The sequence below is a fragment of the Canis aureus genome, chromosome 2 (assembly GCF_053574225.1).
Source record: "Canis aureus isolate CA01 chromosome 2, VMU_Caureus_v.1.0, whole genome shotgun sequence".
Classification (NCBI taxonomy): Eukaryota; Metazoa; Chordata; class Mammalia; order Carnivora; family Canidae; genus Canis; species Canis aureus.
In genome coordinates this window covers 63,478,813-63,600,708 of record NC_135612.1, presented here as the reverse complement: position 1 = coordinate 63,600,708, position 121,896 = coordinate 63,478,813, and the positions used below count along the sequence as shown (strand labels likewise).

Here is a 121,896-nt window from a genome sequence, read left to right as displayed (position 1 = left end):
GCATTGTGTCCTCCATGTTCATCTGTGCTGTAGTGGTTGTCAGGACTTTCTTCATTTTGTGCCATCATATAGATGGACCATATTTTGGTAATCCATTCATCTGTCCGTGGGTGCTTGAGTTGCTTCAACTTCTTCTCTATTGTGAAGAGTGCTGCAGTGAACATGGGTGTGCAAATATCTCTTCAAGACCCTGCTCGACAATTCTGGAAATATACCTAGAAATGGAATTGCTGGATCATATGATAATTCTATTTTAATTCTTTGAGTAACCTCCATCCTGTTTTCCCCACCAACAGCACGTAATGCTCCAGATTCTCCACAACCCTGTCAACAATTGTTATTTTCTGTTGTTGTGTAGCAGCCATCCCACTGGGCCACTGGGTGTGAGGTGGGATCTCATTGTGGTTTTGACGTGCATTTTCCTGATGCTTAATGATGTTAAGCATCTTTTCATGGCTTGTTGGCCATGTGCATAACTTCTGTGGAGGAATGTCCAAGTTCTTTGCCCATTTTTGAGTTGGATTTTTTGGCTTTTTTCTTTGTTCTGGAGTTTTAGGGGTTCTCTACATATTGTAAATATTAATCCCTTGTGAGATATGTGATTTGCAAATATTTTCTCCCATTCTGTGGGCTGCCTTTTTACTCTGTAGACAGTGTCTTTTGATGCACAAAATTTAAAAATTTTCATGAAGTATAATTTGTCTATTTTTTCTTTTGCTTCCTGTGCCTTTGCTGTCCTATTCAAGAAATCATGTCAAATGTTGTGAAGCTTTTGTTCTGTGTTTTCCCCTAAGAGTCTTAGTTTTAGGTCTTACATTTCAGTCTTTGATATATTTTGAGTTAATTTTTCATATGAGGAAGGCTCTAAAGCCATTCTTTTGCATGAGGACATCCAGTTTTCCCAGCACCATTTGTTGAAAAGACTGTCTTTTCCCTATTGAGTGATCTTGGCAGCCTTGCTGAAAATCACTTGACCACATATGTGAGGGTGTTTCTGGGCTCTCTATTCCCTTTTATTGGTTTATGTACTGTCTTTTTGCCAACACCACGCTGTTTTAATTATTGTCACTTGGTAGTACATTTTGAAATCAGAAACTGTGATTCCTTCAGTTTTGGTCTTCTTTTTCAAGATAATTTTGGTGATTTGGAGTCCCTTGAGATTCTATACAAAATTTATAATTGTTTCCCAATTTCTGCCAAAAAATGACATTGGGATTTTTGTAGGGATTGTATTGAACCTATAGATTGCTTTGGGTACTATAGATGTTTTCACAATATGAAGACTTCAAATCCACAAACATGGAATGTGTTTCCATTTATTTATGACTACTTAGATTTTTTTCAGGACCATTTTGTAATTTTCATTATAAACATCTTTCACTTCCTTGGTTAAGCTAAATCTATAAGTAGTTCTTTTTGATGCTATTGTAAGTGGAATTGTTTTTTCAGTATCCTTTTCATATTGTACATTGTTCAAGTACAGAAATACAACTGACGTTTTGTGTGTTGACTTTGTATTCTATCACTTTGCTGAAATCATATATTAATTTTAACAGGTATTTTGCATATCCTTTAGGGTTTTCTAATATAAGATTGTATCATCTGCAAACAGAGACTATTTTAGTCCTTCCCAAATGTGATGCCATTTATTATTATTCTTGCTGAATTCTTTTTTTTATTATTATTTTTAAGTAGGCTCAGAGGGGCTTGAACTCAAGACCCTGAGATCAGAGTCATATGCTCTACTGACTGAGCCAGCCAGATCCCCCTATCTTGCCTAACTGTTCGAGCTAGAATTTCCAGTACTATGTTTAATAGAAGTGTAAATGTGGGTATTCTTACCTGATTATTGATTGTAGAAGAAAAGCTTTAAGTCTTTGACCATTGAGTTTGATGGACACAATGGGTTTTTTCATATATGTCTTTTATTATGTTGAGGTACTTTACTATTTTTGTTTTTTTTAATCATGGAAAAATGTTGAATTCTTTCAAATATTTTTTTCTGTGTCAGTTGAATTGACCATGTAGGTTTTTTCCCCCTTTCATGCTGTTAATGTGGTATATTACATTTATTTTCATATGTTGAACCATCCTTGCATGCCAGAGAAAAATCCTGCTTGGTCATGGTGTATAACCCTTTTGATATGCTACTGAATTCTCTTTGCTTGTATTTTGTTGAGGATTTTTGCATCAATGTTCATAAGTGATATTGCTCTGTAGTTTCTTTCCTTGTAGTCTTTCCCTGGCTTTGGCTCAGGGTAATGCTGATCTCATAGAATGCGTTAAGAAGTGTTCCTTCATTTTCAATTTTTTAAGACAGTTTGAAAATAATTAGTATTCTTTAAATGTTTGTTAAAACATATTTATAGTTTCCTACAGTACTAGGTGAAGCCATCAGTTTTAGGATTTTTTTGGTCAAGAAATTTTTTATTATTCAATTTACTTTCTAGTTATAAGTTTATTCAGATTTTCTATTTCCTCATGATTTAGTCTTGGTGGGTTTTGTGTATCTAAGAATCCATCCATTTCATCTAGGTTATCTAATTTTTTGGTGTACAATTATTCATTAACACTATCTTATAATCCTTTTTATTTATGTCACATTTGTTTGAACATTTCTACTTTCATTTTTATTTTGGTAACTTTTGTCTTAGTCCATCCAGCTAAAGTTTTGTCAGTCATGTTGATCTTTCCAAAAAGCCAACTTTTGGTTTCATTGATTTTCTCTATTGTTTTTCTATCCTCTATTTTGTTTTTCTCTACTCTCATCATATTATTTTCTTCCTTCTGCTAGCTTTTGGTTTACTCTGTTCTTCTTTCTCTAATTTCTTAAAAAGTATAGTTAGATCATTGACTTGTGATCATCCTTGTTTTTAATGTGTTCATAACTATAAATTTCTTCTAAGCACCATTATCAATGAGTTAATTAGTTTTGGTAAGCTGTGTTTTCTTTTTCATTTATCTCTAATTATTTTTTAAATTTTATTCATAATTTATTCTTTGACTCATTGGTGGTATTTGGACAAAAGATTGAGCCTCTGATGTTCAAAGTAGATCCAAAGGTGACCATATTTATAGTCTCTACAGACTTAGAGCTTGTAAACATAAAATAAATATTGAAATAATATAAACAGAAGAATTCTTTTATAAGCATTCCTTTTATTCCAGAAACACCTGTAAGAAGCAGAATAGCTTCAAGACTTAAACCAGTTGATTTCTGAAAAGAAAGTACATGGAAGAAATCACAACCACCCCTGTAAGCTGCTCAGATGGTAATGGGCACTCTTGGTCCTCTGCAGTAAATGTAAATATTTTAAGTCAGTACAGTAAAAGGAAATATTAAATATTAAAGCTGCATGAATATGTGAAGTGTTTTTTGCTTTCTCTGTATAATTTCTAAAATCTATGTTTGTATTAAAATTAAATATATATAATAATAAAAGTGCATTGTTTAATTTCCAAAATGTTGTGAATTTTCTACTTTTCCTTCCATTATTGATTTCTAGCCTCATCCCATTGTGGTCAGAGAAGATACTTTGTATAATATCTACCAGTGTGGAGCCCAACCTGGAGCCTGAACTCATGACCCTGAGACCAAAACCTGGACCAAAATCAAGAGTTGGACACCCAATCAACTGAGCCATCCAGGTGCCTCAATATCTATCTTTTAAAATCCACTGGGACTTAACTAGTAACCTCACATATGGTCCATCCTGGAAAATACCATGTGTGCCCTTGAGAAGCATGTGTGCATGATTGTTGGTGGAAGGTGTTTTGTATATGTATTGGATCTGGTGGGTTTATTATGTTACGTCCTCTGTTTCCTTATTTATCTTTTGTCTGGTCCTTCTACCTATTGTTGTGAGTGGGGTAATCAAATCTCCAACTATTCATAAAACTGGCTATTTCTCCCTTCAATTTTGTCAGTTTTTGCCTCATATATTTTGGTGGTCTAATGTTAGGTATGTACATGTTTATGTTTCTTATAAGTTCTTGCTGTATTGAACTTGTTATTAATATATAATGTTCTGATTTAAGTATGTTTTGTCTGATATTAGTTTAGCCACCCCTACTCTCCTTTGATCACTGTTTGCATGGAATATGTTTTTCTATCCTTTCACCTTCAATCTATTTGTGTCTGGATCTCAAGTGAGTCTTTTATAGACAACCTATGGTTGGATTATGCATTTTTCCCATTTTGCTAATCTCTGTTTTTTATTGGAGAGTTTGGTTCTTTTACATTTATGATTTTGCTAATAAGGAGGGACTTACTTCTGTCATTGTACTGTTTTCTATGTGTTATAATTTTTTGTCCCTCATTTCCTGCATCTTTTGTGCATAGTTGATTTTTTATAGTGAAATATTTAAATTCCTTTCTCGTTTCCTTTTATGTATATTTCATAGCTGTTTTATTTGTAGTTACCATGGGGATTATATTTAATTTATACCAATTATATAATCAACAAATGTCAATATAATTATATAATAATATAATCAATTATAATTATATTTGAATTTATATCAAATTAATTTGAAGAACAATAAAACTTCCCCTTTACAGCTCTATTCCCTCCCCTTTCAATTGTGGATGTCACAAAATTATACCTCTGTACATTGCGTGCGCAAAACATAAATTAGGGATGCCTGAGTGGCTCAGTGGTTGAGCATCTGCCTTTGCCTCAGGGCATGACCCTGGAGTCCTGGGATTGAGTCCCACAGCAGGCTTCTTGCATGGAGCCTGCTTCTCCCTCTGCCTGTGTCTCTGCCTCTCTCTGTCTGTCATGAATAAATAAACAAAATCTTTTAAAAAAAATAAATTATTCTTTTAAATGCATAATTCTCTTAAATTATGCAGAAAACAAAACCTGGAATTATAAACCAAAGTTACAATTCTAGCTTTTAAACTAATAGTTTCCTTAAATGAATTGGTCTCTTAAATCATGTAGGAAACAAAAAGTGCAGTTACAAACCAATGTTACATACTTTTATAATTGTTCATGTATTTGCTTTTATTGAGATTTTTGTTTCTCCATATGGCCTCAAGTTACTGCCTAGTGTCCTTTCATTTCACCCTGCATGTCTCTCTTGAGCATTTCTTTCAGGGCAGGTCTAGGTGGTCATGAAAACCCTCAGCTTTTGTTTATCTGGGAATGTTTTGTTGGGTATAGGATTCTTGTTTGACAGGCTTTTTTCTCTTAGCACTTTGAATATGTTGACCCACTGTCTTCCGGCCTCCAAAATTTCTAATGAAAAATCTGCTAGTAATCTTTTTCAAGAGCCATTGTATGTGATGAGTTGCTTCCCTCTTGCTGCTCTTGAGATTCTCTTTGTCATTGTCTTTTGAAAGTTGAATTATGATGTGTCTTGATATGGGTTCGAGTAAATCTTACTTGGAGTTTTTTGAACTTCTTGGATGCATTATATTTATGCATTCCATGAAATGTGGGGAGTTTTCAGCCATTATTTCTTCAAATATTCCCTCTATCCCTTCTCTTTCTCTCCTCCTTCTGAGACGCCCACAATGTGTATGCTGGTCTGTTTGATGGTGTCCCACAGGTCCCCTGAACTCTGTTCACTGTTCTTCAGTATTTTTTTCTTTTTGTTCCACAGACTCAATAATTTCTATTGTCCTATCTTTAAGCTCACAAATTCTTTCTTCTGCTTGCTCAAATCTGTCTTTGAATCCCATAGTGATTTTTATATGTTAGTTATTGCATTTTCCAGCTTTAGAATTTCTTTTTTGTTTAAGAGTTTCTCTTTACCTATTTTTCTATTGTTCACACATTGTTTTCTTGACTTTCTTCACATCTTCTTTTAGTTCTTTGAGTGTCTTTAAGATAATTGTTTTCAATTATTTTTCTAGAACATCTTCCCTTTGGTCTTTTTTGTAAAGTTTCTGTTGATATATTCTTTCCTTTGAATGGGCCATACTTTGCAATTTTTTTTAACACCTTGTGATTTTTTCATTGAACACTGAACCATGAATATTTGGATTTAATAATGTGGTTCCTCTGGAAATCAAATTCTCCCCCTACCCTAGGATTTACTGGTTTTATTATTGTTTTTATTTTACTTTGATTGCTGTGCTGAGGATCAGCCTGAGGTGTAACTTTGGATCTTGTCAGGTCTTTTTTGAGCCCCTCCCTGGACATGCATTGTCACTTTCTAATTTCCCCCCTCATATACAGTTGTTTTTAATACCTGGCTATCAAACAATGAAAAAGAAAAAGTGAAGTGGTGGGAAGGGAGCTGGCATTGAATTCCCCTGGAAGTCTGTTTAGCTTGAATGAGGTATCTTGCAACATTATGGGGAGAGGCAACAATAATGGCTGCCTGCTTATTTGTCTGCATCTCTGTTATTAGAAAGATTAGTCAGCAATCAGAGCACAGATCCCTGATATTTGGGGGACAGGGTCTTTGGCTCACTCTGGCTCCTGCATGGTGCTCCAGAAACAGATGATTGCCTGCTGTGTGTCTGAGGGTGGAAGATGGGGATGAGTGGCTGCAATTGTGCTAAGAGCTGAAATTGATCAAAAATAGCTGCAGTTTACCATCCAAGCCCGGAAAGGCCAAGCCTTCAATAGACTCCTAAGTCCAAAATAATTGTTTCATCAGAGGGTTTCTGCCTCTGCAACTGTGTCCAAGTAGGGAGACAGTTTCTCATTTATAGGTGCTTCCTATTCTGCCATCTTCCCATAATTCTCTTTAAACAGTATTCCTTTGAAAGATCCTATAAATAAACCAATCACCCACTAAAATGTGGGATATGTCACCCCTTTCAGTGTGGTAGTTCCGTTTTTTTTTTTTTTAAAGCAGTATCTCTGGGGCACCTTGGTGGCTCAGTGGGGTGAGCATCTGACTCTTAATTTCAGCTCAGGTCATGATCTCAGGGTTATGGGATTGGCCCTATGTTGGGCTCCAAGCTCAGCAGTGAGTCTGCTTGGGAGTCTCCCTCTCCTTCTCCCTCTGCCGCTGCCCACCCCCATGCATGCATACTATCTCCCTAAATAAATAAGTAAATACACAAAATCTTTTTTTTAAATAAAAGCAGTATTTTTATAGGAACATATGAATCACACAATAGTTACAAGACTGTCATATATGATGACATACACAATCTGAACAAGACAGACTAATTAAGAATTCACATAGTGTCAACACTCGTAAAACAATCAATGTGATTCATCATATCAGCAAGAGAAAAACCAAGAACCATATGATCCTCTCATTAGATGAAGAGAAAGCATTTGACAAAATACAGCATCCATTCCTGATCAAAACTCTTCAGAGTGTAGGGATAGAGGGAACTTTCCTCAACATCTTAAAAGCCATCTACGAAAAGCCCACAGCAAATATCATTCTCAATGGGGAAGCACTGGGAGCCTTTCCCCTAAGATCAGGAACAAGACAGGGATGTCCACTCTCACCACTGCTATTCAACATAGTACTGGAAGTCCTAGCCTCAGCAATCAGACAACAAAAAGACATTAAAGGCATTCAAATTGGCAAAGAAGAAGTCAAACTCTCCCTCTTCGCCAATGACATGATACTCTACATAGAAAACCCAAAAGCCTCCACCCCAAGATTGCTAGAACTCATACAGCAATTTGGTAGTGTGGCAGGATACAAAATCAATGCCCAGAAATCAATGGCATTTCTATACACTAACAATGAGACTGAAGAAAGAGAAATTAAGGAGTCAATCCTATTTACAATTGCACCCAAAAGCATAAGATACCTAGGAATAAACCTAACCAAAGAGGTAAAGGATCTGTACCCTAAAAACTATAGAACACTTCTGAAAGAAATTGAGGAAGACACAAAGACATGGAAAAATATTCCATGCTCATGGATTGGTAGAATTAATATTGTGAAAATGTCAATGTTACCCAGGACAATTTACACGTTTAATGCAATCCCTATCAAAATGCCATGGACTTTCTTCAGAGAGTCAATTATTTTAAGAGAGAACAAATTATTTTAAGATTTGTGTGGAATCAGAAAAGACCCCGAATAGCCAGGGGAATTTTAAAAAAGAAAACCATATCTGGGGGCATCACAATGCCAGATTTCAGGTTGTACTACAAAGCTGTGGTCATCAAGACAGTGTGGTACTGGCACAAAAACAGACACATAGATCAATGGAACAGAATAGAGAACCCAGAAGTGGACCCTGAACTTTATGGTCAACTAATATTCGATAAAGGAGGAAAGACTATCCATTGGAAGAAAGACAGTCTCTTCAATAAATGGTGCTGGGAAAATTGGACATCCACATGCAGAAGAGTGAAACTAGACCACTCTCTTTCACCATACACAAAGATAAACTCAAAATGGATGAAAGATCTAAATGTGAGACAAGATTCCATCAAAATCCTAGAGGAGAACACAGGCAACACCCTTTTTGAACTCGGCCACAGTAACTTCTTGCAAGATACATCCACGAAGGCAAAAGAAACAAAAGCAAAAATGAACTATTGGGACTTCATCAAGATAAGAAGCTTTTGCACAGCAAAGGATACAGTCAACAAAACTAAAAGACAACCTACAGAATGGGAGAAGATATTTGCAAATGATGTATCAGATAAAGGGCTAGTTTCCAAGATCTATAAAGAATTTATTAAACTCAACACCAAAGAAACAAACAATCCAATCATGAAATGGGCAAAAGACATGAAGAGAAATCTCACAGAGGAAGACATAGACATGGCCAACATGCACATGAGAAAATGCTCTGCATCACTCGCCATCAGGGAAATACAAATCAAAACCACAATGAGATACCGCCTCACACCAGTGAGAATGGGGAAAATTAACAAGGCAGGAAACCACAAATGTTGGAGAGGATGCAGAGAAAAGGGAACCCTCTTACACTGTTGGTGAGAATGTGAACTGGTGCAGCCACTCTGGAAAACTGTGTGGAAGTTCCTCAAAGAGTTAAAAATAGACCTGCCCTATGACCCAGCAATTGCATTGTGGGGGATTTACCCCAAAGATTCAGATGCAATGAAACGCTGGGACACCTGCACCCCGATGTTTCTAGCAGCAATGGCCACAATAGCCAAACTGTGGAAGGAGCCTCGGTGTCCATCAAAAGATGAATGGATAAAGAAGATGTGGTTTATGTATACAATGGAATATTCCTCAGCCATTAGAAATGACAAATACCCACCATTTGCTTCAACGTGGATGGAACTGGAGGGTATTATGCTGAGTGAAGTAAGTCAATCGGAGAAGGACAGTGTATGTTCTCATTCATTTGGGGAATATAAATAATAGTGAAAGGGAATATAAGGGAAAGGAGAAGAAATGTGTGGGAAATATCAGAAAGGGAGGCAGAACGTAAAGACTCCTAACTCTGGGAAACGAACTAGGGGTGGTGGAAGGGGAGGAGGGTGGGGCGTGGGGGTGAGTGGGTGACGGGCACTGAGGGGGACACTTGATGGGATGAGCACTGGGTATTATTCTGTATGTTGGTAAATTGAACACCAATAAAAAATTAATTTATTAAAAAAAGAGATACTCAACACCATTAAACATCAGGAATGCAAATAAAAAAAAGAATTCACATAGTGTAAAAATATACGTATTAAAAGTTAACCATGTAGGGGTTTCTGGGCGGCTCAGTGGGCTACTTGTCTGCCTTCACTCAGGTCATGATCTCAGGGTCCTGGGATTGAGTCTCGCATCAGGCTCCCTCTGCCCCTCACCCTGCTCATGCTTTCTGTTTCTGTCTCTCCAATAAACAAATCTTTTTAAAAAATAAAAGTAAACTTCATGGACAGATGCATATGCAGCAAGAGGAGTAGATAACAGGAAGCTGGGAGTCGAGAGATCATGTGCAGTAATACTGCTTTTTCCCCCAATACAGAAAATAACTTCCCCTCACACATAGATACTCCAAACACATGAAAATATGCAAGGGTAAATTATGATCTGCTACACATGCAGTCTAAAGTGGTCTCACTGTGATTTTTCTGTGTCACCCCCACAAAAATAGCAGATAGTGAAACCCATGAAGTACTAGGAAGCATAAGTTGTCTATCCTAGGTTGGACTTGGAACATATTTAACTTGACATTAATATTTATAAATAGCCAATGTCTCCTTTTGCTATGTTCTATTCACAATTGACATGCACTTAGAGTGGACAATTTTGATAGCTATGTTAACATTAGTAATAAAACATCCAGTTATTTTACCAGCAAAATGGGTTTATTTGGGAATAACAGATTGTAATCAGAGACAAGTGTGCTACAACAAAACAATAGGCAAGTCCAAGACACAAAGGAGAAGAAATTATTTCTTGGAGAAGAAGGAGGTTGGGAGGGGCTGTTTGAAGGAAGGTCCCCTGGAGACTAGTAGGGGTTCAGGGTGATGAGGGTTCTCACCAGATGAACTGTAGGGGTGCTGGGCTTCTTACAGGAGGGTCTGTAGCTGGTGAGTCTTTCCTGGTGAGGGTTCTTCTGTGAGGCCTGTAACTGATGGTTATCCTATGATTGAGGTGGAGAGGCAGGCATGAGAGTTGTCACCTCTGGCGTCTTGAGTCCAGTTGTAGTTGTTTCCTTTTATTAATGTACACAGTTGTTTGATCTAAAAGTGATTGCTAAAGCACTCTTAATAATACAAGAACTTTAATGGTGCCTTGGTGGCGCTGGTTAAATATCTAACTCTTGGTTTTGGCCCAGGTCATGGGAGGGAGCTGCATTCGGCTCTATGCTCAGCATGGAGTCTGCTTCTACCTCTGCCCTACCTGCTAGTCCTCTCTCTCAAATAAACAAAAAAACACAACAATTTAATAACATTTTAGTCACATAGTTCACATGAAACATAATCATAGTTTTAAGACAAAAGGTAGACAGAGTGCATCTGAATTTTAATGCTTGACTTTCAGTATTTTGTAGCTCCTACCACTGCAAGAGATGAAATTGATATAAGTACTTGTTTCTTTACTAGAGCGACACCAGTTTGAATTCTTAGATCAGAGAAAATCCAAAACAGAAGAAATATCACTCATTTTTTTTCTTTGGGCCTTTTAGGAAAACAGACGAAATATATAAATTATTTAAATTTCCTATTGGGCAGTGGTGTTTTTCTGTGTGTAACTGTCTAGGAAATGAACCAAAGAAGAATTTCCTATTACTACAAGAGCATTCAGTTGGTACATTTCTATTAGAAATTAGGGACCTTGAATAGAAGTTTAAATGTTTTTTTTTAATTATTTTTTTAAATTATTTATGATAGTCACACACACAGAGGAAGAGAGAGAGGCAGAGACACAGGCAGAGGGAGAAGCAGGCTCCATGCACCGGGAGCCCGACGTGGGATTCGATCCCGGGTCTCCAGGATCACACCCTGGGCCAAAGGCAGGCGCCAAACCGCTGCGCCACCCAGGGATCCCTTGAATAGAAGTTTAGAATTTTCTTATACACACCCTTTACTCTGTTTTCTGCCAGCTATTATGGCCAATGCATTTTGGGGAACCATGCTTCACAACTGAGGCTTAAAGATCCTTTTATGGAGAGTTTTCTAGTTGAGTAGAAATCCTTCTATAAAAAGTTGGCTGTGATTTGAAACTATACTACAAAGCTATTGTAGTTAAAACAGTGTAGTACTGACCTAAAAATAGACATATAAACCAAAGGAATAGAATAGAGAAACCAGAAAGAAACCTCACATATACAGTCAACAGGTATTTGATAAAGGAGACAAGAACATCCAGTAAGGAAAGGGTAATCTCTTCAACAAGTGATGCTGAGAATACAGGATAACCACATGCAGAAGAACGAAACTGGACCCCCTTCTCATACCACTCACAAAAATTAACTCAAAATGCCTTGATCTTTAACATAAGACCTGCAACCCTAAAATTCCTAAAAGGAAACTGGGAAAAAAAAACTGCTCAATATTGGTCTTGGCAATGATTTATTTTATGACACCAAAAACACAAACAACAAAAGAAAATAAACCGACAGGCGGGACTATCACCAAACTTAAAAGCTTCTGCACAGCAAAATAAGGCATCAATAAAATGAAAAGGCAATCTACAAAATGGAAGAAAATTTTTGTAAACCACATATTTGAGGTTAATATCCAAAATCTACAAAGAACTCAACAATAACAAAGACTCCCAAACAATCCAGCTTAAAAATGAGCAGAGAAAGTAAATAGACCAAAACTTAATTTTTCCAGAGAAAATATCCAAATAACCAACAGGTTCATGAGCAGGTGCTCAATATCACCAATCACCAAGGAAATACAAATCAAAAGCATGATGAGATATTGTCTCACACCTGTAAGAATGGCTAGTATCAAAAAGACGAGTGTTGGTGAGGATGTGAAAAAAAGGGAGCCCTTATGCACTGTTGGTGGGACTGTAAAGTAGCTCAGCCACCGTTAAGAACAGTATGGAGGCTCTTCAAAAAGTTAAAAATAGAGCAACTATATGATTCAGCAATCCCACTCATGGGTATACATCCAAAGGAAATGAAAACAGGATATCAAAGAGACATATTCACTCCCATGTTTAGGAAAGCATTATTCACAATAGTCAAGATATGAAATAACCTATGTCCATCAATGGATGAATGAATAAAGCACATATGTTGAGTCATGAGAAGAGAGGAAATGAAATTCTGCCATTTGCAACAATGGGTGGACCTTAGGATATTATGCTGAGTGAAATAGACAAAGACAGATACTTCATGATTCATATCTCTCATACGTGGAACTAAGAGCTGAAATCATAGAAGCAGAGCATAAAGTGATGGTTCCTAGGAGTGACAGGGTGAGGGAATGGGAGGGATCCCTTTTAAGGGTACATGCTTGGGACTAGTGAATCAGTCCCAGAGACCTAATACACATTACAGTCACTACAAACAACAAGAGTGTATTATGATTGAATCTGGATTGCTCCCAACGCTAGAAGAAATGAAAATGACAGTTAGGTGACCCGTGGCGGTATTCCCAACTCAGTGATGGCAGTTATGCTGCAATGTAAAGGTATTAAATCAATACACCGTATGCCTTACCCACAATGTTGTTTGTCCAACATATCTCAATTTTTTAAAGAAAGTTGGCAGATTCTGTTACTCCAGAGAAGACTTAATGTCTCTCAGAATGCTCAAATGGCGTTTCCTGTTGGGAAGGAGCATAAAGATGAGGATTTATTTCATTGACAATTTAGAATGCAATGTATTAACCTTAAAAATAGAACTATTTTTCCTAGCTATTTTCCCAGCAAAACTGGGTTAACCCGTGAATAGCAGAGGACTGCAGGGCAGGGCAAAATTCCAGATGAGTCAGGAGAACTAGGCAGAGGAGGCCTATTTATAGAGGAAAGGGGGCGGGGTGGCTGCTGTAAACAAAGTCCATTGAGTACATTGAGAGTTCAAAGTGTAATGGCTTTTCATTGGCTGGGCTGTGGCAGTCTCTCATTGACTGGGCTGTGGCTATCTCTCATTGGCTGACCTGTGGCAGTGTCTCGTTGGCTGGACTATTGCTGGTGGAGGAAGAAACTTTCCTTCCTCCTGCTGGGACAGTAAAGTGGTTACTAAGGTAACATCCAGGTGCAGGTGCATCTCCTCCGTTGCATCTGCAGGTGACGGGGAATGGTAGGGCCTGGAGCTCCCCTGCCTGCCTGCAGACTCCATTCTAAACCACCTTTGGTTACATAGTATTTTATTTTTAAATTCCTGAAATTTGAAAACAAGACAACCTAAGTTAAATAATATAGTTTTCCAAAGCTGTGCATGCTAATTTCAAGCTCAGTGTTTCTCCTTGAAATGCAAAAACAACTTCCTAAAACTAGACAAGAGCACCACTACCCTGATGATCTGTGATTAGATCTGTGATCAATCACAATTTGTAGTTTCCCTTTTTATCCTCGCTAAGAGTTTAAAAAATTCTAGAATGGTGCTCTTCTTCTTCTTCTTCCTTCTTCCTTCTTCCTTCCTTCTTCTTCTTTCTTCTTCTTCTTCTTCTTCTTCTTCTTCTTATTCTTATTCTTATTCTCATTCTCATTCTCATTCTCATTCTCATTCTTATTATTACTGTCTTTTTATTTCCAGGTAAGCTCTCTACTGTTTAGTGTTCTCTAAGATAGTTTATTTAAATTCATTTATTTAACATATAGTGTATTATTAGTTTCAGAGATGGAGTTCAGTGATTCATCAGTCTTATATAACACCCAGTGCTCGTGACATCATGTGCCCTCTTTCATGTCCATCACCCAGTACCCTGTCCCCCCACTCCCTTCTCCTCCAGTGACCCTCAGTTTGTTTCTTGTGGTTAAGAGTCTCTTATAGTGGACACCTGGGTAGGTCAGTCCATGAGGCATCTGCCTTCGACTCAGATCATGATCCCAGGGTCCTGGGATTGAGCCCCACGTGGGGCTCCCTGCTCAGAGGGGCATCTGCTTCTCCCTCTCCCTGTCACTCCTCCACTTGTGCGCACACACACACTCAAATAAATAAATAAAATCTTTAAAAAAAGAGTCTCTTGTGGTTGGTCTCCCTCTCTGATTTCCTCGTGTTTTATTTTTCATTCCCTTCCCCTATACTCTGTTTCTCAGATGCCACATGAGTGAGATCATATAATTGTCTTTCCCTGATTGATTTATTTCGCTTAGCATAATATCCTCTTGTTCCACCCATGTCTTGCAAATGGTAAGATTTCATTGCTTTTGATGGCCGAGTAAGAGTCCCTTGTATATATATACCACATCTTCTTTATCCATTCATCTGTTGATGGACATCTGGCTCTTTTCATAGTTTGGTTATTGTGAATATTGTTGCTATAAACTTTGGGGTGCAGGTGCCCCTTCGGATCACTACATTTGTAACTTTGTGGTAAATACCCAGTAGTGCAATTGCTGGGTCATAGGGCAGCTCTACTTTTAACTTCTTGAGAAACCTGTTTTCCAGAGCAGCTGGATCAGCTTGCATTCTCACCAGCAGGGCAAGAGGGTTCCCTTTTCTCTGCATCCTTGCCAACATCTATCCTTTCCTGACTTGCTCATTTTAGCCATTCTGACTGGTGTGAGGTGGTATCTATCTTATTGTGGTTTTGGTTTGCATTTCCCTGATGCCGAGTGATGTTGAGCATTTTTTTTTCATGGTCTGTTGACCACTTGTATGTCTTCTTTGGAGAAATGTCTGTTCAGGTCTTCTGCCCATTTCTTATCTGGATTATTTGTCCTTTGGGTGTTGAGTTTGGTAAATTCTTTATAGATTTTGGATACTAGTCCTTTATCTGATAAGACATTTGCAAATATATTCTCTCATAGAATGGCGCATTTTTCTAATCTTACACCAATTTGTTTTTAAAAAAAATATTTATTGGGATGCCTGGGTGGCTCAGTGATTGAGCATTTGCCTTCAGCCCAGGACGTGATCCTGGGGTCCTGGGATCATGTCCCACATAGGATTCCCTGCATGGAGCCTGCTTCTCCCTCTGCCTGTGTCTCTGCCTCTCTCTCTGTGTCTCTCATGAATAAATAAAATCTTTAAAAAATAAAAATTTAAAAATATTTGAGAGGGAGTGTGTGTTCACTTGCGTACAAGTGGGGGGAGGGGCAGAGGGAGGAAGAGAATCCCAAGCAGATTCCCTGCTGAGTACAGAGCCCCAAGCCCCAAGAAGGGCTCAATCTCACAATCCTGAGATCATGACCTGAGTCAAAATCAAGAGTCCCACACTTAATGGATTGAGCCACGCAGGCACCCCTAGTTTTATACCAATTTCATTCCTGATGTCTCCTGAGATGCATATACCATACACAGGAACCTATCTTCCTCCTTCTCACTTTCACACACTTCAGAAATCTGCATTGACATGTTGCATCTATCCACCAATGGGGAGAAGACTTGAGTAGTATGGAGCCATAAGCACCTTCTGATTATCCTGATGAATTCACTCACGTTGATGCAACTAGGTACCAGGAACTTGATTGATCTGGGACAGGAAGCTGCTTCTCACCCCAGTATGATATGGGGGGCAGTTGGACGGGCCAGAGGGTCATGGTGGCTCCCGCTCCAATAACAGCCTCCTTTGTGTGGTGTTAGGTTTGGTTTTTTTTTTTTTTTTTCCAACACTAAGCTTAAGTTTGAAGAATTGAAGTTTGAAGAAAATTGTTTCAAGAATGAGTGTGAAATACGAGAAATGGTTTAATTTGAAAACCTGATTAATGAAACCTAATTCCATTTCTATTTAAAAGGGGGAATGAAAGTATCAGTCATTTTGAAAGGATAAAATGTGAAATGACTGAAAAGGAACTAGAGTTCGTGCTGGATGCCAGGGCCATGAGCCACTGGTGCGGAGAGCACATGGCCCTTCTTCTACTTTGGGAGATTCTTGCCTGAAAACCAGTTAGAAAAACTCTGCCTTTCCTCCCCTGATAGGAAGCCTAAGGTTCTATTAGTACTCCAGCAGCTGCTACTCTGCGGTGATGCAGCCCAATGGAAAGTAGTTGGCTGACATTTATGGTGGCCATCTGTAGATGTCTTGGACCACCAAGGGCCACCACCACGAGGGTCACTGCCTCCAGAGGCCACCACCACGTGGGTCACCTCCCCCCCTGGGCCACCGCCATGAAGGCCACTGTCCGGAGAGGCCGCCTCGGGGAACCTGTCCGCCCCCACAGCGGCGTCCCTCGTCAGTCCTTGGCTACTACCCCACCCCACCCCCCAGCCCCCAGCCCTGGGGTTGCTCTGAACCGCCCGCGCTCAGACGTAGGGACCCGGGCGAGCCTCCCGGCCGCAGAGCCCGTCCTTCCCCGCAGCGAGTTCAAGGAGGAAACCGCCCAGCCGGGCTTCCCGCTGATTGGCTGAACGAGAGGCAGGCCAGAGGTGATTGGTCGGGCCGGACGCCTCTCCGCGCGCACACCGCGGCCCCGCCTTCTTCCGCAGCCACTGCCTGGTGGGCAGACGCGATTGGAGCAGACGCGCCGGCCAGGCCCGGCCCGGCCCGCCTCCGCCCCGCCCCCGCCGGAGGGCGCGACGTCACTACCCGGCGTGCCGCGCGCGGCGCTTCCCCCACCCACTAATGTTTTGGCCGATTCAAGATGGCGGTGCAGGAGTCAGCTGCTCAGCTCTCCATGACCCTGAAGGTGCAGGAGTACCCGACCCTCAAGGTGGGGTCTGCGGGCCGGGGGGGCGGCCGCGCTTGGCCAGTGCCCGCGGACCGCGGGGGGAACAAGGGGAGGGAGGGGGGCAGGGTGGGGCCTGGGGCACCGGGCGGGGTCTGGGGGGGTCTGCGGGGCGGGCTCCCGGGGTCTAGAGGGCCTTGGGGTGTCTGCGGGGCGGGCTCCCGAGTTCCGCGGGCTCCAGGGTTCGGCAGGCCGCGCTCCCCAGAGTCTGAGGGGCTGCAGAGCCGGCTTGCCCAGGGTCTGGGGGTCTGCGGGCCGGCATCCCCGGGTCCAGGGGGCTGTGAGGCCGTCCTGCGGGGCTCCCCGGCGGCGGCGGGGCTCAGGGGGCCGGGGGCCTGCGGGCCGGGCGGGTGTGGCGGGGGGGCCGTCCATGGCCTGCCCGGCCTTCGAGGACTTCGTGGCAGGGCGTGGAGCGCGTCTGGCGCCCCGCTTCGCCCTGCGGAGCCCGATTGTGGCCCCTTAAACCTTAAAAAAGAAAAAAAAAAAGGCACGAAGTGTCCCGCGTGAGTGACATGTCTGGCGGTAGCCAGACTGGTGACGGGGGCTGGGTGGAGGCCGGGTTTCCAGGGAGCGGGGTCGCGGCGCCTAGCAAGCGTGCCGACGAGATTCGGGGCTGTGTCCAGCTGTCCCCCGGAAGCTCACGTCAGCAGGTGTGGATGAGCTGGCTGCTAGGCCCTAATTAGGGAACCTGTGAGGAGGGACCTAACGACCTCATTGGGAACCCGTCTCGTGGAGCAATACCAAACCTGAAATACAGCCCTTGCCACTGGGTTACCGGCTGCGTGACCTTGGGTGGCCCCTTGGCCAAGCCTTGAGTTAGCATGAGCATGAAGTATGTGTGTCTAGTAGTAGGGGACGCACTTGCTCCCCACCTGGTTAGCAGAGGATTTGATGGTGATGAGAACAAAGCACCTGGAAGCGAGGTCCTTAGGAGATCAAGGTCGTAGCATTCCCAAGAGAACCATGACTTCCTTCTTCTCCTGGAAGACCCCGGCATCCCTATCCAGCTTACTGCTGACAGGTGGTGGTGGGTGAGGTGGGGTGGGGCTGCTGTGAGCACTTGGCTCGTCTGCCAGGGTCTGAAGACCACCCCGCTGTGTTCATGGCTTCTTGGGATACCTCCCGCAGGGTGCTTACCTGCTCTGAGATTGCTGACTCCTGTCCAGTGGGGATTGTAGCACCCGTGCCACCTTGGGTGAGCTGAGGGAGTCCATGCTGCCTGGAGCAGTGCTGGTCCTCTTTACAAGATGCCAATACAGTGGTCACCGGGAAGCAGAAGTGAGGCTGCTGCTTTTCACTGACCAGCGGGTCGAGCAGTGCTGTGTTCTGTGCCTTGTCTGACCAGGGAGGGCAGGGCACCCCTGCTGACAGGTACCAGATGCCTCTCCTCTGGGCCCTTTCAGGAGTAGGTGGTTGGCCCTTTTTATTCAACTCATTGAAGACCCTGTGGCTCAGAGAAACCATGACATCATGCCAGCTGAGGCCCCCAATGAAACATCCTTTGGATTGATGTTTATGCCTCCTCCCCCCCAACAAAAAATTAAATAAATAAGTAGAAGGCTTTCGTGGAAGAGCCGTTAATTTCTAACCTGTTGTCTTAGCCCACCACCAGACCTGTCGCTGGAACTGACGGAACAGTGGCAGTTTATCATTTCTGGTAGTGGCAACGTCAGACAGAAAGGGATTCCCCCTCCCAAATTCTCTTCTGTGATTTCATAATCCTGAATGTGATTGATTTCCAGAGTTATCAAATAGCCTCTGATTAAAAGTCATCCTGTAGATACTTAGGCAGGTAAAGAAATACTAGTGTCAGGTCAGGTGAGCTTGCCAGGTTAGACAGTTTTACTTCTGCTTTAGAATGATTTAAACAAATGTTTGAAATCAGAGTAGCTACTTCCGCCACTTTCCCTCACAGATTATCTAGATCATCTGTAATCCATTGATACATGTGTCACTGTTGAGAGCTAACATTTTCTTCTAGATGTTTTCAGGAGTGATTCCTCATGGATAATGAGGAAGTTTCACTGAGAAACTAGGGATCCTTGACTCAGGAGTGTAAATTAATACAGAGATCTCCAGAACACTTAGATGAGCCATGCTGGGCATAGTCTAGAGTGAGGTCCAGATACAGATGCCTCGGTAGCAGGGCCACTATACGGATATCAGGGAGAAGGGAGTGGGGGCCAAGGGGCTGGAGTGCTAGGAGGTGTATCAAGCGCACTCGCCTGCAGGGTAATGAGCCCAGTCCTCATTGCCTTCTTGTCACGATGGAGATTCCTTGTTCTTGAGAGGATTGGCACATCGGGCAGGTTCCTCATAGCCCCAGAGCTTCTGGGGGGCTCTGGGTACCTGGTGGGCCCTGGTCTTGGTCTTACCTTCTGACATGGTGGGAAGAGGATGGCACAGCTGTGAGACACTGCTGCCCACAGGGGCTGAGCTGGGCACCTACTCACTGAGCCCTCCATTCTGGGGCCAGGTGGGCCAGCACAGGCCTCTCAATCCCTGTGGTCCTTCAGGCTGGGTGATTCTTTGTAGCGGGGGCTGCGTATTATAGGATATTTAGTAGCACCCCTGGCTTCTGCCCACCAGATACCAGTAGCACACCCCTGGATGTCACCAGACATTGCCAGATGTCCCCTGGGGGACAAAATCACCCTAGTGAGAACCACTGGACTGGATTTTGCTTTGTGGAACTTGTTTTTATGTTCTTACAATAGCGGGGAGAGGAGGGCTCTTGGGACACACCTTTGTGTCCTGGGCCTGGCTATGAGTCTTCACCTGTGACCTTGAACTGTGGTGTCTTTTTTTTTAATAAAAGTAACTTCTGTCTACTTTCCAAATTATTCTGCTAATTATCCTGTTAATATTTTGGTGTATTGACTTCTGTTTTTTCCCCTTCAGAGAGCTGAAGTAAAATCGTATTTTAGAGACCTTTACTGCTACCCAAATCAGGTGGGGGTCTTCCCAGCCCAGGAGAAAGGAACGGTCTGGCATTGGTCCCTGGGAGACCTGGCTTTGGACTCTGACTCCTCCCCTTAGACTCCCCTGTGCCTATCTCTGTGCTCACCTGGGACCTCCCTGGGCCTGTTGGTCCTCCCGGCCAGGTGGGCCTTAGCCTGACCAAGCTCAGACCCCATCCCAGCTGCCCTCTTCCTCACACATGATGGGCTGGGGAGCAGGGGCATTGCTCTTAGCTGGGTCTGTGGGCAGACCCCATATTCTGCTGTGTCTCTGAATTCTGTATAGGATTGTTGAAATGTTCTGCTTTTAATTTGGTGACAGTCTTGTTGACCAAATCCTGGTCTGCAGTTTCAAAGCCTGGGTCTGTGCCTGTTGTAGAAAGTCTGGGTGCCAATTATATGCCTTAAGTTATAACTTTCAGTGCACTTTTCCACTTGGTCATGGCTGGATTTAGGTCATCATGTGTTCTCAAGTTTGAGGAACAGCCGTAAACATAAGCACTTGGTCTTAAGAGACAAATATCCTGAGTCTAAGAGGGTGGCAGGAACCTGGGTAACTTCTTTTTACTTTAGGTTTTTTTGTTTACAGAGAGTGAGCCATTCCGTCTCTCAGAGGTAGTTGTATTTCTTCAAGGATGCAGGGGCAGGCACCTAAGCATGATTCTCTTCCTCTTCTCAGGCTCTAGAGCGCTGTCTGCTCTTAACCCAAAAGAGTCTCCGAGCCCTGCCAGAGCGAGAGCGTGGTTGAAATGCCTTCTTACCCTTTGTGTCCTCTTGACCTTCTTGTCTCCCACGTGACTGCTCAGGTCATTTTTTTTTTTTAATTTTTATTTATTTATGATAGTCACACAGAGAGAGAGAGGGAGAGAGAGAGAGAGGCAGAGACACAGGCAGAGGGAGAAGCAGGCTCCATGCACTGGGAGCCCGACGTGGGATTCGATCCTAGGTCTCCAGGATCGCCTCCTGGGCCAAAGGCAGGCGCTAAACCGCTGGGCCACCCAGGGATCCCCTGCTCAAGTCATTGACCACAGACGAGACACTGGGGTGGTGTGGGCCTTCAGGGACAGGTGCGGGTCCATGTCAGGGTGGGCTGCTTGTGTTTGTGTTCTTTTAAACAAGCTTCAGGCCAGGAAAGGGAGAGCTTCCCAATGCCCTGCTCTCTGTAGCAGCAGGGGAAGCTAGAGGCATTTCAGACCCCAGCCGCAGTGGGGAGGGGCAGCTGTGCCTCAGATGTTTAGCATTAGGTCTGAAGGTGGGACTTGTGGGTGCTTCTCCGTCACAGAACCACACCACCAGGCACCCAGAGCTGAGGCACCATGCCCTGAAGGCCTTGCTGCTCCTGAAGAACCTCTGCAGGCTGGCCACTCCTGGCACCCCTAGGCCTGGCAGGAGGGAGGCGCATTAAGTGGACGAAAGTGTTTTCAATCCTTGAATGAGCAGAGTCAGGCACGCATGGGACAGTGGGAGGGCTGGGAGCCTGTGGGGGGTGTGATAGTCTTCCGTGGGTGACCAGGGCCCTTGCATTTGGGGGTAAAGGTCTGTGGGCGATGTGTAAGTCTGGGCAGACCCTGCTTCCGTTGGAGCGATAGGGCTCAGGGTGTTCCAGAGCCGCACAGAGGTTGTGACCATGGAACCCTGAGGCTGGGACCCTGCCATGGACCATGGGTGTGTGTCAGCCGAATCAGGGATCGAGCTGGCATGAGGCCTGAGCACCAGAAGAAGGAAGGAGTCTGGCTGGTGTGCACGGCATGTGCCCCCCTCAATGTGGCTGCTCCGTGCTCCTCCTGTGTCTCTGAATTCTCTACGGGATTGTTGAAATGAGGAGGACTGCTTGATGCTGGTATGTCTGCCAGGGCACCTGTCAGGTTTCTCCAGGTGTGTGTTGTTTAGAATTGGGGACCATTAGTTGGAAAGCTTTCTGAAAAAAAGATTCACTGTTTCAATAACAACTGATGGAAACTAAACATTATTAAATAGTTTAACACCCATACTATTCTGCTGAATGTGGTTAATGAGAACAACACCCACCTGTGCTGACAGTCTGCTGACCGTCACCTCCTGACTACGAACCCCAAGTGCTGCACGGCCCCCATGTCCTGCCTGCGCCTCCCAGCCCACACAGCACCACACCTCACCCACGTGTTACTCAGGACAGCTACCGCCCTCCTTGTGTCTGCCCACAGCTTCTGGGGGAGCTGTCTCACCTTGCGTGTGCCTCCAGCACTTGCATGTCTTCCCTCCTGCCTCAGTTTCCCTTCTTGCTGGGTTTTATCAGTGAACACATGGCTCTGATTGCCCTATGCCTCCAGTTGCTGCCACCTTTCCCTGGGCCCTCCTCCCATGTATCTCTCCTGGTCCAAGTTTAAAGTTTTGCCCTAACGTTCCATGAAAATGTGTTTGTCAAGGTCACAGTCACCTTGACACTGCAAAGTGGCCAGTTGCTGGGCAGTCGCCTCTTTCACTTGCCCCCCTGCTGACATTCTCTGTCTTCCTCTTAGGGCTGGTCTTCTTCAGACCCCTTTACTGCCACTTTGCATCCTCTAGCCTGGGGGTCGCTGTGTTTCATGGCGGCAGCCAGCCCTGGAGAGGTGTCTGTGTTCTGGTATCCAACTGCTGCCTCCAGCCAGGCCCTCCATTGTTGGCCAGCTGCTGGGTGTCTTCACACCTCTGGGCAGGGAATGGGAGATACTGCATGTGAAACCCAGCAGCTCCTGACCTTGGCCTTCCTGCCCCAGACCTAGGTGTTCCTGGCACCAGCCAGCCCCATCCCAGGTGAAAATAGTGTCATCTTGCCACTTGTTCAGGGTTGTTAAAAAACCCTGGAGGTGTTCCTGACGCCTGTTTCCTGCGTTCTTCCTGTGATCTGTGATTTCCTTGTTGGTCCACATTGCCTGTGGGGCTCCAGTCCTATTGCAGGCACATGAACGAGGGAGGGGAAGGGGGAAGGTGCCAGCTCCCTCCACGAGGCCTCCCAGAAGTGCTATTCAGCATTTATGCTTCAGCTCAGAGGTCAGAGCTTGTGGTTGGCTATATCTAGCTTCAAAGGGACCTTAAACAGCCTGGTGGTGGGCTTATTGCTACCCTGGCCCTGAGTAAGATTGGGGTTTGTTATTCCTGCTGTGCTCTGTCCCTTCCTCTCTTTTATTTTCTTTACAGCTTTAATCAGAGTCGGAGGAACTGCCTCTGGTCTGTTTGTTTGCTTTTCTGTCAGAGGCCCACCTTAGACTCCGTGCTCCTCAGGACAGGGGGCCGTGTTCTGCTTCTTCTCTCCCTGACAGTGCTTTGGCCAGGTCTCCAGTAATCCTTATGGTGTCTTGCGGTGAGCACCCACTGATGGCCCCTCCTCCCTGACACAGAGTCAGGCCAGGCCAGGTTCCTCCTCAGTGTGACCACTCAGTGTATTGGTGATCTTGTGTGGTCTCGTGCTTTGAGCACCCTCTGTGCATACCAGTGACTCCCAAATGGTGAGCTCCCCAACCGCAGAGCCCAGATCCAGTAACCTTGCTTGCATCTCTGTGAGGTAGCTCTGCATATGTAGATCTGAACTTCTTAACTTACCTGCCCTCTCCTCAAATCTCCTCACCATTTTCCTTGTATCAGGTTAAAGCCTTGACTCCTCTGTCCTCACAGCTTGCATCCATACATGCTTCCCCTCTAGCTCCAGCATGTGCTCAGAATTTGCATCTAACCTTCTTTCTTCCTGCCACCACGCCCAAAGCCCATCTCTTTTTGGGTTAAAGTAGGCTCGTCTAGTCTCAGTTCTGCCCAGCACAGCCGCCATGTCACTGTACCAGACAGTGCCATCCTGTCCTTGTAGCTTCCTGTTTTACTTGGGGTATAGAACAAGAGCCCTGTGACTTGACCCCTGCCATCTCTTCCTCTTCTTCCTCCACCTCCACTCCCCTTGGGCACTTAACCTTGGTGGCTTCCTTGCTGCCCGGAAGGTGTGCTGGCATGGCAAGCCCTCAGATCCTTTGAACTTGTTTACTTTGCCTACTTTGCCTGCAGCCTGGAATCCTCTTCCTCCAGGTGTTCATCTATCTTAACCCCTCACCTTTGGGACCTTTGCTCAGGTATCACCGTCTCAGCAAGATCACCTTATTTAAACTGGGAACCCTACCATCTCCTGCTCTATTTTTCTCCTTAGCTATTACTGTCATCGTATTTTGCTTCTTTGTTTCTGACTCTGGGAATTGTAAGCTTTGTGGAGGGCAGAGAGGAGATAATTCTTCAGTGAACAAATGAACTATTAATTATTTTGGTGGGGGATCCCTGGGTGGCTCAGCGGTTTAGCACCTGCCTTTGGCCCAAGGTGTGATCCTGGAGTCCCAGGATCGAGTCCTACATTGGGCTCCCTGCATGGAGTCTGCTTCTCCCTCTGCCTATGTCTCCCCCCTCCCCCCCATGTCTCTCATGAAAAAATAAAAATCTTTTAAAAAAATAATAAAAAAATAAAAATAAATATTATTTTGGCAATTCTGTCCAAAGAAGTAAAAATAGAAACAGAAGTAAATGTAACTTCGAATGGATGAGACAGTTTGTTTTTGTACCCAGAGAACACAAATTGGAAAACTACTACAATTAATGAGAAAGTTCAGCACAGTAACTGGGGACATGAAAAATATACAAAGATCATCACTTTTCTGTCAGCAATAACCAGTTAAAGCACCTTGAGGGAACATACCCATTCACGATAACCTAACAGCAACAGAAATAAAATACCAAGGTAAGCTTTACAGGATAGTGTGACAAACACTGAAGGAGACACAACATGGTTTCTTAGTAAAAGGTGTAAAGGGGGACCAGTGTCAGCAGAGAGGGTTGTGTCTATCTGAACATACTGATGATGGGAGATACCATCTGACTTTTTTTGTGCTTGATAACATACTTTTTTTTTTTTAAAGATTTTATTTATTTATTCATGAGAGACACAGAGAGGCAGAGACATAGGCAGAGGGAGAAGCAGGCTCTATGCAGGGAGCCCGATGTGGGACTGTGGGATCATGCCCTGAGCCAAAGGCAGATGCTCAACCGCTGAGCCACCCAGGTGTCCCATTGATCACATATTTCTTATTTGTAATCAGGGAAGCAGCAAGAAGGGTGGGGCCCTGCCTGACGCAAGAGACAGAAGTCCTGCCTCCAGCCATACATCATAGCCAAACAGTAAAGAAGCCTGCTTTGCTAGTGTTACGTACACAGGTCGGTACTGGTGCCTGTTTGCGGTTGGTGTGTTGTATTTGGGCAGTGAGCCCGTCCCAAGGCATGAGGGCACTTGACTACATGGAGGCATTGCCCTGGTGCTCCCACCATGCTCATTTATGTTGCTGGTACTACGCTGCGTTGTATGTGTGCCGGCTGACTCAGATTTGCAGCTCGTATTGCTTTACTCATACCTCCTTTTCTAAAACAGACCAGTAGCATGGAAAGATTTTTGCAAGTATCCAGTGGATGGCAGTTGAGACAGTCCTGCACCGAGGGAAGAGAGCAGTGCTCTTCCCGCCTCAAGCTCTGTCAGCCACATTGTCAAGTGAAAGGTCTTTCTCTTCACAGCCCCCTAGAAGCTGACCAGAAATGTTATTTTTTCAAGAAGCCTATTTGAAACTGCATGAGCTTCCCTCAGGGTATGTGCTATGCTTGAGAGATAAGCCCAGGAAACAGGAAGGCACTGTGATTTGGGAGACTGTCCCATGTCACACACAGGAACATGAGGCAGAACTCTCCAGGACATAGATGTCTACTGCCACTCAGGGCTCAATCTGACATATTAGAAGATGTTACTAGCCTTGTGATAAATAGTTAGAAACCTCTTCTGGAGGTTTCCTCTTTGTGAAAGATAAAAAGCCCCATGGAAAAAAAAAAAAAGGCCCCATGAAGTTGGGGAAATACTTCCTTCCTGTGCTGGTAAAAATGGCTGAAAACATTATGATGACAAACTAAAATGCATTTCTTTGTCAGCAAATACTGTCAGAAAACCCACAGCAAACATTGGAGAAGGTTTGAAGAAACACATACTAAAGCAAATGACACAGTGTAGGAGGATTGCTATAGAGCTGGGTGAAAGTACAGATGTTTTATACAAATCTTAACTTATGGTGTTTGCCAGATTGGGTTTCAATTATGAAAACAGGAAGGATTACTTTTTATGAGTCATTGAAGGGAAAGATGTACTGAAGGAAATAGAATTTAACATCAGCTAACTACCAGAGAAATCTTGTGATCTTAAAAGCTACGATATAACAAATTACCGAGGAAAAATTGAGTAGATTTGATTAATACCAGTTTAAATCTTTGGTGTACCCAGATAAAATAGAACCAGAATTTGAAAGCAAATAACAATTTTAAAAAGCCACCAAATATGAATAAAAATAAAAGAGCTACTTCACATTGATGAGAAAGATCCAAGACCTCTCTTCCTTGCTGAGTGTTGGACAAGGAGCACAAAGGGAAAATTTATTGGATTAAACCATGTAAAATTGTTATTTTGTGGGTTAAAAGACAATGGCTGAATAGGCTTATACATGTAAAGAGATTAGGAAAAAAAAAAAAAAAAGCTTTCCATAAAGAAAAGCCCAGGATCGAGCTGCTTCACTGGTGAATTCTAGTAAATGTTTAAAGAAGAATTAGCACTGATCCTTAACAGACTCTTCCAAAAAATAGAAGAGAGAGGAACATTTCCCAACTCATTCTTTGAGGTATTACCCTTATAACAAAACCAGACAGTTATCCAAGAAAATTGCAGACCAGTATTCCATATGAATGAATATAGGTGTTAAAATCCTCAATAATGTGCTAGCAAACTGTACCTGACAACATATGAAAAGGATTATGTACCATGACTAAATGAGATTTACCCCAGGAATGCAAGGTCAGTTCAACATGCAAAAAAGCAATGTTTATACGTATACCACATTTTTAAGCAATGTTTATATTTATACCACAATAGTATAAAGGACAAAAGCTACATTATCATCTTAATAGACACAGGAAAAAAAAACAACAACACTTGACAGAATCCAACACTTTTTCACGATAGAAACATTCAACAACTTGGAAAAGGAGAGAACTTCCTCAACCTGATAAAGAACACCTATGCAAAAACCACAGTTAACATCATGCTTAGTGGTAAAAGACTAACTTTTCCCCTGAAAGAAAGAGGCAAGGATGTCCATTCTGGCCACTTCTAGTTCAGCATTTTCTTGGAGATTGTAATCAGGGCAGTTAGGCAAGAAAAAGAAGTAACAGACATTCAGATTGGAAAGGAAGAAATAAAACTCTATTTTCAGATGTGATCTTATGTATGAAAAGTCCTAAGGAATATACACACACACAAACAGAACTTATTAGAACTAGAACTAATAAATTAGTTCAGCCATGTTGCAGGATACAAGATAAGTATATAAAAATAAATTTTAGGGCAGCCTGGGTGGCTCAGCAGTTTAGTGCTGCCTTCGGCCCAGGGCATGATCCTGGAGACCCGGGATCGAGTCCCACGTCAGGCTCCCTGCATGGAGCCTGCTTCTCCCTCTGCCTGTGTCTCTTCCTCTCTCTCTCTGTGTCTCTCATGAATAAATAAATAAAATCTTAAAAATAAATAAAAATAAGTTTTAGAAGACAAATCATGAGAGACTCCTAACTCTGGGAAACAAACAAAGGGTTGCAGGAGGGGAGGTGGGTGACGGGCATTAAGAAGGGCACATGATGAGATGAGCGCTGGGTGTTATATTGTTGGCAAATTGAACTTAAGTAAAATTTTAAAAAATAATAAATAAAAATAAGTTGTAGTTTTATACCCTAGATATGAACAATCGAGAAGGAATGAAGAAAAAATTTTATTTATCATAGCATGAAAAATAATAAAATATTTAGGAATAATCGACTTTTTGTTAAGATAGCAATAAATTGATCTACAGATTCAACCCAATCTGTATCAAAATACTAGCTGGCTCTTTTGCAGAAATTAAGAAGCAGAGGGATGCCTGGGTGGCTCAGCAGTTGAGCATCTGCCTTCGACTCAGGGCATGATCCCAGGATCCAGGATCAAGTCCCATGTCGGGCTCTCTGTGAGGAGCCTGCTTCTCCCTCAGCCTGTGTCTCTGCCTCTCTGTGTGTCTCTCATGAATAAATAAATAAAATATTTAAAAAAGAAATAAAGGGCAGCCCTGGTGGTGCAGCGGTTTAGCGCCGCCTGCAGCCCAGGGCGTGATCCTGGAGACCCTGGATCAAGTCCCACGTTGGGCTCTCTGCATGGAGCCTGCTTCTCCCTCTGCCTGTGTCTCTGCCTCTCATTCTCTCTCTGGGTCTCTATGAATAAATAAATAAAATCTTAAAAAAGAAAGAAAGAAAAAGAGAGAGAGAGAGAGAGAGAAAGAACTAAAAGAAAAAAAAAAAGAAAGAAAGAAAGAAAAGAAAGAAAGCCAGTCCTAAAATTCACATGAAATGCAAGGGATCCAGAATAGCCAAAATAACCATCTGAGACCACTCAGGCTGCTATAACAAAATACCATAGACCAGAGTGACTTAGACAACAGACCATTATTTCTTGCGGTTCTGGAGTCCAAGAGGGCCAAGACCAGGGTGCTAACAGATTTGGTTCCTGGAGACCCTCTTTGGTTTGCAGATGGCTGCCTTCTTGCTCGTCTTTTCCTCTTATGAGAACATTGATCCCATTATGGAGTCCCTACACTTGTGATATCATCTAAAGCTAATTAGTGTTTCAAATGCCCCAACTCCAGATACCATCACAGTGGGGATTAGGGCTTCAACATGAATTTTTGGGGGACCCAAACATTCAAACAGTAACAATCTTAAAAAAGAACAAAGTTGTAGGAGACCTATTTCCTGGTTTCAAAACTTATTACAAACTATACTTCTTGATTACTGGTTGAAAGGCTAAAGATCAGTGGGCTAGAACTGAGAGTCCAGACATGAGTCCATACATAATTCTCAATAAGGGTACCAGGACAGTTACATAAGGAGGGAGAGGCTTTTCAACACATAGTTCCAAGACAACTGGATATCCACATGCAAAAGAATGAAGTTAAGTCCTTCCTTCACACCGTATACAAGCATTAAGTCAAAATGAATCAGTTAAATGTAAGAGCTAAGATTCTTAGGTATAACACCTAAAGCAGGAAACAAAATTGTAGGTTGGATTTCAGAAGTGAAAAGCTTGTGCTTCCAAGGACACAATGGAGAGAAATATTTGCATGTCACATCTGATAAGAATCTAGTAATATCTAGAATTTAATCTGATAAGAATCTAGTAATATCCAGAATCTACTAATCTACTTCAACAATGTGAAGACAGCCCTATTTAAAAATGAGCAAATGATTTGAATAGACTTTTCCAGAGAAGATATATAAATGGCTAATAAGCATATGAGAAAATACTCAACATTATTAGTCATTAATGAAATTCTAATCGAAATCCACAACTGGGATCTAATCCTGCATCAGGCTCCCTGCTCCAGGGAGCCTGCTTCTCCCTCTCCCTCCACCTGCCACTCCTGAGTGTTCATGCTGTCAAACAAATAGAAAATCTTAAAAAAAAAAAAAAAAAAAGGAATGAAATACACATTACATTGTGGCTGAACCATGAAAACACTATGTTAAGTTTAGAATGCCAGACGAGGGATCCCTGGGTGGCGCAGCGGTTTGGCGCCTGCCTTTGGCCCAGGGCGCGATCCTGGAGATCCGGGATCGAGTCCCACATCGGGCTCCCGGTGCATGGAGCCTGCTTCTCCCTCTGCCTGTGTCTCTGCCTCTCTCTCTCTCACTGTGTGCCTATCATGAATAAAAATTAAAAAAAAAAAAAAATAGAATGCCAGACGAAACACCATAGAATGTGTGACTCCATTTGTATGAAATGTCTACAATGGGCAGATTCGTATAGGTAGGAAGTAGATTATTAGTGATTGGTTGCCTGGCTGTGGGGAGGACTTCATAGGTACAGGATTTCTCTTTGAGTTGATGAAACATTCTGGAAATATTCTCTGGTGGTAGTTGTACAACCTTGTGAGTATATTGAAAACTACTAACTTGTACACTTTAAGAGGATGAATATTATGGTATCTCAGTTATATCTCAATTAAAACCTGGCAAAACAATGATGGCCTAACAGCAGTTTTGTACAATTCAACTTAACAGACAAAGAGCACTCATGCAGGGACGCCTGGGTGGCTCAATTGATTAAGGGTCTGACTCCTGATCTCAGGGTTGTGAGTTTAAGTCCATGCTCATAGGGGAGCCTACATAAGAAGAAAAAAAGTGCTCATGCACAGTGCTGGCCGGCCTTGGGCAGGTATCCATGACCTACAACTCTGCATACATGTGGAGTTAGCTTTTAGGATAAATCCACATCATTCAAATAGCCAGGTCAGAGGTTAGGCACAGTTTTGATGACTGCTGTCAAATTCCCCTCCATCCTTCACACACTCCCTGCCAGCCGTGTATGAGGCCCAAGTTGCCCCCAGAGCCCAGCGTAGGTTTTCTGCAGCTACACTATCCAGTACCAGTAGTACTAAGCCCCATGTGGTTGTTGAGTGTTTGAAATGTTGCTCATCCAGGGGCTCAGCAGCTGAGCCTTTGGCTCAGGTCGTGATCCTGGGGTCCTGGGATCGAGTCTCACATCAGGCCCCCCACAGGGAGCCTGCTTCTCCCCCTGCCTGTGTCTCTTTCTCTGTGTCTCTCATGAATAAATAAAATCTTTAAAAAAAAAAAGACTGCTGGTCCAAATATGTGTTCTAAGTTTAAAATAAAGTGCACACTAGTTTTTAAAGATTTAGCACAAAGAGAAAAAATAATGTAAAGTATCTAATAAATGAAATACTTGGGAGTGTATTGGATTTTTTTTATATTTATTTTTATTTATTTATGATAGACACAGAGAGAGAGAGAGAGAGAGAGAGAGGCAGAGACACAGGCAGAGGGAGAAGCAGGCTCCATGCCGGGAGCCCGACGCGGGACTCGATCCCGGGACTCCAGGATCGCGCCCTGGGCCAAAGGCAGGCGCGAAACCGCTGAGCCACCCAGGGATCCCCGAGTGTATTGGATTTAAATAAAATACACTAAAATCTATTTCATCCCATTTTCTTAATGTGGCTACTAGAAAACCTAAAAGTGTGTGTATATGCAACTCACACTTCTGCTGGACAGTGTTGCTCTGTGGCTTTGTCCTCGTGTATATCTCTTGTCTGTCTGCTTACTCTGGTAGATGTTTTAAACAGAAGATGCCTTGCTCTGGTTGTCTTCCCCTAGCTGCCCAGAGTTACAGTGAGTACCAGTACTGTGGTCTCACCCTCCCTGTCTTACCTTATTGTCTCTCTCGTCTCCTCTTTGGTAGACTGATAAGGTTTCCTTTGTCCCACTTAATTTCCTTGGGTGGTTTGGCAAGCTCGCAGCCATACCCCAGTTGTGACAGGTCAGACGTTGTCCCCCAGGCCCCCTGGGGAGTAGTGTCCCTGGTGGAGAACCGCTCCTCCTGTTGGTCTACTGGTGTGAGAGTGTCACCTCCAGGGACTGCAGGGCTGTACATGTCTCACTCCTCCCCAGCCTGTGTCTGAGCTCCAGTATGCCCTTCCTCCCAGCAGTGGCCACCACTTTACCACCCCCATGGATGTATGTTTGAGATGGTTCCAGTCTCGGGTTTAGGAATAAGACGACTGCACATTTGTGTATGAGTCTGTTTGTGGGTATTACATAGTCGTTTCTCTTGGGATTGGAATTGCTGAGTGATGTGGCATGTGTATGTTTTCTGTCATAAGAAACAGCCAGACCCTGTTCCTGAGGATCCCCCACACCCCTGCCAGCAGTAACATCCAAGTGTCCTCAGCCTGGTTGGCCGGTGGTATGAAGTCTTCCTAGCACACAGTAGCATCCCATTTTCAGGCCCTTCTGAGAAGAACAATCCAGTAAGGAAGAGAGAAATGGAGTGGGAGAGGGGTTGAAGCCTGGCCATAAAGAATTGGCTTATGGTATTACAGAGCCTGAGAAGGTCTGCAGTGGGCAAGCTGGATCCCCAGGAGGGCTGCTGTGGTCAGAAAGCCTGCTTGACTCAGCCCACCATTCACAGTGTTGTTCTCCAGACGGGCCCAGAGCAGTGTCTTACCCAGGGTCTGGGCACTTTGTGGCCCAGGCAGGTTGACCACACATAAAATTAACCTTCACATGTCCGCTGTGGCTTTAATTTGCATATTTCTGACTAATGATGTTAAGTGTCTTTATTACTAGTTCTCTGTATATCTTCTTTTTGTGACTTTGTTAAAACTTTTTGTCTATTTTATTATTGGGGGGGTTAAAAAAAGATTTATTTATGTATTTGAGAGAGAGAGTGAACACAAGCACCATTTTATTTTTTAAAAGATTTTATTATTTATTTGACAGAGTGTGTGCACACACAAGCAGGGGGAGGGGTCGGGGGAGGGAGAAGCAGATTCCCTGCTGAGCAGAGAACCTGATAGACGGGCTCAATCCCAGGACCATCCCCTGTTGCCCATTTTAAAAAAGGGATTGTTGTCATGGTCTCTAGTTGTAAGGGTTCTAAATATGTTCTAGATAAAAATCCTTTGTCAGATTTACACACAGTGAATGTTTTCTCCTAGTCTGTGGTTTGCCTTAAATTGTCTTTATTCTTTTTTTTTTTTTAATTTTTATTTATTTATGATAGTCACAGAGAGAGAGAGAGGCGCAGAGACACAGGCAGAGGGAGAAGCAGGCTCCATGCACCGGGAGCCCGATGTGGGATTCGATCCCGGGTCCCCAGGATCGCGCCCTGGGCCAAAGGCAGGCGCCAAACCGCTGCGCCACCCAGGGATCCCAAATTGTCTTTATTCTTAAATTATCTTTCAAAGAGTAGAAGTTCTAGTTTTGATTAAGATTTGATTAATTTTTCTTTTATAGTTAGTGCATTCTGTATCCCTTCGAGAAATCTTTGCCTATCTTAAGGTTGTGAAGATTTTCTCCTGTGTTCCCGTCTTGAAGTTCTCAAGCGTTAGCTTTTACATTTTCGGGTCCATAGTCATTTAAGTATGTTTGCAGACCACATGAGGTCGGGTTGAGGTCCCCCCTCCCCCCCCCATGGCCATCCAGTTCTGTGCCATTGTTGGAGAGTTGGTCCTCTCTGCCCTGGATTGCTCAGCAATTTGGTTGGATGTAACACCTCGCATGGGGGTCCATTTCTGGTTCTCCGCACTCCACTGATCCTGGTGCAATACTGCACCGGGACCACACTGTCTCGTTCACTACAGCTTCATGGTAAGTGTTGAAGTCAGATACCATTGCTATGTATTATCAGCGTCATAGGAATATTTTTTTTTATTGTAAAACATAACGTGAAACTAGCCCTCTTAATCATTTTTAAGTGTGCAGCAGTGTTAGCTATATGCATATAAGGTCTCTAGGACTTCTCACCTCGCACCACTGAAAGTGTGTACCCATTTGTCTTAATTCAGAGTGCAGTAAACTGAGTGCTTATAAACAAGAGAAAGTTATTCTCCAAGTCCTGGAGGCTGGGAGTCCATGATCACAGTGCCAGTGTGGTCTGCTTCTGGTGGGGCCTTTTCTGGCCTGCTGAAGGCCATCTTCTCCTGTGTCACACATGGTGAAAATAGTGAACAATCTTTTTTAAAGGGTGCTGACCCCAGTCATGAGGGCTGCACCCTGGTAACCCACTCACTTCCCAAGGTCCTATCTCCATATACCATCCTATATATAAATTATGGAGGGGAGGGACACATTCAGTCTTGCACCATTAAACCACTCTCCTCTTCCCCAAACCCTGGCTACTGCTCTTCTGTGTTCTGTTTCTGATAGTTTGGCTTCTCTCAGTATCCCATATGAGAGAATCATACAGGTTAGTCTTTTTGTGATTGGCTATTCACTTGTCATAGCGTCCTACAGGTTCATCCATGTTGCAGCATATGGTAGGATTTCCTTCTCTGTAAGGCTGAATAATGTTCCACTGAGTGTATACACCACATTTTGGTAATCTGTCCATCCGTCTGTCCATCCATCCGTCCATCCACTCATCCATACATCTGTCCATCCTTTCATCCATCTATCCATCCATCTGTCCATCTAAAGTCTGTCCATGAATCTGACCATTCATTCACTTGTCCCTCTGTCCCTCCATCCATCCTCCCATCTGTCCATCCATCTGTCCATGAACACATGGGTGTTTCCACGTCTCAGCTGCTGTGCACAATGCTGTCATGACCATTGGGACCCTGCCGTCAGTTCTGGGAACGTACCCAGGCATGGAATGGCTGGGCCATGTGGTCATCCTATGCTTTGTTTTTGAGGACTGGCCATGCTATTTTCCACGGCAGCTGTACCCACCCCCCACAGTGGTCAGGGGTTCAGTTTTCCTGTATCCTTACCAAGACTCACTGGTGTCTGCTCCTTGGAGAGCAGCTATCCCATGTGGGGGTGAGGTGGGGTCTGCTGGTGGTACTGACCTGCATTTCCCTGATGCTTGGTGCTGCTCAGCACTGCCCTCCTCGCCCCCCCCCCCCCCCCCCCCCCCGGGTCAGCCACCATGTATCTTCTTGGGAGAAGTGGCTGCTCAGGTCGTCTGCCCACTGTGAGTTGGGGTCAGTCCATCTGTGTCTTTGCTTTGGACGTGGAGCCTTCCACCTGCCACTCTGCCATGGTGCTCTCCCCTTCCTGGGCAGCCATCTCTGTTAGTTGCTTCATTTGCTTCGCTCAAGTCTAAGTTTGATGTAATCCCATTGGTCTACTTTTAGTTTTGTTGTCTGTGCATATAAGAGTATAATTCTAATATTTGCCTCTTATTTTGGAATTCTTTCAAAATCTTTTATTTTATTTTTTTTTAAAGATTTTATTTATTTATTCATGATAGATACACACAGAGAGAGAGAGAGAGAGAGAGAGAGGCAGAGACACAGGCAGAGGGAGAAGCAGGCTCCATGCAGGGAGCCCGACGTGGGACTCGATCCCGGGTCTCCAGGATCACACCCTGAGCTGAAGGCGGTGCTAAACCGCTGAGCCACCCAGGCTGCCCTCAAAATCTTTTAGACGTAGAATCACCTTATCCATGCTTCTCAGGCTGTGGATTGGTTTTTTCCTATAGTTTGATTATATTTTTACTGGTTTCTTTCCTCACCGCTCTTTGTTGCGTCTTGTTATTTCCTCTCATTGGTCTTGTTATGTGTGTCTCACTGAGGACTCCGTGATTTTCCTTCTAGAAAAGGGTTGTGGGTACTAACCATGGTTCAGAGTCTTCAGTATTTCTGAAATTCCTTTCCTTCATTTGGAAGGAAGCTGTGAAGGAGCTGTTGGTGACTGAGCAGCAGGGTCAGTTGGGGAAAGGCAGGGAGGCCGAGACCCCAGGCTGGTGCCCTGTAGTCAGAGGCTGAAGAGCTTTCCCGGGGCAGCTGCCTGGTGCCCCATGATGGTCCGAAGATGGCAGAGGAGGCTGCTCAGTGCTCCCAGGACATAGACTCTGGGAGGTGCTGGCAGGGAGGGGAGGTGCTGTGGACCAGACCAGTGGGGGGCATGGGACAGGTGCAGGTGCAGGCAGTAGGTGAGGTTCTGAGAGCTCAGTCCTGTGGAGCCTGTGACCAGGTGTGGAGCTGGAGCACTGAGGGCAGGTAGTGAGTCCTCTGTGGCAAGAGTGGCCACAGAAAGCGCTTGACAGCCATTTGGAGGTCAGACTCAGCACTGTAGGCTGGGGGACTGACTCAGGTGTGGGGGAAGATGCAGGCCACATGGTGGAAGAGCTTGGTGGGGCTCATGGCCCCTAGCAGTGCATCTCAGAAGAGGAGGAAATCCTGAGTTCACTTCTTTCATCAAAAGATAAAGTAATTGGGAAGCCTGCGTGGCTCAGCGGTTGAGCGTTTGCCTTCAGTCCCACGTTGGGCTTCCTGCATGGAGCCTGCTTCTCCCTCTGCCTAGGTCTCTGCCTCTCTCTGTGTGTCTCATGAATAAATAAATAAAATCTTTTTTTAAAAAAAGAGAGATAAAATAATTGATTTTGTAACCTTACAATATCTACCATGGATTGGAGGTGAATGCTAGAGCATTTCCTGCTTCCTTTTTGGGTAAAAGTTAAAAATGGAGATCCTAAGCCTGTAGTTCTTGCTTTGGAGTCTCCTTTTACATCCCCTTTGGCTCTATGGGATGGGCCTCAGGCTAGATGTCATCTGCGGAAGGCAGGACGCTGAGACCTGCCACTCTGGTGAGTCTCGTGCTGTTGACCACACCAGAGACCTGCTGGTCCTTAGGAACATGGCTGTGTCCAGCATGTGTCATGGTGCTCATGTGCTTCTCACCTGGCTTTTCAGCTGTGGAGAGCCAGAGATGTACCGTACTGTCTCCTGCTGAATGCTCTATGTGGCATTTAATTATGTTACGGTGTTTATTGAATGTAATTTTAACATCTGAATCTGAGAATAAGACTTTGAAGCTTTTGTTATCATGCATCATGGAATTTGTTTCAGTTCACTTCTTAGTAATTCTTTTTATTGTGTTGTATGAAAGTGTCAGCCAGGTCAGATTGGAAACACACGCCCATCCTTGCAGACAGTTTGCAGGGCCCCTGAATTAGGTGGGAGCTCTGAAAATAACCCAAGATTCTGAAAGGGAGGATGCACACATCAGCATCCCACCAATGCCCGGCCTCTACTGATAGCTTCTCCCCTCTTGTCCAGGAGGAGTCTCCTAAATGCACACACCTAGGTCTGCATGCTGTGCTGTGTTATGAGATATGTTTACCAAAACTGAGGCTCTTTCCCAAAACTGGGCAGGGTGCCTGTTCCTTTGGACAGGGAGGATGGGGTGGGTGTCTTTGTCTGGTCATCTCCTCGAAGTTTCATTCTGATCCTCGCACCAAGAGTGGAAGACTCTTGAGGGCCTGTGAAGCCAGGACAGGCCTGGTTAGGTGATAGACCTCAGATGCAGGTGACATTGTATTGGTGTTGTGGGTGCCACTCCATGTTAAGGACAGCCCTTTTGCTTCCTCTTGTCTCAGAGACTCTCCTGTCTTGCTTATGCTAGACCATGGCTACCATGAAAGGCTGTTAGACTCAGCTGCTGGGGATGAGCCCTGCCCACGTGGCAGTACATGGCTTGTCTTATGGCATTCTGCCTCATGAGCTGGTAAGACCCAAGGTGTGGACAGGATTGTTTACCCGCTGCCACCTGTACCCCGGGGAGCTTGAAGAGGGAGTGGCAGCTGGTGCAAGTTCAGTACTGGCCTGGCCAGGTCTTGGAGACGAGACCTGCTACAGTGGCCCCTCCTTGGCCAGGGCCGGGCTCTTCTGGTTTGTGCTGTCCCGTTGGTGTCTCTGCTCCTGGGAATCCCATGTTCCTCCTTGCTGCACGTGGTGCCTGGCACTTGTCGCTGGCAGTGCCCCTTGGGAGTGGGTCCTTCCCCATCGCTGGGTACCACTCTAAGGGAAGTGTTGGCCTAGTGTGGTTTGTAGCAAAGCAAGACTTCCACAGTGACCTGCTGGTCACCAGGGTGGCCATGCTGTGTGAGCAGCATTTGAGGAGCAGGGCTGGGAGGAGTGTCAGCAACCATTGTCTCTGGAAGGACAGAAGGGCCACAGCGACATGTCATCCCTTCATGGGTCTTTTATCTGTGATGTGTTCTGTAGGGAAAGGTGGTTTTTGTGACTGGGGGCAAAGGAGCATGGTTTGAGAGGAGTTAAGTACGCCCTTGTAGCTTCCTGCTGGTGCTGATGCTCTGACTCATTTGTGCGTCCTCAGCGCCCCTGGGACTACTCTGATTTTGGTCATTTCCTTAACCGTTATTCTGGATGAACTTTGGGATTATTCTGTCAGTGTGCCCTTTGGAAAGAATGGAGCTGTATCAGCTCTGGATTTGGGGACAGTTTGCACCTTTCTGTTAGCGTCCTCTTCAGGAACACGAAGGACCCTCCATCACACAGGCCTTCTATGGGCCTTAGTCAGGCTTTTGAGTGCTGGGAGCCAAGGACTTCTGCTTGACAGATGCTGTGAAGGGGTCTGGTCATCCCACACACCAGTGACCTTTCTTCTCCAGGTGCCCTACGAGACCCTGAATAAACGCTTTCGGGCTGCTCAGAAGAACATTGACCGCGAGACAAGCCACGTCACCATGGTGGTAGCCGAGCTGGAGAAGACCTTGAGCAGCTGCCCAGCCGTGGACTCCGTAGTCAGCCTCCTGGACGGTGTGGTGGAGAAGCTCAGCGTCCTCAAGAGGAAGGCCAGTATTGCTTCTGGACCGTTCTGCCTGCCTGCCTCCACACGGGCTGTCACATGGCTTCACAGGCCCAGCCTTACTGTGTGCCCAGGCCATCCCGAAGAGAGGGTGTCTTCTGCAGGAGCTGGGGGCAACCCTGAGTGTGTGGGGAGAGGCGACCCCTCCTGGCTGGCTGTGCTCTGCAGCCTCTCTGAGGCTGGCAGGCTGGCTTCCTGTTCCTGCAGGTCTGGCTTCAGGGGGTTCCACATGCAGATGGGAGGCAAATGAGTTGTTATTTTTAGAATTTCACCTCAGAACTTCATGGAGAGTTTTTCATTTCTGGGAGAGGTAGGTAGAGTGCAGTACTGTGCCTCTGAACAACCCAAAGAATGCCACAAGGTATTTTAAAACATCTTACTGAATGTATCAAAGGGCTTGTGAAACACAAAGCTTATCATCAGAACCCAAGGGCAGGGGCCCGGAGGAGAGAAGCCCCCCCTCCCGCCCCTGCCCCCACCTGGCTGCCCGTGGGGCTGCACTGGGCCCCATGACTGGGGCCAGCAAGGTGGGGAGGCTAGGGTGGGCAGTGGGGCCCGGTAGAACTGCCTGTCAGGTAAGGGCAAGCCAAGACCCCTCCTCTTCAACATAGTGTCCGTGGCCCTGGCTGGTGGTGCCTCCAGGCACCAGGCACAAGAAACGTACATCTCAGGTGGAGGACACCATCAGAGCATCACGTTGGTGACGTAGGGTCACCAGGTTCAAAGGATGCCACAGCTGAGGTGTAGCAGAAACAACACACACCACACAGAGTTCAGATACCACCCTCTACTGCATCTAAAGATTAAATAGCTGAGAATATTTACAGGGAACAGAAAGCATGAAACGATTGAGAGTTTAAAATAAACCAAATAAAACTCAAAGTATAAATAACTGAAAATGAAAAACTCAGATGTTGCCTTATAACAAACTTTTTAGCATTTAATAATCAGAGCTAAAGAGAGAATTTGTGAGCTGGAAGGTAGGTGTGAAGAGATTATCTAGAATACAGCAGAGAGGGATCCCTGGGTGGCGCAGCGGTTTAGCGCCTGCCTTTGGCCCAGGGCGCGATCCTGGAGACCCGGGATCCAGTCCCGCGTCGGGCTCCCGGTGCATGGAGCCTGCTTCTCCCTCTGCCTGTGTCTCTGCCTCTCTCTCTCTCTCTCTCTCTGTGACTATCATAAATGAATGAATGAATGAATGAATGAATGAATGAATTGTATTAAAAAAAAAAAAGAATACAGCAGAGAGTGCTAAAAAGACAGAGATACCTAAGAGAGTGGGAAGCCTCAGAGACCCGAGCTCTGTGACCTCAGTCAAGGGGGATGGCACAGGAGCAAGAGTGCCCAGATTTTCAGAACTGATGGAAGTCACCAGTTCAGAGTCCTAGATAGGATAAATAAATCTACCTAGGATTTCACATCACTAAACTGAAAAGAGAGAAAAATCTTGAAAACTCTGGAGTAAGAAAACCAGTTCCAAAAGAGCAGCAGGTACCCTGGCAGCAAGTGGAAGGTAGAGGGGAGTGGCATTTGCTTGAGGATGCGGGCCGGCCAGAGTGCTGGGTGTGTGCTGTGCATTGGCCCCTCCAGCCAGGCATGACACCCACACCTCAGTGAAGGAAATTACGAATCCGGCTCCTTGTGGTGCTGGCCACACGTCAAGTAGTGGAGAGCCAGCTGCTATCCGGGACAGTGCTGACACAACATTTCTACAGAGCCATGTTCATTTTGAACAAACTTGACTTTGAGGGAGAAAGGAATATAAAAGATGGAAAGTCAAAAAATAATAACAGATCGTTTAATTAACTAGGAAGTCATGACAAATTTAAAATCATACGTATATGGTAGCATAGCCTCAGACTACATAAAGAAGTACCATCTCTGAAGAGAAGGTGCAAGTGCACAGAGCGGTAGGTGTGAGGTAACAACAGGTGTAGCCAAACCTGGGTGGCACTGGGGTGGGGGTGGGGTGGGAGGACAGCTCTCCCATTTGCTTCTGTCACCGAGTGCGGGGACATCCCCTCCTTTTCGCCTGATTTTTCCTTGCCTCCTGTTGGTGAGTGTTCCAGGTCGGGGCAGCCTGGTCACTGTCCCATCCTGAGCAGTCTCTGCTATGTGTCTCAGGCGGTGGAGTCCATCCAGGCGGAGGATGAGAGTGCCAAGCTGTGCAAGCGCAGGATTGAGCACCTCAAAGAGCATAGCAGCGACCAGCCCGCAGCAGCCAGCATGTGGAAGAGGAAGCGCATGGACCGCATGATGGTGGAGCACCTGCTGCGCTGTGGCTACTACAACACAGCCGTGAAGCTAGCCCGCCAGAGCGGCATCGAGGTGGGCATGCACTCGGGGCCTCTTGTCACCTCCCCAGGGCTGGGCCATCCTGGAATGTGCCAGTTCGCTGCGAGCTGTGCAAGCTAGCACTTTGGAGAGCAGCTCTTGGGATCGGGTAGAAAGGGCTAAACCCTTCTTGCAAAGGTGATCCAGATCCAGTGGTTGAACTAAGGTGACGACTCAGGGTGCTTCTCATTTGGCAACATGTTATGAGGAAGAATGCAGAAGGGAACTTTTCCCATTCTATATTTATATACCAGGTGTGTTCCTGTGATTGTTTTTACTGGTGTGAGATCTTTTTTCCAGGGTGGGGTGCGTTTTCCATCTGTCTGTCTTTAGTGGTACCTATGATACAGGTGTAGGAATGGACAATGCTCTGACCTTCAGTGCACGTGCAAGCCAGGCAGCTTGGAGCTTCAGAAAGAAGGCTGCTTGGCAGTGGCAAAGGCATCCTGGCATGGGGTAGAGGTCACCCAGTGCTCTCATTCCCTGTACCAGGGCTTCACAGACCCATGTGCACCTTTCTCTAGTCTTCAGGCTGGTTTAGCTGGGAGCTGCCTCTCTGCTGTTGGGTAGTGTCTGCCTCCCCAACCCTGGTCTCCACCCTGTACCCAGAGATCCCTCACCCTGTCTTCCTTCCCTATCTAGCACGACCAGCTTGTACCTGATTGACCAGCTCTCTTGACCTTGTGTATGCTTGGCACAGCCTGTTCATCTGCAGTAGTCATTTGGGTGCTCACAGATACCCCATCCCTTTTTTCCCTGCTACTGTGAGGCTGTGGCCAAATGTTCCTAGCTTGGAGGAATGTGTGCTTTGAGGGGGAGAGAGGCATGAGGTCAAACAGGATTGTTTACAGGGGTGCATAGGGTAGAGGGGCAGGAGGGCTAGTGATTTTCAGAAAGTTGGTTGGGGTGGGTTTGCAGAGATGAGAGGAAGCTCCCAGGACAGACCCGGGAGCTGCCCTATACTAAGATGGGGGTCTGAGCACCTGCAGAACTCATAGAGTGGGGCTTCCCCTTGACTGAGATGGGTACGGGGTAGGGAGGGGAGAGGTTGAGTTCAATAGGCTCACTCTGGTTGCTCTGTGAAGAACAGAGTATGGGGGGCATAGGTAACTCAGGAGGTTGTCCTGTGTGATTCAAGGTAATGGGGGTGGTCACACCTCAGATATCTTGTAAAGGGGGCACTGTGAGATTTCCATGTGGAACCTCCAGCTTCACAAGTATGTATAGAAATTAAGGTTGCTTCTAGAAGCAAGCAGAAGAGGAACCTCACGCCCTTGGGGGTGGGGTGAGGGCTTCTGACAGGATGGGGTGCTGTCACCAATGAAGAGGCTGATATATCAGGTTCATTAACATTTAAAACTTCTGTTTGTCAAAAGATGCCATGAAGAGAGAGTCCATGGGGTCAGCCCAGATGGGGGTTGTGTGCCTCACCACTCGGAGCCTTGGTCTTGGTGGACAAGCATATCCTTGCTGGCATCTCTGGCCCTTCTGAATTAGAAATCACAGTGCTGGAATCTCACGTGGGGCGGACACCTGGTAGTCTGGCATCATTTCCAGCTGTGGTGTGTGTGAGCCATGTTGTCCCACCTCCGGTCATCTGGTTTAACACCCCAAGGTCTATGAATATCCGAGAAACATCAGCAGGAGAAAGATGTCAGAGGCCAGACCCTGAGGCCTTACAGACCAAGGACCCTGAGGCACAGGCAGAAGAGCAAAACTGAAAACTAGAGATGGGAAATAAGGAGAGAAAGATGACCCTCATATAGGAGACCTAGCATTTTCCTGTGGGAAGGTTCTAGAAAAGTGAAAATGCCAGAGAGATGGTTCACAAGAGCAGCTGACCTCTGAAATGATGTAGGGCCAGGGTGCTGGCTGCGGTGCCCAGCACTCCCTGTCAGGTCCCGTGTCAGAAGGGTAAAGTATGGGGGTGGGAAGGGCCAAGGAATGCAGGGTCAGTCCTGCCCCTGTCTGACCTGGCTGCCCCAACAGGCTGGCAGTCAGGATGTGGGGCCAGCAGAGCCTCGTGGGGTCTCTGGCCATGTGAGGTTGGGGATCTGTCTGGGAGCCCTTGTGTGACCCACCCCAGACTGCCCATTGTTGAGCTGTGGTACAGTGTGCCGACCGGACACCTCACAGCCCTTGCCTTCTGTTCAGGGGCTCTCCTGCCCTTAACCAGCTATTACTTATCCATGGCAAGACACCGAGCAGTAACTCTGCTGGCCTTTGGTTGCCACATAATGGCACTCTGATTAGTATTTTTTTCTTGTTCACTATGAATGTCTAGTTTTAACTGTGGCATTGTTAGCCATAATGTACTTCTTGCCATGTAAACAAAAGTTTCTGGCTTTCACCATGGTTACTTTTATACTTGAAACTTCGTGTCTTATGCTGTACTCACCAGAAGGACTGTGTTCCTTCTCCAGACACTGCTTCTGGGAGAAGCAGGACACGGCTGTGGCTGCATAGACATGCAAGCCCTGTAGTGAGCCGGCCCCTAACTCAGTTGGCCCCAGGCAGACCTTTGGTGGAGGCATTGTGGCAAGAAAGCTGCCATGTGCTGTGCTTCCCCGTGCTGAGGTGCTCGGCGTGAGGCCTGAGAGTCACTGGAACATACCTGAAGAGAATTCAAGGGAATTTTTTGTGTTGGATGTTACCCCTCCTTTCTCTGAGAAACTGAGCTTTAGTAACCATGTTTGCTGTAGTCATTCCAGATGGGAGAGAAATTTATCCTTTGAAATTTGTTTTCTTCAAATTGCTCCCCCTCCTCTGGCGGCATACAAGCATGGTCCTCTCTTCCCCGCCTCCGTGGCAAGGAGGTTGTGCTCTGACCTTTTGTTGGGGATTTAAGGCCCTGAGCACCCTGTGGATGTTGTGACCCTGGGTCCCTGCTCTGCTTGGATCCTCCAGAGCTCAGCAAATGTGACTCCATAGGCAGCAGAGAAAGGGAGAGAGTAAACAGGGAGGCAGAGACAGCCCTACCCATCCACCCTTGCTGCTCCTTCTCACAAATCTCATTCACGTACATCTTTGGAGGGAACAAAACAGTGAGGGTATGGGTTGCTGGGGTTCCCAGGTTTATCGTGAAGGGTAAAATGGATTCAGGCCTCTGCTTGGGGCCCCTAAGGGTCTGGGTTGGGGCTTTGGTTTGGGATAGTCTTCCACCTGTGCTGGGGATACTGTATCCTACTTAGTGCAGTGCAGGCCCTGGCCAGTGTGCAGACATCCGCCCGCTGTGGGCCTGCCCCTTGTCCCAGGGCCCCTCAACCTGGAGGAGCAGCTGGAGGAACTGCCCAGGTGGGGTATGCTGGAGGGGGGCATCCAGGGGTGCAGGGAGAGGGGAGCCCGGGAGGGTCCGGGCGTCCAGTGCTCTGAGCGCACACTGCTTCCTTCCCCTAAGGACTTGGTGAACATCGAGATGTTCCTGACGGCCAAAGAAGTGGAGGAGTCCCTGGAGAGGCGCGAGACTGCCACCTGCCTGGCCTGGTGCCACGACAACAAGTCCCGTCTGCGCAAGATGAAGGTGTGCAGGCTCGCAGGGCGGGGCGGGGCAGGGGCGGGGCCGGCACCTGCCCGGAACCCACGCGCCTGTACCTGTGAGTTTGGAGTTCTGTGCTTCGGGGTCAGAGGGTGGGGTTGTTGGGTTTGGTGTGGGTTCAGGATTTTTGTTTTGGTTGCAGTGTTTGGGTTTTAGGTAAAATCCCTGAAAAGTGCACCCCCCTTCTGCATTATGGTTTGGCCATGTGTTCTGAGCATGAGGTTCTGAAGGAGCGAGGTGCCGACTGCCTGCGTGTGCTCAGCTTGTTAGCTGCTGCTGGGTCTGTCCTGCCCCTAGTCCCTTGGTCACTGATAGAGGAAGGCCCCCTCCAGAAGCCTTGTCCATCGGGCAGAGTTCTAGGCTGGGATACTCTCCAATACAGCTGTTCTTGAGACCCACAAGCAGCTTCACGGATTGACACTTAATCATAAATTATAGAATCTAAACATGCTTACTGATAGGTGTTGTCACCATGGGGCTTGCAGAAATGTTTAACTTCAATTAACCTTCCCCTGCCTCCGTTAGAAAAACTGTTTGTTTTCTGTTTTCTAAACCGAGCACCTTTAACCTCTCCCCGGTTGAGCTTGTCATGTGCACATAGTCACCAGCCAAGGGTGACGCTCTCTGCCACTCAGGGCCGCCAAAGCGAGCACGACGTGAAGACGGGACGGAAAAGTAGAGTGGCCAGTGGCTCCCCTAAAGAGAGTGAGGATCTTGGTATGGAAACCATAAAAGGAAAGCCAGAATTGGTATGTAACACTCACCCTGCTCTCCTGCTGCAGCCCCCATAGCTGTGCCGCACAGTGGGAACCCCGTCACAAGGAAAGTAGGCTTTCCATCCCGACAGGTAGTTTCTGCAAGCCCTGGTACCTCCAGACAACACTGCTGCTTGGCAAGGGCACAGCCACACAGGCCGGGTCCAGGCGGGGCCTCGCAGCTGCTGTGGGAGTGGGGTGGGCAGGCGGCCGAATCCATGGATAGCAGATTCCTGTTACCTGGCCATTTAACTGGAGAGACAAGCTAATGACACAAAAACGTGCTTGTTACAAAATATCAGCTGAGCAGGGTAGGGCACCAGAGTGGCCATACAGCGTGCATATGTGTGTGTACACATGGGAGCTCACACATGCAGGCTGGGGGGGGCGGGGACAGGAGCTTGACGACAATGGATCATTCACAGCAGTCATGAGATTCTAGGCAAGAAAAGAAACTTTGAGACCCATGTGTCCTGTGGTTAGAAAATATTTCTAAGACCACAGGTGTGCTGAGTGAATATCTGTTGCGTCAAGTCCCATCTCCAGAGCTTATGGACAGTTGAAGCAACAGTGTATGTGCTGCGTGTCAGGAAAGCTGGATGGGTCACAAATGTGCAAGCGCCAGGCCTTTTGCAGGTAGCACATGAAGAATGTATTCAGCCCTCAGTGCTTGGCATGATCACCTGGAGTCATGGTATTTTATGTTTGAGTCTAAGTACCTAAGTTTAGTACATACGTACTTGCTTGTTAGTGAACTGTTTGGAAGGTGACCTGCTAGAACAGAGCTGTTAAGATATTAGAACATATTTAAACATGTCAGTTGTGTAAAGCTGTAGCATGTCGTTTACTATGACCTTGTCCATCTAGAATGTCCACCTGGCGGCTCCCTCCTGGTGTCCCCTGAGTGCAGAAGCGGCAATCATCAGCTGCCCTGGGGAGGCAGGGCATCTCCCCACTGGTCTCTGCCTCGTGGCCTCTTGGTCTGGCCTTGAAAGGGAACTCATCACTGGGGCTGGGGCCTCCTTTCTGTCTGCTGGTCTGTGGCATGCCTGCCACTCAGCACATGGCATCTCCTCCATCCACTTGGGTGTCAGGACAGACTGCTGCTTTGGTGCAAAGGGCAGGGGAGGAGGGGCCAGGCCAGGAAAACATGCCTTGCTCTGAGGACCTGTGGTGTGGACGTTTTGGGCACCAGCTGGGGGGCTCTCTGCACCTTCACCTCTGACAGCCTGGTAGGCTCCAAGGTAGGTCACATCAGCCAGCGTGCCACCCTCATGTCCATGGAACAGGGCAGGGGCTTGGTAGAGGGCACGGTCCCGCAGTCTGGCTGCAGTGCTTCATGGGAATGCCAGTGTGCACGCACGGAGGCTCGGGTAGGAAATTCCACTATTGGCACACGAGTGTAAGAGTTAGATGTTTGGGGTCTGACCGATGGACTTGCCGTGTAGAATATCTGTCCACGTCATCTTGTGACTCAGATACTGTGGAAGGCAGGATGGCAAATGAGTGGAAAACGCAGAGATTTTTCTCTTGTTCTATTAATTCTACATATTCTGTTTCTGATTGGAAACACTGAGTGTTTTCTGAAACCATGTTGGAGACATTATGGTTTAAATTACCATCTTTGTAAGATCCAATTTTTTGTCTTAAGTTACAAGAGTTCACTTTGCCTGCCTTCCCATCCCCAGCCACAGGAGTTTGAACTCAGATTAGATGTTGCTAGGATAGCAGAGTTAGCATCCATACAAATGACCCCACTGGTGGCACTCTGTTAGCGTCTCCTCAGAACCCCGTGTGAAGTTGTTGGACGGATGCCTATCAGACACGGGGCTACCTGGCATAGCAGCACCTCCCCGCCTGGCACCATCTCCTAGCAGCTGCTATCCCAGACTTGTCATACTCCAGCGCCCTCCTCAGATCCTGGGGCTTCCACTTTCTGCTGTGACCAACTCTCCAGCTCTGTGTGCCTCCTGTCCTACCCACTCTTGCCAGGGTCTTTGAACTGTCAGGCTCTTCCTCTGCCCCGAATATTCCCCCCAGGTGTCCCACTACGGACGGTCCCCACCTCACCCTCACCCCAAGAGTCCTCACCCAGTCCCGGCTCAGGGACCTGGGTTCCCTCACCTGCTCCACTCCTGTTGCTCCTGCTCACACTCTGTGAGGAACCACCTTCCCGCCTCCTCCCACTGGGTGTCAGGCCCCAGGTCGGGGCTAGCCTCCATCTCCCAGAGCAGGTGGAGGTGGGATGCCTCATGGAATTCTGAGGCCAACGGAGGCAAGGTCCTTCTGGCTGAAGTTGCCAAATACAGTTAAAGGAAGGGTCTGAGTGCGTGCCCACGTGCTTTTACGACTTCATGACAGTGAAACAATCCAGAGAGCTGCTTTGTCCTCATGAAGGGAAGGAGACTTGTCTTCATGGGGTCACTTGCTTCACCTGGGAAGTCGTGTCCCACGCCCCCCTGAACTGCTGACAGCCTGCAGCATCCTCATGGTGATGCGTGGCTGCTGCTTACCCTCGGGTGAAGCCTGGCTGCCCACCCATGCCCGTGCCTGCCTGTCCCGCCATTCCCAAGCCTAGCCCATGGGTTTCACTCAGGGCCATCGGCCCCCGGGTGCAGCACTGCTTCTGCTGTGCTTGGAAGGCTGAGCCCGCGTGCATCACAGCCAGGAAAGTTGACTGTGGGCTGAGATGACAGTTTTATTATCAGACCCATCTCCCTGGTGGCTCTAAGCTTCCTTGGCGGGGTGTGCAGTGTCCAGCTGGTCTGGTGGGGTCAGCCTGTGGGCATGGCTCTGGTGACTCTCCCCAAGCCTTGTCTTGTCTTTACCCCCAGAGCTGCCTGGAGTTCAGCCTAAGGATTCAGGAGTTCATTGAACTCATCCGGCAGAACAAGAGACTAGACGCCGTGAGGTACGTAGAGAGGGGCTCACGGTTCTTACCAGGGAGCAGACTGCCTTCTTGACTTTGATGGGACAGGCCTCATAGGCTCTGGGGGATGAAGCATGGAGTGTCCAGCAGGTCTGCCCTAAATTGGCTGGGCCCTGCCTGTGAGGAGCAGGGTGCTGACGCCTGGCACCCAGGCTCCATTCTATCCAGTACACTCAGGGGGTTGGCTCTGTCTCTGGAAATTGGATGGGGAGTCATTGCAGAACTGGGAGAGCTGGACTGTCTCTGGGTTCTCTGGGGCTGTGCGGGGAAGGGGGGGCGTTTTGATAATTCGTGCCATGGGGTGTGGGTTGATGTACACCAGGGTCACTTGTAAAGGCTTGGACAGGTGCCCTTTTCAGTTGGGTCAATGCCTCTGGGTGTTTTCTGAATGAGATTCTGTGCTGGGTGCCTTGAGCCAAGTCCCCGTCTCTGTTCCTTTGAGGAAGGGGGTCCTGCTGAGCTGAGGTCCTGACAGACCCTGGCCCAGGTCACAGAGGTGGGGCTCATTTGGCACTGAGGCTTTGGCATATGCTGAGCACAAATTCTTAAAGGTAAAAAAGCAAACTCAAACGACCCAAAATGTTTTCTAGACATGCAAGAAAGCACTTCAGTCAGGCTGAGGGGAGCCAGCTGGACGAGGTCCGCCAGGTCATGGGCATGCTGGCCTTCCCACCAGACACGCACATCTCCCCGTACAAGGTAACCTATGCCTGTGGGCCCTCGGGGCTGGGGAGGACCTGGTCTGTGGTTGTGCTCCTGCTTGGGGTGTGACACACACTGTACTGGGCTTTGGCCCTGGCATTTCTGCTTTGCCAGTAAGAAGTTTGGATCAGAACAATGCACAAGAGGCTGCAGCCTTGAGTGCCTCACCTGTTGCCCTCACCTTTCTCTCCCACTGCCAGTGTCCTTCCTGACCTCTGCCATCTCTTCCAGGGCTTGTTCTCCCCTGCTCCCCTTGGCCTTGTGGGTCCGTGCAAGGATCTGGGCGGGGCGTCATCATGCAGCATCACTGGCCAGCCCACTCGGCTTTGCCGGGCAGGGCCTCTGGCTTCTTGAAACCAGGTGACGGCTGGAAACCTTTGGAAACCTAGGGCAGCCCTCACAATCTCTCATCTGCCTTTGGGGTCCTTCCCTTGTCTTGAAAGATGTCCTGTGTTCTGAGCTGAAGAGCTCCAGTTCCTGGAGAACCTAGGAATTGGGATAGCCTTCCCTCATTCCTTCTGGCTCCTCCCGCTTGGGGGTCCTTGGCCATCAGCCTTTGGTCATGTCCACACTGTTGTCCTTAGAAAGCCTCACTCGGCCACACCCATGGTGTTCTTTCTGGGGCGGCTTTCTCGTGGTTTGCAACACAGACGGGAAGTTTCCAAATCGTCAAGTCCTGCTTTGTTTAGATGAGCAGCTCCATCCCTACGTCATTTTTCTGTTCCCATGTTTTACTGTAAATGTGTCCAGAGAAGCCAGGCATGCCTTTATTACTTGGCCTAGGGACAGTGTCAGTCCTGTTTCTGGTGTGCTTGTGCATTAATGCTGCCTTCCCCATGACTCCTGCACGATGCCACCCTGCTCTGCAGGCTGGGGCTCCTCCCGCTGCATGGGCTCTGTTTAGCCACACCCCCACGCTCTCCCGGCTGTGGCCACACCTACAGGTCCACCCTTGGTTTTCTGTTTTCCTGTGTCTGGGGTGCTATGACAATCCCAGACTCAGAGGCTGCTTTCCACTGTTTGGAGTCAGGAAGCCCGAGATCAGGGCCTTGGCAGGGTTAGAAGAAGCCCTCTTCCTCCTCTGTTTTTACAAGGAAACTAGTTCCCGAAGACCCCACCCTTGTGACCCCATGTGCCTGTAGGTCCACACCTGACCCCATCCATAGTGGGAGATGCTCACCCATGATGTGGCTGTCCTGGAGGAGGAGTGAAGGAAACCGCCTTCTCTGTGGGCTGAACTGGGCTTGTTCCCTGAGCCTTGATGGTGGGCTCTGCCCAAGGCCCACCTGCCCCCTGTGGTTTTGTGGGCATCAGCACCTGCCAGGTGGCCCAGCTGAGCTCCCGATGGCTGGAACACTTGGCCACAGGCCTTCTGCGAGGCATCTGGAAGCTTCTCTACCCCAATGGGACTCACATAGTTCTTTGGTATCAGGGATGTCCTGTAATAAATCCTCGGGTCATGGAGATTCTGCAGGAATGAACGTGAACTTGGTTTAACTGACAGCGTCTACAGTTTCTCCTCTGTGCTCTGGAGAAGGTTTGTGAGAAGTGCAGAAAAGGGCCTGCCCTAGAGAGTGAGATGCCCACTCAGGGTGCATCTGTAGAGCATGGGCCAGTCCTCACCAGATATGCCTCATGATGGCATGCTGCTCTCCACTGCCTAAGGACTGGACAGCTGACCCCCTGGGAGGCACTGTGGCAGCGTGGAAGAGAAGCCATGGCAGCCATCAAGGCTGTTGGCGTAGGCACCGCCTACAGCCACACAGCCTCTTCACTATGGACATGGACAGCCAGGGTGCACACACAGGGGAGGGCCCAGGAAGGGAGCCCGGGACGCTGCAGGAATGTGCCGATGCAGTGCCATGCCATGCTGAGGGGACAGAGCCCTTGCCCTCAGCCCCTTGTGGCAGGAAGTCACAGGTGTGTCTGCCTGGGTCACATGACAAGCAGGACGAAGTGCTCTGGTCAGGGAGAGGTGGCCGCACCGGAGTCCCAAGGCCAAGGGTCGCAGGGGGATGGGGTGTGTGGAGCCCTGGAATGTGCGCTGAGTCCTTTGTGGCTTTGCTTTGACAAAAATAACACTAAAGACCTGTTTTTGTAATGTTGGAGTTAAGCGTGATGTCTGCCCTAAGCCCTGTGGTGCTCCCCTGACCCCGCACCTCCTCCCCTCCAGCCTGTGTTGACTTTGCATCTGGGAAGCTTTGGGACACACAATGACCAGGCTCAAGTCCTGTCCCGAGGTTCTCCAGCCTCCAGGCAGGGGTGGTTCTGGCCCAGCAAGTTACTTTCTGGAGTGAGACTGTTCCCCCAAAGCCTCGGTGCTTTGACCCATGCTGAGCCATCCTTCTGCCCACTGAGTCCCCCTCTTGCCAGGAGGCCACCGGACCCCCGCCCTTTAGCGTCTGTGTCTGTGCAGGATACATCAGCGGTCCGTTAAGCAGACTTGGGAGTCCAGGCTGTGGGCACCTTGCATTGTTCTCCAGTGGGCGCCTGTCAGTTCGGGGGGCTGTGGTTTCTGTTGCCTTTCACCTGCATGGAAACAGTTTGTTGTTTGCTTTTGGTGGGGACGGCAGTGTGCTTCCGTGAACCGTCCCCCTCAGTGTCCCCAACATGCTTCTGCCCTGTCTCTTCCAGGACCTGCTGGACCCGGCCCGGTGGCGGATGCTCATCCAACAGTTCCGATATGACAACTACCGGCTGCACCAGCTGGGGAACAACTCTGTGTTCACCCTCACACTGCAGGCTGGCCTCTCGGCGATAAAGACACCGTATCCTTCTGGCGGCCAGGGGCTCCCATGTGCCCTTTCCGACCTGAGGCCCCATCTGGGGTAGCCGGGGTGGTTCACAGGGCTGTAGAGACCTTTGCACCCTGCACACTGAGGCTTCACTCCCCACACACTGCTGGGCACATTGCATGATGACCACAAGGCCAATGTTGGCTTCCTTTCTGGCAGCTGGGACTGGGCGCCATTGGGAACAGTTTCCCAGGGTGATTCCTGAGAATTTGCTCCAACTTCTGTTGGTCTGTGCCCCAGCTGCCTCCGGCCGAGTGTCTCCTCTTATTTCCAGATGCATGTGGTGGCACCACAGCAGCTCCCCTGCCATCAGAGCTGTGGGGTTCTGACCACAGCTCCCAAGGGTCCCCCCTGAGTGTGACACCTGGGCCCCTGCGGACCCTGGGCTGTCTGCTTTAGTGGCCATCTGCATGATGGGACCCGCCCTGAGGGGCACAGGGCAGCAGGGGTGCCTTCCACCACCGCACAACCCTTCCTTGACCTGAATGCAGACAGTGCTACAAGGAGGACGGCAGCTCCAAGAGCCCCGACTGCCCCGTCTGCAGCCGTTCCCTGAACAAGCTGGCACAGCCCCTGCCCATGGCCCACTGTGCCAACTCCCGCCTGGTCTGCAAGATCTCGGGTGACGTGATGAATGAGAACAACCCGCCCATGATGCTGCCCAACGGCTACGTCTACGGCTACAATGTGAGGAGCCACAGGGGCCACATGGGGGAAGGCCAGGGTGGGACAGGGGCAAGAGGTGTGGTCTGGGAATGTGGGGGGAGGCATGAGGGGATGCCTGGCAGTCCTAAGTGTGCACCAGGTATCTGCGGGGTGTGGGGTGTGGGGCACGGTTGCTGGGCATGGGGTGTGGGCTCCAGGTTTGGGCCTGAGGGGCAGGTCTTGGCCCCGGGTACGGAGGACTCAGACCTGTGCTGCCCCTGGAGAGTGGAGGTGGTGGGGACCAGGAGGTGGTGTGCACGAGGGAAGCCGAGCCCCCCACCCCCCACAGCGGTGGGTGGGTGGCTGCGTGCCCTCATGCCCCCTCCCCCCACATTGTGTTCAGTCTCTGCTGTCCATCCGCCAAGATGACAAAGTCGTTTGCCCGAGGACCAAAGAAGTGTTCCACTTCTCCCAAGCCGAGAAGGTGTACATCATGTAGGCTGGGCCGCCCCGCGTGCCCCTGCCTGCCTGCGTTTCTGTTTCTTGCGACCAAAGATCAGTGAGCGACGATGGGTACTCCAAGGAAGGGAGGGTCGGGTCCGTACGCCCGTGCTAGGGGACAGCCATGCCGCTGCTAGGACTCCGAAGCGCGTGAGCTACTGGACGCCTTCCCCTTTCAGAGAGACCTTCCCGCCGCCGAGGGAGCTTCGGCCGCTTGGGAAACAGGAGTTGGTGATTTCCCGCGCCCCCGACCCCGCCTCCGCCCGCCCTGGTGGCCGTCCTCAGCTGGGCCCATGGGGCTGCACCTGTGCCGCCGCCAGGCGGGCTTAGGGTGTGCTAGGTTCAATGTCACGTCATTCGTGCCGCCTTATTTCCTGCTTGAGAATGTATTCACGTGGAAATCCACTGGACCGAGTTCTGCAGAGGCCTTGCCGACGGCTCCGTAACTGTAGAGCGAATGCTGTTCGTTACAGAAACTAGTAGTTCAGTCCAAGTAACCACCGATGACTTTTCAAATCCAATGAACCATTGTAGTTTACACAAAACCATACCGTAGAGGTTTGTATTTAGCGCTTATTTTTGCATGTTGATGTTGATTAGCTAATAAACTGTAAATGTAAAACCTGTTAATAAAAGGGTTTTCTATTTCTTATGTCTGTGTGAGGTGGAAGCTGCTGTGCATTCTAACACCCTCTCTGTGTCTGCTCACCCCAGACCCCTTTAGTCCTGCCCCAGGAGCCCCTGGCAGGGTGGGTCCTAGGGCTCCCCGGAGCAGCCCCTGCAGCTCTGCTGTGATAACAGTTGCACCCATGTGTGCCTCATCCCAGAGCCCTGCTCCAGCAGTACTCTGCTTCAGGGGATGCGAGGGTGGCTGGGCCTGCTGAGTGGGCTCTCCCCTGACTCGCCAGTGCATATTGGCCTCGTGATGCTACTGAGTGCCTGGTACATGTGCAAGTGGCTGAGGGTAGCAGCCTCTTCCACACAGAGCCCCTGCTCAGAGCACAGGTTAGGTGCAGGGAGGCAGGGGCTTCTTCCCACCATGCCCTCCACTGTGCGCCCCTGCCCCCCTGGCCTCACTCTGACCACCACCTGTGCCACTTCCCCTTTTCCTGCTTCACAAAGCCATGAGGATACCCTGCCTGTGTGCACATGCGTGTAGCCCACAACACTCCTGCCCTCAGGTCCCTCCTGGTCCACTGTGGTGGCCACGTCATGGTGAAAGCCGCTCACCTCTGGGGCAGCCACAGGGTGACCGGAACTTAGTGATTGGTTACAGCCACACTGGGGATGGATGTCTGGGCTGTTCGCAGATGAAGCCGCCACGCACAGGCTCACATGTTCTGAGCGGAGCTGCTGGGTATTTTAAGTAGACGGTTGTGTGGCCAGGCACCTGTATGCCCATGCCTACTCGCCTCAGCCGTATCTCCACCTGCTGTGCCTCCTCGGCACTTGGCCCTGGGTGCCTTAGATTCGAGACATCTTTTTGGCTGTTTTAGCTCCCTGTGTGTTTTCACTGACGTAGCAATTGCACCTATTGTAACACCGGCTCTCACGAAACGGTGTGATGAGCTTCGGTAAACGTGTACCAGGTGTAGGCACCACGCCCAGGTATATAGCACCCCCAGGCCCCAGGAGGCTGTACCTATGATCGTCACTGGGACTTTGATCTGCACAGATTAGTTTTGGCTTCCTGTGTATTGAAACAGACCATGTGCTTCCCAGTGCCTAACTTGGTTCAGCAGATGCCTGAGGGGCATCCACATGGCCACGTGTGTCAGTGGTCCTCCTGTGTCTCTGAGGAGTAATCCACTTGACATGCACCACAGTGTGTCCATTCTCTCTGTGGACGTTTGGTTTGTGTCCAGTTTCTAGTTACTACAAATCAAGCTGCTATGAATGTTGCTGGAATAGTTGTTTGTGGACATTATTTTCCATTCTCTGCAGTAAATGTGTGGAAGTAACTGAGTCTGGAGTAACTGAGTCACATGGCTGCTGCACATTTATTTAACTTTCAATTGCCAAGGTTTCTCCCACAATGCTGGGGACGGTGTACATGCTCGTCAGCAGTGTGTGACTGCTCCAGTCAGTTCACATCTTGCCAGCATTTGGTGGAATCATTCTTCATGCTGGCTGCTCAGGTGGGTATGCCCTGGCACCTCCCCATGGGCTTACCTGGCATTTCCTTGATGGCTAAGGACGCTGAGCCCCTTCCCATGTGCTGATTGGTTAGTCATGTGTCTCTTCAAGTCTTCTGCCCATTTTTTGTTTGGATGACTTTTATTTGTAGGAATGCAGTACATATTTGGGACATAGATCCTTTGATACGTGTATTTGCACTTTATTGCCTGTTACTTGACCAGCAAAGGTTTTAATTTTAGTAAAATTCACTCTTAACGGTTCATGACTTTTTGTGTTCTGAGAAATATTTACCCATTCCAAGGTCCCAGTGATACTCTGTCTTCTAGAAGATTTGGTTTTAGCTTTTGTTTAGGTTTGTAACCCACTGCACTGAATTTCTGTGTGCGGTGTGAGGAAGAGGCTGAGGACCACTTCCTCCCACGTGTTCATCCTGTTGTTCCAAATCATTTGTTGAAGGTTTTTTTGTCTCTGTCAAATAATGCTACTCCCCTGGCTGTATTCCTCTGGGTCCATTCTGGAAGCTCTCCTCTGCATAACAGCCCTAGGATTGTCCTCAGCCAGCACCCTAGTATCTTGGTCACTGCAGCTGTAAAGTACAGTACAAATGAATCCCTTTTGTTCTACATATTTTCTACTTTTTCAAAATTGTTTTGACTGCTTGCATTTCCACATAAGTTTTGGAATCAGCTTGTAAAAGTACCCCCAAAAAAGTCTGCTGAGATTTTAATTGGAATTGCATTGAATCTAGATCAACCTGGGGATCGTCTTTTCAGGTTGCCATAACAACCCCACACACTGGGTGCTTGAACAAAAGAAAAGCCTTTTCTCCCAGTTCTGGAAGCCCAACGTCGGATCCGGTTGCCCGCCTCTTTCTGGCTCGTGGACAGCCTTCTCGCCTTCTTGCCTTCTTGCTGTGCACTCCCATGGCCTTGACCCTGCCTACTATGAGGATGCCAGTCGTGTTGGATGAGGACCCATCTCATGACTTCATGTGACCTTGGTCACCTCCAAATAGAGTCCACATGGGGGGTCAGGGCTTCCACGTGAGTTTGGGTGAGGGCGACAGTTAAGTCCGCCACAGGGACTTAAAAATTGCAGCTACATTGAGGCCACCAGCCAGTGAATACGGTGTCCTCTATATCCAGACCTCACCTGCATCAGGGTTCTGGGTGCATTTTGTTTATCCTAAGTCATCTCATCGTTTCCCTGCTTTGTTCAGTGTGGTGACATAGACATGTGATTGATCCTCTATATTGATCTTGTATTATGTGACCTTTCTGAGCTCATTTGTTCTGGTAGCTTTTTGCTGTGTTATAAAGCATTTTCTGTGTACACGGTTGTAACATCTGCAAATAAAGACCATTTGCCTGTCCCTCTCTAATCTCCATGCCTCTCGTTCCATTTTCTCCCCTTATTGTGGGGGTAAAGCCTCCAGCACAGTATGAATGGAGCCCTGGTCTGGTTCCAACCTTGGGGAGGAAGTATCCTCTCTCACCATGAAGGACCCTGTCTGCTATAGGTTATCTTAGGTGCAGTTATCAGGTTGAGGGAGTTCACTCCTCGTTCCTGAGTTACCATCATGAGGGCACGTTGAATTTTGTCAAATGCTAATTTTTTCATCTAATGAAATTACCATAAGGCTCCTCTTTGTTCTGATAAGGGTGACACTGACAATTGCATGATTATTCTTGAGCGGTTGAACAGGCCTCCTGAGCGCATGGTGTTGGTCTTGTGTATAGCATGCTGGATTGGACTTGCTGGCACTTTGTTGGGCAGGTTGTCCACAATGTACTCTATTAGTTTTTTAATGTCTGTAGGATCTGTAGTGATGTTCCCTCTCATTCCTGATATTGGTGGTTTGTTTCTTCTTTTCCCTTGATACCTACCTAGAGGCTTATCAATTTCATGGATCATTTCAAAGAACCAACTTTTGGTCCTTGATTGATTTTTCCCTATTGTTTGCCTGTCTTCTGTGTAATTGATTTCTGTACTTTATTGTTTTCTTCCTCCTGCTCATTTTTGGGTTTAATTGTTCTTTTTCTAGCTTCTTAAAGGGAAGATTAGATTATTGCTTTGGGGCTTTTCCTTTCTAATATAAACATTCCATACATTTTAATGTTGTTTTCATTTTCATGCTGTTCGAAATATTTTATAATTTCCATTGTGATTTTTTTTTCCTTTGACCCACAGAAGCCTATTAGCTATACTTGGAGACTTTCCAGATATTTTTCTGTTATTAAATTCTAATTTAATTCTGTTGGAAAATCTACTCCATTTGGTTTCAATCATTTTAAGTTACAGACTTGTTTTAGGTCTGCCTTGGTGAGTGTTCCATGTGCACTTCAAAAGCACATCTGCCTGCTGTCAGGGCACGGCCTGCAGGTGCAAGCCAGGTCCAGTTCATGATGGGCAGCTAGTCTCTTCTACCGACTGATCTCCTCCTTTTTAGTTCTTGAAGTTTACAGGTGACTTTGTCTATGTCCCCTTTACGCCTATGAGCTTTTGCTTCATGCACTTGAAAATCTCTGTTCTGAGGCACAAGCACACTCCTTGGTAACATCTCTGACGTGGGCCCAGCCACTCTGACCCTCATCTGCTTAGTGTTCATATGTTACCTCTTTCTTGATCCTTTTGCTTCCAACCCAAGTCTTAAACCTGAAGTATGTTTCTATTGTAGACAGCATACACTTGGGTCTTTTTAATCCAATTGGACAATGACTGCCTTTCAATTGAGGTGTCTAAACCATTAACATTTTTTTCAAGATTTTATTTATTTGAGAGAGCACTGCAAGCAGGCGCAGTACTCAATCCCTACTCTGAGATCATGCTGAGCCCAAGGCAGATGCTTCACCAACTGAGCCACCCAGGTGCCCCTAAACCACTGACCTGTACTGTAATGATTATTATTACTGGATTTAAATCTGTGGTCTTCCTATTTGTTTTCTGTTCATCCAGTCTGTTCTGTTATCTTTTGTCTTTATCTGCTGCCTATAGACTAAGAATTGTTTTTTTATCTCTGTTGATTTTTTAGCTCTACCTCTGTAGTTGCCCTAGTTCAATGTACCTCTTTGACTTGCCACAAGTGCCCTTAAATATTATACCACTTCATGTAAACATAGGAATCTGGGACATTCACTGCCTCTCTGACCCTGCACCCTGCCGTTGCCATGTATTTTCCTCTACAGACGTTCCATATTCAATACGTTGTTATGCTTTCAGTGAGTAGTCAATGATTTATAAAAGAAATCTGGAACAAAATAGATCTTATACTCACCCACATTTGCCCATTACAGCACTCTTCACTGCTTTTATAGATCTAAGTTTGCACCTGCTAGCTTCTGCCTCCTCTGAAGAACTTACTATAACAATGCTTCCATTGCAGACATGTGTCAGCAATGAATGCACTCAGCTTTCCTTTGTCTGAAAGTGTTCTATTTCAACCTAACTCAGGTTGGGAACGATATTTCACTGCATATATAATCCAGGTTGACAGGTTTTTCTCCCTTTTATTATGTTAAAGATTTCATGCCATTGGCTTTGAGCTTGTGATGTTGTGACCAAGAAAACTGCTTCTCCCTTATCTCTTTAACTGTTTACATGAAGCCCTTCTGCTTCCACTGCTTTTTGTCACTGCCTTTCCACACATGGGTCATGACGTGCCTTGGATGGGCACGTGAAGTGCTTCGTCCTGCTGGGTTTCCTCGTCTCTGAAAGTCCCATCTGGTTCGTCTACAATATCCTCTAGGTCCGAACACGTTCATCTGGGCTAACTCTATTTATTCACCATTCAATATTGAATGGTGCCTGACATCACGAAACAAAATAAAGATCCTTGTTCTCATGGAGCATATGTTCTGGGGCAAAGAGAAAAATAATAACGCTTACGGACCTTGTGTGACAGGAAGCCTGAGCACTTTGAGCATTGCAGGTGCAGTGGAGGAGCCTAAGGAGAGGGAGGGAGGGGCCTGTAGCAAGGGTGGGCTGGGAGCCGCCTTCCCTGCAGAAGCCGGGCTGCAGGAGCCAAGCCATGGTGCTGGAGAGGCGGGCTTGTGGGCAGCATGGTTCCATCCTGGCTGCTGTGAGGTGAATGGACTTTAGGGGTGTGAGGGCAGAAGCTGGGAGACAGGCAGCTGAGAGGGCCCCCAGGTCATTGGCATAAGTGGAAGGACAGACGTCCCATCCACTGAGACGAGGGCGGTAGATGGGAGACAGACTGGGACCCCTGGGTGGACGCAGGTGTCACAGGAAGAGGAGGTGCAGGGCAAATGCACAGCTCACTCTAGGAGTCCTGCTGCAAAAGAGCACCAGTAGCACAGCAGCTGCGGGAGAAGAAGGTGTGGAGAAGGGTCTTGTTGGGACAAAAGCTGCAGTGTTGTAGCAGCCTAGTGGACTAGGTAATCCCTGCATGGGAGATGGAGGGGGCTGCCAGTGGTCACTGGGTGCACACCACAGGCCTGGGATCAGGTGCACAGGAAGGGCTGCTTTACTGAAGGGCAGTTCATGTACCATACAAGCCACTTACTATGCACCACCACCACCAGCACTTTAGTGTGCCAACAGGCTCCTCCGCAGCCACTCCTCACTGGTGGCCACAGATCACGCATCTGCCTTCTCTGAACGTTCTGTGTCAGTGGAATCACACTATTTGGGCCTTTTGTCTGGTTGCTTTTGGGGTTCATCCACCATCTCCTGATGGACACTTGGGCTGTGACAACCTTTTGCCATTAAGAACAAGACTGAGAGCACTCATGTCCATGGGGTCCTTCCAGTGCACCTAGGTCTGTGGTGCTTTCATCCCATCCTGCGCCAGAGGCCTCAGTCCCTGGGGGTGAGGGCCATGCTGGGTGAAGGGCGCTCCTTGCCCAGGCTCCAAGCAGGGGTTGGGTGAGGCCAGGGGACCCTCGGGTGCGCCAGGCGTGAGAGGTGAGGGGCTCACCCCCAGGGCTCTCCTCTGCGCCGCTGGTCCCCGGCCCCAGAGGACAGGCTTGGCCCTGACCCCACGGGTGGAGGTGTCCGGGGGCCCAAGGACGGGGCTGAGCACCGGGCTGGGCACGGGCTGCAGGAAGAGCGAGCGACCAGGTGGACATGAGTCCAGGCGGAGGAACCCCGGCGGGTCGGGAAGGGGCGAGGGGCGTCCCAGGGAAGATGAAGCCTGGCGACAGCCCCCGGAGCTGACGCCCCCCCCACCGCCCCAGCACCAGGAGAAGCCCCGGCGGCACGCCGGCCCTGGAGGGCCCCCTCCCGCTCCTCGGGCCTCACCCGGGCCATCTCGGCCTGCCGGTCGCGGTGGCAGGGCCCGGGGATCGCACCTTCCCGGGCGATCGCGGCGTGGAGAGCGAGCAGGTAATCCTCGGGCCCACCGCGCCTGGACCCGCACCCCACCCGGGCACGCGGCCCCTTTAAGGACTTGCTGCGCCCGCCCGCCTCCTTTTTTCTCGCCCGCCTCGGCCCTCCCGACCCGCCGGGAGCGCGCCTGCGTCACCACGCCCCAGGGACAGGGAGAGCCATTGGTTGCCGAGCTCGGGGCCACGTGACAGGGGGCGGGCGGGGCCTCCGCCGGAAAGGGCGGGCTAAGGTGACAGCTGTGACGTCGTGCGTAGGTGCGGGCACCGCCGGGCTGACCTTCGTCCCCGCACCGCCCGCGGCAGGGCGAGCCAATGACGGCGACGAGCTGGGGCACGTGACAGGGGCGGGGTCTCCTCCGGAAGGGGCGGGGCGAGGCGAGCGGCTTGATGCGCGGTAGGTGTCGCGGAGTTCGCGATGCCAGGCGGGGTCTGCGGCTCGCCCCGGGCCTTGGAGGCAGGCCTCGTACCCGGACGTCTCCCTCCTCTCCCCAGGACGCGGCCCTCCGCCCGGGGTCTCTCCTCGTCCCCCGCTTCCTCCCGGGACACTGTCTCTCCTTTCTCTTTCCTCCTCCCTCCTCCTCTCCCTCCGCCCCGGGACACTGAGCCTCTTTCCTCCTCCTTCCTCTTCCTCATCTCCCTCCTCCCCGGGACACTGTCCCTCCTCCGTCGTCGTCGTCGCCCTCCTCCTCCGCATTCTTCCTTCTCGGGACACAGTCTCTCTTCCTTCGTCTTTCTCCTTCCTCCTCCTCCTCTTGCCTTCCTTCCTTCTCCTCCTTCCTTCCTCCTCCTCCTTCCCCCTCCGCCTTCCTTCTCCTCCTCCTCCTTCTTTCTCCTTCCTTCCTTCCTTCCTTCCTTCCTTCCTTCCTTCCTTCCTTCCTTCCTTCCTTCCTTCCTTCCTTCTCCTCCTCCTCAGGACACTGTCTCTCCTCCTTCCTCCTCCTCTTCCCCTTCTTCACCCCACACCATCCCCTCTTCCCGGGGATGCAGCGCCCTCTTCTGTCTGGCATAGCCCTGGTGCCCTGGCCGGAGGAACTTGGGCAGAGTCCAACCAGAGGGATCCATGGTCCGTGGTAGGGGGTGCTGGGAGGGGCTCAGGGGAGCAGCTACCTGCCTCTGCCGAGTGTGCATGAATTGGTGTTGGCTGGAGAGGCTGTGTACGCCTTGCTGGGCCTGGCACCTCCTTATACCGAATAAAACAGCTCTGCAGCTAGCCCGGCACCCCTGCTGCCCCAGGCTCCGTCCGGGCCGAGTGCCCGAGCTCCCTGGGCCTTGTCCTCCTGCCCCACATTCTCTCCTTGCCGTCACCCTACCAGTTCCTTCCTGCAGCTCTCTGGGTGCTTAGCACTGGAGTTTGGACGTGATCTGGGTTTTTCTGTGCAGTTACAGAAGTCTAGCCCTGAGGCTCTGTGGTGTGCAGAGGCTGCTGTGTGAGTGTGAATGAACGGCGTTGTGAAGGGAAGACTACCGCAGTCACATTTGGGCAAAACTCATTTAAGTTTTATTTAGATGGTTGTTGTCCTTTTCTACCACACACCTCTCCCGTTCCTGGGATCGTAGCGCTCCAGAATGAATACTTTGTGGTTGCGCTTCTTCTAATTTACCACCAAAAAGGTCTTGTTGGCTGTGCCCAGAATACCACCTTGAATTGTATTTCACTGTCCAGGTCACCCCCTGAAGAGCCCAGGGTGCAGCGGAGTTCAATGTCACAAATTGTGAAGCACTAGGTGGTCACCTCGCGTCTCTGCCACGCGCATTTCTAGTATGGATCAGAAACTGTCCAAGCTGGTAGAAGAGCTCACGACTTCGGGAGAACCCCAGCTGAATCCTGAGAAGATGAAGGAACTGAAGAAAATTTGCAAGTATGTCTTCAGGTCCAGCAATTCATGCCGATCGCTGGCTCAGCAAGTCTGAGACGCCCCCAGGAGATTGTGGGGCTTCCCCTGGGGTCCGGCCTCCCGCCTGGTCCGTCCCAGCCCTGCCTTGCCTGCCTCCGCCATGGCCCCTGTGTGTGGGGAGGGAAAGCACAGGATGTTTCCCCAGGGCCCTGGGGACCCTGCCCTGGCAGGCCATCCCGCTGTGGGCCCCCCGTTCTGGGGTTGGGGGCAGGCTGGTGCGGCAAGAACACTTCTAAGGATGGCTCTGTTGAGAGCACAGGTGCACAATCGCTGATTGTCCTTATCCTGCATTTACAAAACAGGAAAATTGAAGTCAGTTTAATGACGTCGTTAGCTTTTGAAAAAAAAAAATTCAGCACAGATCAGCTGTCATGGTACACCCAGAACACCCCCAAACAGCAGTGGCTTCTCTTGCAGGGAAGAGAGCTGAGAGGACTACAGGAGGAGGCAGGGTGTGTGGTGGCTCCTAGGGCAGGTCCCAGAAGCTCCACTGACCTTTCCTTTGCTGCACCTGCAGGGGAGGCTGGGGGCCGGGGTCTCTGCTTGGCATGAAGTCTGTCCTGCCTTTGTCTGATGGGCCAGCTGGTGACCACTCTAGGCTTTAGGGGCCATAAGCCTCTGCTGTGTCCACTCAGCTGTGGACAGTACTGATGAACAAAGTGAAGGAGCAGCCATGATTGTGTCCCAACTGGGTGCTGACACTGGATCTCCTGGTTTTACGTGTCATGAAGTATTCTTTTGGTTTGTTTCAGCCATTAAACCTGTAAAAGCCATTCTTGGCTTGTGGTCATACAGAAACAGGCAGGGGCCGAGGGCTGCAGTTTGTCCAGCCTGTTCTGGACAAAGGTTAGAAGAGTGGGGGCGTCCCTGCTGCTTTGCATGCTGTCCGCACACAAAGCGTGTAACGCAAGGCTGACGGGTGTTCCCAGGTCTTCCGAGGAGCATCTCAGCCACACCTACCACCTGCTCACAACCCAGCTGAGCCAGGAGCATGCCCAGATCCGCCTCTCTGCATTCCAGGCCATAGACGAGCTCTTTGCCCGGTCTCACCAGTTCAGGATGCTGGTTGTTTCAAACTTCCAGGAGTTTCTGGATCTCACACTGGGCACTGACCATGAGCAGCCCCTGCCGCCCCCCAAGGAGGTGGCCCAGAAGCTGAGGCAGGCTGCCACCCGGGCTGTCCACGAGTGGAATGAGAAGTACGGGGCGGCCTACAAGAAGCTCGCCTTGGGCTACCACTTCTTAAGACACAGCAAACAGGTGGGCAGGCTGCACTCTGTGCTGCATTGGTGGACACACTTGCCTGGCCACTTGGCTACCAGCTAGGGGTGTGGAGGGCTTCTGGGAGTGGGGCAGCAGCTCTTCAAGGAAGACATGTGGAGGGAGCTGGGTCTCTGGTCCTGACTTCCACAGAAAGCCCAAATGGGGGGAAGTGTCCTGTGGCCAGGAGTTGAATCCCGTCAGGGTTTGCTGTGGGCTCTGGTGGTCCTGGCTGCTGCTGCCTCTGTCCCCCTATCCTGGCAGCTCAGGCCTTGCCCGGGGCATTGGGCCAGTCGGTGCAGCCTGACATGCCGCCTGGCTCTGCACCTCTGCAGTCCCCTCCCGGGGTGTTTCCAGGCCCCCCGGGGTGGGGCAAGCAGCATACCGCTCTCTGAAGTGCTGCTGACTGTGCTCCTGTGGGGGATCGATCATTGCTGTCCACATGTCTCCTTGTGTTTGGAAGCCTTGGAGCCAGGGACACACAGGGCCTGGCTCATGGGCATGTCTTCTCTCAGGCCTGGTTTGCCTTATTCTCTCTGTGTTCTGTGTGGTCAGGTCTCATGTCTACTTCAATTTCCCAGGTGGATTTTCAGGATGTGAGCGCAAGGACTCTGGCAGAAAGGAAGCGGGAGGAGGAGAAGCAGAAACGCTTGGATAGAATCTACAAGGAAAGGTCTGAGCGGGCCGTCAGGGAGATGGAGGGTGAGTGCGTGTGAGGGACCACCCTGCCATGGGGGTGGCAGGTGGGCAGCCCCAGCCCTGTCCCCCGGAACCCCTGGACAGCCACTATTCTCCCACGCCCCCTGGTGGCGCTGCATGGGAGCGTCCGCAAAGGTCTATAGGCTGGCAGCAGGGACATGTGCCTGTTCATCTCACAGCCCCTGTTTGCTCTTGCCAGCGCCCCCACTTCAAAACCTGACCCTTCCGTGAGGGACAGGCAGCAGGCCTCTGCCCCCTGAGGATGGTGCTGGTGGGCCCCAGGGAGGTCTCTGCTGAGAAGCGGCCAACCAGAGTGCCATGGTAGAGATGAGCTCTCAGTGGAGTGCTGGGAAATGCTGTGTCCTCATAGCTCTCCCCTGGCCTCTCTCTGTCCACGGTGGCGCATCCACTTGGTATCCTTGGGGGCACCAGTAAGCTTCATGGCAGAAGTCCAGACCTGTGTGTGTGACCAAGGACATCCCACGGGGCGGCCTTGTGCAGCTGTGTTTGTGGCTTCTTCATCCGAGGGAGTGGCCTCTGTCGGGGGAGGAAAGCGGAGGCACAACGGCCAGGCAGCACACAAGGACCCAGCCCACCTGCCGCTGGCATGTGCCTTCCCTTTGATCAGGGCCCTGCGCTGGGGGCAGGTGGTATTGTTTTGCTGGTGACCCAAGAGGCAGTACCTGTGTCTGCAGAAATGTCCGAGGAGATCCGGAGCTGCCTCACGGAGGTGGAGACCTGCTTCAGGCTGCTGGTGCCATTTGACTTTGCCACAGGCCTGGGGACAGCGTCACCTCTGGTGGCCTTCCCTGTGTCTGAGGAGAGTGCCCGCTGCCAGGCCGGTGCTATGAATCATGAGGACGAGGAGCAGCCCTGCTGCAGCAAGACCCTGATCGCCTGTGCCCACCTTCCGGGAGCCGTCAGTGGGGAGGGGCCACCCCAGACTGCCACGGGGGCCAAGGAGGAGGAGGGGGACAGTGATGGTGACAGTGACAGCGACAGTGACGGAGAAGGGTTTGTGCGGCGCCATGGCCTGGGGTCCCACAAGTACACACTGGATGTGGAGCTCTCCTCAGGTAACCCAAGCTCCTGCGTGCTGGCCTGGGCTTTCTACCGTCAGCCATGGGCCCTAGGGACGCTGGCAGAAGCCGGAGTTCTTGGGACCGTGAGCAGAGCAGAGACTCCGGGGTTGGGGTGAGGGGTGACATGAGGCTCGGATCCTGTGGTCCCACCCTGAGGTCCTCCCTGTGACAGGCAAGGCTGACACTTTGAGGAGCTGAGGAGCCCTTGGGGAGGCTGTGCTGCCCATTCCCAGGCCTGTCGGGCTCAGAGGGTGACTGTCGGGCTCAGGCCAGCCTCTGTGGCTTGCAGGAAAATGTGGTTGGAGAGCGGCTTCTCACCATGTTCGTGATGACATAGGAGAGATACAAAGGGCCCCACGTGGCTTGCACCCTGTGTGGGCTCTGGGTGGTTTGGGAGCCTGCTAGGGATGTCGACAGAGGAAGATCAGTCAGGCTACCTAGTTGTGTGAAGACCTTTCAGGCGTCTTGGGTCCGGCAGCCCCAGGGGAACTGTCTGGCTGGGTCTAGGGGAACAGACAGTGTGCAGAGGTGGGGGTGCCCAGCCAAAGATGGGCTGGGGTGGCGGGATGTGAAAAGAGCCCCTTGGGACTGAGCCTCCGTCCTGAGAGTGGTAAGGGGCAGCCCCAGGGGGTGGGGGTCCAGGGCTTCCACAGGTTCTGTGGGATGAGCAGGGTCTTCAGGCCTGTGTGCAGGGAGATGTGCAGTCTGGCTAAAATGGTCTCCACCAAAATCAAAATTTTAAAGTAGTGAGTCTGTGTCTCTGGGGTGAGGTGTGGGGTCCTGGGCAGAGTGTGGCTGGGGCAGGATGGGTGAGGCGGACAACTTGCCCCGCGTCCTCTGCTGACCCTGTGTTCCAGACGGCCTGAGGGTGCATGAGGACGAGGACAACCACGCTGTCATCCACTCGGCCCGCGATGCACTCAAGCTTATCCAAAACAAGTTTCTGCCAGCCGTGTGCTCCTGGGTCCAGGTAATGCATGTTCCCACCAGACACACATGCTGGGGGTGCTGGGGCCACGTCAGAGGGCACGCAAGGTGTGAGGGAGGGCGCCCTAACCTGCTCAAGTGACGCGCCCCCTCGTTGGCAGCTCTTCACCCGTGCAGGGGTCCATGGTGGACACTTAGAAGCTGCCATTGACCTGAAGGCGGAGCTGGAAACCGCCCTGAGGAGATCGGGAGAGCTGGACATTAAGCCTGAGGAGGGGCACAGGAGGGAGGTGAGTGCTGCCAGCAGACTGGGGGAGGGAAAGTGAGGAGACTTACTTTTTGAGCTCAGTTTTCAAAGTGAGCAAGAAATCACTGGCACTCAGAAATATTCTGGTTCTACCTCGCTGGGAGCTCCTTTCCTGAAATGGATGGTCTGACCGGGAGGGTGAGAAAGCACTGCATAGGCAGGCCTCCCTGTGGATGAAGGGCTAGGACAGGGTCCAGGGCAGGAGGGCATGGCAGAGCTGGGGAAGGAGGCAGAAGGTTCTAGTTAGGAGGGAGATCACAGGGCCCAAGAACTAGGCCAGCCCTGCTGTGCTTCTGCTGCCTAAACCTTCCCAAGTGCCCCCAGCAGAGCCTCCCGTGAGCTGGGAAAGGCTTTCTGGGCTTCAGGGTCTCATCCTGTCCACCTGCGTTGTGGCCAAGGACACACCATATTAGGGTGCGTGCAGGAGACAGAGAATCCAGACTTGTTCTCAGGCTTGTGCAGAGGGCCGTGTCCCTGGCCAGGGCAGGTGGATACCATGGTCCCAAGCGGGGCTCCACAGAGGAGCTCCGGGGCAGTGAAGCAGGGCGAACATTTGACATGGTGCCCCATTTGGGGAGGATAGTCAAGGATATGTGTCTGCTGGTTGTGTGGCACCTCCAGGCACCATGTGGTTTGAGAGGGGGATGCTGGTCCTCTCAAGGGTTGTGTCCCCGGGCAACCTGGTGACGCAGGGACATCATACCTGTCAATGGGGTGCCAGGAAGTCCATCAGCTTCTGGGATACCAGACACTGGGCAGCAACCCTGAGCCTCGAAAATGGTGCCCCCTCCCATGAGCCTATGCCAGGATCTGGACCTTAATGTCCAAAAGGGATGTGAGAGCCGTGTCCTCTGCAGGTGTCCTCGGGGCCTGCCAGCAGGGAGGGGCAGCCACAGCTGGAACAGCAGCCGCTGTGTCAGAACCAGGAAGACAGCCTCCAGAGTGCACCTCTCTGCTGGGAGCCAGGCCCCTGGACCACAACTCCTGGCCTGGCTCTGGGCAGATGTAGCTGTTAACAACAGGAATTCTGGGGTGGAGGAACAGTATTCCCTGGTGAGGAAGAGAAGAGCTTCGGAGCTGCTCAGACCTAGGATGGATGGGGGCCGACACCTGGCTCTCAGCACCTAGTGAACTGGACCCCTATGGGGCCCCTGGACACCTGTCACAGCACCCCTGCCCTTGGTGTGCCTCTGAGCAGCGGCCCCGGTGGCTGTCCTCCCGGTGCAGGGTATGCAGGCCACGGGGACCGGCAGAGGGCACTCTTGCCTTTCTCCCATGAAGCTGTGCTGTCTCAGGAAAGTTCTGGGCAGGAGCAGGGCCTGCTCACAGCCTCGCCTCTGCTGGCTGATGTCCTAGTGGGTTTCTGTGGGTGCGAGATTCCTCGAAGAGCATTTCAGGTGTGTGACTTCACTAAGAAATTAGTTTTGTGCATTTTGATCAAGATCTTTTTTTTTTTTTTTTTTTATGATGAAGGGAGGTTGTTGTCTGGTGTCAGGAGGAAAGTGATCTGGTCCACTCTGCCCAGCACGTCAGGAAGGACTTCTTTCCGAATGTTAGAAGAGCCAGGATCACAGCATCAGAGCGGAGGCTGGCCTGAGATCAGGCAAGGGTGGGTGGGGAGGCCGGGTGGCTCCCCTGGGTCCCTCCTCCATGGCGCCCTGAGGACCAGCCCATGTTGCATGAAGACCACCTCTCCACGGCCAGGTCTGCAGGAGCTGAGGGAGGTGCCCTTGGGGGCTGAAAGAGCCCCGGGTTGTAAGGGCTGCTTGGGCAGGATGGTCTTGTCCTGCCAGGCCTGGGGATTGGTAGCACTGCTGGGGCTGGCAGGACACTGAGCCCAGAGGTGGCAGCAGAACCTTCATGGTGGCCTGATGCCGGCCAGCCCACCCTGGCCTCATGGTTTGAGCCCCCAGGGCAAGGGCGGGTGTCCTGTTGGACCCAGGGAGGACGGCTGCTGTGTCCCGAGTGCTGGTACCCCCAGCGACCAGTGGGCAGTGGCCAGGGTGGGTCAGGTCCCCTCTCTAGCAGATGCCCTGGGGATCTTGTGGGTCCAGTTTGGGGCTGCCCAGCTATACTGTGGCTTCTGCTGCCCCCAGCGGACCCAGGGGCTCCAGTCAGCACCTTGATCTGCTGGACTGTTGGGGAGCCCCCAGCATCGAGGGCATCAGAGGATGCGTCTGGTGGGGGCAGGCTCTGTGGCCCTGCCCCTCCTACACAGGGTCAGAGGGGCGCACAGAGAACCCTGGGTCACTGGGACCTTGTAGCCTGGAGTTGCATGTGCGGAGACAGTGTAGCTTCCGTCAGCCCAGTGGACACTTCCTAGATGCTTCTCCACAAACTGATTTTAAAAAGACAGTGCTCTGAAATCCTTGGAGATTGTGCTCATCCGCGCTGGCGGGCAGCGGCGCCTGGAGATGAAGCGATTGGGGCCCGAGTGGCTGAGTGACAGTGCCCCGCTCAGGTGAGCGCCGCTTCCCAGAATAGCCGCCCGTATCTGCACATCTGCTCCCGCGCTGGGCGGCCGCAGAAGCCGCTGTGGTAATTAGAAATTATGAACGACGTGTGCTCCACTCATTTTCAAATCAAACGTCTGGGGCTTTCAGTCGTTTGCCTTCGCGTCTCCCCACCTCACAGAGGCCTAGCGGGTGGCGTTGGAACCGTGAGCTCCGCAGGCTGAGCTGGGGACACTAATCCGTAACGTGGGACCTAAGTATTTTTGAACTTCTGCCAGAAATGTCAGAGAGGATGAGCACAGGGCTCCTGGCCGGGACTGGGAGCTGTCCTCCCCGCAGCCCGACAGGAACCAGCCACAGGGCGGTTAGTTAGAAGGTATCCTGGTTCTGGGTTTTGTGTAGTTGTTGGCTCCTATGTATTGTTTTCCTCTTGACACGGAGGTTCCGTCTTTAAGATATATTTCAGCCAGTTTAAATATGTTTAACTGTTTGTTTTATAGAGTGTGTCTCAGTTCTGTTTGGAAGCAGCTGGGGATAAATCTGAAATAGATCAATGTGGAGCATCATTCGGTAGATTTAGTTTCCAGTCCTGCTGCTGCGGGAGAGGTGTAATAATCTGTGGCTGCTACATTCGTTAAACTGATAAAAATCCTTTATAAACTTTTAAATTGCCTGCGGTTTAATTATGTGGCCAAGAACAGCGATTATTTTGTATTGTGTAATTAACAAAATATTAATTTCCTACCAACCAATATGTCTGAAAACATTAACCTGGAGCACCAGTTTATATAAACTATCAGCAGTATGGTTTTTTTTGAACGACTGGGTTGTGTGTTTAAGTGGGTAAAATGCTTGTGTGGGTGCTTTGGTCTGATCAGCAGTCTGACGTGGCGGCCGAGGGCTCTGCCAGGGGACACATCCTCACTGTTCCAAACGCAGCCGGACCACGTGGCTCAGGGCAGGCGTCCCTGGCAGATCGTGTGACGAGGATGTGCCTCGGGCAGGGGTCCTGGGTGCTCCAGCTGCCATTGTGTGGGACAAGTTTTCCATGCCGCTGGAGCCACATGAGGGCTGGCTTCCTGTAGGTGAAAAGGACAGAGCAGGAAGCCCAGGGAATGAAATGTTGAACGAGGGAGGCAGGCCGGGGAGGCAGGGAAACTAAATCAGCCAGCAGTAGGGACCTTGTGCTCGGCAGGGCCGGTAAACAACCTTCCTGGTGACATGGCTCCCTCCATCACACTGAAGGCCACGCGGCTGCAGCCAGGGGCTGGGAGCCAGGGGAGGGGTCACATGCCTTCCGCCCTTCTCACCAGGCCAGAGAGCACTCAGGTAGGCACCCAACTGCCCAGGCCAGCCCCTCCCCTGTGCCCTGGGGCTCTAGGGCCCTTCTCCCCCCCACCACACCCGGGCCCTCCCTGTGCTGTGCGCACCCCTTGCTCTTAACACCTTCACATGTCATCCCTTTGATCCTATGAGCATCCCTACGAGGTGACTCTGTCACTACCCCATTACACAGATGGGAAGACTGAGTCTGGGGGAGGCCCTGAGCCTCAGTCTCAGAGGGTGATGTCTGCCTGCACTTTTGCCCGAGAAGGTTAGGCTGAGGGAGGACAGCATGTACAGTGGCTTCTGTTGTGTGGATGGCCACCTCCTTGGGAGGTGAGACCCGCCTGAGGGGAAAAGCCTCAGTCTACTGGGAAGGATGTACTGTCCCACCACCTACCCACTCTCATAGGCCATGCCCTGCTGGTGGCCTCCCTGCTTGGGTGACCGCAGCACAGGCTCCAGGTACTGCCTGAGGCTTCTGTGTTGTGTGACGGATGCTCTGGAAATGGACCCCCAGGTGTCCCGTTGCCCCGTGGTGTTATGGCTTGCACTGCTGGCAGGCCGGGTGCGGTGTGGGAGCAGTTTCCAAGGCAAGGCCTGTCAAGAACCCCAACCTGCCGCTGATTTGGATCAGACAAGAAACGGGGCCACGGTCACTCTGGAATGCAGTGATGCATCTGCACCAGCTCTATTCTAAGTGGGGGACCTTGTGCTCTGCAGCCTTGTCTGCATCCGAGCAGGCTCTGTGTGGCCCTGAGTGCTGTTGTCAGGGGCCCTGTTCCCTCCTGCTTGCTGGTCAGCATGCGCCCCACCGTCCTCTGCCCTCTGAAGGCGCGTCCCCAGCCGCTGGAGATGCACATGAGATATTGGCCTGGCTGGGCAATTTGCACGGCCTTCCAGGGAGGGCATTAGCATATAAATAGCAGATGCAATGACGACCATCACAGCTGAGCACGTTTAATTTTTAGTTTATAAGATAGAATGGGGTTTTAAATGCATGGCCATCAAGCCGCTGAAAGACAAATGCAGTTCGGAGCTCACTTGTCTGACGAGGCCTTACATCATTTTTTTTTTTTAAAAAGGGAAACAGACACACATAAAACTGAACAAAAGTGATTTCTTGGGTGAAAAGTAATTGAGATTGCGCACCGAGTTAATTAGATCGTACAAAATTTATTTAACGGTCCCAGCTGCATCTCAGGCGTGCGTTTGGCGGGCAGACCTGCTCCCAGAGCCAGGTCGCTCTTCCTCTTCCCCTCAAACAATCAGTAACCCCGATACCCCCACTGCTGTAAGCTGATTGTGTTGTATATTTTAGCCATTTTATTGCTTGTTTAATTATGATCCCAGTGGCTCATTTTTCTAAATCCTTTTAACTGTGGGTGCGAATCCATTTGTATGAGATCAAGGAAGGCTGGAGCCCCCGGCCTGCACCTCCCTGCAGCTGTGGGCTAGCTGGCCTCTCCCGAGGGGCTGCCCAGTGAGGGAGGTGTCCGATGGGCCGTGGGGCTCTGACCACCGGCCAGGGCCTCCACCTGTTGGAGAAGATGGGTGCACACCTCAGATGCAGTGGGGGGGGGGTTCTCAAGATTGTTCTGTGTGGTTTGTTGCTCCCAGCAGCATGAGAACAGTTCACAAGTAGACCCCAATTTGAGGACATGATTCTCTTCCTTCCCAAGGTTCTCACAGCATCCACATGCCCCTGCCCACTCCCTGCCCAGGACCTTGCTTGCCTGGTTCAGGCCTGTTTCTGACCTGTGACCTTTGACCTTGAGGGGAGGTGGCCACCTCACTGCCCCACATAGGACTGGCTCCCATGAGCTCTTCCTGCAGGCCTCAGTCTCCCCAGACTGTACTGCTTTACACAGGTCTCAGGCAGGGCTTTCTGGTTTGGCTGGTGGTGGTGTCCATGTTCTTAGTAGGTCACACAGGTGTCGTAGCAGTGGTGACTGCCTGACCAGAGCAGTCCTGGGGAAGCAGAGGAAGCAGAGCTTCCTCTGCCTCTGGACACTGGCTGTCACTGCGCTGCCCTGATTGGGCTCAGGGTTTGACGTCCAGTTCACTTTGTGCTGCGGAGCTTTCGGAGAGCTGAGGAGCCCTGGGAACGAGATGTTGAACTTGGGAGCTTTTGAGGGTGGATTTGATACTGGCAACAAAGTCCACCTGGCGCTGTACCACCCGCTGTGGGTGGGGAGGGCCGCCCCATAGCCAGAGAGCTCACCACTCACGCGCACCAGTGCGTTGCCACAGAGGCCAGAGGCCCAGCTGCGGGGACCCTGGGGGGGGGGGGGCGGCTCTTACCCCGGGGGAGTCCCCAGGCTCTTGCAGAGGACAGCGTCCTCCTGGAGGTGTGTGCTGCCTGGTATGGCCTCGTCAGTGCTAATTTAAGAACAAAGAGGAGCCCGGGGCTCCATATTTCATCTGGGGAATAAACAGTTGTAGTTAGGGAGAAAGAGGGTATAATTCCTAATAGTTAGCTAAGCAGCTGAATATTTTTTAGGAAATGAAAATTTAGTAAAAGTCCCTGGCAAAATTGAAGGGTGTGAGCGGTGAGCGTCATATTTTATGAAAATGACCTCCATATTTAAAATCCAGCACTCCGTGTTATGCATTGTAGCACCCAGTCCACATCTACCTTTTAGAAAATTAAAACACATAAATTCTGTTTAGTGTTTGATACGCACTGCACTAGCCGAGAACCGTAATGCCCTAAAACCTTGGGCTGCTTTCCACCTTTCATAAATTCCTGGGTAGATTCTATACAAAAATAATTTTCAGGTCCGTGGCTCATTGTTATTCAAACGTGATTGATCGCCGTCATTTGCCCAGCTCGGGAGTTAAGTGCCCCTGTCATTTCCAAAGAGTATAATTGGGACGTTTCACAGGTCAGTGGTGGAGACAGGCTTCCCTTTTGATCAGTGTTAGACTGATAACAAAAAATTACAGTTTCCGATGATGAATGTCTCCCGTGCTTCCCAGATGCACCACCGTGGGTTGTACCCAAACAAAGTGCATTTGCATCTGATTATGCCTCTCAAGGCGGGCGTCCTGCACCGCAGGTACGGCCCATGTGGCTGCTGATGCCCAGTCGCCGTGGCCGCCACCAGGCCTGGCTCTGCGGGGACTGGCTGCTGTGAGGGTGCAGCTGGCATCTGTGACCCACTGGGCACAGTGTGGTCTCCTCTGTGCCCCCGAGGTGTGCTGCTAGGAGAGCCGTTGGAAGTGAAGGCATGGGGATCCCTGGGTGGCGCAGCGGTTTAGCGCCTGCCTTTGGCCCGGGGCGTGATCCTGGAGACCCTGGATCGAATCCCACGTCGGGCTCCCGGTGCATGGAGCCTGCTTCTCCCTCTGCCTATGTCTCTGCTTCTCGCTCTCTCTCTCTGTGTGACTATCATAAATAAATAAAAAATATTTAAAAAAAAAAAAAAAAGGAAGTGAAGGCATGTGCCGCATGGTTCTCCATCCAGAGTTTGTCTCTTCCTGCCTTTGAGGGTTCATGTCATGGGCACCCACCCGACAGGGTTCTCCTTTCTGGAGGGACTGAATTTGTTGGTGGCAGTGGTGCAGTCCGCACCCTGGTCTGGCTCAGCTGGCCCCCAAGTGTTCCAGGCGGGTTGGCAGTGGGGTGGGTGCTTCCCTCTCAGGAAGGACTGGTCCTGATGGTCTGTTCCCCTCCCAAGTCCTATCCTAGGGCTGTGGGGGTCACTGAGAATGTGGGGCCACCTACAGAAGCCCCACTCCTGCTCTGCGGACGACCTGTATGGGCAGGGTCCCTACCACACTTTCCGGGCCAGGTGCTGCCCAGCCAGCAGGGCAAGGGCAGAGATCCGGGTCTTGTAGAAAGGAAGCCAACCCCATGCGGTTCTTCAGGCCCTCTGGGTAGGGGGGGCATGGAGGGGGCCCCCAGCTCTTTTCTGGTGGCTCAGGGCTCCTCACCACACTAGCCTGGATGGGGAAGGGGGCCTCAACCAGAGGAAATGGTTTCTTCGGTGGCTTTTTAAACAAGTCATTCTTAAAGACAGAATATTCCACAAGTGCTGTCATGGGAGCTGGGAGCTGGCCTCTTGCTGGGTGATATCAGTCTCCTGGGGCTCTGGAAACACATCTACTGTATGAGACTCTACAGCCATGCATCTTCATGCATTTCCAAGGGCACTGGGCAGTGGGGCAAGTTTATATGTGGTTTGGATGTGGACCCTAGATGGCCGGCTGATGGGATAGCCATGGACCTGGCATGAGCTCAAGTGGGACCAGGCCTGGAGACAATCTTTTGTCTAAGGTGATGCAGCGTACCTGACGCTGGACCCCAGCCCGGAGAAAGGTCTCCACAGAGGCAGGACTGGGAACTCCTGGGCCTTTGTGCTGTGCTTATACACAGGTCTGGGGGTGTTTCCACAGGTGGCAACCCCAGGGGACAGGGACGAGGACAATGACGATGACGACGATGACGGGGACTTTGTAGAGGTTCCAGAGAAGGAGGGGTATGAGGCCTGCATCCCCGACCACCTGCGGCCTGAGTACGGTGAGTACAACTCGGGTAGCCAGGATCCTGCTAAGGATGCTGACCATTAGAGTGTGACCTCACATCTGGGTCTGGGTTCTGGGGTCCACTGAGCAGGGGAGCCAGCTGTGGTGGATGCCCCACCTGCCGACACCACAGATCTCATGTCCCAGGCAAACCTCTGGCCAGGGCTCCTCCCCTAGGCCTGCCCTGCAGTGGGCTCCTGCTGCCCCTGTGTTGGGCCGGCTCCACCACCCATCCAGGGGGTACAGCCAAGCTGGCTACATGCAAGAGGCAGCCCTGTGGGGGACACAGAGGTCTCAGCACTTAGGAGGGAGTCCAGGAGTGGGGCAGGCACCAAATGCCCAGGGGAGAGTGCTATGGGGGTGTGGTGTGATTCCCAAGGTGGCAGGGCCACATGGGGCAGGAAAGAGACGGTGGCTAGCAGTGGCTGCACCCTGTTCTCAGGCTCCCGAGGCCCCAGGCCCTGTTAGCTGGGGCACCCCTGCTTGCTGTCTGTGAAGTCACAGCCTCTGTGTCTGGCCCAGGACACCTGTGTACCTCGTGACAGAGGAGGGCTGCTCCAGAAATGCAGACCCACCTGCAACTGGTCTCTCCTGTCTGGGCTTTCCTTCTTTTCCATACCTGCACCCCAGGATGGTGGCCTTCTGGGGAGCAGGGGTGTGCGCCCACAGGATCTACCTGCACACACACACAGGAAGCAAATAAAAACAAGACCCATGGTTTCTGTGGCAAAACAAACCATTTGATTTCTGGATCTGAAGGTGAAATGTGAATTTGTTCAGATGATTGGCAGCTTAGGTGTGGCCCAGGGTAGCACATCTAGACCTGACACCTAACAGCGCAGCCCTGGTTCCTCTCCTGTTTGCCATCCACCAGCCAGGTGACCTCTCCCCAGGCACCCACCTGGACGCGGAAGCAGCAGCGACTCACACCTGCTCCCTGGCGGCCAGGGGCCTGTGTGCATGCCTCACCCTCTGCTCCAGCCACGTGGGCCTTCCCTTAGTTTTTGGGTCTTCCTCTGACTGTTAGGCAACCTTCCTGTCTCTTGTTCCGTGCTCTGCGTCTGAAATGGCCCTGCCATCCCTGGTTTATACTGCCACCCCCCCCACCCAGAGCAGGGGCTCTCTGTGGCCAAAGGCCTCACCTGCACCCATGAGGTGCCTGGGGACTGCTTAAGGCACATGTTAGGAGCAGTGGCCGCCCTCCCGTGCCCAGGCCAGGACAGTGAACAGTTGGGGGCAGGACTTGCCAGGGAACAGCCCGCTCAGTGTGGTCACTTCTCTAAGTTTCTGCAGCAGAGGAGCCTGGTGGCAGGTAGCCCCTGCCTAAGAGCCTCCTGTGGCCGGCAGGTTGTCCAACAGCGGTGAAGCTGCAAGGCTCTAGGCCCTGCCTGGGAGCCCCACCCTGACCCTCAGCTCATCCTCTGACTGTGACTTTGCAGTTGCAGACTCTTGCGCTTGTCCTATGCACATCCCGCTTTGAGGACATCGAGCCCTTTCAGAAGGGAGTGCTGCCCTCTGGCCTGGGGTCACACTTGGACCACAGCTGCAGTCTCTGGAGTGCTTCGTCTGTGCCACATCCACTTTGGCACGAGGGAAGTAGCACCCAGTGAAGCACTTGCTAGGCACCCACAGGGACACTCCTGCTGGCAGGGTCATAAGCGGCCATGGATCCTTTGGCCTCCCCACTAAGAGTAGCTGAGGGGACTGGATGACATAGGCTGTGTGGACCCTGCTGTGCTTACAGGACACGTGCCTGAACTCGGTGGGTGAACCTCCCTCCGGGCCTTGTCCACCCAGCCAGGACAGAGCAGAGGGAAATTGTCCCCACAGAGCAGCCTGCAAGCCTGATTGTGTGGTTCCTCCACCGAGCTCTCGGTGTTTCTCCAGCAGCAGGTGGGCGGCATGGGTGGGACGCCTCTTCTGTGCTCCTGGGGCACCTGACTGTGGCCTGCCCCCGATGTCCACTTCCTCGAAAGGCCTGGTGCATGTGGAGGGAACCAGAAGCCCTGTTGGTCTTGGTGCCAGCTCACCCGTTTTCTCTGTAAGGCTCATGACATTCTGTCACCTGGAAGATTGTGCTAGTGGCTAACATGGATCGGGGCTGAGTGCTGTCCATCTGCGTTCCCAGACAGGTGGGCCGGGGCAGCGATGGACACAGCCTGGGTCTCTGGGGGTCATGACCCAGGGGAGACTGCATCCCCAAGACAGCCATGCCACCCTGGCCACCACCCTGAATGTGGCCGTGAGCCCCAGTGGGCCCCGGGGATCTGGAGGTTTCCAAACACAGAAATGTGCTGGGGCAAGTCAGTCAGTTCATAACACTAGTTTATATTCCGCCACTGTTTTTTCAATTAAATGCAGGTGAACCTGCAGTAGATTCGTCTAAATCCACACGGCTGCGGAAGCTGGCGCTTTTTCTTTCTCATTTCTTTCTCTGAATTTTCACCGAGGGGCTTTTATCTTCCCCTTAATCCTACCATTTCTGTCAGGACATAATCTCTTTCTCAAATTTACATTTTAATTACAAGGCCAGCTGAACTAGGTAAAATCAATAATGTCAAGCTCGGCGGCCTAACTCCGCACGGAAGCCGCAGCCTCTCCATTTCCCGCTATCGATTCATCGCTCCCACCCTGTCTGCCTTAGTGCTCCAGGCAAATGGGTGCCACTTGGTCAATTTAAACAAAAAAGGGGATTTGAGCAAGTGTAGGATTCTTTCTAAAGGCAACTGTGGAGTAAATTTGAGGCAGGGTCCCATCCGTGAGGCCCATGCCCTCAGATGGCAGGCTCAGCAAGGGAGGCAGTGCCAGCTCAGTGTGGCCTCTGGCTCTTCCAGGAGGATGCACGCTCCCGGGCTTGAGGAGTGCCGCCTGCTTTTTGGGGTCTTACTTTGAAAGTATGTCAGCGAGATTGATTTTCTACAACAATGTGAAAATGGTAGTGTTTTTTTAGTACTCTGAGTATTTACTCTGCTTTAACACGCTTACCCATCTTTTTAATGGTTTAAAACAACAAATCAATGAAAAATATATTTCATTCTTGTAACTCCTAGGAATTCTCATATTGATCTTCAGGCTGTGATTGTATCCATCTAAATGCCACAGTGCCCACTTATCAGCTGCCCCCCCCATCCCCCGCACCAGGTGTGTGCGTGTGGCGCGTGCACGCTCATGGGGCTGACCGTGACAGGCTCTGCGGCAGTTAGTGATACACCTTGTCAACATCCCGAGTAGAGGTGTTGGGGGTTTGGGGAGCTGGAGCTAGGGCATCCTGGTGCTGATGGAGCCTGGTGCAGGGTCCCCACCATGGGGGACCTGTTACACCCGAGTGGCTCTATCCTCCATGCTCAGCGGCCGGAACCTGAGAAAGGGCAGCAGGAGGCTTGCCAGGCATGTGGAGCAAGGGCAGGCAGATGATTCCTACAAAGGGCCTATGGGCCTCGGGAAGCTCCCAGGAGACCAGCTGCGTGTGTGGCCATGCGCCGGGAACACCATGCATGGAAAGTGGCTGGTCCGCTGAGCCCTGTGGTGCAGCATAGGACTGGGTGGCCACCTCCAGGTTAAGTCAGACTGCCCCTGCTGCCTGAAGCAGATGCAGTCCCTCCTGGCAGTGCCAGCCCAGCCAAGACCTTCCTCAGGTCCTGAGTGCTGCCATGTCCCCTCTGGTTTTCTCTCTAAATGCAGTATTTGTGATCCGTGTTGAGGGGGGGTGCTGGGTGGAGCCGTGTGTTCAGCGGGACCATCTACACCATGAGTCTGTGTGCTCAGGAAGGGTGAGTCAGAGGGTGTGTGTCAGTTTCTGGGCTCCTTCTGACCACCCCGTGGCCTGGAGATGTGGTCTGGGGACACTGAGGTCCCCTCGGGTCCTACTGCCTGGTGGTCCTGGCAGGTGTGCATGTGCACTCAAAGGGCTTCTTGGAGGCAGCGTCCCACACGCCTGTTGATTTGGCCTTGATCTGTGAGGTCCGCAAAGCCCACCATGGTGAGCCCCTGAGCTGCTTACCAGATGCGCCGTGTCCCTCCTCGTGTGTCCATTCTTACTGAAATGTCATCCTGGCAACGCTGCCACCCCACTTTCTCTGGGTCCCCACTTGGAGCATAAGTCTACTCGCACGTCTCTAGCGTCGTTTGTTGTAAGTGGGTCTCATGTGGCCCGCAAATCACTAAAAGTTTTGGAACTAATAAACCTGCCCTTGAACTACTTTAATCCACATGAAGAATGATCACTACGTTGTTAGATGTCTTAGGCACTTTGTCGCCACTTCTGTTTCTTTCTTCTTCTGACCTTTCATTTGCTAGGTTATTAAATCCATTTATTAAATATTAATAAAATTGTAAGAAAATTGATCTTTCTGAGGGTTGTCCCTCATTTTCGAAAGATTCATCCTCATGTTTCCTGCACACAGTTGCTGTCATGGTGTAAGGACGACTGCACTGCCCTCCCTCCTGGCCTCCGCAGCCCAGCCCTGTGCTCATGCCTACATGCCTTGCCTACATGCCTTGCCCCACACCCAAACTCACTTCCCTCCCTAACGGATTGATTACTTGATCTGAGAGTGTTTTCAAAGCAGACCTCCCGGTGGTGCCAGAAGGGGTCTCATGCCCATGCAGCCCCTCATGGGCATGGCCAGATGCTAGCAAGCTGGATGGAAAGCTGTAAGCATGAATGTCTTGTCCTTCAGTCTTCTCAGGACGAGCTCCAGAGATGGCACGTTCACCATCACTGCTGATGCCGGTGTTGTCCGTGGTATCCACCTTTTCTTTGGAAGCTTTTTGGATCTTTCTTTTCATCCTTAATGTCCTTAAATTTCCTTATAACTTGACCATCCATTTTTTCTGTCCATTTCCTGACACTCAGTGGGCTTTTTGCCCCATACCTGAGCTGTGAGAGAGCTCCCAGGGGTGCCCACCACTCAAGTGTGCCTCACCTGTTTGGTACATCATCACCGCAGGAGTGTGCAGCATGCCTGTGTGACGTCTCGTCCTCTGTCTGAGACACATTGCTCAGTCTGTTTCCTTCTGGGTGGGTCAGTCCTTAAGCTGTGAGCCGTGCTCGGCCCCCAAGCCCTCAGCTAGTTTGGAGGGGCAGGGATGGTGTGCCACTGGTCTCCTGATCTGTGTGCTGTGCAGCCCTGGAACCCTAGCTTATATGGTGACAGCACAGAGAGGGGCCAGCAGGGGTCAGGGAGGGTCTGGCTAGCAGAATTGAGGAATCTGCTTTCACCCTGTTCTGAGGACATGGGGACGACCATGTGCCATGCAGGTGTCATCGGGAGACGCAGGCATCGTGGCCCAACAGGTGCCACATGGAGCATGGCTGTGGCTGTTGGAAGATTTGTTGCAAACACATGCAGTCAGTCCCATTGTGACAGCAGTGCCCCTGGGGGTCTGCCTGGAGTCTTGGGAACAGTGGCCGGAAACGACACATCTGTGTTCCAGGGCTGGAGAAAGAGCCAGCTGTGCGGAGCTTGCCAGCGAGGAAGAGGACAAGGAGGGACGAGGAGGCATGTGACCCCACCTCTGCTGCTGCCCAGCTGCATCAGCTGCGTGGACGCTTGCCCCCACCTCCAAGCCCCAGGTGACGTCCAGATGCCCTGCCTCTGCCTGGAGCACTGACCTGCCTCCTGGCTGCAAGGCCCCTTTGGCTTCTGTGGAGGCAGCCCTGGGCATGTGCACCGGCCAGGCGAGCACCTGCCAACATCTGTGCCCATGGCAGGGGCTGCCAGCAGCATCAGGGGGTCCTCGGAGCACTGGCATGTCAGCCAGGGCACAAGAGAGGCTTGAGGCTGTGGGGTGTGAGGGACAAATGTCATAGCACCCCCAGGCCTGGCGTGAAGGCTAAAGATCCAAGACCAGCTCCTTGCACGGCTCCCTGGGGACAGGTAGGGCTGCCCTGGAGCCCAGGTCTAGGGAGAGCAGAGGACAAGGGGGAGAGGCAGGTGGCTGTGGCTGGCTTCTGGCATGCATGGTCAGTGTGTCCTGTTCTTGTGGCCTCTCCAGGGCACCTGTGGGACCAGAGGAGGCTGGGAAGCTGGCAGCAGAGCGGGCCCGGGCACCTTTTGTGCCCTTTGGAGTGGACCTGTGCTATTGGGGCCAGGAGCAGCCAGTGGCTGGGAAGATCCTCAAGTGAGTGTGGTCACATCTGGTTCCCATGGGTGCCCAGCCTGCTCCTTGCCTGTCCCCTGCCTGTGAACACACAACCAGGCACAAGAGGAGCATGAGGGCAGTTACCACGCACAGGCTCCCTAGAACTGTGCCCCAAAGTGGGATTTGGGACTTTCTCTGAACCTCTCTTTTGCTCCCTGGAGAGATGTCCTGCTTCACCTCCTGGTATCTTGAGAGCTCTTAACTGACCCATCCTGCTCTGCCCCAGACTCTGGTGCCTCTGATGTCCACATGGGCCAGGCCTGGGGCTCTGTATGGACCTTCTGGGGACCCATCCCCTCACTGTGCTGGCCTACATGCTCTCTGTGGGGCTGCAGATGGGAAGTGGGCACAGTTGCATCCCCTCAATCTGTCGGGAGTGTGGCCCCTAGGTCGGCCCCCGTGGCCTAGCACTGCCTGTCCTCCTAGACTGGGGGCAGCACTGGAGGCTGTGGGCAAGAGCAGACTCTAGAGACTTGGCTTGTAGCACCTCTGACAGGGTCCAGAAGTCTCTGCACTCTGCTCCTCCCCGGGGTGCCTGGCGCCCTGTCCAGCAGCATCCCTGTGGGAGCTCTGAGAGTCTGATGTTGCAGGTGTGACTCTGAGCACCGCTTCTGGAAACCTAGCGAGGTAGACACAGAAGTGGACAGCGCTGATGTCTCAGAGATGCTGCAGAGCCGCTACATCACCTTTGCGGGGACATTTGAGCCTGTGCGGCACCGGTGCCGTGCCCTGAGGCCTGACGGCCGGCTCTGCGAGCGGCAGGACCGGCTAAAGGTGAGGTGGCCAGGGCCAGTGGGGGCCACAGGCATGTGGGGATGGTCACCTTGGGGCCCCACCTGAGCCAGGACAGGGTGGCCAGGTAAAGTGCTGGGCTCTAGCCAGCCACTACCTTGGCCAGGCTCCTATCCCAGGGAGGGCTTGTCTGTGGCTGGCAGATGTCGCTTAGCCACCACCTTATGGCCAGGGTTGAGAGTCTGACATCCGGGACCTGGGCTGCTCTGCCCTGGTCACTGTGTCCCTGCTGTCCACTGTGCCTCCTGGGCCTGCTCTGCACTGAGCCTGGGTGAGCAGTGTGGAGGGAGGTGGTTTTGGCCAGACCAGTGTAGGCCTACCCTCTATCACAGATGTACCCTGAGGGCTGTGGTCGGCAGAGACAGTGGGCAGCCCCATCCGGCCGCCAGAACTGCTCTTTCTTTGTTACAGTGCCCTTTCCATGGGAAGATCATCCCAAGAGATGATGCGGGACGGCCCCTCCATGAGGAAGATAGGACCCGTGAGCAGAGGCAGCAGCAGCAGAGGCAGGCAGGCCGTGCAGGTAAGTGTGGGGCCTGAGGCAGGCAGGTGGGTCGCTGGGTGGGGTTGGCCTGGGACCCTGTGTGTGGCCGCCCGCCACCTCTAGCATGGCTGTAAGTCACAGCAGCACCGCAGGGGACACAGGCTTCTTGGTGGGCCATGTTTTCCTATAGCTGCCCCCAGGAGACACAGACACATGGCCAGAAACCACCATGTTATCTGTTGGAGGTTTGGGTTCTGGTTTCTGAATCACATTTTTAAGGAAATAAGGGGAACAGAGGTAAGAAAAATTACTGGCTGAAGCCTGCTCTCCAGACGGAAGAGCAGCTCGCTTCCTGCCAGATAGATACCTTCTGTGGTGCCTTGCCACGCCAGAGCTCATGCTGCCAGTTGCCACCCTATAAGGCCCACCCTGGGCAGCATAGTGGGCTTTGGGGGGTGTGTGTCTGGGCAGAAGCAAAGAGATCCCAGGCACATGTGCTGGGCACATGCCACATGCTGGCCACCTGATGTCAAAAGACAGAAGGCCAGGTGGTGTCACCTGGAAGTGACTGTCCCTTTCTGGGTGCATGTGGGCATGCTCAGAAGAGGGTGGATGCCCACCAGACCCTGGTCTGTCTCAGTGTCTCTGCCTGCATTAGGGTCTAGAAGCCTTGGCCACCTGGGGCTCTGTCTGCCCCAAGAAGCCAGGTTGCAGACCCAGAGCCCTGAGGAAGGGAAGGTGGCCTGCATGTGAGGGTCCCAGGCAGGCCGTGTTTGTGGTCATTAGTGGGTTTTTTCCCTTTGACAGATGTCAGATTTCAGGCTGACAGGGCGTCCGAGCCCCCGGGCCATGGATGGCGGCAGGGAGGGGCCAGTGACCTGCTAATCCGCGGGGCGAGGCCTTCCCTGGTGGCTCACACTCAGGAGCAAATTAAGTGCGTATTTTTTGTGTCAGCCCTGAAGAGTATCTGGTTCTGCAGCCCTCAGTGACTTGTTAACAACAGGTATCGGCCGCGGCCGCGGGCCGGCGCTGGCCAGTCAGATGTGAAATAGCGTCTCTTTACTAACTACAGTATTGATCCCCGCCTCCCTCGCACGCGGGGCAATTTTCTTTTCCCTGGGCTAACCTCGGTGACAATGCGCGCCGAGCTGCAGGCCCGCCAGCGCACAGGAAGGCCACGCGGCCCCGCCATCTATTGATTTTCTTCAAAGGCTTTTAAATTGCTCCTTCATTTTACTGAGATGCTCATTCCATCTCTACCGGGCGCCGGTATTTTTCCGTGGTGTTTAAACAATTGCTGCATTCACTGAGCTCCTAAACTGTGGCGCCTTCTTATTATGGGAGATAAACTGTTTAGACAGTTTTCCTTAATCTGGGATTAATCATTCCTGGGACTGAATCGTGCAGCCCTGCACTCCCTCACTTCAAAAAATCAACCTGGGGAGGCCTCACCGTCTATCTGTGTGGGGCACGCATCCTGGCCCCTTGGACCCTGGCCACAGGCTTCCCGTGGGCCGGTGGCCGCCACTGGTGTGTGGGGTGCCAAGCAGCCTTCCGCAAGCTGGGGTCACTGTCCGTGGGTCTGGGCGCATGAGGGTGGCTGTGCTGTCACTCCTGAGCGGGATGGCACTCTGTCTCCTGGACCTCGACTCCACCTGTTAGAGGGAGTCCGGCCCCCACCAGGGCTGGGCAGAGGAGGCCAAGCCAGGGCCACAGCAGGGCCCATCGAACCCAGGGCTGGGAGCCCCAGAACATTAGGCCATGAACCCTCTCCTCAGTCCCCACAGAGGTACAGCCCCAGGCTGGCCAGGCCACGCCCTGTGGGACCTGGAGCGCTGTCTCCTGCCACCTTGCCAGAGCTCACCATGGCCGACCGTGTGCAGCAGGAAAAGCAGAGCTTTTCCGGGTGAAGTGACCCCCTCTTGCTGAAGCCTGTTGTCAAGTTCTCTTTGGGCCAATAAAAAAAACTTGGCCCGTCCTGACCCCTTGGTTGTGGCTGCCCCTGCTGTGCGCAAACAGCAGGCAGCCGTAATTGGGGGCCACTGGGGCCCAGTACAGGTGCTGCCGGGAGGTAGCCTGCATGTGGCACTGCCCCCCAGCTACCAGCCTCCACTGCCTTCCTGCCAGAAGGGTCAGTGGGTGTACCCAGCACCTTCCTGGCCTCTGTGGGCACAGGGGCCCATGGGGCACAGGATGGTGGGGGACTCAGCCTTGGATGCCTGCCCCCTTTGTCACTGGCCGGCAGTGGGCACTCTGAGATGCCCTCAAGGCAAGGAGGGATCAGGAGTTTCTTTAAATCTTGGGGTCTCTTGGCAGACTGGCAGGACCCCGAGTTTATGAGAGATGTGGAGGCCGCCACGGGAGTGGACCTTGGCTCGTCTCAGTCCAGCGGGAGAGGCAAGGGCAAGCGGAGGAAGCATCCCGGCCTTGCCGACCTGAAGCAGCAGACCAACACTGCCCGTGCACGCATCGCCAAGAAGGTGTTTGCTAAGTAAGGGCTGCATGCAGCATTCCTGCCACCCCACGCCAGGATTTGGGGGTGCTGCAGTGGGCTGGCCGAGCTCTCTAACACCGTGAAGGTCCAGGGCCCGAGACCTTAACTCCTCTTTGCTACGCCTTTCTCCCTGTGACCACTGGGTCCCCAGGCAAGATGGGTGCTCCTGGTCAGCAGGGGGCAGGGGGCCAGTCAGGAGCAGAGCCCGGAGCTGGTCACCCTGAAGCTGATAGATGAGTGTCTTCTCTAGTAGGCAGAGGCGGGGGTGGGGGGTCACTGACCAGCACACCATCGTTTCCTGGGGATGAGGTGAGGCTTCCATGGTGACTGCTGGCACTGAGTCAGCTCCATGTCTCTACCTTGCCCAGCTGACCTGGAAGGACTCTTGTGGTCTGTGGGCAGGGGAGTCACCTCCAAGGCTGGTGTGATGGGAGGTACCATGCAGGTCTCCACTCCATCAGAGAGAGCTTGGCCAGTGCTGTGAGGGAGGTGGGTCAGGGATGGGGCATCTCTGCAGCACAGCTGGACCTGCCTGGTGGCTGTGGCTGGGACTTGGCAGGGCCAGAGTAGGAGGGCCACCCATCAGCACTGTCACTGCCTTCCCGCCACTGTGGCTGGCCAGATGAGTCTTGCGTGCACAGGTGTTGCCAGAGGCTTTGGGGCACTTGTTTAGGAAGTACCTGCGGGTCTCTTGGGTACCATCAGGCCACCCAGGGGGGCAGCCTTCTCCAGCAGACCCCTAGAAGGTGTTCAGCTCAGTGTAGTGGGTGAAGGAGGCTCTTCTCCTCTCCTGGCCAGCATTGCCAGGTATTTGGCCTGAGTCGGGTTGGACAGGAGGGTGGCTTTCTCTGTGCCCACACGGAGTCCCCAGGGGCTGTGGGGAGTGGCTCCTCATTGCACCTTCTCGTGAGTCGGCATCCTGAGGACAGTGTGGCTCCCCAGGCTCCAAGCACAAGGCTGGCTTCCTGCAGATCCGCCAGGGGTAGAAGGCACCCTGGGTGTTGATGCCCAGAGTGCTGGCCACAGGGCCTCTGTGCCCAGCCTCCTCTCTCCATCCTCAGAAGGGCCTTCGTGCTGGCTTCGTGGCAGCAGCTTTATTGCCTAGAACTTGTCCTGTGGGAGGGCCACAGGTGACCATGCCCTTCGTAAGGTAGCAGAACCCCTAGGATGCACCCAGCAGTCACACAAGCACTGGGGGCAGCAGGGCATCACTGCTTGGTGGCCTCAGTGGCTTCCTCCTGAGCACAGAGCCCAGGCACTCAGGCAGTGAGACTCACTTGACCTGCCTATCTGTGCTTTTTGCTGCATATCCTGCACTGTTGCCCCATGGCTGTGCCCTGAGGCGCTGTGCATGTGGCTGGGCAAGAACAAGCTGGGAAGGATCCAGATCTGGTGCTTCCTAATTGCATCTGCCCTCACACTGCTCCACGACAGGTTGCAGGGCAGGCTCTGCCTTTATCCTGGGGTGTGGCCTGGTGCTGGTGAGATTTGGGGTCTAGGGAGCCCACAGGATTAGTGCCAGGACTGCTCTTAGGCTCTCTAAGCTGTGGCACCTTTAGTTGGAACCCAGAGCCCTGGCCAGACTTCCCTGATCATGTCTCACTTGCTTTCCCCACAGGGCAGCTGTGCAGAGGGTGATCACAGCCATGAATCAGATGGACCGGAGGAAGCATGAGAAGTTTGCAAACCAGTTTAACTATGCGCTGAATTAGAGGGTCAGACGATGTATGTGGTCTCCTCTGGCCATCAGCTCCTCTTCTCCCTTGGCTGGTGCACTAGGATGGGAAAACAGACACAGGACTGGGCTGTAGCCACAGCCACCATTGTTTTGTGTATTCAATATGAGAAAATAGTACAGATTCAAATTACAATGCCCCGCAGGTATGGACTGTCCCCTGCTGTAGCAGGCCATGGCCATCTAGTTATGGGTCCTGCCTGCCTGAGATCCTGGAGGTGACATAGGCAGCTGTGTCTCGGTGGGGTGCCTTGCAAAGCCTATCCACTTGTGACATGCTTCAGAGTCAATGGCCCATGTGTGACCCCCCACTCCCAGCCCTTTCCCCGGGCAGTGGTCACTCACAGGGGCTCTAGGAAACCTTACACTTCATGTAAACACTGTTTTTAAGACAAACACAAAGGGAAGTGAGCCGTTCAGTGTTACACCTTGCATTTCCAGTGCACAAAGCGTTTTGGTGATGGATCTGCATTATTAGAATGCCAACAACTACCTCACTGCTTTTGTTTTTTAAAAAATAGTTTTATTGAAATAGAACTCACACACCCTAGGATTCACACTTTTAAAGTGTACCACTTAGTGGATTAAGTACATTGTACAGCCTTGGACCACCTGGTTCTAGAACTTTCATCACCCCAGAAGAAAGCCTGTCCCACTCCTCCCTCCATCCCCCCCCCTCTTGTTTGTGGCTTTGCCCTTTCCAGGTGAACGGAATCCCAGCAATATGTGGTCTTTCATGTCTCCTGGGTTTTCCATGTCGTGGAATATGTCAGAGCCCCATACCCTTTAATGGTGCAGTGATGACACCCAGTGTGTGGGCACAGCACACTGCTGATCTGTTTCTCACGGACAGTTGGGTTCTCTCCACACCGTTTGGCTATTATGAATAATGCTTTTGTGAACATTTGTGTACAGACATACATGTCCATTTCTTTTTGGTTTACACCTAGAAGTGGAATTTCTGGTTCATTTGACAACTGTTTTGACTTTTTGATGAACTGCCAAACTGTTCCAAAGGAGCTGCACCATTTTCCTTACATTCTCACCGCAGTGCGTGAGAGTTCCAATTTCTCCATATTTTTGTCAACACATGTTATTATCTGATTTAATTGTAGCCATCTTGGTGTGAAGTGGTATCCTGATTTGCATTAACTTGTTATTAACTTGACTAATGATAGAAAAAAAAAAAAAAACTTGACTAATGATATTAATTATATTTTCATGTGCTTATTGGCCATTTGTGTATTTTTTTTGAGAAATAGCTATTCAGATCCTTTCCCATATTCAATTGGATTGTTTTGAATTGTAAGAATTTTTCATATATCCTACACCCTTATATTGTTCGCAAATATTTTCTCCCATTCTGTCTTTTCCACTTTCTTGATAGTACCATTCGAAGCACTAAGTTGTTAATTGCGTTGACATCCAGTATCTCTCTTTTCATTTGTTTCTTGTGCTTCTGGTGTCCTGTCTAAGCACCTGGCCTGGTCCTACATTTTCTTCTAAGAGTTTTATAGTTTTAGCTCTTAAATTTGGGTCTTTGATCCATTTTGAGTTAATTTTTGTATATGGCGTGAGGTAGGGGACCAACTTCTCATTCTTTTGTGTGTGGATTCCACTTGTCCCAACGCCATCTGTTGACAAGTTCTTCTCCCCCCACCCCCACCCCACTGATTATCTTGACATCTTTGCTGATCATCCATTGGTCGTATATGCAAGAGTTTATTTCTGGATTCTCAGTTCTGTCCCACAGACCTGTATATCCTTACACCAGTGCTGCAGTGTCTTGGTTAATAGAGCCTTGTGGTGTATTTTGAACCCTGGAAGTAAGTCCTCTAGCTTTGTTCTTTTTCAAGGTTGTTTTGGACATTCTGGGTCCTTTGCATTTCCAAATGAATTTTAGGATTGGCTTGTTAATTTCTACCAGAAGAGGGCAGCTGAGATTTTGATAGAAATTTTCTTGAGGGCAGCCTGGGTGGCTGGGCAGCCCAGGTGGCTCAGCGGTTTAGCGCCGCCTTCAGCCCAGGGCATGATCCTGGAGTCCTGGGATCGAGTCCCACATCAGGCTCCCTTGTATGGAGCCTGCTTCTCTCCCTCTGCCTGTGTCTCTGCCTCTCTCTCTCTGTATGTCTTTCATGAATTAAAAAAAAAATAAAATCTTTAAAAAAAATGAAATGATGGTGTGATTTTTGTCCTTTATGCTGTTGATATGGTGTATTATGTGAATCGTCCATATTTTGAAACCACCCTTGCATTCATGGGATAAATCCCACTTGGTCATGAAATATAATTATTTTTATTGCATTTGGGCTGCTAATATTTTTCAATTCCATTGACCTAATTGGCTAGTATTCTATTAAGGATTTTGTGTCTATATTCATAAGAGATAGTGTATACTTTTCTTATGTCTTTGTCTGGCTTTGGTATCAGAGTAGTACTGGCCTCATAGTTGAGTTGGGAAGTATTCCTTCCTCTTCTGTATTTTAGAAGAGTTTATGAAAGATTTGTGTTAATTCTTTAAACATTTGCTGGTATTCACCAGTGAAGTCATTTGGTCCTGGACTTTTCCTTGTGAGTTTTTTTTTTTTTTAACTAATTTGTTATCTTTACTTATTGTAGATCTATTTAGATTTCCTGTTCTTCCTTGAGTCTGTTTCAGTAGTTTCTATATTTTTAGGAATTTGTCCATTGCATATAGGTTTTTGGTTGTGATTTGTTGACATAGAGTTTAGAGTATTCCTTGGTAATTCTTTTTATGTCTGTAAGGTTGCTGGCAATGTCTCTTCTTTCATTCCTGATCTTAGAAATCTGAATGTTCTCTCACTTTCTAAATTTTCTTGGCCAGTCTAGCTAAAAGCTTATCAGTTTTACTGATCTATTCAAAACCAAACTTTTGTTGATTTTTCTCTGTTTTTCATTTTATTAGTTTCCACTCTAATCTTTATTACTTACTTTGGATTGCCTTGGGTTTAGTTTTCTTTCTTTATAGTTTCTTAAGATAGAAGATTATCTTATTGATTTGAGGTCTAGCTTCTTTTTCATATAGGTATTTACAACTGTAAGTTTTCATCTAAGCACTGCTTTAGCTTCATTGCGTAAGTTTTGGATATGTTGTGTTTCATCTTTACCTACAAGTATTTTCTAACTTCTTTTGAACTTCTTTTGCTCACTGATTTTTCAGGAGTTAGTTTAATTTCCACATACTTGTTAATTTCCCAAATTTTGTTCTGTTATTTGATTTTTAATTTCATTCCATGTGGCTAAAGAATGCATTGTGTATTATTTCAGTCCTTTGAAATTTAAGACTTATTTTATATATGTGCTATCCTGGAGAATGTTCCATGTGCACTTGAAGAACTGTGTTCTGTTGTTGGGTGTTCTGTAGGTATGTGTTAGGGCAAGGTGATTCTAGTGTTGTTTACATCATCTTTTTCCTTTTGACCTTCAACCCAGTTGTTCTGTCCATTGTTGAAAGTGGGGTATTGCTGTCTCCAACCATTGTTCTTGAATTTTCTGTTTCTCCTTTCCATCTGTCAGTTTTATTTCATGTGATTTGGGGCTCTGTTGTTAAGTGCATATGTGTTTATACTGTTATTTTTTCCTGATAGATTGACCCTTCTATAACATGGCCTTCTCTGTCTCTAGTAACAGATTTTATCTTTTTTTTTTTAAAGATTTTTTGTTTATTAATGAGAGACACAGAGAGAGAGAGATTGAGGCAGAGACACAGGTAGAGGGAGAAGCAGGCTCCATGAAGGGAACCCGATGTGGGACTCGATCCTGGGTCTCCAGGATCAGGCCCTGGGCTGAAGGCGGCGCTAAACCACTAAGCCACCCGGGCTGCCCCAGATTTTGTCTTAAAGACTTTCTTGTATGGTATCAACCTTGTGGTTGTTGTTTGCATGGTATATCTTCTTCCATCCTTGTACTTTCGTTATGTCTGATTCTAACATGTTCCTTGGAGACAGCATGTGGCTGATCATGGCTTTTAATCTGTTCTGCTGATCTCTACTTCAGAGTGCATTATATAGTCCATTTACCTTTAATGTAATTACCAATAAGGGAAGATTTATGTCTGACATTTTTCAGTTTTTCTACACGCCTTTTTTCCTCTTTTCTCCATTGTGTGTGTGTGCGTGTGTGTGTGTGTGTGTGTGTGTTAGATGGATGTATTTACTGAATTCCCTTGTCTTTAACTGAGTTTTTGTATTTGGGGAAATTCTTTAGTGTTTGCTCTGAAGATTCCAAAATGAACAAGTGAATACAGTCTAGTTTGGCTTCATACCAGAGTCTACAAAAGCCCTGTTCTAACGTAGGTCTGTTCCCTCCCGGACTCTTTGTGTCATTTTGTCATCCAAATTACATCTTTATAGATTATATTTTAGATATTTTAGATAATATAATGTGGCAACTCTGGAAATCAGATCCTCCTCCCCACAATTTGTTGCTGCTATATCTTTTCGGGACTAATTCTGTAAAGATCTATATTCTTTGTCATGTTTGGTGACTAAAATCTGTTTGATTAGTGATCAGCTAATGATTGGACAGAGACTTCTTTAAATGCTTTGATCCAAGAAGGCTTGTTGCACGTTGGGCACACCTTGAACACTCAGCCAAGCAGTTGCCAACTCTGCCTTAGCTCACACTTCCTGCTCGTTCAAGGCCTCAAGTTCAGCCAGAGGGGAGAGCTAAGTACTCTTCATGAGATTTTTCACTAGCCTCTTCTTTGGCCAAGTAGATGTTTCCATTGTAGGCAGCTGCATTGTTAAACAGTATCCCTGATCATTCTCAATAGACCCACACTGAGCCAGTTGAGTCAAGCCAGAAGAAAAGACAAGCCTGGCAAATGGTTTTTTTCCAGACACCAGCCAGATAATTCCAATTGTGACAAGTCTCCAAGGGTGGGTCTTTGGGGTGCTCCACACCCAGTCTTTATTCCATCACTACTGTGGCTGTGAGGCTGTGTTATAAAGGCCACTGCAGATCTGGAGAGAGGGAGTGGGAAGAGCCAACTTGAAATGCCACAAGGTTTGCCCTTCCCACCAAGATTCAGACATTTTTCTAGCGTAAGCCCTCCTTGGATTGCTTTGGGTCTTTGGTTAATTTCCAGAGTTTGAAAACGTTAATTTTGTCAGTATTTCCCGGGTTCTGTGGCATTTGGAGCAGTCTGAATTGCTGGTGGGACAGCCCTTCCTAGCCCTTTCCTATTGGACGGTCCTCCAGCAGATGTGCTTGTACACACAGTTTTCTTTCATGGCCACAGGTGTTTGTGGGCCAAGTCCCCAGGACGAAGTGTGGAGTCCAGCAATGGTGCAGGTGCCACCTTGGTAGGTGCTGTGGAGCCTCTTTGCTTGCTTTCCTAGGAGCCATATGTGAGGATGCTGACTTCCAGAACCCTCCCTCCCTGCCTCCTTTGGTGTGATGGCCCCAAAAAGCTGGCATCTCCACTCAACCTATCTCTTAGAAGTGAGCTGTCAAAAGGAGTGTTTTTTTTTTTTTTCATATGGTGAAGCGCTCATTGTTGCTCCTTTTCTGTGAGTCATGTGTCTGTATTCTTTGCTTATTTTCCTGTTGGCTTATTGGCTCATTTAAGTTGTAGGAGCTCTTTGTTCATTAAGAGAACTAGCTCTGTGTGACAAGTTGCAAATATTTCCTGGCTGCTGACTTTGCTAGTGTTTTGCCGTGTGGATTTTTCATGTGTCTGAGTCTTAGCAGCCCCCCAGGCCTTCTGCATTCTGTGTCCCATCCCCATTTAAAGAGTATATTTTTAAAATTCTTATGTTTCTTTTGGTACTTTTTTGGGTTTCATTTCCACATTTAAATCACTGATGTCTTTATCACTGATTTTGATATAAAATATGACCCAGGAAACCCAGTTCCTCTTTCAAATAGCTGCCAAGCTGTGTCATCCATTTCTTGACAAATTAGTATTTCTTTTGAGATGGGGAGCACCGCCCTTCCCTTACATCCACACCCATGGACAGCGGTTCTCTTCCACCCCGTCAGCTTGCTGTACCATTGTGATTACTATAGTTTTGGGCTATGTTTTTACACCAGAGACCTCTTTCTGTTCACTTTGAGGCAGTTAGACAACAAGAGGTGCAAGGGGTGGGGCAGGGAGGGCATTCTGTGAAATTTACTCAGGCCCAATTTGCGTCACATCTTTTCATGCCTCTGTACAAGTGTTTCCTAAGAGACAGTGCAAGTTTGTGTGCTTCTGGCCAGTGGGGGAGAGAGCCTGCCAGCACAGGTGCAGCCCCACACCCCCCACTGCCAGCTCTGAGGCAGCCTGTGGGAGCAGACCCCACCAAGAGACCCCTGGCCCAAGGGGTGGGACAGGACAAGGCTCCTGGAAGCTGCACACCACAGGCCCAGGATCAAGCCAGGAAGGACAGATCAGAAGGACTTTGTGCTACAGGAAGGGAGCCCATCATCTCCGTGTTATCCTGGGCTTGTAGAGCGGGTCCTGTGTGGCTCAGGGTGCACCAGGGAGCAGAGCATGGGCCTGACAGGAGGGTATGGAGGTGGGAAGAGCAGGCGGGCAGTTGTCCTCAGGCTGAGGGGCCTCCCAAGGCCACTCTGAGTGATGGTGGTTGCGGAGCAGCAAGCAGAGAGTTCCTGTCAGGGTGGGTGATGTGGGGAGCAGCGGGGGGCAGGGCTGGCAGGATCAGATCCCCCATGTGGGGCTGAGAGCCATGGGGGTGCAGGGGGAGCATGGCACAGAGGGGAGCCGCTGTCCCTGTCCAGAGCAGACTGGCTGGGGCTGGCTGGGAATGGTAGAGGAACGACAGGTGGGAGGATTGGCAAGGCCCAGTTGGATGGACCATTACAGAAACGGGGTATCACAGTTAGAATTAGCTAACTCCAGGTGGCAGTGGCTGGTAAACAAGGACTTATGTATGCTTCTGTCATGAAAAGCCCTAAGGTGGGTGCCCCAAGCTGGTGCAAAGCCACCATGGTGCCACTGGGGCCTCCTCTCTTCCTGGCATCAGTCCATAGGGCCTCCATCCCCAAGGCTACCTCTTGGTCCAAGCTGGCTGCTGGGGCTCCAGCCATCACAGGGTATGGAGAAGGAAGGGGAGGGTATGTGCCTTCATTTCTTGTGAGGAGCCTTTTCAGGAGCCCCTCATGGGAAAGAAAGACACACACACTGCTCATGTTGCCTTGGTTACACAGCAGTGTCCAGCTGCCCAGAAAGCAGAAAATGCTGTCTTTTGTCCAGCTCCCAGCAGCTCTTATGTCCAGGCAAGAGGGTGAACAGAACCACCCTCAGCTGGCTGCTCTGAAGAGGTCTTCATAGGGCTGCCTGGGATGGAGTGGGACATGCATCCTGGAGTTACCACCTGCTGTGGGGGAGGGGGTCCCCCATGGACCTGTGTGCCACTGTGTCTACAGGTGACCATCCCTACATCCTGAGAATGACCTACTTGAGTCCTGCCCTCCCTCCCCCAGCTGTTACCACCTGCTGCCCCTGGGTGCCTCAGGCTATATGTCCAGCCTCACCCTCCCCATGTAAAGGCCACGCCCTTCAGGAAGCCTGACCTGATCCCCCCAGTAGCCTAGGAAGGTCCCTCTGAGCTGAGTCACAGTTCCCAGAGCCATGTGAACCTCAAGTGGCCCAGGGCAGCAACCTGGGGACTCCACATTAGGCCCTGGGTGCCACTTTGGGATGAGGGACTGACCCCTCAGGCTGACTTATGAGGTCACAAGGGATTAACTGCAGGTGAGGGAGGAGGAACAGGAGGCGCACAGACAGTGGCTGGTCATGGTTGGCACCGCTAGACCCCGGGAGGACTGTGTGGCTAAGGAGGCCACAGAGGAGCCGTCTACTGCCATGGGGGTGGAGGCCGCGTGGATGGGGGTGTGGTGGCGGTGGCTGGGGGGAGCCAGGACAGCAGTGAGGCCTGGGGATGGGCAGTGAGGTGGGCTGGTGTGCAGGTGCGGGGGAGGGGGCCAGGGGAGCAAAGGAACAGCATCAGAACAGCGAGCAGTGGGGCAGGGCATGGCTCAGGTGGACGAGCTGGTGAAGAGACCCATGGAGACAGCGAGTGGGGACCGTGTTTGGGGGACCTGGCTTGGAAGGGGGCAGCCCGAGGCCACACAGGGTGGAGCAGGAGGATGTGGACACCGCCTGCGGGAAGAGAGTGTGAGGAGGGCAGGCGCCCTGCGGGTTGGGCGTTGGTGGCGAGTGGCTGGAGCAGGGGGCCATGGAGACAGGGAAGTGGATACAGTGGGCGTGGCAGCAGGCTGCCGGCCAGGTGAGTGTCCCTGGAGGGCGAGGCCCAGGTGGTGCAGGTAGGCAGGAAAGCCAGCAAAGCTGCCAGGGTGGCAGGTATGCCAACAGCCCCATGTCCATTCTCCCCTCCTTAGGAGTTAAATCGCCACCAGCTCTAAAAACTACATTTCCCAGCCTCCCTTGGCTAGGAGCGGTCATGTGACTAACCTGTGATCAGTGAGTTGTGAGCAACTGTGTTAGGTGGGCTCCTGGGAAGGTGCCTTAAAAGGCAAAGGGGTGTACCCCTCTTCTCCTATCCACCTGTTTGCTTCCTGGAATGGGGATGTGATGGCCGGAGAGTCGCCCTGCATCTGGGTCTGTGAGGATGGAGACCCAGCCCAGGGATGCTGTAGCAGACAGTGGGATGGATGAGGGTTTCCAAGGACTCTGTAGGTGTCACAGCTGCCTGGGGCTGCGAGCCGCCGGATTTCCCTCACGCAAGAGAACATGAATACTCCTCCAATGTGTCTTCATTTGGATTTTCTCTTTCATGCAGCCAAAGCCAATCCTAATAACAAGGCACCACAGAGTGCCAGCCGGGGCTGGGCACGGAGGGAGGAGGGCAGGGCTGAGTGGTGTGGGGACTGGCATCATGGGCAGAGAGCTCTGCCTCTGTCTGGGCTCAGCTGTTCCCGGACAAGAGCTGGGGTCAGTGGGTGAGGGGAGAGCCCCCCGCAAGGCCTCCAGGGAGTCCTGTATTTGTCTGGGCTCATACCAACAGGGCCTGTGCCTTGCTGGGCAGGAGACAGACATGACAGGCTGTGTTCTGGGATGATGGGAGGATGCGGCCTGCAGCCAGGACTGGCCCAAGGAGCCTGAGGAGGGACCGTCCCAGAGTGCACTTGGATCCCGCCCGAACTCCACAGTGGGACCCCATGGTGGGCGGGGGGCCATGCAGAGAGGCTGGGAGAACCAGCACTCACCTCTGCCTCTAGCTCAGGCCGGGAGTGCCCAGGCCTGGAGGTCTGAGCACCACAGAGGCACTGAGCCGACTCCCAGGGAGGCTGTACCGGGTCCACCTAGTGCTCTCCTCCTTGCCCTCCGAGGGCTGTGAGGCAGCAGGGCCCTGAGCCCAGCAAGATGGGCTTGGGCTGATGGGCTGGCCTTCTCTGGCCTGTCCTCCCCAGCTCCCAGGAAGGGGACGCCTGTCCTCCCCAGCGCCCAGGAAGTGGGCGCCTGTCCTCCCCAGCTCCCAGGAAGGGGACGCCTGTCCTCCCCAGCTCCCAGGAAGTGGGCGCCTGTCCTCCCCAGCTCCCAGGAAGGGGACGCCTGTCCTCTCCAGCTCCCAGGAAGTGGGCGCCTGTCCTCCCCAGCTCCCAGGAAGGGGACGCCTGTCCTCCCCAGCTCCCAGGAAGTGGGTGCCTGTTCTCTCCAGCTCCCAGGAAGGGGACACCTGTCCTCCCCAGCTCCCAGGAAGGGGACACCTGTCCTCCCCAGCTCCCAGGAAGTGTAGGCTGTGGCTTTCTGCCTGGCAGCCCCTCCAGCCAGCAGGGCTAAGTGCACACTAATGCTCATGATTCAGCGTTAGGCCCAGAGCCCTCTGGAACTTTATGGAGCTCTGGGTCTACTCTGTCAGCTGTCTATCCCCTGGGTGCCTGGCCTCCGTGGTGAGACCTAGAGTGTCCGCACCATCTCCACATCTCCGTTGGATTCAGCAGATTTGAGCCCTCCCCTCCCTGGCGCACTGGCCATGCTGAGCTCTGCCAGCGGGAAGCCCTGCTCTGGGGGCTGACCACCCGGCACGGCTACTTGGCACAAAGCGTCCTGGTGCCAGGGCTGTGTAGGTGCACAGCAGAGTGGGGGCGGCAGGTGGGGTGGCCCCGGAGGGGAAGGAGGCCAGCTGCAGCAGTGGGCAGGGTGGTCCTGGCTACGCCCCACCCCACCCGGCTGCCCGATGGGCGCCGTGGGGGCTGCCCCTCAGCGGCCCTGCACCTGCTAGTGACAGTGAAGCCAGTGAGGGCTCTGTGCACTCCTGCCTCGCTCCCCAGCTCGGCCTCAGCCCTCCCTGGACTGGACAGTGGCCCGCTACCCGGCAGGGACAAGCTCCGAGGGCTCCATGGCTCCTGGCACACGGAGGGGGGCCGCTCGCCTAGGGAAGGCGCCCGGGCGCAGCCAGCTTCCTCCGCGGCGCAGGGCCCCGGAGCGCCGGGCATCCTGCTCCACCCAAGCGCCCAGAGGCTGCCGCGGGGCCCTCTCAGCCCAGGCTCCCGCGCCGCCGCCTCTCCCCTCCCGGTTGCCAGGGCGCCGGGAGCCCGGTGGGGAGCACGGCCGCGAGTCGTCGGAGAGGTGTGGGCTCAGGGCCAGAGCGCTGGGCGCCCCGGGGGCCTGGCTTGCGGGCAGCTCCGGCGCTCTGGGGCAAGCCGCTCAGCCCGGGGAGCCGCCCGGGGTCATCCCTGCCGGGCCTGGGGGCTCCCGAGTCCGACGCGAGCCGCCCGCCCCGGCCCGGTGCCCTGGGTGCGGGGGGCCCTGGTGGGCGCCCGGGGGGCAGTGCTGCTCCCAGCCCCGTCCCCCGCCGGCTCGGTCCCCCCGGGCTTCCCTAAGGCTGCGCGGAGGGGGAAAGGGCGTCCCTGAAGGCCCGGGTCGGGACGGGGAAGGGGAGACGCGGGACCGGGACGCTAGGACAGCAGCCGCAGCGGCCCGGCCCCGGGCGCCGCGGTGGGGGTGGGGGTGGGGCAGGCGCCCCCGGAGGGCGCAGTCCGGCCAAGCGACCCCCAGCCGGTGGGCACATGGGGTCCGACAGCCCGGGGCGCCTCGGGCGCGGCAGCGCGGGAGCCTGAGGGGACGCAGTGCAGCCTCCTGCGGTTTATTGATTGAGTAAAGTTCAGCAAAGTGCTTCCGAGCGGCCGAGCCGGCCCCGACGCGTACAGTCGTTTATAAAGGTAAAACTCCCCTGCGGCAACCGGCTGTCTACGGAGCGCCCAGGGGAGGCCTCCCGGAGCCCGGTCCCGGGTCCCGCCGCGCTCAGAGGTGCGGCGCATAGAAGGCGGGCGCGCCGTAGGTCTGTGAGCCCAGCACGAAGGGCGACAGCACCGCCGGGCTGGACAGGAAGGGCAGCTGCGCGGCGCACACCAGGCCGCCGGGGCCGTGCGCCGGGTACCCCGCGGGGCCGTGCATGGCGAGCGGCGCGCCCATGGGCGGTGACGGGCTGAGCGGGCTGAGGCCTCCGGGCAGCCCGGCCCCCGGGCCCGCGCCGGGTCCCGGAGCCCCGCCGCCGCCGGTCGGGGCGCTCGTGTCGGCGCCCGGGTTCTGCTTCTTCCACTTGGTGCGCCGGTTCTGGAACCAGATCTTCACCTGCGTCTCGGTGAGGCTTAGCGACAGCGCCAGGTTGAGGCGCTCGCACACCGACAGGTAGCGGGTCGCCTTGAACTTGTTCTCCAGAGCCACCAGCTGCTCGTAGGTGAAGGCGGTGCGCGCGCGCCGCGGCTTCCCGGACTTGGAGTCGGAGCCCGTGCGCTTCCGCTTGGGCTTGGTGGCCGCCGCCGCGCCCTGAGGGGGGGTCCCCGCGCCCCCTGCCGCCGCCGCCGCCGCCGCCGCCGAGGCTCCGGGCGGGCCCGGGGCTCCGGGCGAGCTCCCGCGGGGGCCGGGGGCTGCCGCCTCCTCCACCGCGCTGGGGGGCGCCTCCGCCTCGGCCGCGCCCGGGCAGCCCGACCCGCGGGCCGCGAGGCCGCCGCCGCCTCCCCGCGCCTCCTCCGCGCCGCGCGCCGTCCCCGCGTCGGGAGCCCCGTCCTCGTCGTCGTCGTCGTCGGGCGCCTCGTCCCCGCTGTCCGCGCTCGGGCTGCGGCCGCCGCCGCCGCTGCTGTAGCCGCCGGCCTCGGCCTCGTCCGCCTTGTAGGGGTCGCCGGCGTCTGCGGGCGAGCGGGCCGGGAGGACACACAGTTAGGACGCGGCGCCCTGCCCGCGCTCGGCCCCGCGCTCCCCGCGCCCCGGGAAGGGGGCCCCCCTGCTGCTCCGCTGCTCCTCTCGGGGATCGGCTCCCTCCCCGCTTCCTCCGGGGCGGGGTCGTCCCGCGTCCCTCGTCCCCCGTCCCCCGTCCCTCCGCGCCTCCCTCCCCGGCCCGCCTCTTCCCGCCGCTCCGAGCCTCCCGCAGCAGGTCTCCCGGGCCGGGCCGGCAGGGCCGCGGGTTTACCGCGGGCTGAGAGCTCCGATCGATCCGCGGGGCAGATACAAACTTAATTAAACTCATTTTGTGTAATGTACAAACTAGTTAACGGCCATTTAATTTATTTCGGCGTATATTACCCTCCAATTACGGAAAGGCGTGGACCGGCCAATTACCGGGCATTTGAGAGCCTGCTGCCAGCGGCCAGTGGTGGGGCTGGACCGGCTGCACGGAGGGGACTTCGGGAGACCCAACTGGCTGCCCTGGCCCCCGTTTCCAGCTCCAGCCGCCGGTCCCGGCTTCGCAGCCCTCCCCACTCGGTGGAAAGCCCCGCCAACCTGGGTCCTACCGGAGGCTCTGGCCTGGAGGTTCCGGCCTGGGCAGTGCTAGGTCGGGGGGCTGTCCCGGCTAGGCCCAATCTGAGCAGCAGCCCTAACCGTCCAAGCAGAGGCCCCTGAGGTGGCTGCATTTCTAGCGTGGAAAATTTGGAAGGCAGGCTATCCTACGCAGGGCCTGGGAGCGCGTCTATAACGACTGTACCCCCACAGGTGGTGGCACCACTAGGAGAAAAGCCAGGGCATGTGCCCAGCATGGTGCTACCCAGTCCGGCTCCAAGGCCCCGACTCTTGAGTCAGGTTGGCATCAAGAACCTCGTGAATAAATGTCAAACTGGGTGCTAGCGCACTTATCCAGGACACCTGCAGAGGTTGCAGGGAAGTCGGCAGGGCAGATGGGCTGGCCCCCCGCCCGCACCCCTTAGCAGGAGCAGGGGCTATCCCCTAGGATGGCCCTGAGAACACCTGGCCAGCCAGCTTTGCCATGTCGGGAGTAGTCTGAGGAGGAAAAGGGCCTGACCTGGCTCCCTCCCTGAACCTGTGAAAGACAGGGCCTTCCGCTGGGATGGGCCCCCAAGCTGGTGGAGGCTCTGGGTGGAGACTCCGGGAACCCTGGCTAGGCCAAAAGCGGGAAGGGTTCCCCTTCAGCCAGCCTGGGTTTGCTCTTCCTTCACGTCAACCCCACCTGGAGCTGGCGAGCCCAGGCACCCCAGGCCCCTCTGCCCCAGCACAGCAGCCCCAGCCCTGTCCACCCTGCACTCCCATCCCTGCTCCTGCTCCGCGGAGGGGCTGGGAAGTTGCTGGGAGGAAGGGCCGGAGGAGGGGGCACCAAAAGCAATCAGGAGCCGGTCGAATGCAATTCTCGATCAATAGCGGCCCCTAATAAGTGTAATAGGTTTTAATCGAGTAATTATCCGAATTTTGACCCTATAATTTAGATGTTCGGGGGGAGTTTGCAAGGTGCTTGAAAGAGATATGCATGCTGCCGTAATGGGATATCGACCGGGCCGGGGGCGCGGGCCGCCCCATTACCGGCCGCTTTCCGCCGCTAAGCACATTTCCCCTTAACTGTAATCGAAGGGATTTAATTGTTTTTCCAGAGATAACCAGCGTTTTGTCACAATTAGTCTGATTTGTCCAAAAAAAAAAAAAAAAAGGAGAAGGAGGAAAGAGGGAGGGAGGCCTCCGGCGGCCGCGGTGGGGGCGGGGAGGTCACGGGCCCGCCGCCTCGCAGGTCCCCTCCTCCTCTGGCACCAACTGCCTTCCAAGGCCGGCCCTGCAGCCCCGAAGCCCCGGGACCGGCCCGGGCGGAGCCATCCCGGGAGGCGCGGCACGGGCCCCGGAGTCCGGGTCGGACGGAGCCCCGCGCGCTGCGAACTTTGCACCGAGCCTCGGCACACCGCCGGCCCGGCTCGCCGAGGGGCCCGGGAGCGTGAACGCATAGATGCGGCCCGGCTCCCGGCTCCCGCGACCGGAGCGGGCCGCGTCCTACTCACGCGGCGGCTCAGCTCCGGCGGCGGCTCCAGCTCCTCCTCCCGCGGCGGCGAGGGCGCGGCGCTCCAGCTCCTCTGCGCGCGGCGGGCGTCCCGGGGCAGCGGGGGCCGGGGCGCACGGGGCCGGGGCGCACGGGGCGCACGCGGCGGGCGCCACGGGGCCCAGAAGCACACAGCGGCGTCTTCTGCTGTTGAACTTGTTGGGGTCCAGAATGTCCAGCACCGAGAAGGAGGTGGGGCGCGGCGGCGGGCCAGGCCGGGCCGCCCCGGCCCCTTCGGGCGCCGCGGGCACCGTGTCGCTGGCGGCGAGCGGCGGGGGCCCGGCCCGCGGGAAGGCGGGCAGCTCGGCGCGCCCGTCCATGGTGTCCCGGGCGGCGGCGGCGGCGGCGGCGGCGGCGGCGGCGGGCGCGGGCGGTGCGGGCCCCGGGCCGGGCCCGGGCGGCGGCGGCTGCAGCGCGGGGCCGTCCCCGGGAGCCGCCGGGCCGCTGGCGCTCATGCCGGCCTCCCGCCGCTCCGGCCGCTCGGGCCCCGGCGGCTACTGGGCTCCCATCCCCGGCGGCCCTGGCGCCGCCGCACGATCTGGCGCAGGCGGCCGCGGCCCTGCCGGCTCTCGGCGCCGTGCCCCGCGCTCCGCCGCTGCTGCCCGGCGCTGCCTCCGCCGCCGCCTCAGGCGCCCGCCGCGCCCGGCCCGCGCATTTATGGCGGCCCCGCCGGCGGCGCCCACGCGCCCACACGCCGCACACACGTGCGCCCGCAGGCGGCCGCGGGGCTCCGCCGCCCTCGTTAGCGCGCGCGCCTAATTGGTTGCGAACGGCCCCGGGCGAAGGAGGCGGGCCCCGCGCGGGACACACGGACGGAGCCCCGGGCCCGACCGACAGACGCTCAGCCGGGAGCCCGAGTGCGGGCCGCCAGCGGCTGTCGCGGTCGGCGGCGCGTCGCTGCGCCTCCGCTCGTCCAGAAACGGTGCGCCTGCCTCCTGGGCGGAGGGGGAGGAGACAGCCCTGGCTTTTAAATAATTGCGGGATCAATCGGCGGAGGGGCCGCCGAGGCCCCGGGGCGCACGGGCGGGCGAGCGCTAAGACTCGGCCGGGACATCCCGGCGCGGGACGCGGCGCCCAGGTGGCCCCTCCTCGGCCTGCAGGCGCGCGGTCCCGGCCCTCGGGCGGCCCCTCGGCGGCTGGGGCGGGGGTGGGGGAGGTCGTGGGGCAGACTCTGGGTGTCTTCCGCGCGGTCCGTGCACCTCGGTCGCGCCTCTCCCGGTCGCTCCTCTCGGGGCCTCCTCTCGCGGCTCTGTCCCTGCGGCCCCTCCCGCTCCCGCCCCCTTCGCGTCGTCAAACTGGGGCCCGGCCTTGTGTCCCCGCGAGGGGCGGGGCCGGAGGCCCCTGGGTCGCTCATTAGTAGTGGTATCGAAAATGAGAGAGGCTGGACGGTCCTCCCGCCCCCGCCCCCGCCCCCAATCGGGGACCGAGGAAGCGTACGGACAGCAGGCGGCCTACGTACAGATCGATACCCTTCAGGTAGGGGGACACATGGCGGCAAACTCCTGCACCCCCGCGCGCGGAGACTTGAGAAGCCCCTCGGTCCCGGTCTCTGTTTGTGCATATTTATCTACAGCTGCGACTGTTTGCCCCGCCCGGGCCCGGCCCTCGCCCTCGGAGGGACCGGCCAGCGTCCGCGTCCGAGGGTAAGCCCCTGGCTGCTCTCGCAGCGCCCTTCCTGGTCCCCGCCGCTGGTGGGACCCAGGTGGGAGCCGGCGGTGGGGGCGCGCATGCGGGGGTCTTCAGGGCGTGAGACTGTCTCTGACGGCCGTGAGTGTGCACGCAGGCGTGTGCACGAGCAGTGTGCGCGCCACCCGACACTGCGGTCCCCGGAGCCTGCTCCACACACAAGGACGGGTCCTTTGCAATTACCGCGGGCAATGATCCTTTGGAAGCAGAAATTAAAAGTTGGGAGAAATAATGGGGGACCAATCGGCTGTAATTTGGGCCAACCTCGGACATGCTGAGCCTCAGGGAGGCTGGGACTGAGGGGGGGAGGTAAGGCCTCCCCTCTCCCAGCCCGTCCCCTCCCCCCGCACACTGGTCCATCCCGAGATTCTAATCAGACCCACAACACTGTGTCCTTCCTTGCCAGGACTTGATTATTCTTTATCTTTAAATTATAAATCACCTCTGGGGGAAGGAGGGTGGATAATCTCTCATCACAGGGAGGTAATTATCTCCTTCCCGCCCCCACCTTCCTGGCGGGACTCTTGGGCTCTCTCTGCCCCTCCCCCAGCTAAGTTTGAATATAGATGTGCACACACACACACATATACATACACACTCATTCAGCAGCACGCGCCACATACAATCTCAGATTCATTCATGAGCACCTGGGCACACCGTGTCAGGCGCATGATTCACAAACGCATTCACCACCCTGCAGCGGGCCTCAGCAGCGCCCACCAGCTCTGTTCTGGTCTTGGTTCCCTCTTTATTCTTTCCACGAGGACAGCACTCAAGGCCCCTACCTGCCCCTTTCCCACGCCAGGCATAGCATGAAGTGCCCTCGGGCAGGTCCCAAGTGCAGACCTCTGACCTGTCTCTGGGTGGCTGAGTTCCAATGTGACCTAGAGCATCACAGCCCCTCATGTGTGCTCACACTCCATGCCACACAGGACCTGTCCCTATCTACCACCAGTCACCACGGGAGGTACAAATATGGCAGTCACTGGGTGGGCAGGTGCTGGGTGTGTGATCTCACCCCCATTATACACCCCCATTATATACACCTGCAGGTGAGAAAGAGAAGCATGAGGCCTCTTGGTACATCTTTCCTTCAACACAAACACACAAAATGAAGTTTTATATAATGTAGATGTAGCACAATGTATGGTATCACTAAAACATAGTAAGTAGAATACAGTATATTAAGTATGATACGTAATAAACATAATGAAATAACATATTGTAATACACAACCAAACATATTCACACAGCACAGTAGGATGTGCTCCCTGCTGAAAGGTGGGGGTTCAGCTGACTTGGACAAAAGTGCCATGACTGTCCTGGAATTTGGAGGTGCCAAGGTTTTCTTCCTTGGTTCTCCTCTCCCCTCTCTTCCCTGCCCTGAATAGTCTAATGGGAATTGCAGCAATCAGAGTAATGAACTGCAGGGTCTGACCCAGGGGAGCAGAGGCAGGGCAACGGGTGTGATGGGAAGCCCCCAGCGCTACAGAGGGGACCTTGCGTCATGTTCCCACGTGAAGAAGAGGTGCTACGTGAGGACAAGAGTCAGAGAGATCATGGCATCTGCTTCTGCCCTCCCCTTCCCCTACCTCTAAGAAACAACCCAAGTCCTGGGGACACACAGCACCCGTTCTACTCTCTCTGATACCTGGGAACAACCCTCCCCTCCCCCCAACCTCAACTCAGAGCATCCAGGGCTATAAAGACGTCCTTTCGCTCCTAATCACAATTGATTGTCAATTAGACCCTCATTTGTGCAATCTTTGCCCATCTGCCATATCGGGTTATCTCCAAGCCACCAGCCTCACTTGCTGGGCCCCAGGTGGGCACTGACAGGTGAAATCAGTGCCTGAGATAGGGATGCCTCTGCCTACCCAGTGGACAGGAGACACCCCTTCATTGCTAAGCCTCCACTCACTGTACATCAGCAGGACCAGATGGGGTCTTCGGCAGGCTGGGGGAGGGGCTGCACAAAAGCAGGAAACAAATGGAACAAGTGTAGAAATCTGAAGGAGGGTTTGGTTGTAAAAAGTCTGAGAAGTGATGGGGGGGGCGGAGGGGAGTAGTGGGTGAGGGCTGTGATTATGCAGAAGAGGAAGGGGAGGTGTTTGGGAGAGGGATTGTGGAATGCTGAGCATCCAGCCCTTTCAATCCATGGCCATATGCTCTCCTCAGCATCAATTTTTTGGAATTTTGGAGTGCAAAAGAGCAGGAAGGGTGTCCTGCCACTGCCACTAACTTATGTGTTTAGGGGGCCTCCTTTCTTTTGCACCTGGAGAGCTTTACTGGACGGGGTGGAGGGGCAGCATGTTCTGGAGTCTTCGGGGCATGTGGATGGATAACCCTCACTTTGTATAATGTTTGCTTCATACAAAGCACACCCCACCGCAGACTGCCCAGGGGCCTCCCAACATCGCTGTCAAAGATGCAGGGAAGGGACTGTCACCCCCATCTACAATTAGTTCTGACTCCTTGCGTCCATATTGGGTCCTGCTGATGGTATAGTGCTGGCTCTGAACGGGCCAACCTCCTGTGCACCTGTGGGAAGGATACAGGAGGTAGAGGCGGAGAAGGAGAACAGAAGGCTTCTCCTTTTGCTCCCTTTGACTCTCCACCCGCTGGACTCCATGGTGAACTCTTTTGCTCACCCAGAGTTTGGAAAACAAGAGGGGGACTTTCTCTGCTTATTGACTTCTTTATTTATCTTCTTAAAATATAACTCTCCTGAGGTCTTTTGATTTCTCAAACAAAGGTATCCCACACTCAGAACAACAGAGAAGAAAGGAAATACCGGCGGCTGGCTGCGCCTGCGGACCGCACAGCCGCGGCACCAGGGCCATCCTCGGATCCATGGAGAGCGCCAAAGCACGTCAGCACCACGGACAGCGCACCCAGGCTGCGCCTGCGCCCGCGGTCAGCACCGCGGACAGCGCAACAGCGTCCTGGCGTCTCCGCTCTCCCTGGTTATCACCCCGCTGTGACATCTGCGCCCGTCCTTGGCTGTCTTCCTCATACTCTGGGACACCCCAAAGGAGGAAGACGGCGGCAGATTGTGTGTGGTGTGGCGTCATGGCACAGTGTATGCTATGCCCCAGTTCATTCACCATGGCCAACCAAAAGGCCAGATTTTTACGAGGTTTTCACTGCCTGGATTTGAATGCTTCTATTTGTAAGCTTCGATGAGAGTTCAAAGATGATAAGCACTGTAGCGCTGGGCCTGGTTCCTGGCAAGGGGTAAGTCAAATGCAAAGGTGAGGTTTAAATCCTTTCAACTTAAAAACAAAATCCCAAATCATCAAAACGGAGAGTCGGGCTGTGGAATCAGGGGTGCTATGTGCAAAGAGTAGGGCACCCAGCTCCCATGTCAGCACTGGGAAGGAGGCGGCCAGCTTCCTCTCTTGGCCTCGGAGGACATCCTAGCTCCAAAGGGTTTTCTGACCAGAGGGTAGGACAGAGGTGAGGATTACCACCTCACAGATGGTGAATGGGGGATGAAGAGGATTGATCTCATGCTCAATGTCATCCAGCCAGGATGTGGTGGAACTCTGATGTGAATGCTGTGTCCTACTGATGCCAGCATTCTTAATGTGCAAAGCGACAGATAATCAACCACCAGGTGCCAAAGGGAAGGCAGTCCAGGTGGGGTGCCTGGAAGGGTCCTGGCCGCTGCAGGCTCTCCCTCTTCAGAATGCCCCCTGTTGCCTTTGGTCTTTCAGCTGCTTTGCTCGTCCTTCTTACAGGGGCAACAAGGATGTCCAGGTTCAGTCATACCCAGGATGGCCACCTTCCATCCCTGTGATCCCACAGTCCTGTCAGTACCCAAGGTTTCAAGTGCAGACATTCTTGCCCTCAGTAATCACCATAGTCGTCTGGGCTTTCTATGGATTTTTTACCCAGGGGAATGCTCTAAGCCCTGCTTGGAGGTGAATGGTCAGAAGACTCCTGGTGTCGGGGCATCTGGGGATGCCCTGAGCACAGAGTGTCAGAGTTTCCTGCTGTTGACTGCCTCCACTTCGCACTGCGTCTGCCACAGCCTAGCCCTCCAGTGTACTCTTCATCATTCTAAAGCACAAATCAGATCACACTCCACATCCAGAAACATCAGAAGGTTCCCATGGTCCAGGGCCAGCATCTGGGCTCTGCAGACCAGCATCAAGGACTTCCTGACTGGATCCTGTAGGCTGTCCTGCACAGTCCCTACACCTGCACCCTGTAGTTCCTGAGCCTGATGGTCAACCTGCTGTGTGCCTACACCTGCAGTTGCTTCTTTCAGCCATGCCCTTGGCCATTTGTTCACACAAATCATTCCTACTTACCTTAGTGGCAACAGCACCCAGGAGGCATCTGATTTTCCCACAGAAAGGTAGGTGCCATCCTGAGTGTCCGTCCAAACCTTGAGCTTCATCCTGTCATGTTTTAACACACCATGCTACATTTATCTGTTCACTTATGGTTCTGGCTCCAGACTGTGGACTCCTGGACATTGTGTGTGTCTCACTTTAGCTCTGTGTCCCCCATCAAAGTAAAAGCAGAATATAAAATGCAAAAACATGTTTACACTGACAAGGAAAATTGGAAGGCAAAGTGCTGAGGGGGTGGAGAAGAATTTCAGCCCACCCACTCTACTTTCACCCCAGTAGCAGACTGGTCTGACTTCCTGCTCTAGCTCTCTGACTCATCCTATTCTCTGAATAGGGAAATGTCCCTGGCTGGGGAGTCAGGGCCCTGGTCACCTTGGCTCTGTCTTCCACCAACAGGGAGTCTAGCACTGATCAATTTTTCTCCTTGGTGTAGTGGATGCAGATGGTGTCCTGCCCGGAACCCTGCCCAGCACCCTACTCAGATCCCTGCCCAGATCCTTTACCAGACAGCCATCCAGATCCTTGTCCAGATTCCTACCCCTACTGCTAAGAGCGGAGGGGCTCAAGTTCACACCCATAAGCTACTCAGGGGAACTGTCCCTGGCTGATGGGAGACTCATTCCCAGAGACACCTGGGGAGGGGGCGCCCCTCCTTGAGGGGTAGATAGCTGTCAGGATTTATGCTCCAGGGCTCCCTGCAGATCAGGCCAAGGCAGGACTTCACCAGAAGGCATCCTTGCTCCGCCCTGTCCCTACTTTTCCTGCCTGGCCGCTTGGATTTCTCCTACCACAGTGAACTCAGGTCCCTGAAGGTGTGCCTGTGACTCTGCCTGGGTCCCACCAGGGGGTGACAGGTTGGGATGGGGTGGAGGTTGACCTAGGAAGTCCCTTGTCCAAGAGAGGGATTATCCCCCTGCAGTGCAGAGTGTCTCAGTGCACAGCTTAATTCAGGAGTCTGGATGTGTCTGTGGACATATGGATATTTACAGTGATGCTTCTTGTCCCTCACTCCCCTGCTCCTCCAGCCCCATCCAACTGGAAAAACTCTAATTAAATCAGAAATGTCATAGATTGGATAATTTAACCACAGTTTTTCTTTCCCTTCATCCTCTTACTCAGCCATGGCCTTCTAATGGGGAAAGTAGACTTCCCAGCCATTGAAAGTATGCTTTGGCCACATGACCTGCAGTGGGCAGAAGTGACCAGGAGCCAGTTCAGAGCTCAGACCTTAAAAGCATCTGCATTTCTGGCCCTTACAGCTTTCCTTCTTCTCTGTGAAGAGAACATATTCCAGACACTCTGGTTCCCTCAGCTGGGACTAGGAATAAAGTTCTGGAGCCCACCTGATGAGCCCAGTGGGGGTCAGCCAATGGCAGCTGATCATGGGTCACAAACAGGAAATGGGTGATAATGGCCATGGACCCCTGAGAGCTTTGGGGCTGTTTGTTACACATCAGTGTTGTAGCAGAAACCTGGCTGATATAAGTGGGGCACCTTACCGCCCATGGCATCCTAGAGTTAAGAAGATGCAGCCTTAGCAGTACCCACCCATTTCCCTGTTCACATCCCTCTTTCCTGGCTCTCCTGCCTCAGTTTCTGTGACCAGACTCTGTGTGTCCACCAGTTGACCCCTTCACTGCTTACCCATTACACAGTCACAAGACTCTTTCCCAGACATCTCTACAAGCACCTAGTCTCAGGTACCGGTGTTTTCCCCCACTGCACATCCCACAGAGGGCTCATTCCTTCATCCACCAGGCATTCAGCTACTCTCCATGGCACACCTCTGACAGGGTGGACCCTGTGGTGGGCACGGGGGCATAAATGAGAAAGGCAGGCAGGTCTGCCATTAGGGAGGGTGGGCAGTTACACAGTTACCAGGGAGAGTAGGCTGTCCCCAGTGGTCCTTCAGTTTCCACCGAAGGTACCCTGAGGGAGGGAGAGCGGTCATGAGGACAGATGGTTAGGTTAGGCATGGAGGGGATGGCCCTTCCCTAGTCAGGAAGAATGGACATGTGGACCGTGTCCTGGGAAGCTGCTCCACCCAGGGAGGAAAAGGGGACGGGGCACGCGGAGCAGGCGCAGGGTGCGAGGAGGGGCTCCCGCCAGGTACACAGAAGGTGTTCAATAAATGCATTCAGTGAAACTGTTCCTGCACAGCACGCACATTCTACAGCAGAACTCACTCAGGGTCTGGAGGGCGTGTGCGGGGGCGGGCGTCAGGCCGGGTAATGGACTTAATTGAGGTTAATGCCTCTTGCACAGTTCCCTGATTATTAAATTATTATCACACGCGCGCATCATAATTAGAAGTTTGAGTAACACTCCAAGGGAAACCTTGGAGGAGCGATTCTGGAACATTGCTGTCCTGGGCCCTCTGAGGGGCTGCAGAGGAGTGGGGGCGGGGACTGTGGGGCTGGGGACTGAGGTGGGGGTGAGCGCGCGCGTGAGGGGCCAGGGGGAATGGAGGAGGGGCGTGTGGGGTGTGCGCGCCCGCGGAGGGGTCGTGTGCCGGGTGTGGGTGCGGCTGGGGTGGGAGGTGAACGCGCGGGACCCCCACCCGAGGAACCTGCCCCCCCACTACCGGGGCCCCTCCCTTGGGGGATCGTTTGTGTGTGCTGAGGGTCCCCTGCGGCCTGCCTGCTGGCAGCTGCTCTCCGACCCCAAGCGAGCCAGGGTCTGGGGATGGGGCCGCGGTGAGCGCCCCGGCGGGAGGGGCTCCAGGTCGTCCTCTCCTTCTCGGGCTCAGGCTCCCTGCTGACGCCTTTTGGCACGGCCACATCCCGGGGCGCCCTCCCCAAGATCGCTCCTCTGGAACCCCTCGGGGACCTGTCTCTGACCCAGGACACGCAGGTCGAGGATGTGCATATCTGTTGTCCATGCACACGTGTGGCTCTCCTACGTCTGCTCCGTGCGGGGGTGTCCACGTGCCTGCGCGTGTGTGCCCGGGTGTCCACGTGGCCCTGTGCGGGGCGTGTGCCCAGCGTGGCCTGGGGGTCGTCGGGGTGCACGGGCTGGAGCCAGGACTCTCTCTGCGGGTCAGGTCCCTGGAGCCGGCGGCGCAGCGCACTGTGTCGGTCTGGGAGCCTGGCTGCGGGTCGCTGGCCCGTCCTTCCGGGTCCTTCCCCAGCCTCCCCCTGCACGGCTCTGCCCCCCTCCCCCTGCGCGGCTCCGGCTCCGCGGAGGACCTCGGGAAGACGCGGGGCGCGGGGCGGCGGGGCGGGGAGTGCAGGGTCCCTGGGGACAGGCACCAATCTGCCGCCCCTCCCTCCCCTCGAGAGCGGACTCCCTCCCCCTCGTTCTCTCTCGCTTTCCCCTTCCTCTTCTCTATTTATTTTCCTCTCTGTTGCTGAAACATATTGAAGGGGAGAAAAAGCCAACATTAAGATCCAGTGTGAGCCGCGCGGCGGTTTAACGATTTCAAATGAGCCCCGGCGTGGGTGAGGACCTGACAATCCCCGTCAGGATGGCAGATGACGGCTAAAATTACCCCGGAATCAATATTCTCACCGGGTGTCCCGGGCTGATAAGCGCGGCCAAGACAATGTTGACTATTAAAGTCGACAGCTTGAGATATTACACTATTAGTTATGCTATTTTTAATAATCTATAATATTTGGGCTATAATTAATTAATTATACGGGTCAGATAATATCTAGGGCTGGAATGAGGTCTGAAGGACCTATTACGGTGGTAATGAGAAAGGAGAAATCTAATCTGGGGACAGGTGCTGGGAGGGCCGGCGGCCGGATCCTGGTGCTGCTGCCCTCCGTGCTGGCCTCATCCCTGCTGCTGGGCTCCCTCCCAGCCAGGGGTCTTTGGGGTCACGGGCAGTGGGGCTGCTGTAGGGTGGGCCTCTGACCCCAGCTCTGAGTAGCAGAGGGGCGCTTTGCATGTCCCCCTGGGAGGCAGGTACCCCCGTCCCTGGACCCCCACCCGCTTTCCCATCTGTCTCTGCAGTGGGGGCGTGGAGCAGAGGGTTCCCCACTGCTCGGTGCCTAGGCCATGGGTGCCAGGGCTTACCTGTGCCCCTCCCCAATGTCTTCTAGCTGATACCCAGACAACAAAATCTGAGCCTGTGGCCTTGGTCAGAGAGGCCTCCACCTGCACCCCCCTTATCCCTGGGCTCACCACACCCCTGTCAGGATGCCTGCCTGCTGCTGTGCCCTCAGCCAAGCTCACTGCGGCCCCAGGGCCTCTGCACTGGCCATTCCTTGTCCTGAGGCCAACTTCTCACTGACACTCCTTTCTCCACTCCAGCAGCACCCCCTAAAGGCCCTGGCTCAACTCTACTCCCCAAAGGCTTGCTTTATTTATTTGTTGGTGGAATGGAGGGCTGACAGAGGTGGGTTCTGCGGCTCCTGAGAGTGACCTTCAGTGAACACAGCTGTCCTGTGTGTAAAACCAGGACAGAAACAGTCGTCTGCAGTGAGCTCTGGTCCCTCCTTCTGGCACTGCAGGAAGCCTTGCTCTGGACACTCAGACCGGGGAATGCAGCCCCCTCCCTCCCTGGGGCACTCCACCAAAACCGTGGAATGTGGACTGTGGTTCTCAGGGGTCAGTCTTTGGGGCAGTGGCCCCAGGAGGTGAGTAGGGCTTGGTGCCCAGAAGGGTCCTGGAAGCAGAGTCAGGCTGTGGCTTAGAGATAAGTCTCTCTGCCTCTGCCCAGCAGACAAAGTCCGGGGACCTTGACCCTCTGTGAACTTCCTGACCTCTGCTGGGTTGTCCCCCTCCGTGAGTCTCCATTCCCAATCATTTGGCACCTAGACTATGCCCAGGTGGCCCTGTTGCCATCCCCAACTGCTCATTGTCTAGATTGCCCACTGTGCTGGGCACAGGGTCTGAGGGCTCATGGACCCCAGGAATTTTAGAGATCCTGCCTCCCCTGAGGCAGACAACCCAGGGCATGGTTAGCAGAGAAGCCCAGGCAGCACCAGGCAGAGGCCAACTGGGGGTGAAATGGGCAGGAGCCCCGGGGTGTAGGCTGCAGGGGTGGGGGTGCCACGTAAGCTCCCTATTTACCTGACCAAGCCCTGCTGTAGGGCCATGGGAAGGATCCTGCTATCTCAGTGTTCTTAGACAATCTGTATCTTTTCTGATGATAAAAATGATTTTTTATGCACTTTTCCATGCTCATGGAGAAGTGCAAGGAAGCCAAAACCTCTGTAATCCCGCTGCACAGCCAGACCTCCGTGTGCACCTTGCCTGTTCCCTTGTCCCATGTTTTCTGCTTTCTAAAGACGTGCACGTTGGTGCTGTGTGTGCACTTGGGTTTCTGCTCCTCCCCTCGCGTTGTTGCATCACCGGTACCTCCTGAGGTTGCGCTCCTCCAGAGCTAATTACCACTCAGCTTCAGGTTACTCTAAACACATTGCTGTGTAGACTCCTATTGAGATTTTCATCCTCTCTTTAGGAGTCCCTGGGCTAGTGGTGAGGCCCTGAGTAAATGACCCCAGCAGCACATCACCTGCTGCCAGCACTTCCACGCACAAGGTGGGCAACTCCTCTCTCGCTGGAGTTTACTGGTGAGGATGCACGTTCACCTCAGTGAATACCAATGGTGTGTGCTTTTAATTTTTTGTGACCCACTTTTGTCTCTTTTCCATTTGTTCAACTGTTTTTACTTTTTTTTTTTTAAAGATAGATAGATAGATTGATTGATTGATTGATTCATGAGAGACACAGAGAGAGAGGCAGAGACATAGGCAGAGGGAGAAGCAGGGAGCCCGATGTGGGACTCGATCCCAGGTCTCCAGGACCTGGCCCTGGGCTGAAGGCGGCACTAAACCACTGAGCCACCTGGATTGCCCAACTGTTGGTGTTGTAACAGATTTTTTTTTTTGTAACAGATTTTTAAAAACCCTTTATTGGGGATCCCTGGGTGGCTCAGTGGTTTAGCGCCTGCCTTTGGCGGAGGGCACAATCCTGGAGTCCCGGGATCAAGTCCCTCGTTGGGCTCCCAGCATGGAGCCTGCTTCTCCCTCCTCCTGTGTCTCTGCCTCTCTCTCTCTCTCTCTCTCTCTCTGTCTATGTCTATAATAAATAAATCTTAAAACAAAAACCCTTTATTATAAAATATGTCAAACATACACAAGAATGCAGAGAAGAGCCCTGCCACTGGGGCTTAGTAGGCATCCGCACATGCTGTGACCCCATCTCTCCTCACAGCCACACTTCTCTGTCTGGGGTGTTCTTAGGCCATCTCCACACACCACCTCCCTTCACCTACAAATATTTCAGTGGAGAAAAGGAGATGAAAGGCAAACCCCAAACTGTGCAAACAACACGTGTACCCACCTGGAAACCCCGACTGACCAGCACGCATTCCCAGGACCAGTTGGAGAGGTCAGAGGGTACAACCTATAAAAGGCCAAATTCCTACATACTAGCAATCAATAACTTGAAACTAATTTTTTTTTTTTACAATATCTCCAGGTTCAGGAAGTTCTTTCCTAATCCTAGTTTTCTGAGTTTTTATCATGAACACATGAGTTTATCAAATGTTTTCTCTGCAGGTACAGAGTGTCCCATGGCTCTGTTCTTATAGTGGTCATGGTGATCAGTGATCTATGCTGAGACACTCTTGCATTCTGGGGATGAATCCCATGTGGTCGTGATGTTTTCATTCTTTCTACATGTCTCTGGATTCGACTTGCTAATATATATTTTTTTGACTTGCTAATATTTGTCTGAAGATTTTGCAAAAATGTCCATGGTTCTGTAGCTTCTTGTCCTGTCCTTGTCTCCTGTTGGAATTGGGGGATGCTGCACTCATAAGATGGGAAAGTATTATTTCCTCTATTTTCTTGAAGAGATTATGAAGAGGTTTTGGGGGGGGGTTGTGTTTTTTTAATTTGAAACTATTTTGTAGAATTTTTTAAAAGATTTTATTCATTTATTCATGAGACACACACACACACACACACACAGAAAGAGAGAGGCAGAGACACAGGCAGAGGGAGAAGCAGGCTCCATGCAGGGAGCCTGATGTGGGACTTGATCACGGGACTCCAGGATCAAGCCCTGGCCTGAAGGCAGGCGCTAAACCACTGAGCCACCCAGGGACCCCCTATTTTGTAGAATTTACCAGTAAAACCATCTGGGTTTAGTTTTCTTCTTTGAAAGGTTATGAACTATGAAATCAACTGCTTTAGTAGATAGAGGGTATTCAGGCTGTTGGTGTTTCGTGGGTGAGTTTTAATAGTTTGTGAATTTCAGGCACTTGGTCCATCCATTGAGATGCTGAATCTGAATCTGTGTGCGTGGAGCAGACCCAACTCTTCCTTTTCGTGTCTGTGGGTTCCATGGTAATAACCTCTAGTCCTGCTCTTGGTAATTTGTGTCTTCTCTTATGTCTCTGTCAGTCTGGCTGGAGTTTATTAATGTAATAGTCTTTTCCAAAGAATTAGCTCTTACTTCATTGATTTTATCAAAAAATTTTCTGTTTTTAATTTACTGATTTAGCCTTCATCTTTATTTTTTCCTTTCTTCTTTGTTCTGGCTTTCTTCTGCTCTTCTTTTTCTAGTTTACTAAGGAGAAGCTTGGATTCTTCTTTTCCCATATAGACATTTCCTACTATAAATTTCCCTCTAAGCTCTGCCTTAACTGCACCCCACAAATAATTTTGATACTGAAAACTTTCTTTTCATTTAGTTCAAATGTTTTCCAGTTTCCCCTGAGGTGTTTTCTTGACTTGTGGATTATTTACAAATGCGTTAATTTCTGAGCTTCTAGGGTTCTCTATATTGATTACTACCTTAATTCCATTGTGGTCAAGCACATACTTTGTGTACGTTGAATCCTTTTAAATCTGTTGGGTTGGCTTTATAACCCAGGATCTGATCTTTCTGGAGAATGTTCCTTGGGCACCTGAGAAGGATGTGTATTCTGCTCCTGTTGGATTGAATGTTCGATAATGCCTTTTAAGACCAACTGATGGTGGTGCTACTTCTACCCTCGTGCTGGTTAGGGCTTGTTCTGCTGACACAGAGGGAGAATGACTGAGGTCATAGCCATCATTATGATTTTTTTAAAAAGATTTTATTTATTTATTCATGAGAGACACAGAGAGAAAGAGAGGCAGAGACACAGGCAGAGAGAGAAGCAGTCTCCATGCAGGGAGCCCGACATCGGACTTGATCCTGGGTCTCCAGGATCATGCCCTGGGCCGAAGGCGGTGCCAAACCTCTAAGGCACCAGGGCTGCCCTATGAATTTGTTATTTCAACTTACAGTCCTATCAGTTTTTGTGAAGGTCTATTGTTTGGTGAATGCACACTTTATGGTTATGTAATGTCTCCATTTACTCCCAGTAATTTTCCTTCATCTGATATTAGCGTATATATGCTCATATAGTATATGAGTACAGTGCTTTTTTTTAAAAAAAAGATTTTATTTATTTATTCATGAGAAATGAGAGAGAGAGACAGAGACATAGGCAGAGGGTGAAGCAGGCTCCCCACAAGGAGCCCGATGTGGGACTCGATCCCAGGACTCCAGGATCATGACTTGGACTGAAGGCAGATGCCCAACCACTGAGCCATGCAGGCATCCCACTCTTTTGAATAGTATTTCCACAGTTTATCCTTCTGCATCCTTTAACTTTTAATTTACCTATATAGTTGCATTTAAAGTGAATTTGTGTAGACAGTATGTTGGATTTTTCTCAATCCTGTGTAACAATCTCTGCCTTTTAATTGGTGGTTTAGACCATTGACACTTAATATAATTACTTATGTGTTTGGATTCAAGTCTAACACTGTACTGTTTTTACCTGTTCATCTCATACCTCTCCTTCTCCTTTCTCTTTCATGCCTTCTCTTCATTCATCCTTCCTTCCTTCCTTCCTTCCTTCCTTCCTTCCTTCCTTCCTTCTTTCCTTTTTAGTATCCCACTTCACTGGGTGGGTTGTTTTTTTTCCTCTATGTCTTCTTGTATAATTATGTTTTTAGCAATTGCTCTGGGGATTACAATATAGACGCTGAGCTTGTCATAGCCTGTTTCAACTGACTATTTTGCCACTTGCAGTGGAATGCAGAAAACTTAGTCCTCAAACCACATTTGTCCTCCCTTTTGTAGTTGAAGTTGTCTTGTTATTACACTTGCATACATTCAAAATCCCCAGACAATGCTATAACTTTTGTTTTCAGCCTCCATATGTATGTTAAAGAAGTATGAAGAAAAACCAGTTTCACATAGAGATTTATTACTTCTTTTACTTTGTCCCTAAAGTTTCAAGTTCTCTTCTGGTGCCATTTTCATTCTACCTGGAGAACCTCTTTTAACATTTCTTTTAGGGAAGGTCTGCAAGTGACAAATTCTCTTAGTTTCCCTTCATCAGAGAGTGTCTTTATTTTGCCTTAAATTCTGAAGTATTTTTGCTGGATATAGAATTTTGGGTTGACAGTTTGTTTCTGTCAGTACTTTAAAAAAAATATTATTCCTGGGGCACCTGGGTGGCTCACTGTCAGACTCTTGATCTCACCTCAGGCCTTTTATCAGATTTTGGAAGTTTGAGGCCACTATTTCTTCAAATATTTTTTTCTGCCCTTTCTTCTTTCCTTCTGGGACTCCATGTGGTGCACATCTCAGGACTTCATTCCTTTTTATTGCCCAATAATATTCCATTGTGTGAATACACAACACTTTGTCTGTTGGCAGACATTTAGGTTGTTTCTACCTTTTGCTATTATAACTAATGCTATGATAAACATCTGTGTACAGTTTTGTGTGGACAGATGTTTTCATTTCTCTTGGGTATATATTTAGAAGTGAATAAGTGCTGGATCATGCAGTAACTATGTTTAATCATTTAAGAAACTGCCAAATTGTTTATGAAAATGGCTCCATCATTTTACATTCCCACCAGTACTGTATAAGGATTTCAAATACTTCATATCCTTGTAAACATTTGTTATCTGGCTTTTTGATCTAACCATCCTAGTGGGTGTGCAATATCTCATCGTGGGTTTTAATTTTATTTCCCTGATGATTAATGATGTTGAGCTTCTTTTCATGTGTTTTCTGGCCATTTGTATATGCTCCTTAGAGAGTCTATTCGGATCATTTGCCCATTTTTAAATAAAGTTATTTGGTTTTTTATTATTGAATTTTAAGGATTCTTTGTATATTTAAGATACAAAGTCCTTATTAGTATAGGATTTGAAAATATTTTCGTTCATTCTCTGGGTTGTCTTTCCACTTATTTAGTAGTATCCTTTGAAGCACAAATGTTGAGATACCTGGGTGGCTCAGTGGTTAAGTGCCTTCCTTTGGCTCAAGGCATGATCCTGGAGTCCCGGGATCAAATCCCATGTCGGGCTCCCTGCATGGAACCTGCTTCTCCCTCTGCCTGTGTCTCTGCCTCTCTCTCTCTCTCTCTGTCTCTCATGAATAAATAAAGAAAATCTTTTAAAAAATGAAGCACAAATGTTATTAACTTTGATGAAGTCCAATTTGCTTGTTTTTTCTTTTGTTGCTGGTGTTTTCAGTATCATACTAGAAGTCACTGCCAAATCTGAGACCATGAAAATTTACCCTTATGTTTTTTCCTAAGAGTTTTATAGTTTTGGGTCTTAGATCAAAGATCAAATGGTCTTTGATCCATTTTGAGTTAATTTTTGTATGTGGTATGGAGGAAGGGTCAAGCTACATTCTTTTGCATCTGGATATTCAGTTTTCTCAGCATCATTTGTTCAAAAGATTTTACCCATTGAATGGTGTTCATACCCTTGTTAAAAATCAGTTGACCATAAATGTGTGTTCTCTCTCTTTTTTTTTTAAGATTTTATTTATTTATTCATGAGAGGCAGAGACATAGGCAGAGGGAGAAGCAGGCTCCCTGCAAGGAGCCAGATGTGGGACTTGATCCCGGATTCCGGGATCACACCCTGAGCCGGAGGCAGAAGCTCAACCGCTGAACCACCCAGGCCTCCCACAAACATGTGTTCTTTTTCTGGGTTCTGTCCTAGTCCATCGACCTCTGTCTATCCTTGTGCCATGACAGCATTGTCTTCTTCACCATTGCTTTGTAGTAGGTTTTGAAATTTTATTCTTTTTTTCAGGATTGTTTTGGCTATTCTGGGTCTCTTGTAATTCCAAAAGAATTTTAGAATCAGCTTGTCAATTTGTAAAAAGAGGCCAGCTTGGATTCTGAGAGGGATTGCATTGAATCTGAAGACCAATTTGGGGAGTATTATCATCTTAAAACAATATTTGGTCTTTGACTCCATGAACAAAGGATATCTTAGTATTTATTTATGTCTTCTTTAATTTCAGCAAATGTTTTGTGGTGTTCAGTATAGCAGTGTTAACCTCTTTGGTTAAGTTTATTCCTAAGTATTTTATTCTTTTTGATGCTATTGTAAATGGAATTGTTTTCTTAATTTTATTTTCAGATGGTTTACTCAGACTACAGTTGTAAACTTCATTTCTTTGATTTGCAATTTCATTTCTTTTTTTCTCTCCTGCTAAAAATCTTGTTTCCTAATGACCTTAACATAATTACCTACATGCTTCATCCTATGATATATCTATAATAATTTCAAAATAGTAATGCCAATGTTTCTATTGGCAAGAGGATCTCCAAGTGCAGTTTAAGATTTCTTTTTTTTAAATTTATTATTTATGATAGTCACAGAGAGAGAGAGACAGAGAGAGAGAGGCAGAGACACAGGCAGAGGGAGAAGCAGGCTCCATGCACCGGGAGCCTGACGTGGGATTCGATCCCAGGTCTCCAGGATCGCGCCCTGGGCCAAAGGCAGGCGCCAAACCGCTGCGCCACCCAGGGATCCCAGTTTAAGATTTCTTTATGCAGTTGGGTTTTTTGTTTGTTTGGTCCTTAGAGTAAGTTTCACTGGGCACACGCATAAAAATACTGTGCATTACAGGCACTTAAAATAATTCTTTTTCTGTGTGATAAGTTCATTAGTTCCAGTTTGCTTTAAATTTTTGCGGGTTGATTTTCTCCTTTTTTTAGATAAACTTTTTTATATTGTGTAAAGCTTTTGCATAGCTCCAATGCTGCAGTTACATGATCAAGTACTTTCACAGATGTCTGCCTCCTATCTCATCCCCTCTCCTGTTCTGCATCGACCTGTGTCATGCGTGGTTGTTCACCCTCATGCCCTCTGCCTCCCCACAGCCTCCCTTCCTGCTCCTGGCACCTGCTTAGCAGGGTCTCCCAGGGCCAGTGGGAGAGTGCCCTCATGGGTTCATCAAACGACCCCCCCACCATTCCTCCTGTAACAGGCCTGCATTTGAAGGCTACTATCTTGGTCCTTCAGTAGGTAAGCCACTAGAAAGTAATGAGGATGATGATGACACCGCTGTAGTAAGCATCAGCACTGCCTGGCTGTGGGCTGCCACTCTGCACGAGCAGTGCCTATTCCTTCTATGCACATCACTGTATAGCTCTCGGAAAGTTTCCTGTGTCAGAGGTTCATCCTCAAGGCACTGCTTTCATGCCACTCATTCATCCACTTAAAAAACGGTTCTGGACTCCGCTGGGCCTGGGTACACAGATGATTAGCTATCCTGGGATTGGTCTCAGCCAGTCAGGCTTCAGCTAGAAAGCTGAGGGACTCAAAGGGAGGCAGCGGAGGGGGACACCATGAGGGAGACATGAGATGGTGGTCCAGCAGCCCCCTGCCATCACACTCCCTCCTCCAGGTCTTGTCTCTCAGCCCTAGAGCCTTGAAGCTGTGCGGGATTTCTGGGTAGAGGCCTGGAAAGGAAGGAGTGCCCATCTCTGGATATTTTGCTCAGACCAAGCCATTTGGCTGTAGGAAAATTGGCCACCTACAGGGTGGTGACAGTTCTGTATCCATTTGGATGTTTCTGCCTGGTCTTTGAGGTGTTTCTTCTTGTGGAGTTGGCCATTGAGTGGAACCTGTGATCATCAATTTGCCCATCTGGAAATTGGGACGATGTAATCTCTCTGCTGAGCTGTTGCAGAATTAAAAGCTCAGCTCTGACAGGTTTTCTGGAAGTGTTCATGACCTTCATTTCAAATGGGCCTGTGGCCTCTTCTCAGCTCTGTCAGGCTAACCATAGTGCTTTAGAAGGCAAGGAGCACATTTTGGTAAGGTCAAGACCAGGATGCCCACAGGCATTGGGTTGGAGCCCCAGCAGACAGTCACAGGAGGAGAGTGTGAATCTGGCTACAGAGTAGGTGTTAATGGCTGTGATTGGGGGGCTTGTTGCCCTGCTGGGGAGCCAGGGCCCTGGCAAGTCCTGGTCTGTCCATCTGTGGGACCACCCTGGTCACGTATGTACACATGCGGTGGGATCTCTGGCCAAGGGCCATCCACAGTGTCCATCTACTGGCCTTGGAGCCAGCAGCCTGAGCCTGGGGGACATGTCTGGGGAGGCAGACAGTCTGGACGGCCATGTGTGGTAGGGGCTGGTGCATCTTGTGGCCTGGGAGCAGGCGGGCCTGCCAGGGAGGAGCATGGGAGTAAGGGTGTATCTGGCCTCTCCCCTTGTCTCCCTTTCATTAGGAAGTAAAGCTCTCTACAGGGCTTGGCCCAGGGGATGGTCCCTGTCTGAGCTTAGGGAAGAGCTTATGCTGGCCCAGGCCTTTTCTTGGGGTCAAGACGAGGAGGAGGGGACGAGGGTTTTATCACATGTTGACAGTTCAATTTTGTCACAGGTACTTCTTTCCACAGCTGAGCAGGCAGCTGGACTTAGGGGTCCAGGTCAGGAAGGGTACAGGCTAAGATAGCAATGGGGCATCAGAGTGCTATGGCCATGCGAGTGATGAACCCTGCATGGCAGGTGGAGGGGCCAAGGAAGTGTGAGTCCTGCCAGCTTCTGGGCAAGGTCCTGACTACCCCGGTGACATACATGCTCACCATATACTTGCTACATGCTCCCTCTCTGTCTTCATGCTCCAGCCCAGATTAATGTGGCAGCTGCTGAGCTTGGAGGACTACCAGGAGGTGGAGGTTCTGAAATCCAGGGAAGAAGGTGTCTCAGGCTAGGTGTCTGTCTGGGCCGCAGTTTGCTGAGAGGTGACATAAGTGACACCTGCAGGTTGACCCCTGGGTCTGGGGAGGAGAGGCACTGATGACCTTGGAAAGTCCTGGTGGATGGTGGGGGACACCAAAGCCTACTTTGCTGACAAGAAAGGAAGGAGAAAGTACGCTGATGGCTTGGGGGCTCTGCTGGGAAGGGCACCCAGTGGCCTTGAGCATTCTCCTGGTCCCTGCCCCGGGCCCTCCCGCAGCTACCACTGGTGGCTGTTGTTTGCAGCCTGCGTCTGGGCCCCAGGGAACCCCCTATTGGGCCTGTTCTCTCCCGGGATGGCCATCTGGGCTATCCTACCCAGCACAGAGCAGGTGGGCCAGACCCTGGCCTGCGCAGCCTCTGTCTATGACACAGTTGGACTTCATGAGGCACAATCCCCTGGAATGCGATCACACACCTGCCTAGGTTTTGCTGGGCAGGTCTTTGGCGAGTGAAGGTCACATCTACCATCAGTGAGCTTGAAGTAAAGGAGGTGGCCCCCAGCAAAGTGGGGCTTCATCTAAGCAGTAAAAGGTCTACAGAGTAGAACTGAGGCCCCCAGGGGGAAGGGGCTCCAGGCGGAGACACCAGCCCACAGCCTGCCCTGTGGGTCCCCAGCTGGTCCAGATGACCCCGCAGCATGCAAGCCAGTTCTGTGAAATGAAACACGGATCCTTCCCGCTGGTCTCTCTGGAGAGCCTGGCTGACGCGTGGTCCAGGGCATGTGGTGGTAAAACCCATGGGTGCTGGAGGATCCACCCAGACAGTCCAGGGACCTCGGCTCAAGAGGCCCAGGGACCACAGGATCCTCCTGGGCAACCCCCATCCCTGGCAGGAGCCCACCATCTTGAGTCTGTCACGGGCGTTTGAAGAGCATATGGCCCTTGTCTCGGGAACTGGTGAGAGGCGTGGGACAGGGAAGGGGTGCTTGCAGGAGCTCGTGTCCTCATTGATGCTGAACAGCACCGTTTGATGTTGCAGTTACACAAAAGGACGAAAAATGGGACAGCAGAGTCAGGGCCAAGCCTCCAATTGATGGATAAGCTACCATGAGTCGATTCCGATTCCTCAATTCTCTGCAGTGAGTTAGCATTTCCTTCCTTCATACCAGAATGGGGGTTCTGTACCAAAGCCAAGGTGTCTGGGCCCTAACATGTTGCCCTGCTGCAGGCCAGCCCTGAGGATGCCCACTCAGATGGGCCTGTACACTTGATGGGCTCACACTTGGGCTCACACTCAGACTCATACTTGACATGCTCACACTCGGCCTCACACTCAATGGGCTAGCACAGTGGGCTTCTAGGGTTTGGGGTGTCTATGCTGGCATGGCTCCAGATCCAGGACTGGGTTCTAGAAGGGCCAGTGTCTGGGGGACAAGGCCCCTTCCTCACTGACACCACACTCTTTGGACTCTCCTCCTGCTTCTGGACCCTGACTGCTGGCTGTGTGGCTTTTGTCCTCTTGCCCCAG

The 121,896-nt window shown here is 51.4% G+C and overlaps 3 protein-coding genes and 1 long non-coding RNA gene across 11 annotated transcripts; 2 read left to right on the top strand and 2 right to left on the bottom strand.

Annotated features, from left to right (window-relative positions):
- Window positions 1-9,841: 9,841 nt before the first annotated feature.
- On the bottom strand, window positions 9,842-18,739 carry LOC144300560 (uncharacterized). Of its 2 annotated transcripts, none has more exons than XR_013367243.1 (3): window positions 18,280-18,739; window positions 13,031-13,136; window positions 9,842-10,492 (listed from the first exon to the last, which is right to left on the bottom strand). It is a non-coding gene; the product is annotated as an uncharacterized LOC144300560 (long non-coding RNA). The 2 variants fall into 2 exon arrangements; XR_013367242.1 differs by lacking the exon at window positions 18,280-18,739 and adding an exon at window positions 13,470-13,928.
- On the top strand, window positions 16,971-53,169 carry MAEA (macrophage erythroblast attacher, E3 ubiquitin ligase). 2 transcript variants are annotated; one of them, XM_077876738.1, is made up of 10 exons: window positions 16,971-17,127; window positions 38,125-38,307; window positions 40,446-40,649; window positions 44,053-44,175; window positions 44,826-44,939; window positions 47,780-47,856; window positions 48,465-48,573; window positions 51,211-51,344; window positions 51,863-52,058; window positions 52,420-53,169. In XM_077876738.1, exons 1-10 carry the CDS (start codon window positions 17,059-17,061, stop codon window positions 52,513-52,515), a joined length of 1,305 nt encoding a protein of 434 aa, XP_077732864.1. In that variant the 5' UTR covers window positions 16,971-17,058; the 3' UTR covers window positions 52,516-53,169. The 2 variants fall into 2 exon arrangements, with proteins under 2 accessions (XP_077732864.1, XP_077732874.1); XM_077876748.1 differs by lacking the exon at window positions 44,826-44,939.
- Window positions 53,170-60,258: 7,089 nt separating this feature from the next.
- Window positions 60,259-86,667, top strand: UVSSA (UV stimulated scaffold protein A). Of its 6 annotated transcripts, none has more exons than XM_077876695.1 (15): window positions 60,259-60,395; window positions 61,665-61,860; window positions 62,826-63,156; window positions 63,738-63,858; window positions 64,551-64,931; window positions 65,795-65,907; window positions 66,026-66,154; window positions 74,349-74,472; window positions 79,914-80,052; window positions 80,475-80,600; window positions 81,212-81,395; window positions 81,825-81,936; window positions 82,705-82,831; window positions 84,214-84,388; window positions 86,010-86,667. In XM_077876695.1, exons 2-14 carry the CDS (start codon window positions 61,763-61,765, stop codon window positions 84,386-84,388), a joined length of 2,160 nt encoding a protein of 719 aa, XP_077732821.1. In that variant the 5' UTR covers window positions 60,259-60,395; window positions 61,665-61,762; the 3' UTR covers window positions 86,010-86,667. The 6 variants fall into 6 exon arrangements, with proteins under 6 accessions (XP_077732821.1, XP_077732813.1, XP_077732845.1 ...); XM_077876687.1 differs by lacking the exon at window positions 60,259-60,395 and adding an exon at window positions 60,402-61,071; XM_077876711.1 differs by lacking the exon at window positions 60,259-60,395 and adding an exon at window positions 60,491-60,513.
- A 10,531-nt stretch (window positions 86,668-97,198) lies between these two features.
- Window positions 97,199-100,824, bottom strand: NKX1-1 (NK1 homeobox 1). The gene is made up of 2 exons (XM_077860424.1): window positions 100,332-100,824; window positions 97,199-98,246 (listed from the first exon to the last, which is right to left on the bottom strand). The coding sequence occupies exons 1-2, from the start codon at window positions 100,822-100,824 to the stop codon at window positions 97,363-97,365; spliced, it is 1,377 nt and encodes a 458-aa protein (XP_077716550.1). The 3' UTR covers window positions 97,199-97,362.
- Window positions 100,825-121,896: the final 21,072 nt, after the last annotated feature.

Excerpts from the sequence above, each read along its gene's own strand:
- MAEA (XM_077876738.1), top strand. The coding sequence starts at position 17,059 with ATGGCGGTGCAGGAGTCAGCTGCTCAGCTCTCCATGACCCTGAAGGTG. Across the intron at positions 44,176-44,825 it reads CCCGTCTGCGCAAGATGAAG|GGCCGCCAAAGCGAGCACGA; the intron begins GTGTGCAGGCTC and ends TCTGCCACTCAG. Across the intron at positions 51,345-51,862 it reads CTCTCGGCGATAAAGACACC|ACAGTGCTACAAGGAGGACG; the intron begins GTATCCTTCTGG and ends ACCTGAATGCAG.
- UVSSA (XM_077876695.1), top strand. The coding sequence starts at position 61,763 with ATGGATCAGAAACTGTCCAAGCTGGTAGAAGAGCTCACGACTTCGGGA. Across the intron at positions 63,157-63,737 it reads TCTTAAGACACAGCAAACAG|GTGGATTTTCAGGATGTGAG; the intron begins GTGGGCAGGCTG and ends TCAATTTCCCAG. Across the intron at positions 63,859-64,550 it reads GGCCGTCAGGGAGATGGAGG|AAATGTCCGAGGAGATCCGG; the intron begins GTGAGTGCGTGT and ends CTGTGTCTGCAG.
- NKX1-1 (XM_077860424.1), bottom strand. The coding sequence starts at position 100,824 with ATGAGCGCCAGCGGCCCGGCGGCTCCCGGGGACGGCCCCGCGCTGCAG. Across the intron at positions 98,247-100,331 it reads CGCCGGAGCTGAGCCGCCGC|ACGCCGGCGACCCCTACAAG; the intron begins GTGAGTAGGACG and ends GCTCGCCCGCAG.